The sequence below is a fragment of the Pelodiscus sinensis genome, chromosome 4 (genome assembly GCF_052426305.1).
Source record: "Pelodiscus sinensis isolate ZL-2025 chromosome 4, ASM5242630v1, whole genome shotgun sequence".
In the NCBI taxonomy this organism is placed as follows: domain Eukaryota; kingdom Metazoa; phylum Chordata; order Testudines; family Trionychidae; genus Pelodiscus; species Pelodiscus sinensis.
In genome coordinates this window covers 110,885,480-111,029,658 of record NC_143055.1, presented here as the reverse complement: position 1 = coordinate 111,029,658, position 144,179 = coordinate 110,885,480, and the positions used below count along the sequence as shown (strand labels likewise).

The 144,179-nt window shown below is 44.5% G+C and overlaps 1 protein-coding gene across 2 annotated transcripts; it reads right to left on the bottom strand.

The window, feature by feature from the left end:
- Nucleotides 1–70,798: 70,798 nt before the first annotated feature.
- Nucleotides 70,799–139,045, bottom strand: TACR3 (tachykinin receptor 3). Of its 2 annotated transcripts, XM_006133164.4 has the most exons (5): nucleotides 138,426–139,045; nucleotides 107,477–107,665; nucleotides 105,700–105,850; nucleotides 72,810–73,006; nucleotides 70,799–71,114 (listed from the first exon to the last, which is right to left on the bottom strand). In XM_006133164.4, exons 1-5 carry the CDS (start codon nucleotides 138,884–138,886, stop codon nucleotides 70,799–70,801), a joined length of 1,314 nt encoding a protein of 437 aa, XP_006133226.1. In that variant the 5' UTR covers nucleotides 138,887–139,045. The 2 variants fall into 2 exon arrangements, with proteins under 2 accessions (XP_006133226.1, XP_075785796.1); XM_075929681.1 differs by lacking the exon at nucleotides 70,799–71,114 and having other exon boundaries at nucleotides 72,806–73,006; nucleotides 105,700–105,893; nucleotides 107,496–107,665.
- Between the last annotated feature and the right edge of the window lie 5,134 nt (nucleotides 139,046–144,179).

Below are 144,179 nucleotides of genomic sequence, written 5' to 3'. Positions count from 1 at the left end.
GGGCTCCCACCCAATTACAACCCACCCTCTATTTTCTGTAATAGAAAACCATTTTGGAGAATGGCTCTTCAACTAATAGGCTACGTCTACACAGCAGCCCACTGCAGAGGTATCCTGAAATAGCTATTCTGCATCTTTTGAGCACACCTGTTATTTCAAAATATAACTCCGAGTGCAGGTTAGACCTACAAAATCTCCCCCATTTTTTCTCCATGGTGATAGAGATGAATGTAAATGAAGAACAATGTGGGGAGAGGTGACAAAACTGAACATTCCAGAAATTTCAGGAAGATTTATTCTGAGGTTGTTCCAGGAATGGGAAAAACATCAAGTGACAGGTTCATGAATTGTTCACTGGTCACAGAAGACAATAATATGACTTTTTTTATTCCTTCAGGATTATGTACTCTCAGCCATTATCTCAGACTACTGAATGCAGTCATCCAGGCCTGTAATCCTCAATCAATTGAAGCAGAATAATTGACTCCCCAATATTCCTCATTAAAGGTAGAATCATAGAATACTAGGACTGGAAGGGATCTCGAGAAGTCTTCGAGTCCAGTCCCCTGCCCTCACGGCAGGACCCAGTACTGTCTAGACTATCCCTGATAGACATTTACCTAACTTACTTTTAAATATCTCCAGAGATGGAGATTCTACAACCACCCTAGGCAATTTATTCCAGTGTTTGACTACCCTAACTGTTAGGAACTATTTCCTAATGTCCAACCTAAACCTCCCTTGCTGCAGTTTAAGCCCATTGCTTCTTGTTGTATCTTCAGAGGCCAGGAAGAACAAGTTTTCTCCCTCCTCCTTGTAACACCCTTTTAGGTACCTGAAAACTGCTATCCTGTCCCCTCTCAATAGTCTCTTTTCTAAACTAAACAAGCCCAATTCTTTCAATGGTAAATAATGTTACCTTGCCTTTGATTTCTGCCTGGGGGTCTGGAGTACGTTTCATTAATTGTGCTTTTGGATTATTATAATCATTTCTTCACAGGGGGGCTGACAGAATTACCAGGCCCCGAGGCAATGGAAGAGCAGATATGCCCCTCCCTACAGCAGGGGTGGAGTGGGGCATTGGGCAGATGGGGCACGGCCGGAGCTACAAGTCCTCAGAACCACCCAAACCACACTATGTCCTTCTCCCAGCCAGCCCTCACAGCCCCCTGAAGTGTGCCACCTAAGGCACTATTGATGATTTAAAGCACTTGGGCATCTGACCACCACAATATGGTTGTGGCAAAATATTAAAAGCTGAGGTGAAGTGTGGATTCATAATTCAAATCAAATTGGGAAATATCCCCTAACTACCTATGAGGTACCAAAGAAGAATTGATTACTCTAGTGATTGGCACCTGGCTGTAGCACTTGATTTGGGTAGTAGGAGAGAAGTTTTGTATTTCATCACTCTCCACCCCCTTTATTCTGGGTAGGCACAAAAAGAAACTCCAAATCTGCTGATAGTGAACTGGCCAGAGAGGGAAAAGAACTGTAGTCACTCCTTTGATTAGGCCCACACATAAGAACATAAGAAGGGCCATACTGGGTCAGACCAAAGGTCCATCTAGCCTAGTATCCTGTCTTCCTGGTAGTGGCCAATGCCAGATACCCCAGAGGGAATGAACAGAGTCACTATTGGACCTTACTGTATGTGCATAAACATGTGGTCAATACCCTCCTAACTAGCAGGCCCTGCCTACAATGTTCCTCTGTAATTCTCATCATAGAGGGCCCGGTTTACTCTCTGGGGGTATGTCTACACTACCCCCCTAGTTAGAACTAGGGGGGTAATGTATGCATACCGAACTTGCTAATGAAGCCCGGGATTTGAATTTCCCGGGCTTCATTAGCATAAAGCCGGCGCCGCCATTTTTAAAAGCCGGCTAGTGCGAACCTCGTGCCGCGCGGCTACACGCGGCATGGACTAGATAGTTCGGATTAGGCTTCTAATCCGAACTATCTAGTCCGTGCCGCGTGTAGCCGCGCGGCACAGGGTTCGCACTAGCCGGCTTTTAAAAATGGCGGCGCCGGCTTTATGCTAATGAAGCCCGGGAAATTCAAATCCCGGGCTTCATTAGCAAGTTCGGTATGCATACATTACCCCCCTAGTTCGAACTAGGGGGGTATTGTAGACATACCCTGTCAGGTTTAGGAGAGAGAACAGAGGCAGACTCCTATCTACTGTTCCTGATGTTAGCATCATTTTTTGGCTCTTGTGTTTCCTAGTCTGCAACAATGACAATGTGTACGTTTAGAATTCTTGATTTTTTTCCAAGAAGAATTCAAATGGCTGTAAAAGAAAAAGGCATGGGTGAAAAAAAATTGTGAAAAAAGTTGCTTGAGAAACAGATTTGTTAGAATCAACAGATTTAAGCAAAGACTGAGTGCAGGTCTCAGATATACACATCCATATATGACAATAAACACAGCCTGACACACATACACTACACAACTTGAAAGCCAGGGCACTAACTTAAAAAAACCTAAATCAAAAAAATATTGGGACCTCAGCCAAACACCACTGAAGTCAATGTGATTCTGGATCTGGCACCCACTGGCTAAATTAGCACTGATGGTGTATTCGCCTTTTTACATAATGAGCTGCCCCTCTTCCCTTTCCTCAGAGCATGTAGCGGGAGCACCTTCTCCTCTTGCAACTTTCCATGTTGAAGCTGACAATCAGGATAATGAAATCAAATCATGGGGAATAATCCTGCCTTAGTAATACTGTCACATGCATTTCATTTTTTTTTTTAAAAAAGACTAATTCAATTAAAAAATGGAAACATGTCTCAGGGCTCTGGGTGAGATGGTTATACATTACTTATTTCAATAGAAGGATATGGAAATTGCTAAAATAATCTAGATTGGTTCTTTAGAGAGAACAAATTTATTTCAAATTAAAATGTCTAATTTAACAAGGGTACTCCACCAGAATATTAATATTCATTTTCCTAACCTCTTTAGTTTTTTGGCTTCCAACATTTGCTGAAATTCCAATTGCTTTGAGAGAAATTTAACTATATTCAACTAAACTGTATTTTAACATTAGATGCACGACATAAGATTAAAGTTGGGGAAATTATTATAGTTTTGTCCCCATTTACCTGGTCCATACCTTTCTATCTATTTATTTTAGAAATGTGTGTCTGACCATCTGTGAGTTCTTTGGTTCAAGAACTCCTCCTAAACGGTAAGAGCTAGGACCACCACATTAGGTATGCAGGTTCCTCTTATTGTAGCTTAAAGTAAGGTCAAGGTTTGGTGGTGCCATGAAAATGGGTCCTGCCTGTAATGGGATTGTTTCCATAACATGGAAAAAGAGGGGGCTGTTAGGAGAGACAGTCATACTGCAGATCATCACAGGGGCAGTTGCATCAGTAAAACTGTAGCCAGCTGGGGGCTCTAAATGCTGCCAGTCACTCTCCACAGACAAGATTCCCATGCTGGTGCAGGATAGGATTCCTCCTCAGCTCCTGTGCTGGCCCCCATGCCACACAGAACAGGGTCCTCAACAAATTAAGGGGCCCTAGCTGATGGAGGGCCCCTCCCAGCTTCTGCTGGGGCCTGGGACTTCCCTCCTATTCCCTGTGTGGCTTCTGCTGGGGGCTTCCCCCTGCTGCCCAAACCCTGCCTCCTGGTGTGGCTCCTATCAGGGGGCTTCCTTCCTTCTCTGCTGGACTACTCCCTCCCTTGCCACACAGCTCGTAATAAAGGCTAAGGGCTTCCCTTCTTCCTGCATGGCTCCTGCAAGGAGTCTGGGGCTTCCCTCCTGCTGCCATTGGCATCCCTTTCCCTGTACATGGCTCCTGTTAGAGGCTTCCCTCCTTTCCTTCCGGTGGCCCCTCAGTCACATTCATGACATCAATAGCTCAAGCATGATCATAAAGAGTTAATATCAACCAGGAAAGAAAGTATGTTCAGAGCAATAATTTCTACTTAATTATGCCTTGCGCAAGGTAATCTAGTCATTTGCTCTGTTTATCCATGCTGGTATAATCACACAGCTGTTCTTGGTGTGGTGGGAACAGAAATTGGCAAAATTCTATTTTAGATAAGTTTATTGCTAAGTTTCAGTTTAGCAATACAGTTATGTCCGGACAATACCATCTTCCATTTTTTAATGGATTGTATACTTCAATTAGACCAGTGCTAAGAAATTGTCCAACACTGGGAAACTCAAAATTTTTTTTTTTACTAGCTCTGAAATGGAAAGTTTACAAATTAAAATTCTGTCCCATTTTTTGTGGCTTCGTCAACATTTAATCTTTTGTTTAGATTTTTATGGTGAATTAGCATTGCAATTTTCTGCTAGATAAGTGACAATTGCATAATGTTGCCATTTTAAAACTACGGTGAAGTACATTGTTATTTATTTCAACAATTTAAAGCTATATAGGGTGAATTTTGCTCAGCTTTATTTCAGACTTCTTATTAAAGAACTTCTCACCATTATACTTTGCAAAAGGATATGGTCTCTTGAAAATTCAAACTCGTTTTAGCTGAGAACACAATATTGGCTTCATAGTTTGAGCCTTTTCCTTAAATGTGAAAATGTGTATAATTTAAACCGTAATTCTGCAAAAACTAAAAAGATGTATTCTTGGACCTTGGAACATTGCTCTCTTTTTACACACAAACAGAATAGCATTTCTATGGGCTTGATCCCAGTCCCTGGAAATAAATAGAAAGCCTTGACTCTAGTTTTGGATCAGGACTTTAGAGGTAGATACAAAATTAAAGTAGACACCATGGCTTCGTCTAGACTGGCAAGTTTTTCCACAAAAGCAGCTGCTTTTGCGGAAAAGCTTGCCAGCTGTCTACACTGGCCACTTGAATTTCTGCAAGAACACGGACTTCCTACTGTCTGAAATCAGTGCTTCTTGCAGAAATGCTATGCTGCTCCCATTCAGGCAAAAGTCCCTTTTGCGCAAAAGCTTTGTGCAAAAGGGCCAGTGTAGACAGCTCAGATTTGTTTTGCGCAAAAGAGCCCCAATCATGAAAATGGCAATTGGGGCTCTTTTGCGCAAAAGCGCATCTAGATTGGCACGGACGCTTTTCTGCAAAAAAGTGCTTTTGTGGAAAAGCCCCCGTGCCAATGTAGACGCTCTTTTCTGCAAATGCTTTTAACAGAAAACTTTTCCGTTAAAAGCATTTGCGGAAAATCATGCCAGTCTAGACGTAGCCATGCGTTTCTACCAGAGGAAGAGAAACTGATACAGGTCGGTAATACAGGCAGTCCCCGGGTTAAGGACAAACCTACAGTCCCTATCTTGTACGTAAGTTGAATCTGTATGTAAGTCGGAACTGGCGTCCAGATTCAGCCACTGCTGAAACTGATCAGTTTCAACAGTGGCTGAATCTGGACGCCAGTTCCAACTTATATACAGATTCAACTTAAGAACCCCAGGCATCCCCAAGCCAGCTGCTGCTGAAACGGATCAGCGGCTGATTCCAGGAAGCCCGGGGCAGGGGCTTCCTGTAGTCAGCCGCTGGTCAGTTTCAGCAGCAGCTGACTTGGACACCTGGGGCAGAGCAGCTGGGGTGCTGCTGGGTTGGTCCAGTAGCGCCGCTGCTCCTCGGCGCTACTGGACCAACCCAGCAGCACCCCAGATGCTCTGCCCCAGGTGTCCTGATTCAGCCGCTGCTGAAACTGATCAGCAGCGGCTGAAACTGATCAGCAGCGGCTGAATCAGGACTCCTGGGGCAGAGCAGCTGGGGTGCTGCCGGGTTGGTCCAGTAGCGCCAAGGAGCGGTGCTGCGGGACCAACCGGCAGCACCCCACCTGCTCTACCACAGGCCCGGGGCTTTGCTCCACGTCTCCCTAGTCTGCTGGGGGGGGCGCACTAGCTGCGTCCCCCCCCAGCAGACCAGGGAGATGCTGAGCAAAGTGGAGGAGGACCCGGGCGGGACCGTGGCGCTGATCTGGCTCCTCTCCCCACCCCCCAGCAGACCAGGGAGAGGCAGAGCAGCTTTTCTTGCCCTGGAGGACGGGGGCGGCGGGACCGGGCATCCGCCGTTCCCGTCGTCCAGGGCGAGAAAATCCCCGTTCGTATCTGCGGATCTGACATAAGTTGGATCCGCGTAACTCGGGACTGCCTGTAATTAAATTTGGTTCCATATAAATTATTGGACTTCCTGTAGCCTTTATATACACTGACCTTCATTTTTACCACTTTGTTTGGAAACCTTTTGTTTGTTAATAAAGCTTTGTTGGATATAAAACCATAGTATACCCACATCTTGAATACTGCATACAGATGTGGTTGCCTCATCTCAAAAAGAGATATATTGGCATTGTAAAAAGGTTCAGAAAAGGGCAATAAAAATGATTAGGAGTCTGGAACATATGAAAAAAGAGAGTAAAAAGACTGGGACTTTTCAGCTTAGAAAAGAGGAGACTAAAGGGGGATATGATAGGGGTCTATAAAATCATGACTGGTGTGGAAAAAGTGAATAAGGAAAAGTTATTTACTTATTCCCACAATATCAGAACTAGGGGTCACCAAATGAAATTAATAGGCAGCAGGTTTAAAACAAATAAAAGGAAGTTCTTCACTCACTGCACAATCAACTTCTGGGACTACTTGCGAGAGGATGTGGTGAAGGCTAGGACTTTAACAGGGTTAAAAAAAGGGCTAGATAAGCTCCATGAATCTAGGTCCATCAATGGCTATTAGCCAGGATAAGAGCTGGACGGAGGCATGGGTGAGCCGGGCAGCTGCCCAGAGCCCCAACCCATGGGGGAGGCCTGATGGCAGCTGTAAAGGGCGTGCAGCGTCCCTTACAGCTGCCATCAGGAGCTGAGTGCCTGGCTCCTGCAGCACCGGCCCTGTGGCGCCGGACAGCAGCACCCTTGTGCCCACAATTGCAGGGCCCCGCACGGCGCAAGCGCCAGCAGCGCTGGCTGGACCGGGCTGGGCAGCGCATGTGCCGTGCGCCTGGGGGCGGCACCCCACACCCGGGCTCAAGGCACCAAAAGGGCTTGGGCCGGCCCTGGCCAGGATGGGTAGGAATGGGGTCCCTAGCCTCTGTTTGTCTGGAAATGGATGACCAGGGAGGGATCATGTGAGGATTAGCTGTTGTGATCCCTCCCTCTGGGGCATCTGGCATTGGCCACTGTCGGCAGACAGGATACTGGGCTAGATGGACCTTTGGTCTGACCCTGTATGGCCGTTCTTATATTCTTACCCTACCCCAGAGTGCAGACTACCTGGATCCTGAGAACTAGCAGCCGACTGGGAGCCTGGTAAATGCCAAGTGGGAGTTAGGAAGTGGCCCAGGGAAAGCGAACGATTGTCAGACTAACTTAATAACGCTTTAAAATGTGTCGGAGTTTTGTGGATCAGATCCCCACTGACCACCAAGTCTGCCATTGCTAGGACTCTAGGTTGGGACATGGCAGAGCAGGGAGGGCCTGCATCTCCCCTACCACCCGACTTACCAGGTGGCAGTCTCCCCCTCCCCATTCATGCCAAAGGGACTGTTTGTTTGGCTGCCCCAGCCTGAACCATGGCCTGGGCTATCCTGTCTCTGGAACTGCATTTGTATTGCTGCCTGCCCTGCCATTAGGCCCCAGGGTCTGAAAGGGGCTGCTGGATTGTTATTTATAGGCCTGAGCACAGGTCAGGGGCCCAGGACTAAGCCAGCCAGCTTACAGCCCCCCAAAGGACTCTGACTCTTTCCCTGCTGCACTGTCAAGCTCCCAAAGAAACAAGTAACATACGCTCCAGTCCAAAAGTTGCTAGACTGTCTCCAGTCATGCTCCTTATTTGTTTGGTGTAGCAGGCCCATGGTCTCCCTCACCATCCGCCTCAGACCAAGTAGGTTGCGCTGCCTCATTACGTGGTTCCTGTAGGCACAGTGTTCAACAAGGGAATTAGCAGCCTTTGATAAGCACTTAGCAATTCATGACTCTGGACTTGGACATGGGACAGAGCAAGAAGCAGTTTATTGCTTGGCCTCCTGGCTCAGGCAGACAATACCCAAACACAGGTCTCCTGGAGTAAGGTGGATGTGTGGCCATCCCAGTGGCGGGATTGCTTGCACTCTGAGTCCACCAGGTCCCAGCCCAGGGTCTAACATGGGAGAGTGTTCTGAACTGTCAGCAGGGATCCCACTGAAACACATTGAACTCTGGCCATGCAACCCAACCAACATCTGGTTTATATGGGCTACTGCCTACTACAGTTCTAAGTGCACCTCTGTCTCCTGAGGTTCCATAGCCTTCTCAGGATAAAAAGCCAGTGGTTCCCTCAATCACTCCTCTGGGTACTTGTCAGTCAGCAGTCCCAGCCCTTGGGGCTCTTTATGCTGGGGAGCTAAGGTGCAAAGCATATCAGTGGGCGAGAGAGAACTCCTCCTTTGCTCTGTTGTCCTCCAACTGACCTGTAGGGCCTGCCATGTAAGCTTCCCGTCCTGCCCCTTTGTTTCTGTTGGGGGAGGAGAGTGTGGCCGATTTGGCTTCACCCACCAGGAAAGTGGTGTAGAACCTCCCTGAAACAGTGCAAGGCTTATCTTTTAGAAAAAAATCCAAGATTGTTTTACAAATGGTCAGTAATAGAGAATCTACCACTACCCTAGATAAACTGTTACCATGGTTACTGCTTGCCCTGTTGAAAACATACACCTTGTTTGAATTTGTTGTGCTTCAATTTCTAGCCTTTGGGTTGTATTCTACCATTCTCTGCAAGACTGAAGAACCCATTATTAAATATTTGTTCCTCACATGGATTATAATCGAGTCACCTCTTAACTTTGTCTCGGTTAAGCTAAATAGATTGAGGTCCTCGAGTCTGGAATTATAAGACATGTTTTCTAATCCTTAATCATTCTGGAGGATTTTGCTTTTGTACCAAAAGAACAGAGGAAAGAAGAGAGCTAGTTAGGACAAAGATCAAAACCTCATCTGATGCAAATCTACATAGCACCCAAATCTACATAGCTCCATTCAAATCAGAGTTTTGCAAATTTCTTCTACCCAAGAATCTGTCCCAAGAAGTGTAATGAGTGAAAGTAGAAAAACCCAGCTAAGAAAAGGAAAACATGGAAGTCAGATCAGACAGTTTGATATTTTACTGTAGGTTTTTCAGATTAGAGGCTTATATCACTAAGCAATCTTCATGGTCAAACAATGTGGTTGTCTTTCATGTTGGCACTAAATTATTTTGTCAGAGCCATTCAAACAAAATAAGTTCTTAGTGTGAACTCCTCCTCTGGCTATTATTCTACTGACTATAAGCAAAGAGTCATCAGTGTAATGCACAATTTGAAAGGCCCTATTAATGCTTTTTATAACCCACATAGTACACTTTCACTTCACATACTTTGTAACTGCAGGTTTACATCTCAATCATAGGTAGGGCTCAAATGATTTATGCTAAGTTTCGTTATCTCATCATAATGACACTCTCCTATACAGATTTGTTATATGTTGGTTATTTGTGCCAATGCATGCTCCCTGTAGTCTCTATCTCCCAGTTAATGAGATCAGTGAGCTCAAGCAAGATTCAGTGCCTGCAAATCATGTTAAATTGGCAGCAAATGGATATTTAAAAAAGAGAAGTTTTCAGAGATGGTAATCACTAAACAGCAATAATGGTTCTGAAATTCAATAGGATGCCGATTTATGGATGATAATATTTCAGCAGCTGTCAGTGACAGCCTGAAATATGCCATGTTAGCCATAAACACATCCCACATGCTAAACCAGCTGCCAAATGAACTAACATTTGGTTCATCTTTTGCAAACTAATAAGAACTGCTTGATTACTGATCTAAACAGTCGTGACATGAATAATTATGAAAAATAGCCATCAGGCTTGCAGCCTACTTTTCACATTCACATTCCTTGACTTACTAGAAAATATTACATTATATGGTGTAACACCTGTAATGTCCTGAATAAGCTATATGGAATGATGTTAAACTTTATTGAATTAAATTGAACCATATTGAATTAGTGTTAATGCCTTTGGGGTACTTTGTATTAAAAATGCAATTGTGTGTGTTGGTGAGTCATGATAAGTACATTCTCTAGGAGGAAGATTTGGTTTACATTGTTTCTGAGAACCTCCCAGCAGGGGTCCACAGAATTGTGTGCCTGGGACTCACTGTAGTGTACTAAATAGCTATGTAGATGGTTTGGCTTCAGAGACTAAGGCTACGTCTACACTAGGAGTTTTTGCAGAAGATCCGTGTGCCTTAAAAAAGGAGTTATACTGATCTTGTGCGAAAAGGAAACATCCACATTGCTTATTCTTGCGCAAAAACTCTTAGCGCAAAAACGGATTGGCAGAAAAGATGCATATGAGATTGTAACTTATGCTAATGAATTCCTCATTAGCATATTTTCTGCTGCAAAACCTCGTAGTGTAGATGTAGCCTGAGCTCCAGCTAAGCTGCAGCATCCTCACAGTTATTCTTAGGGTATGTCTACACTACACAGCCTTGAGCGACATGGCTGTGTTGATAAAGCCGTGTCACTAAGTTAGACAGCATAAATACTGTGTGTTGGCACTTTTGCGGACAAAACTGCCACCCCTTATGAGCAGCATTTTCTTAGTCAGGCAGAGCACTGTTTACACTAGTCCTTGCCATGGCAAACCTTTTGTTGTTTGGAGAGGAGATGTTTAAGCACTTGTGAATGACAAAAGCTTTGTCACTCAGTTGCCAGTGTAGACAAACCCTTATTAGACATTGCAATGAATCACAGCAATGCAAGACTGAACCTGGGCTAGAAGACTTTTTTCCCAGATGCAATGTAGACAAATCCTCAAAATTCCGTGGTAAAGACTGTTGATAGAAGGATCCCAGTTAGTCTCAGATGTAGGGAGAGATCATAAGGAAATAGTCAGGACCCAAATATATTTATATTTCTCTTTTGAAACTGGACATACTATGTGTGGCCTGATTTAGAGAAAGTATTATACCCGTTCTCCCATTTTAAACCAGTAATTCTGCAGGTGACCATGTTTCTGCTTAGAAATAATGTTAATAGTTTGTAAATGACATACAAGGATGTATAGTTTTATGAGCTTAGTCCACAGAACAGACCAGTGTCTCTGTATAGTTTATGGAGGAATCAGAATGACAGTACGTTCTGTTTAGTAAAGTACCCAAAACAAAGATCTAGTTACTGAAGGTTGTGACTTGAATTCCTAAGGTCTGTTTCAATCTCTGATCATATTGTAAGCCATTTTCAAAAGACAGTGATGGGCACAGTGCAATGGAAGCAGATCGTGCCCCCAAACTGTGCAATTTTTTTCTGCACTCTTATAGATATGGCAGCAAAAGGATCTAATGTGAACAAAATGCAGGACAATGTAGCACTTTAAAGACTAACAAGATGGTTTATTAGATGATGAGCTTTCGTGGGCCAGACCCACTTCCTCAGATCAAATAGTGGAAGAAAGTAGTCACAACCATATATACCAAAGGATACAATTAAAAAAAATGAACAAATATGAAAAGGACAAATCACATTGCAGAACAGGAGGGGGATGCAGGGAGCGGGGGGGGGGGGTGGGGGCAAGGAAGGAAGGTAAGTGTCTGTGAATTGATGATTAGAGGTAGGGAGAGTGGGATGTTTGTGAGTTAATGGTATTAGAGGTGATAATTGGGGAAACTATCTTGGTAATGGGTGAGATAGTTCAAGTGTTTGTTGAGTCCTTTTTGGAAAGTGTCGAATTTTAACATGAATGACAGTTCAGAGGATTCCCTTTCAAGTGCAGATGTAAAAGGTCTTTGTAGCAGAATGCAGGTGGTTAAGTCATTGAGAGAGTGTCCTTTCTGGTTAAAATGGCAAGAAACTGTTTTTTCTTTGTGATCTTGTCTGATATCTGTTTTGTGGGCATTAATCCTTTGGCGAAGTGTCTGAGATGTTTGTCCAATGTACATAGCAGACGGACACTTTCGGCATATATATGGTTGTGACTACTTTCTTCCACTATTTGATCTGAGGAAGTGGGTCTGGTCCACGAAAGCTCATCATCTAATAAACCATCTTGTTAGTCTTTAAAGTGCTACATTGTCCTGCATTTTGCTTCAGCTACCCCAGACTAACACGGCTACATTTCTATCACTATTCTAATGTGAACAAGAATGACTTTTACTAATACCTCAGGACTGTGTCTACACTGACTGCTTTTCCGGAATAACTTGCCAGCTGTCTACACTGGCCGCTTGCTTTTCCGGAAAAGCAATGACGATCTAATGTAAAATCATCATTGTTTTTCCGGAAAAACTATGCTGCTCCCGTTTGGGCAAAAGTCCTTTTCTGGAAAAACTGTTCCGGAAAAGGGCCAGTGTAGACAGCACAGTAGTCTTTTCCGCAAAAAAGCCCCAATCGCGAAAATAACGATCGGGGCTTTTTTGTGGAAAAGCGCATCTACATTGGCACAGACGCTTTTCCGGAAAAAGTGCTTTTCCGGAAAAGCATCCTGCCAATGTAGATGGGCTTTTTCCGCAAATACTTATAACGGAAAACTGTTCCATTTTAAGCATTTCCAGAAAAGGGTGCCAGTGTAGACGTAGCCCAGGGGAAAAAGGAAAACCAGAGGAAAAATTACAGACTTATTAACAAACAAGAAGGAGGTTGAAATTAATTTTGATTAATGATTGAGATATTAACATTTTTACAGTCCATTGATAAGAAAAATAAGGAAAACAAGGCCCTGATCCATTGCACGTTGATAGATTCTATGTAGACATGAGTTTGCACAGTGATATGACAGCAAATAATGGCACTGAAGTTGTGACATACAGGGGTATCATATTATAGAAGGAGACAACAATCCATGTTTACCCAGCTCCTGTGCAGCAGTACCTAGAATGTGGCAGTATATTCATTCGTCATTGCTATAATGATAGAAATATATTATAGGGATCTCAGAGAAAAAAAGTCAAGTGGCATGGCAAGACTGCTTTATGAAAGAAGATTAAAACAGCTGAATACATACTGGTTGGCTAAATTGAGTAAGGGAAAATTACAGTATGCCCTTTTATAAAGGCTGCAGTCACCATGGACTGTAAGGGTTTATTTAAGTGGAGCAACAGGGTATAACTAAGGTTAACTGGATGAAATTAAGAAAAGGGAAATTTAGATTCACTAACAGGAAAAGTCTCTCTGAATGAGAATCTCAATAGAAGTGATGGAAATACTATTGGCTGGGACTTTTAAAGTGACTCTAGAGCAGTGCTTAAACTTTTTAAGAATGAGGAACACCAAACAATTATTTTTTTATGAGGAACACCAAGGATTTTTTGTTGAGCAATAAATAAATAAATAAATACATAAATAAATGGCTGGGGGGAAGTTACTGAGAAAAAAGGGCCTGGGGAAAGTTAGAGAAGAAAGGTCACCTGCCCCTTTAAAGGTGGCCATTTTGAATTCTGTTCTCTGTGGCCAGAACACAGTTTAAGAAACATTGCTCTAGAGGAAGTACTGCAAAATGTATTGTAAGGAACATTTTTGGATTAGCAGAGAGATGGACGGACGGTTTAACTACTCTTTTCCATTTCTAATAGCTATACATGGATTTTTAATCAGCTCCTCTTCTTTAACTATAACCACTGCTCGTTTAACTGATTTCAATAATATGTTTGAAAACACTCTGTTTAACCTGTTTGGTAGCTTACAGTTCAAAGAAAATATAAAGCTGTTGTGGCGGTGTATGCCTACCCCGTCAAAGGAATGGGGTTATTCCAGGGTGCGGTCACCACCTGCTTGGTCGCCGGACTGACAGCTGTCCCACTAGTTCAGAAGTCTTTTGATCCTTGCACAACTCTAAGTCCGAAAGTCGACCTGCCCCCTCCCCTCCAAGGAAAAGTGGCCGATGCGCCAAAGTCAATAAGCCTTCCTGGCTTCAGGGCAGTATAGCCTAATAGCCAATGCTAATGAGACTGGGGTCAGCCCCTGGTAGGGGAACCTGGGCCCACCATGCTCCACCAGGTCCTGACCCAGGGCCCTGTGAGCAGTAGTGTTGCCTACCACTCCCTATCAGCAGGCAATCTGGCCAAAACATGCCAAAGATGTCCTGGTTGGGAGAGGCAGCTCCTGCACCCTCTCTGGGTTGCTTCCTACCAGTCCTGCCGGGGCATCGTCCCACATGGAAGCTGGGTCTCCTGGCTCCCCAGCAGTGGTTTGTCCCTGGGTCACTGTTGAGACTGAGTAGTGGCAGCTTCCTGGAACTTCAGATCCCTCTGTTGGAGATGCAAGCTGCAGTAGCACTGGAGCTCTGTCTAGAGATCTTTCCTCATCACTGGCCAGCCCAGACTGAGCTGCTCTGGCCTTTTATACTGCCCCAGCACTTGGAGTATGCCCAGTCTCGTTGAAGGGGCGGGACTTCCTCTGCCCACAGGGCTTTCTCACACCCCTGTTCTAGTGTGGGGTATGCCCACCCCGCCACAGCTGTCCAATGGAGTTGGAATAGAATTGGGTCTAGAGGATGTTATGGATTTATTTATTTTTCTGGTTGTTTATAATCTGATGAAGAAATGTTTGTATATTAGAAATTCAGTAGAGGTAATTTGTAAAGTAATGCAAATGAAGATAGTGGTCATTGTGAATATACTTATGGTTGCCCTGGGAAAGTAATTAAAGCTTCAGAAGCATTCTCTCAAATACTGTATACTAGCTCATATACCTTACTAATATTGAGCTTGCAAAGACAAAGTTTTAACAATTTTAATGGTGACTGGCTACAGTTTATGATTTGCAGATTTTAAAGGCTCACACTAGCCTAAAGAGAAATAAAGGGCTCCAAATATAAATATATTTAATCAGAACGTAAGTAAAGAGTCTAACTTTTTATAATGGCTCCTAATTTTATACCCACAATTAACTGAGCACACAAAATTGTGGTTGTAACTAAAAGTAGGCACAATTAGATCAGCATGTGTACCTGCATTAATGTGCACCTACAAAATATGTTGGGATGATGAATTTCTCTGCTTCTGGTGCCCTTGCAGCAAATGTACACAGGAGAAGCAGGTGACTGTTGTAATACCCTCTCTCAAGATTAGGGGCCTACCCAATTCATGGTCCACTTTGCTCAATATCAAAGTCATAGGATTTTAAAAATTGCAAATTTCATGAATTCAGATATTTAAATCTGAAATGTCATGATGTTGTAACTGTAGGGGTCCTGGCCTTACTCTGGAGGCAGCAGTGCAGAAGTAAGGGTGGCCTGGGATTGTAATCCCTACATCTGCAGTGCTGCTAGTGGTGCGCTGCCTTCACAAATGGACACTAGCTTCTCCAGCCATCCAGCTCAGAAGGCAGTGGAGAAATAAGGGTGGTGATACTGTCACCTTACAGTGCCTCTTTTGCACCTTACAGAGGCTCCCCCACGAGCCTCTTTTGCGTTGGGAATCCAATTTGATAAACACTGGTCTCGCCCCCTCCCCTGTGAAATCTGTATAGTATAGGGTAAAAGTACAAAAAAGACTAGACTTTACAGTCTGACATGTTATTCACAGCTGTGAATTTGGTAGGCCCGTACTCTCAAGATGTCAATGTGGTGATGTAAATATTCTGCAGGAGGTTCCCCCTACTACATTGAAACTTGATTTCCCATTTTTCTTGTGTGCTGTGGCTTGTCTATTCAGCTGCCTGTCCAGGCTGCATCGCGAATCCTAAGTGAACTTTACCATCTGCCAGCTTTTCCAAAGTCATGCAATTTGTCTCAGTCTTGGACCTGGGTTGTGGTCCATCTATCTGGGCTGCTCTAGTGAGGAGATGTGACAGATATTGCAGTCCCATGCAGTACCTTTGGGGTCTGTTGTATTAGAGGAATAGTTTATGTATAATTGTTTCTAATGGGGAGGGCTACCACAGCTCCTCCAGGAACTAAAAACAGCCGATTGATTGGATACATTCACTCAGGTTCCCAAATCTCCAGTTCTTACTTGTTCAGATTGAATTTTCCAGACACCATCAGACAACGAAGTGACTTCTGGACAAATAGCCTGAGTTTAAACTGTTGAGGGGCCTTCTTTCTGATCCACCAAATGGACAGGACCAACTGACCCATGGACAGGCCTCAATCCTTGTTAAATTCTTGGGCAGGTCCTGACCTAGTAATGTCTCATAGGATTGATGGGAGATCTTTGGTAAGGAGGAGGAGTTTAAAGGTATAGCTCGAGAATGCCGGGGGGTTATCAGGAAGGCAAAAGCGCAAATGGAATTGCGACTGGCTAAGGATGTGAAGGATAACAAGAAAGGTTTTTACAGGCATATTAACAAGAAGAATGTGATCAGAGAGGGTATGCGGCCCCTAATGGATGAAGGAGGTAACCTAGTGACAGATGATGTGGGGAAAGCTGAAGTACTCAATGGTTTCTTTGCCTCTGTATTCACGGACAAGGTCAGCTCCTGCACTTCTGCGCCAAGTGATGCAAGATGGGATGAAGATGGACAGCCTGTGGTGGGTAAAGAACAGGTTAGGAACTATTTAGAAAAGCTAAACGTACATAAATCCATGGGTCCGGACTGAGTGCATCCGAGGGTACTGAGGGAGTTGGCAAATGTCATTGGGGAGCCTGTGGCTATTATCTTTGAAAAGTCGTGGAGAACGGGAGAAATCCCAGATGACTGGAAAAAGGCAAATGTAGTGCCCATCTTCAAAAAAGGGAAGAAGGATGATTCAGTGAACTATAGGCCGGTCAGTCTTACCTCGGTTCCTGGAAAAATCATGGAAGGGATCCTTAAGGAATCCATATTGAGGCACTTGGATGAGAGGGAATTGATTAGGAATAGTCAGCATGGATTCACAAAGGGCAAGTTGTGCCTGACCAATCTGATTAGCTTCTATGATGAGGTAACTGGCTCGGTGGACATGGGGAAGTCAGTGGATGTTATATACCTTGACTTTAGCAAGGCTTTTGATACGGTCTCCCACAATATTCTTGCCAGCAAGTTAAGGGATTGTGGATTGGATAAATGGACGGTAAGATGGATAGAAAGATGGCTAAAAGGCCGGGCCCAGCGGGTAGTGATCAATGGCTCGATGTCAGGATGGCGGTCGGTTTCTAGCAGAATGCCCCAAGGTTCGGTTCTAGGACCGGTTTTGTTCAATATCTTTATTAATGATCTGGATGAGGGGATGGATTGCACCCTCAGTATGTTTGCGGATGACACTAAGCTTGGGGGAGAGGTAGATATGCTTAAGGGCAGAGATAGGGTACAGAATGACTTAGACAAATTGGAGGACTGGGCCACAAGAAATCTGATGAGGTTCAACAAGGACAAGTGTAGAGTCCTGCACTTGGGACGGAAGAATCCTAAGCATAGTTACAAGCTGGGGACCAACCGGTTAAGTAGTAGTTCTGCAGAAAAGGACCTGGGGGTTACAGTGGATTAGAAGCTAGATATGAGTCAACAGTGTGCCCTTGTAGCCAAGAAGGCTAACGGCATATTAGGTTGCATTAAGAGGAGCATTGCCAGCAGATCCAGAGATGTCATCATTCCTCTTTATTCGGCTTTGGTGAGTCCGCATCTGGAGTATTGTGTCCAGTTCTGGGCCCCCCACTACGAAAAGGATGTGGACACATTGGAGAGGGTCCAGCAGAGGGCAACCAAAATGATTAGGGGGCTGGAGCATATGACTTATGAGGAGAGGCTGAGGGACTTGGGTCTGTTTAGTCTGCAGAAGCGAAGAGTGAAGGGGGATTTGATAGCAGCCTTCAACTTCCTGAAGGGAGGTTCCAAAGAGGATGGAGAGAGGCTGTTCTCAGTAGTGACAGATGGCAGAACAAGGAGCAATGGTCTAAAGTTGTGGTGGGAGAGGTCCAGATTGGATATTAGGAAAAACTATTTCACTAGGAGGGTGGTGAAGCACTGGAATGGGTTGCCTGGGGAAGTAGTGGAGTCTCTATCCCTAGAGGTGGTTAAGTCTTGGCTTGACAAAGCCCTGGCCGGGTTGATTTAGTTGGAATTGGTCCTGCCTAGAGCAGGGGGCTGGACTTGATGACCTTCTCAGGTCTCTTCCAGTTCTATGATTCTATGACAGGAGTCTCTGATGCTGATGAGTTCAATTAATTAGTCAGTGATAAAATCTCATGAGGTTGAAGTCCTGGGCTGTCTCTACACTGCACCCCTTTTCCAGGCTCGGGGCTTTGCTAGAGAAAAGCACCGGTCTAGATGGGATCTTTCGGTAAATAAAGCCTTTTCCGAAAGATCCCTTATTCCTGATTTTAAGAGGAATAAAGGATCTTCTGGAAAAGGCTTTATTTTCCGAAAGATCCCGTCTAGACTGGCGCTTTTCTCTGGCAAAATCCCGAGCCAGAAAAAAGCGGCAGCCATGTTTATACAAATGAAGCGGGGGATATTTAAATCCTCCGCTGCATTTGCAATTCCGACTTGTCTAATCTGCATCTGTAGCAGCCACCTGCCGTCGAGTTGGGGAATTAGCCCTGCTGGCAGGTGGCCGGATCCCTTTCAGGACACTGCCCTCCGGCAATGTCCACAACAGCCTGAGCTTTCCCCCCATTCCAGGGGTAGTTTATGATAGGCTGGAAGGCCTTCAGGAGGCGGCTCCTCCACCTCCTGCACAGGGAGAGACATGCCTGCCTCCCTGCGTTACCGCGCCTTAAACTCGTCCAGGCGGGCGAGTCTCTTCCCGGCCTTCCTTCACGTCGGGCCAAGAGGTAATTGTTCACGCGCCCGGCCTTGCTTCAGGTCCGGGCCGCAGAGAAATAAGCCCACCACTTGTCAGTCTATCATCATACAGTTTGGGGCAGGGCAACCGTTCTAGTCCTGTCCCTTTAAGAGTTCCCACCCAATGCACGGACGGTCCCAAACGCACCGCAGGTAAGCCTGGGCTCTTGAGCAGGGCAGTCAACAAATACCGCCAGCCAAACCCAGGCCCTAACTCCAGGTGGGACAGTAAATGGCGGTCAGACCCTGACTCCAGGCGTGGCCGCACCCAAACCCCAGTTCGTAGAAGCTCCTCCTTCAGGAGTGGGCCCAGGGGGCACTGGCAGCAGCAGCAGTGAGGGGGAGACTGCCACCCGATTAGGTGATGGCAGGGGGGGCACAGGCCCACCCACCTCACTGCACCCCGGCCCAGGGGCCCTGATGGCAGCAGTGCAGCTGTGACTGGCTCAGCAGGGCTCCGGCCCGTAACTTGCTGGCTGCGGGCGGCTCTCCGCCCGGACTACCCCCGGGCCACTCTCATCTCCCCCTTCCCAGGTACCTGTAACTCCAGCAGGTTCGTCGGGGAGTTGAGGCTGGTGTCGTCCCATCAGGGTCCGGGCGACCCAATCCAGGGGTTGGAGCCCTGCAGCATCCCGTGGGCTCGTCCGGCCCCGGCGTTCCAGTACCCATCGGGGTTCCAGCCAGTCCCCTGGCTCGGGCCAGTCCTCTGGGTCCCTGGGAGGTTCTGCTGGCTGGCTTGGCCTGCCCTCTGTGGCCCTGGCAGGGACGCCTTGGCAGGCCTCCAGGAAGGCTGCTGAAGGCGGCCTAGCCCCGGTCCTACTCTCCCCAGGCAGGAGCTCTGGACAGGCTGTCACATTACTGAGTTGGAGGGAAGCAGCCAGATCGCTGCTGCACCCCTAGGTGGGGGTGTTGGCCCCAGAAATTGATATAAAGGGAGCCATGTGGGGTATTGAATGGGAGCTTATTGTTTGTTGATCTTATGTACGCTATTTATGTGATTATATAATGTCTGTGTGTGTAGGTAGGAATCTGTAATCTGTGTGGAAGCTGAATATTTCTCTGAATGTGGTTAAGCATTGCTATGGACAGGCTGAGTAGCGAAGCCCTGTGGAACAATGGCTCTCAATAGGCTATGGACACACCCAAAGAATGGGATTTGTCACCTGAGGGCAGCCAGCAGGGAACATAGAGATTGGCCTCTGACCAGGTGACTTGCTGCATACAAGAAGAGGCCAGGGAGGAGGTATAAAGAGGCCATGCGGTCGATGCCATTTTGTTCTCAGCTCAGCACTTCATCCCAGAGGCAGCACTGCAGGGATTGAAGAGCCCGGAAGACCTGTGAACCCATCCTGATCGTAGGATGTGCAATAAGAACTTTTAAACCAGCAGCTGTAACATCTCTGCTAGAGCCTGCATCGAGAACTGGGAGATTCGGTGCATGTAACGTACTGTACTTTAATAACCTTACTCTCATGCTTTTCTTTCCTGTAATAATAAACCTTTAGATATAGATTCTAAAGGATTGGCCCAGCGTGATTTGTGGGTAAGGTCCAGAGGGTAAATTGACCAGGGATCTGTGGCTGGTTTCTTGGAACCGGACAGAACTTGTTCGGGGTAGGTGGGATTGGGTGCTAGGACCCCCCACCTGTGTATAGGCCCGGGGCCATCTGGGGCACGGATATTGCTGGGGCGTCGGAGTGGTTTTGCTCGTGAGGCTTCAGGCAGGCAGCTGAAGCGCTCTGTGGGACTGGTTTGTGGCCTGTGTGGAGAGGTCACCAGTCGGGGGCTGTTAGTAGCCCCGGATTCGAGCAGTTCGCCCTGAGCGGATGCCCTCAGCTGTGCCCAGACACGGCCCGGTCCGTCACACAGGCCTCCGTCTCCTTCAGAGGCTAGGACCTGACTGAGCTCCCTGGCAGCCTTCTTATAGCCCTAACCCCGCCCTTTGACTTCCAGTCAGGTGAGGGGGAGGGGCTAGGCTGGTCCCAAGATGGCTTCCAGAGGGTTTCTTCTGCTTCCGGCTCAGAGGGTGGCCATTCCATGCCCCCACTACACTCCTGAGAAGGAGGAGAGGCAGCGGGGTGCAGGGGCTGCACTCTTCCTTCTCTCCCCACCCCGCTGGTTCCTGCTCCTGCACCAGCCGGAGCCCTCCCCACCCAGCTGCCCGCCTGCTGAGGCCTGCTCCCCGGACGTTGCTGCACCCCACCACCACCACCTGCTGCTGTTGCTGCCTGGGGGAAGAGGGGGGGCCTGCCGGCTGCCCTCCCTCTCCCCTCCACCACTGCTCCAGAGGAGGAGGACCACCCCACCGGCACCCACTACCCGGAGGCCTTCCACCGCCGCCTGCCCGCTGCTGCTGCTGCACCCCTCTGAGGGGGAGAAGAGGAAAACCATCAAGAACTGTGGAGGGGGTTCGTTAACAGACTGAGCTTTTCGAATCTGCTCCGGGGTGGTGGTGAATTGAACTGTTAAAAGGATGGCTGGGGGAGAGGCTCAGAGCCCTCCCACCAGTCCAGCTGCCCCCCCCCACCCGCTGCCACCACCCCCAATGCCTCCTCCACCGCCCTTCACCACCTGGACTGTCTCTTCACCCCCTTGCGGGGATTGCTGCCCCGCCTTCCACCTGGGACTCTGCAGCAGCTGTGGGCAAGGTCGAGCCCCACACAGTGCTCGTGGGTGTGCTCCCTCCCCCCTCTTTTGGACTTGGCCCCCCTCCCTCAGCTATACCTGGCTGGGGGGCCACCCTCACCCCCGGTCAACCACCCTGCCCCAGCAGCTTGGTTTTTTCCCCACTGCCTGCCCCTCCCTGTTAGCTTAGTTTGATTCCTTCCCTCCCTTCCCAAAGTCACTTACCCACCACACCTGTTCCCAAGGTTATCTGCCACGCCCCTGCCCCAGCCAGTCCAAGAGTGTGTGCCCCGCCCCACCCAGCTGTTGTTTGCCTCCATCTTATCCCTCCCCACCCCCCCAGCCACCCCCCAGCCCTTGAGCACCACCAGGTTTGCTTCGCCCCCTCCCTACCCTGAGCGTTTGTGCCCCCCCCTTTTTAGTTAGCCCCCTTGTTCACTGCACCTCCCCAACGGCCCCATAACCCCCCCCCTTGTATCCCAGTGCAGCCGGAGGAGCCGGCCCCCGCCCTGTACCCATTACCTTGCCCCCTGTCTGCCCTGCCAGCACCCTCCCCCTCCGCTTCCAGCCTTGCGGGGAGGAGTGGTTGCTGGCCCCTCGGTTCCCCTGCTCCATCCCGCCCTTTTTGGTTCTCTCCCTCCCAGCAACTAGTCGGCGGGAGGGAGTAGTTGCTCCCCTTTTTCCCCTTTTCCCCTTCCCTCCCAATTATACGCCCCCCCCCCACCCTCCCCTTTCCTTGTGTGCCCCTGCCCCTGTATTAGCGCCCTCCTCCTCTGCTACAGTCTCAGCAGGGAGGTGAGGCTGCTAACTCCCCCCCCCCATATCTTCAGTTGCCCTCCCCAAAACCAACGCCCTCCGTCTCTCCCACCCCCTCCATTTCGGACACCCTCTTCCCTCGCCTGCTGTCTGGTGGGGAGGAGTGGTGAACCCTTGCTCCCCTTCCTGTTATCTGTGCCTCCTTCCTACCCCCTTCCATGATGGAGGCAGACCCTACCACGGCCCCCTTGCTACCACCAGGCCCAACGACTGCTGCGGCTGAGCTCCCGACCCTAGGCCCGAGCTCCGCCGCCACCACGGCCGCTGCTCCCACAGACACGGGAGCAACCACCACCTCGGCCGGAAAAAAGGGCGGGGGGAAGAAAAAGGGCAAAGGTCCAGCCCCGAAGGCCAAATCCACCATGGCCAAAGCTGCCCCGCCCTCCGCAGCCCCTCCTTCCCCTGCTGTCCCCTCCACCAACTCTGGGGGTGACACAACCAAGGCCCCCAGAGCGTACGCCCAGGTGGCCGCTGCTACCCCCTCACCTGCCCCGTCATCAACCCCGACTGCCGCCTCCAGCTCCATCCCTGGTGGCCGGGAGCTTAGCCCCTTTCCCACCATGACCAGGAGGCACGGCGTTCGCTGCCTCCTGGTCGCCGCCTCGCCCCACATGGAAACATACGTGCGGGCATTGGCGAGGGTGGTGGGGGCCTCCAAAATGTACGGCAAGGCGGTGTTCTTCCTTGCCTCGGAGGCCGCCGCCCAGGAGGCGGTGGAGAGGGGCCTGGCGGTGGAGGGCGTGCACGTGCCCCTCGAACCGCTGGAGGACCTGGGCGTACTGGTGGTCCTCACCTCCGTCCTGCCCTTCCTCCCTAATGCCGCCCTACTGCCCTCCCTCTCCACTCTGGGGAAACCCATTTCAACCATCAGCCCTCTCCCGTTGGGCTGTAAGGACCCCGCCCTCCGCCACGTCCTATCTTTCCGCCGGCAGGTACAGCTTCAGCTGCTGCCGGCGGCGCGTGGCGGGGAAGCGCTCGAGGGGTCCTTCCTGGTGCCCTACCAGGGGGCCCACTATCGGATCCACTATTCCTCGGGGGAGACCCGGTGCTTCCTCTGCCGGGCGATGGGACACGTCCGGAGGGACTGTCCCTTGGCCCGGTCGGAGGAGGCGTCTGGACCCCTGGGGCCCGTAAGGGCGCCGGCCCCACCACCGCCGGCCCCCCTGGTAGTCCGGGCTCCGCGGCCGCCCCTCCTCCAACCGACGGCCCTGCTCGGGAGCCAGAGGCGTCCCCTCTGGCATGCCCGAGCGGACAGGAGGGCCCCACCTCTATTCGATCAGTCACTGCGGGGCCCGAGGAGGAGAGGATGGCGCGGTTGCCGCAGGGCGAGGGAGAGGGCCCTCCCCGGGTGGAGGAATCCCCTTCTTTCCCACCCTTGCCACAACGCCGTCCCCGAACACCAAAAGTGCCCCCCGGCCTTGCCCTTGCTGACCAGCCCTCCACTTCCACCTCGGAGGGCTGGACGCTCGTCGGGGGCAAGCGCAAAGCCCGCCGGTCGCGGACTCAATCTCCCCCCTCCGATGAGGAGGGCGGGAAGGCCCCCCTCTGAAAGATCCCGAGGGGGGCCGGCGCTGCCGAGAGCGCCCCTGACGAGCATCAGCGGGAGGCGCCGGCCGAGGAAGCCGCGGAGCTTCTTCACGAGGAGGCCTCGGGTGGAGCCCCCCCGGCCCCGGTTCCAACTGAGCCCCCCTCCGTCCCCGCTGAGGTAATTGTTGCCTCAGCGGCCGGAGGGGAAGGCTCCAGGGCCGAGGGGATGGAGCTTAGCTCCATCTTCGAGGAGATCGAGGCCCTGGGTCTGACCCCGCTCACCCAGGGGGAGGACGACCCTCTACCAGCGGGCCTCGGTCTGGGCGGCGACTCTATGGCGCTGCCCCCTCCTCTCCCCGATCCCGTGTCCCAAGTGGCTGACCCCGTCCTCACGCTCAGGGCGCCCCTGATACTGCCCACTGGCCCGGCCGACTCGAGCGCTGGAATGGATGCCGCCGAGCCCTCCGGGGCGACGGCTGGCGCCGAGCGGCCGGGTCCCGGGGTTGGCGGTGCCCCCTCTCCAGCTACCGAGGCGGGGCAGTCATCCCCCTTTCCCGTTGGGGGCCCAGCAGAAAATGCCATCCAGGCCAACGCCGAGGCATTAACACCTGCCTCTCCACCTGAGCCCGGCGTCGGCACGGGCCCCCTTCCTGGTTCCGACCCCAAATTTCCCATTCGGGAGGCGCCACAGCCCGGTGGGATTGCCACAGGGGACCCCTTCCCAGACCCCGTCCAGGATCTCGATTCCCTCCCATGTCCCGATCCTCCCCCTACTCCCGCTTCCGCCCTTTACGAACCCATCTCCAGCCCCGAGTCCTCCCCTGTTCCTGATCCCTTTCCTACCCCCACCTCTGCCCCATTCCCTGTCCCCGACCCACTGTCCGGCCCTGAACCTACCCCTCCCCCCAGCCCTGCCATGGAGGTAACCCCTCCCCTGCCGTCCCCCCCTTCTTTTCCCATCCTGGTCTCCGTCGTGTTGACCGATCCGTCCCTACTGCCCTCCCAAACATCCGCCAGTGCCACCCCCGCGAGGGCCGTCTCGTTCCCGCTAGCTGCGGGCGGCCCTTCGGGGGTCGTTTTTGTATCCCCGGGCTAAAACCCATTGGGGGCTGCCTTGTTCCCTCCGCCGCCTCCTTCCCTGCCGGGGTCGGGGGCGGGCAGCGCGGCGCCAGCAGTAACGGCGCCGCGTCGGGGATCGGATCCCTGCTTGTCCGTCTCCGTGGCCCGTGAGTCTCATCTGGGGGCCCGGACGGAGGAGAATCCTGGTTCCCCCTCGGTGCTGAAGGGCGAGCTGCGCCAATTCCTCGCGGATAACCGCGGGGCGAAAGGAAAGGTGCAGCTCGCCCTCCAGTGCTGGGGGGACTTCCACTCCATCCTCCAGGCCACTAGAGCCCTGTTGCAGGAGGGGAGAGGGACCAGTAGGCAGGACGACGCGGCCTACCGTCAGACCCGCAGGTTTCGGGACGCTCTCCTGACCTTTGGGTTCGGCTAGCGGTCTGCTGCGGGGCCTGCGTGAGGCCGCCGACTCGCCTGTCCGCGAGGATCTACCCCAGCCCTCACTATGAATTGTACCACCTTTGCAACCTTGAATGCCCGGGGCTGTAGGGCGGGTCTCCGCAGGAGCCGGGTGCTCTCCTTCCTTCGGGAGCGGGGGTAATCGGTGGCATTCCTGCAGGAGACCCACACGACTCCAGCCATCGAGGCTGGCTGGCGGCTGGAGTGGGGGGACGGGATGTATTTTAGCCACCTCGGCGCTTATTCAGCCGGGGTGGCCACCCTGTTCTCCCCTGCCCTACGGCCCGGGGTGCTGGGGACAGCCGAGGTTGTCCCGGGCCGCCTGCTGCACGTCCGGGCCGGCGTGGAGGGGCGGACGTTGAACCTGGTCAACGTCTATGCCCCGAACGCGGGCCCGGACCAGGTCACCTTTTATCGGCAGGCGGCCACCTTCCTCGGCACTTTGGATCCTCGCGAGTGCCTGGTCCTGGGCGGGGACTTCAACACCACCCTCGATGACCGGGACCGTGTAGGACTCGCGAACTGCCAGGCCGCGGCGGACGTCCTCAGGGAGATCGTGGAACATCACTCCCTGGTGGACGTCTGGCGAGACCACCACCCGGACGACAGTACCACCTTCACTTACGTCCGGGGGGGGAAAACATGGTCGAGCCACTCCCAGTTGGATCGCATTTACCTATCACGATTCCATCTGGCACGAGCCCACTCCTCCAGCATCCGGCCGGCCCTGTTCATGGACCACCATTTGGTGTCCGTGAAAGCCTCTCTGACTTCGGAGAGGCTGGGTCCGGCCTATTGGCATTTTAATAATAGCTTGCTGGAGGACGTGGGCTTCGTGGCGTCCTTCCGGGAATTCTGGCAGGCCTGGCGGGGGCAGCGGCCTGCTTTCCCCTCGGCGTGGCGATGGTGGGATGTGGGGAAGGTGCGCGCCCGGCTCTTCTGCCGTGCTTACTCCCGGGGCGCCAGCCGGCGGAGGGATGCGGCAATAGAGCAGTTGGACCGGGAGGTCTTGAAGTTTGAGAGGCGCCTGGCGTCCGCCCCCAAGGATCCACTCCTCCATGAGGCGTGCCGGGAGAAGCGGGAGGAGCTCCGGGCCCTGGAAGATCACAGGGCCCGGGGCGCTTTTGTTCGATCTCGCATCCAACTCCTTCGGGAGATGGATCGCGGCTCCCGCTTCTTCTATGCCCTGGAGAAAAGGAGGGGGGCAAAAAAGCACGTCACCTGCCTTTTGGCGGAGGACGGCACCCCCTCACGGATCCGGCGGAGATGCGTGGAAGGGCCAGGGCCTTCTACGCCAGTTTGTTCTCCCTGGATCCGACCGAAGCTGACGCCTGCAGGGCACTCTGGACCGAGCTCCCAACGGTCAGCGCGGGCGACCGAGACCGGTTGGAGCTGCCTCTCCCTCTGGCCGAGTTCTCGGAAGCCCTCCGTCTCATGCCCAACAACAAAACCCTGGGCATGGACGGGCTGACCGTCGAGTTCCACCGCGTGTTCTGGGACGTCCTCGGCCCGGACATCGTCACCGTCTGGGCCGAGTCCCTGGAGAGCGGGGTCCTCCCTCTGTCGTGCAGGCGAGCGGTGCTCGCCTTACTGCCGAAGAAGGGGGACCTCCGCGACCTACGGAATTGGCATCCCGTCTCGCTCCTCAGCACGGACTACAAGATCGTAGCGAAAACCATCTCGCTGCGACTGCGGTCCGTGCTGGCGGACGTGATCCATCCCGACCAGACCTACACCGTCCCGGGCCGTAGTATATTTGATAACTTGTATTTGGTCCGGGATCTCTTAGAGCTCGGGTGTAGGGACAGCTTGTCGTTCGCCCTCCTGTCCCTGGACCAGGAGAAGGCGTTCAACAGGATGGACCACGGGTATCTCCTGGGCACCCTGCAGGCCTTCGGCTTCGGGCCCCGGTTTGTGGGTTTTCTCTGGGTGCTGTACGCCCTCGCGGAGTGTTTGGTCAGGCTCAACTGGACCCTGACCGAGCCGGTCAGCTTCGGGTGGGGGGTACGTCAGGGGTGTCTGCTGTCGGGCCAGCTGTACGCTCTGGCGATCGAGCCCTTCCTCTGTCTCCTCCGTAGGAGGTTGACGGGGTTGGTGCTTCGGGAGCCGGAGCTGCGGCTGGTCCTGTCGGCGTACGCCGATGACGTGCTCCTCGTGGTCCAGGACCCGGGCGACCTGGCGCGGGTGGAGGCTTGCCAAGCCGTCTACTCGGCAGCCTCCTCCGCCCGGGTCAACTGGGTCAAGAGCTCTGGCCTGGTGGTCGGGGATGGGTGGCGGGCCGGCTCCCTCCCACCCGCGCTTCAGGCCATCAGGTGGAGCGCGGGTCCGCTGCTCTATCTGGGCGTTTATTTATCCGCCACGCATCCTTCTCCGCCGGAAAACTGGCAAGGTTTGGAGGCCAGGGTGGGTGAGCGGCTGCGGAGATGGACAGGACTGCTCCGGTGTCTCTCCCTTCGCGGGAGAGTGCTGGTGCTCAATCAGCCGGTCCTGTCCATGCTCTGGCACCGGCTCAACACCCTGCGCCCGGCCCCAGAGGTCCTGGCCAAGCTCCAGAGGGCAGCTTTGGGGTTCTTTTGGCCAGGACTGCACTGGGTCTCTGCAGGGGTCCTGTCCCTCCCCCTGGAGGAGGGGGGTCAGGGCCTGGTCTGCATACGCAGCCAGGTCCGGACCTTCCGCCTCCAGGCCCTGCAGAGACTCCTCTTCAGTGCAGGTAGTCCAGCATGGGGCACCTTGGCGCGCGCCTTCCTCCGCCACCTCCGAGGGCTCCGATACGACCGGTAGCTCTTTTTTATCCACCCGAGGGGTCTTCCGCGAGACCTCTCAGAGCTGCCGGAATTCTACCAGGACCTCCTCCAGACCTGGAAGCTGTTCTCGGCGACCAGGTCCGTTGTGGCCTCCGAGGGGGCAGACCTCCTCGCGGAGCCCCTGCTCCACAATCCAGCCTTGTGCGTGCAGGTGGCGGAGTCTCCCTCGGTGCGCCGGAGGCTGATCCTGGCAGAAACCACCATGTTCGGAGACCTCCTGGACTACGACAGGGGGGACTGGGTGGATCCCCGAGCGCTCGCTCGGCGCATGGGGCTCTCCACCCCCCGAACTTCCCTGCGCCTACTCCAGGAGGTGAAGGCGGCTTTGCCGCGGCCCGCTCTCGACTTCCTGCAGCGGTCCTTGCGAGAGGGTACACCCCGCCTCCTGCAAAGCCTCCGTCCCTTATTATTGGGCCCCTGTTCCACGGGCCCCCCCGGCCTCCCCATCCCTGGACCCCCAGCCGGCTGCAAAATCTGCAGCCGGTCTGTTTCCAAACCGCGCCAAGGCAACATCTGTACACGCTCGTGCTCCACACCCTGCATTTCCCCACCCTCGTGTCCCGCCCTGATACCAAATGGCGGGACTATCTAAGACCCGTAGAGGGTGGGGAACCCCTATGGGCCAGCGTCTATTCCGATCTAATTCCGCGGCCCATCGGGGACATCAGTTGGCGGCTCCTTCACGGAGCTGTGAGCACGGGTGTGTACTTGGCGCGGTTTACCCCCATCCCAGACACCTGCCCTTTCTGCGGCGTGAGGGAGAACCTGGCGCATATTTACCTGGAATGCGCCAGGTTGCAGCCCCTATTCCGGCTCCTCCAGAACCTCTTATTGAGGTTCTGGCTGCACTTTTCCCCCCACCTATTCATTTACGCACACCCTATCCGTGGCCCCACAAAGTCGCGAGACCTCCTCGTCAACCTCCTCCTGGCCCTAGCTAAGACCACCATCTACAATACCAGGAGCAGGATGTTGGATGAGGGGGTTCTCTGCGACTGTGGGGCCTATTTCCGTTCCTCCCTGGTTTCACGAATCCGGGCAGAGTTCCTCTGGGCGGCGTCCACTGGCTCCTTCGACAGCTTTGAGGAGCGGTGGGCGCTGTCCGGGGTTCTCTGCTCGGTGTCCCCATCCGGCTCCCTTATTTTGAACCTCTAGCCCGCACTCCTTGATCCTTTAGTCATTATTTGTCCCAAGCAATCAGTTGAACATGGGTCCAGTGTCCCTCCCATAAGGTTGGGGAGGGGCTTTTAGAAGGTGGGCGGGCGAAGCCCGCCCACCCTCCCATGATTCCAAATAGACCAGCCAGAGCCCTCCCCACCCAGTTGCCTGCCTGCCCGTCTGCCGAGGCCTGCTCCTCGGACGTCGCTCCAGCCGCTGCACCCCACCACCATCGCTGCTACCACCACCTGCTGCTGCTGCTGCTGCCGCCTGAGGGGAGAGGGGGGGCCTGCCGGCTGCCCTCCCTCTCCCCTCCACCGCTCCAGAGGAGGAGGACCACCTCACCTGCACCACTACCTGGAGGCCTTCCATCTCTGCCTGCCCGCCCGCTGCTGCTGCTGCTGTGCCCCGCTGAGGGGGAGAAGAGGAAAACCATCGAGAACTGTGGAGGGGGTTTGTTTTAAAGACTGAGCTTTCTTCCATCTGCTCTAGGGGTGGTGGTGAACTGAGTTGTTAAAAGGGGGGCCGGGAGAGAGGCTCGGAGCCCTCCCCCTAGTCCAGCCTCCCCCTCCCTGCTGCCACCACCCCCAACGCCCCCTCCACCACCCTTTACCACCTGGAATATCTCTTCTCCCCCTGGTGGGGTTTGCTGCCCCGCCCTCCACCTGGGACTCTGCCGCAGCGGTGGGCAAGGTTGAGCCCTACACAGCGCTCATGGGTGTGCTCCCTCCCCATCCCCCTTGGACTTGGCCCCCCTCCTGTAGCTACATCTGGCTGGGGGGGCCTCCCCTCACCCCTGGTCACCCACCCCACCCCAGCGTTCTCCTTTCTTCCCCACTGCCTGCCCTCCCCTGCTAGTCTGGTTGTTTTCCTCTCCCTCCCCAAAGTCACTTACCCACCACACCTGCTCCCAAGTTTGGTACCAGCCACGCCCCTACCCCAGCTAGCCCAACTGTGTGTGTGCCCCGCCCTACCCAGCTGCTGCTTTGCCTCCATCTTATCCCTTCCCACCAGCCGCCCGTCAGCCCTTGAACACCACCCAATTTGCCTCTCCCTCCCTGCCCCGAACGCCTGTGCCCCATCCCTTCCCCCCGCTCTTTAGTTAGTCCCCCTGTTCACTGCACCTCCCCAACGGCCCCATAGCCCTTCCCCCTTGTATCCCAGTGCAGCCGGAGGAGCCGGCCCTTGCCCAGTACCCGTTACCCTGCCCCCTGCCTGCCCTGCCAGCGCCCTCCTCCTCCGCTTCCAGCCTTGCGGGGAGGAGTGGTTGCTGGCCGCTCGGTTTCCCTGTCCCTAACCTGCCCTTTTCTGGTTCCCTCCCTCCCAGCAACCAGTCAGCGGGAGGGAGTGGTTGCCCTCCCTTTCCCCCTCCCCCCCCTTTTTCTTCCCAATTGCACACCCCCCACTTCCTTTGTGTCTTCCTGCCCCCGTCATAGCGCCCTCCTCCTCTGCTACAGCCTCAGCAGGGAGGAGAGGCAGCCAAACCCCCCCACATCCTCAGTCGCCCCTCCCGAAACCAGCGTCCTCCCTCTTCCCCACCCTCTCCCTCACAGATACCCTCCTCCCCTGCCGGTTGTCTGGTGGGGAGGAGTGGTTAACTCTTGCTCCCCCTTGTTATCTGTGCCTCCTTCTTTCCGCGATGGAAGAAGCCCCTGTTCCTGTTGAACCCATGGTCCCCCTGTTGCCACCGGGCCTAAAGAATGCCGCGGCCGACCTCCCGACCCCAGGCCCGAGCTCCGCCACGGCCAATGCTCCCTCAGATTCGGGAGCAGCCACCACCTCGGCCGGGAAGAAGGGTGAGGGGAGGAAAAAGGGCAAAGGCCCAGCCCCAAAGGCCAAACCCACCACGGCCGTAGCTGCCCCGCCCTCTGTGGCCCCACCATCTACCGCAGCCCCTCCTTCCCCTGCTGTTCCTTCCACCAACTCTGGGGGTGACACTACCAAGGCTCCCAGAGCGTACGCCCAGGTGGCCACTGCCGCCCCCTCACCTGCCTCGTCATCCGCCCCGACTGCCGCCTCCAGCTCCATCCCGGGTGGCCGGGGCCCCTTTCCCACCATGACCAAGAGGCACGGCGTTCGCTGCCTCCTGGTCGCCGCCTCGCCCCATGTGGAAACGTACGTGCAGGTGTTGGCGAGGGTGGTGGGGGCCTCGGCCGTGGTGACGGCCTCGAAGATGTATGGCAAGGTCGTGTTCTTCCTTGCCTCGGAGGCCGCCGCCCAGGAGGCGGTGGAGAGGGGCCTGGCGGTGGGGGGCGTGCACGTGTCCCTCGAGCCATTGGAGGACCTGGGCGTACGGGTGGTTCTTACCTCCATCCCGCCCTTCCTCCCCAATGCTGCCCTGCTGCCTTCCCTCTCCACCTTGGGGAAACCCATTTCTGTCATCAGCCCTCTCCCGTTGGGCTGTAAGGACCCCGCCCTCTGCCATGTCTTATCCTTCCGCCGGCAGGTACAGTTTCAGCTGCTGCCGGCGGCACGTGGCGGGGAGGCACTCGAGGGGTCCTTCCTGGTGCCCTACCAGGGGGCCCACTATCAAATCCACTATTCCTCGGGGGAGACCCGGTGCTTCCTCTGCCGGGCGATGGGGCACGTTCGGAGGGACTGTCCCTTGGAGGAGGCGTCCAGGCCCCCCGGGGCCCGTAAGGGCGCCGGCCCCACCATCGCCGGCCCCCCTGGTAGTCCGAGCTCCGCGGCCGCCCCTCCTCCAACCAACGGCCCTGCTCGGGAGCCGGAGGCGTCCTCTCCGGCATGCCCGAGCGGGCAGGCGGGCCCCGCCTTTACTCGATCTATTTCTGCGGGGCCCGAGGGGGAGAGGGTGGCGCGGTTGCCGCCGGGCGAGGGAGAGGGCCCTCCCCGGGTGGAGGTATCCCCCTCCATCCCACCCTTACCACAACCTTCTCCCCGAACACCAAGAGCGCCCCCCGGCCTTGCCCTTGCTGACCAGCCCTCCACTTCCACCTCAGAGGGCTGGACGCTCGTCGGAGGCAAGCACAAAGCCCGCCGGTTGCGGACTCAATCCCCCCCCTCCGACGAGGAGGGCAGGAAGGACCCCCTCCGAAAGATCCCGAGGGGGGCCGGCGCTGCTGAGAGCGCCCCCGACGAGCATCAGCGGGAGGTGCCGGCCGAGGAAGCCGTGGCGGCGAGGGCGGGCGACGACGCCCCCCCCTGCGGAGCTTCTCCACAAGGAGGCCTCGGGTGGAGCCCCCCGGCCCCGGCTCCAACTGAGCCCCCCTCCGTCCCCGCTGAGGTAATTGTTGCCTCGGCGGCCAGAAGGGAAGGCTCCGGGGCCGAGGGGATGGAGCTTAGCTCCATCTTTGAGGAGATCGAGGCCCTGGGTCTGCAAGTGATGGACCAGTTTAACTGGTAGTGGTAGTTACTACAGTGCCAAATATGTAGTGAGTTGAGACTGTTCAACTCCCCAATGGACTGACCGAGGGTGAGGAAGGTGTGGGTCTTACATAAAAACTGACAGCAAGGAGGTTAGACTCCTATGCCACTTCTGTGAGTGATACGGGGTTGTTGGCTGTATGTATTTTGATCCAGGCACAAATATTTCTGAAGTTACGGCCTTGGCGAAAAAGAACATTCACCACAGTACCAGCTGCTTGCTCAGGGACATGGAAAATTCCTGCTCAGCAACTGAAATGAACAGCCAGTACGGGCTGTGAAGCAGCATTTCTGCCATATTGAATGCTATTCTCCTTCAGGCATGCTGACATCTTTCCCTGCCTCCTCATGGCACAGCTGCAGCATTTGTTCATTTTCCAAATCTGTCTGACTAGCTTGAGAGGAAAGTTTGGAAGAAAAGCATTTCTGCTAAAGAGATACCCTATTCCATATCCTGTTTATTCTCTTAACTCAGAGTTCACTGGTAATTTCCTTTTACACATCTGTAGTATGTTCAAGCACTTATAATAATAATGCTTGCAAATGAATAGAACCCTACCAAATTCATGGTCCCTTTTGGTAGATTTCACAGTCATAGGTTTTTTAAAATGGTATATTATTGTATAACTACCTTACTGCTGCCTGCAAAGCAGGGGCCTCAGTCAGCAGTCACTCTCCATTTGCTTAGTTCTCCAGGGCTATGTCTACACTCACGGCTTCTTGCACGAGTAATATTCAAATGAGGCTAAGCGTGGAATATCGCTGAGCCTGATTTGCATACCTAATGAGCCACAAGAAAAACCCTCTTGTGCAATGCCGTTACACCTATTACTTGACAGGAAGAATGACATTGCGTAGGAGGGTTTTTCTTGCACAAGAAGGGGCAGTGTAGACACTCCTTGTGCAAGAGCCTCTTCTGAAAAAAATGTTGGCTCATTAGGTATGCAAATCAGGCTCAGCAATATTCCACGCTTAGCCTCATTTGCATATTACTCGCGCAAGAAGCCGCGAGTATAGACATAGCCCAGCAGTGCTCCCTCTAAGGTGCGTGGCAGCATGGCTTCACAGGTGATTAATCAGCCCGGCCCAGTCAGTTAGCTACATGCAGGAAGCCCTGAGCCTCTGACTGGATGGGGCTGATTAATCACCTGTGAAGCTGTGTTGTCACTCAGCTTAGAGGGAACACTGCTCTAGAGGCTTCTGCTTAGAAGTAAGGATAGCATGGTATGGGATCATCACACTTATTTCTGTACTGCTGCTAGCAGGCCACTGCCTTCAGAGATGGGCACCTGACCAACAGCTGCCACTTTCCAGCTGCCCAGTTCTGAAAGCAGTGCAGAAGTAAAGGTGGAAATACTGCGACCTATCTTCCCTAAAATAACTTTGTGATTCCCTCTGCAATTTCCTTATGGGCCAGGACCCTAACTTGTGAAACATGGGCTTCCTGTGAAAGCTGAATAGTATAGTGTAAAAATGGCACAAAAGACAAGATTTCATGGTTTGTGATGCATATTTCATGGCAGTGAATTTGGTAGAACTCTTCAAATAAGCAACAATTACATTTAATTAATTTTGGATACCTCAGTTGTTAGGTGACCCATTTTACTACATCTTGTTTTCCCCTTACAAACAGCTACTACATGCCCATATTGTTGGCACTTACAACACTTGAAGTAGGGATGTATAGCTTGGCCCTGACTATCTTAAACCCTACTATAATTTTCTTAGGTAGACTCTCTCCCTTAAATGCAATGAATTGATGGCTTTTCTTTTCACTTATTAATTAGTCACACACTGTATCTTCTCCTCCAATTTTGATACTCATCCTCAGTCACTTCTAATGGCGCTTCTTTTTTCCAGTCAGATACTTTAATTGTTATATGAACTTTCCCTAGCATTTTGGCTTTTAAGACTTTAACAGCTTTCTCTTTGCTTTTATACTTTTCCTGACTTACAAAGTTCCCTGTGGTTTGATTAATCTAGTCAGCTACTTGAACAAGGTGAAGATCTCCTGATCTCATTTCTTTAACTAAGGGTTTTACAACAACAACAACATTTTAGTTTACTTCTTCCTCTCAACTTTTGCTTTTTTGCTGATATCATCATCACCTGCTTCTGCTCTTTTCTGCCATCTCCCCTTTCCCCTCCCCAACTTTCTATCCACTGGTCCTCTCTAACAGCATTTTCTTCACTTTCCAGAGCAACTTTGCTTGGGGTCTGAAAAGGTTCCATCTCCTACCAACCCAACCAGATCTATAGGAAAGCAGATAACTCCTCTCTACTCCAAACTTCCCTGTTTTAACCTACTACTCAGCTCTGTCTCAGCTGCATCTAGTCATTTATTAAGGCAGGTCTACTCCCCCCAGCTGCAGCCTTAATTGAGCTCTCCAGCTCATTCACCTTTTTGTTACCAGTCTGGAGAAAACATCCAATCATAGTAACATAACAAGACACTGAAGGAGTGAAATAACAGTTAAGAAGAGAGCCAGAAGATGATAGAGCCATAAAAGCCCAGGGCAGATAGGGTTTCAAAGAATGTCAAAAGCAGCCAATTGGTCAAGAAAGACAGATTGTGTTGTACTGGATCTTAGGTTAAACTAGAATCATAGAATCATAGAATAATAGGACTGGAAGGGACCTCAAGAGGTCATCGAGTCCAGCCCCCCGCCCTCAAGGCAGGACCACGCTCCGTCTACACCATCCCTGACAGATGTCTATCTAACCTGTTCTTAAATATCTCCAGAGAGGGAGATTCCACCACCTCCCTTGGCAATTTATTCCAATATTTGACCACCCTGACAGTTAGGAATTTTTTCCTAATGTCCAATCTAAACCTCCCCTGCTGCACTTTAAGCCCATTACTCCTTGTCCTGTCCTCAGAAACCAAGAGGAACAAATTTTCGCCTTCCTCCTTGTGACACCCTTTTAGATATTTGAAAACTGCTATCATGTCCCCCCTTAATCTTCTTTTTTCCAAACTAAACAAGCCCAGTTCACGAAGCCTGGCTTCATAGGTCATGTTCTCTAAACCTTTAATCATTCTTGTCGCTCTTCTCTGTACCCTTTCCAATTTCTCCACATCTTTCTTGAACTGGACACAGTACTCCAGCTGAGGCCTAACTAGTGCAGAGTAGAGCGGCAGAATGACTTCACGAGTTTTGCTTACAACACACCTGTTGATACAACCTAAAATCATATTTGCTTTTTTTGCAACAGCATCACACTGTTGACTCATATTCAACTTGTGGTCCACTATGACCCCTAGATCTCTTTCCGCCATGCTCCTTCCTAGACAGTCGCTTCCCATCTTGTATGTATGGAACTGATTGTTCCTTCCTAAGTGGAGCACTTTGCATTTCTCTTTATTAAACCTCATCCTGTTTACCTCTGACCATTTCTCTAACTTGCTAAGGTCATTTTGAATTATGTCCCTATCCTCCAAAGAAGTTGCAACCCCACCCAGTTTGGTATCATCTGCAAACTTAATAAGCGTATTCTCTATCCCAATATCTACATCATTGATGAAGATATTGAACAGTACGGGTCCCAAAACAGACCCTTGAGGAACTCCACTTGTTATCCCTTTCCAGCAGGATTTAGAACCGTTAACAACAACTCTCTGACTACGGTTATCCAGCCAATTATGCACCCACCTTATCGTGGCCCTATCTAAGTTATATTTGCCTAGTTTATCAATTAGAATATCATGCGAGACCGTATCAAATGCCTTACTAAAGTCTAGGTATATGACATCCACCGCTTCTCCCTTATCAACAAGGCTCGTTATCTTATCAAAGAAAGCTATCAGATTAGTTTGGCATGACTTGTTCTTCATAAACCCATGCTGGCTATTCCCTATCACTTGATTACCTTCCAAGTGTTTGCATATTATTTCCTTAATTGCCTGCTCCATTATCTTCCCTGGGACAGACGTTAAACTGACCGGTCTGTAGTTTCCTGGGTTGTTCTTATTCCCCTTTTTATAGATGGGTACAATATTTGCCCTTTTCCAGTCTTCTGGAATCTCCCCTGTCTGCCATGATTTTTCAAAGATCATAGCTAAAGGCTCAGATACCTCCTCTATCAGCTCCTTGAGTATCCTGGGATGCATTTCATCAGGACCTGGTGACTTGCTGACATCTAACTTTCCTAAGTGATTTTTAACTTGTTCTTTGTGTATCCTATCTTCTAAACTTACCCTCTCTCTGCTTGTATTCACTACGTTAGGCACTCTTCCAGACTTCTCGGTGAAGACCGAAACAAAGAAGTCATTGAGCATCTCTGCCATTTCCAAGTTTCCTGTTACTGCTTCTCCCTCCTCACTAAGCAGTGGGCCTACCCTGTCCTTGGTCTTTCTCTTGCTTTTAATGTATTTATAAAAGGTCTTCTTGTTTCCCTTTATGCCTGTAGCTAGTTTGATCTCATTTTGTGCCTTTGCCTTTCTAATCTTGCCCCTGCATTCCCGTGTTGCTTGCTTATATTCATCCTTTGTTAGTTGTCCTAGTTTCCATTTTTTATATGACTCCTTTTTTATTTTGAGATCATGCAAGATCTCCTTGTTAAGCCAAGCTGGTCTTTTGCCATATTTTCTATCTTTCCTACACAGCGGAATTGTTTGCTTTTGGGCCCTTAACAACGTCCCTTTGAAATACTTCCAACTCTCCTCAGTTGTTTTTCCCTTCAGTCTTGCTTCCCATGGGACCTTACCTACAAGTTCTCTGAGCTTATCAAAATCTGCCTTCCTGAAATCCATTACCTCAATTGTGCTGGTCTCCCTTCTACCTTTCCTTAAGATCACGAACTCTATTATTTCGTGATCACTGTCCCCTATACTGTCTTCCACTTTCAAGTTCTCAACTAGTTCCTCCCTATTTGTTAAAACCAAATCCAGAACAGCTTCTCCTCTGGTAGCTTTTTCAACCTTCTGAAACAGAAAGTTGTCTCCAATGCAGTCCAGAAACTTATTGGATAGCCTGTGCCTCGCTGTGTTAGTTTCCCAACATATGTCTGGATAGTTGAAGTCCCCCATCACCACCAAATCTTGGGCTTTGGATAGTTTTGTTAATTGTTTAAAAAAGGCCTCATCCACCTCTTCCACCTGGCTAGGTGGCCTGTAGTAGACTCCTAGCATGATATCACCCTCATTTTTTACCCCTTTTAGCTTAACCCAGAGACTCTCTACACGGCTATCTCCTACATTCATCTCCACTTCAGTCCAAATGTGTACATTTTTAATATGCTTATTACCCATACTTCTCGCATTTGTATATAGGCATCTAAGATACTAGAGTTTTTAATAAGTGGAATTTAGTTAATCAGGACTGATTTGTACTCACTATACTTGAACTCAAGTAGTTTGTGCTTATAGGCTCCAAGTTTCCATGGTTCTTAAATCCTGAATCATTTCCTTAATAAATAAATAAAAATAAAGCAAATCCAGATTCTCGAACTGGATCACTTATAGCCAGTGCTTAATTTCTATTGCAGGAGGTGCTAGGGTTCAAGCAATTTCTTTTATATTCAGAATTGATGCACCAAGCCCAGAGGTGATAAGGCTCAGCCATGGCAAAAATTAAGCGCTGCTCATATTACAAACTTGTATTCAAGGTTGAGGTCTTTCAACAGTTCACATGTGACTATAGTTGGAATGCTTCAGTCCAGTGTCCCTGAACTAAATATTATAGTCAGCTGTTTCCAGTAAGTTGAGATCCATGCAGAGGAACATCAAAGGCTGTATTTCTCAGAAGAAAGGACTTCTAGACTTCACTGTGATGACATGTGGTCTTTAATTTCCCCAAAGATTTCAAAAGTTAATGGACCGAATTCAGCAGATGTTCAGGAGGTCCCCTAGTTAGGGTTTTTTCCCCCCTGGATGGGATTGTTTTGGTGAAGAATAGCCAGATAAAATTGATTGGAGTTTGTGTTCAGCTTGCTGTAGCAGACTGGTTTGTATTTTAAGCCATCCAAATATAACTTGAAGCCCCAGGTACAGTATTTAAACCATATTATTTTGTAGAGTATGGGTCAGCCAAAATAGATACAACAACACACATGCCCCACTCTCTGAAAGTGTTAACCACAGGGAGAAACTTTCTGGGACTTGTTTCATATCAGAAAAGATTTCTCTTTTGTGTTTCTTGGATAGCAGAGCCTATATTGAGTGAGAAAGAAAAGGGAACATGGTATGAATTAATAGCAACTTGCCAGAAAGTTTTCAAACCATTTAAGACAAAGGTCTAACTTTACTTATACTATCATAAGTAGACTTATGGGCTGTGTCTAGACTGGCAAGTTTTTCCAGAAAATCAGCTGCTTTTCCGGAAAAACTTGCCAGCTGTCTACACTGGCCGCTTGAATTTCCGCAAAAGCACTGACTTCCTACTGTAAGAAATCAGTGCTTCTTGCGGAAATACTATTCTGCTCTTGTTCAGGCAAAAGTCCTTTTTGCGCAAAGCTTTTGTGCAAAAGGGCCAGTGTAGACAGCTCAGATTTGTTTTCCGCAAAAAAAGCCCCGATTGCGAAAATGGCAATTGGGGCTTTTTTGCAGAAAAGCGCGTCTAGATTGGCACGGATGCTTTTCCGCAAAAAGTGCTTTTGCGGAAAAGCGTCCGTGCCAATCTAGATGCTCTGTTCTGAAAATACTTTTAACAGAAAACTTTTCCATTAAAAACATTTGCGGAAAATCATGCCAATCTAGACGCAGCCATGAAGTTTATGCTCCTGTCCTTGAATGTCTTTTCTATTATTTGTCTGCATAAACACCTTTAGCTGTTATGGGCCAGATCACTAATAAACAGGTAGCTGTAATAGACTAAGTATAGCTAATCTGTTATAGTTAAGCGTATAATTATTTACCTGTAGCACCTACTCTTAAGATCTGCAAGCTATCAGGCAGAATTTGCCTTCTTCTTGAGGACTTAAAATCATACCCTAGTATAGATTTTCTGGGGCATAAAAGTTCAGGGAAAGTAGGTTCCCGCATGCAAATTAATATCAACCGCTGATAATGTCCAAACACTGTGGAAAAAGTTGATCCTGTCCTTACATGCTCTCATTATTGCAGGCCATTGCTGTAGCACTGTGACATGGTCACCTTACCCTTCTTAGCGCCTGGAGTTCCAATGCCTCCATTTCCCCTTGTTTAGTGCAAGCCCTTTCATCTGCTGCTCTTGGACCGGCAGATTCCTATGTTGTCACACCATAAAGTCCAGACAAAACAAAGTTCCACAAAACTAAGTCTTTCAGCAGTTTCAGACTGGTTCTTCTGCCTAGTTCCAGGATGCACAGTCCTCCTGCCTTTTCTGTCAGGGGTATGCATGGGGTTTATAACACTGTCCCCAGCTCAGGAAACTCACAAGAGATCTTCCACACTCAGTTGCAGTCCATGAAACCTACCATGGTCTATTTCTCCAATAAACCTTTCCTGACTGGTCTCAGACTAGTAGGAGCCTTCCTGTTCCCTAATGGTCTCTCTCCTCAGGCTATACCTTCCAGGAAACCTCACCCATGGGCTTCTATAATTTGATCCTGGCACATGATCCAACCACCAGCCCTAACCTAAATCCATTGCTATGCCAGGTGGGACTGAACCCAACTCCTTGAAAGAGTCATATACCAAGCACTTCTTTTCCCACTTCAGAAAATTATATGGTAAAATCTGGGGAATGGAAAGTCTAACTTGTTTGAAACAAAATGAAAAATAAGTATTTTGCAGTTTGTAGACCTTTTCTCAACTAGGCAGCTTTGGATAGTGAGACAGCTGAGTCATCTAATAAATCTTCTTTATATCTTACTGTGAAAAATCAAATCTAACTGGGCTTTTCTTGGCTCTGTATCTTGCCTTTAACATTATTTCCATGGTTATATAATTAGAACAATAATTGGCTTATGCTCAATGATTGTTTCTGCATAGCCATAGAACTTATTGCTTTACTTATCTTTGCTTATTTATCTGTTAAGAAATTTTATTTTAGAGCTTTAATCTAACCTTTAGTTCCCGCTAAAATGTACAGTATTCTCTGCAAATTATTTGTAGGATCCAAAATCTGCAAGCCAGAATTCTGAGGCTAATTTGCTCCTCTGGAGAATCCTGTGATGCTATAAGGAGAGAATGTGGAAATGATTTTGATCTCTCATTATCTTCCAAAGGAAGGAATTCACAAGAGTAGGTTGTTTCTTTTGCATGGAAAGCAAACATCCCCTTCCTACCCAATCAGTTCATGTTATTAACTCAGACTTTCCTTGTATTTTTAGCTGCTACTTGTTCTACTTCTCCTTGTTAGGGCTACCAGAATCTGAGCCTAGCTTCTTCAGCTGCTAGATGATGAACTGGAAATGAGTTGGCTGACAAAGCAGCAAAACAGGCTCTAAGACAGAGGTGGGCAACCTGCAGGCCCCATGCGGCTCATTAGAGTAAGCCACTGGATCATCAGGGTAGGCCACTAGAAAGGCTGTTTACCTTGCATCCACAGGGATGGTCATCTGCAGCTCCCATTGGCTGTGTTTGCCATGCCCGGCCAATGGGAGCTGTGGGAAGTGGCACAGGCCACAGGGACTTGCTGGCTGCTATTTCTCTCTGCTCCCATTGGCCAGGAACAGTGAACAACCTGTCTGGCAGCATGCCAGCATCTTACCCTGGTGAGCTGCATGCAGCCCATGCGCTGCAGGTTTGCCCATCCTTGCTCTAAGAAATGAGAAACTGGATATTAAGAGACTGCAAGAATTTAAAAGTGCTCATGAAGGAGTTTGCATAGAGTCAGGATAGAAAAAGTGAAAAAGTACAGCAGACTTCCAATAGTTATTGGATATGCCTGAGTATCAGGAGGTACTCCGGCAGGGGGGCTGTGATGGGTCGGTGGGGGGGGAGGGAGACAGGTGGGGAATGGCGTGGTGTGGGGCGAACCAGGTGCTGATGAGGGGCAGCGCTGCAGGACCAACCCGGCAGCACCCCAGCTGCTCTGCCCCAGGGCTTTCCCCAAGTCCATCGCTGGTCAGTTTCAGCGGCAGCAGTAGACTTGAGGAAGCGGTGTGGAGCAACTCCCAATTGTCTGGCTGGCTGGAGCGCTTCCGGGTTCCAGTTGGTGCTGGACTATTGGATGTCGGACAACTGTGCTGTGTCTAAACTGGCCAGTTTTTCTGGACAATAAGCTGCTTTTCCGGAAAAACTTGCCAGCTGTCTACACTGGCCGCTTGAATTTCCGCAAAATCACTGACTTCCTATCGTAAGAAATCAGTGCTTTTTGCGGAAATACCATGCTGCTCCCATTCAGGCAAAAGTCCCTTTTGTGCAAAACTTTTGCACAAAAGGGCCAGTGTAGACAGCTGAGATTTGTTTTCTGCAAAAAAGCCCTGATAGCGAAAATGGCGATCGGGGCTTTTTTGCGGAAAAGTGCGTCTAGATTGGCCATGGACGCTTTTCCGCAAAAAGTGCTTTTGAGGAAAAGCGTCCATGCCAATCTAGATGCTCTGTTCTGAAAATACTTTTAACGGAAAACTTTTCAGTTAAAAGCATTTCCGGAAAATCATGCCAGTCTAGACGTAGCCCTGGAGTTTTACAGTAGCATTTTTAGAGTATTAATGAGCAATTGTGCCTTAAATTTAATTTATTAAAATGACATTAAGATAGTCTATGTACCATGGGAAATCCAAAGACATCTGCTGCTCACGTTCTATGGCATTGTGGGCAAAGTTCTATGGAGACAAATTTTCTTTATGGAAAAACTGTGTTGACTTGAAATCAATTTTTTTCCCAAAGGGAGATGGAATAGTGAGCATGTCAGGGAGATGGAATAGTGCCAATAAGCCTTGCTGTGTTTCCTTAAGGATACCATGCTGAGTGAAGGATATAGATTTTTTATTAAAAGTGACTAAAAACGAATAAAATGGCAGTCATAGCCTCATATGTTGAATTTGCTGTGCCAAAATACAAAGGCAAAAAAGGGGTAGCCTGTGGAGGCAGTGAAGAACTTGTAGGCCCTGTCTGGCACTAGGGAGTGAAGTCAGCAGTGGGGTTAAGGAAGAAGCCCAGAACAAGAGTTAGGCCTGGGATTTTCTTCTGAATAACAGAAGTCTGGCAGAAGGCCAGGAGACAGTCACTGGGGTTATCCTAGGCTATTATCATCTGAGTATCTAAAAACCTTTGTGAAAGATCTGGTACGGCACTTGAATTGGACCCTTCTCCTGAAGCACTAAAATCAGAAGGGAACAAACATTGCCTTCATCAAACAAACATGGAGATAAGGAGATACATCTGGCATGGGGTGATCTTATCCAAACAGTAGGGAAGAAAGAAGGATTTGCAGAACATCATGTCTGGAATGCTCTTGTGCTTCAGAAGACATTAACTACTTTAGGACCCCAAATTTATCTTGCTTAGACATAAATCACCCATCTTCATGGGAGCAGCTTATTCCCCCTGCAGATGTGTATGGGTGGGCATAGACAGGAGTTGGCGAGTAATTGCTGCTTTCTTCATCACATTTTGAATCCCAATCTGAGCAGTGGAATATAGTTATTATTCCCCTGTGTGTCTGAGAAAAAGCTGTTACAATCTAGTCTTTAGATAACACTGTCATGCCCGTTAGCTGGAGACAGGGAAAAAAAATAGTGCAGGTAGCACCTGGATGCTGGTTAAGGACTGAAAGAGAGGCTATGCTGGGTGCTCTGTAGCAGCATCCCTGAATAACAGGTGAGGATAATGTGGGGATAGAAAACAGAGTGATGGGAAACAACGGCTTTGTCATATCATGCACACATAGCTGTAGAGGTTCTTTCCTTAGCTGCAAAGATCCATTTAAACAAGAAAACTTCAGCATCTCCTGACTTTCATGTTTACAAAGTTGCCATGTAAAGCCCTAAAAAGTTGCCATGTTTACAAAGTTGCCATGTAAAGCCCTAAAACTTCCTTTGACTTTTGAAGGTTATAATAGCTGTTCTGAAAGACACCTGTGTTTTTAAACTCAGTGGCTGTTTCTACATTATTTTATTTGCCTCTTTAAAATGAGGCCAGGCAGGCACTTCTACAGAGCAGGAGTCACTTATTGTAAGTATATATTTTAATAATTACCTATTATTAATGATATAATGCAGTATTTCTTTTTAATGGGTGCTCAGTCAACTTGTTGTTTTGAACATTTGTACTGCAAAGTTCTGATTGCCATTAAACTCACATAAATCTGAGTAACTTTCCCAGGTGTGCTGTATTCAGCATGGGGAAATATGGTCACCATAACTAGGGCATAGTGCCATATGGGATCAGACCAATGGTCCATATAATCCAAAACCCTGTATCTGAACATGGACAGCACCAGCTGTTTCAGAGGAAAAAATTCGGCAATATGAAAGTTTCTATTGAAAACTTCCACCGCTACCTCCAGTGGTTAAAAGTTGACTTCTGACCCAAAGCCTGAGGCTTTGTCTTCCAGAGTTCTGTGTTTTTGTTTGTTTCTCTTTATTCTGACAACACTGGATTTTCTTTTTATCTATAAAAACATCCTATCCTTTCTGACTTCTGCTAATCCCTTACCTGTGTCTGCCAGCATCATGTCTGCACTGCTATGGTAGCCTCACTGGGAAATTTATCTAGTGGAGTCAAGACCCAGACAACCTGCTGCATTGCTTATTGCAGCTCAGCAATTGGATAGGGCTAGTTCATGGTGGTGCAGGGAGCTAGCTCTTTTGTGTGGTGACTCCAGAATTGAAGCAATCCTTAAAAAAAACAAAGAATCAAAGTTGTAGCTAGGTCCAGATTCCTGGATTTGAGTGAGCTCAATGTAGGATGTGGGGCAGAGAGAAAGATGACTCTTAGATTAGGGACATTTCTGGCAGGTGCAGATTGCTGGAACACAATGAACTCAGGTCTATCCCCTCCTGCCTTTAGCTCATTCAGAAATGTCTCCTACACTTGGAAGGGGAAGCAGGACATGCTGAGCTGCCTGTCCCTGTTTATGCAACCTACGAACTCCCTCTGTCGGAACAGCTCTCCAACCTTGAAAGTTTCTGTGATCAGAAATGTATTAGAATTGTAAAGCAGAGTGTCCTTTGGCTGTGTTTGTATCACATTTGCATTCACTTTCTGCAAATATTCCAGCAAATGAGTTTACTGCCAACCGTGTCACTCCAACACAGCATATCTGAAATGAATGTAATTGCAAATGGTTTGTGCAGAGGGAATTAGAGCTCAAAAACGTGAATGTTCATTCTGGAAGTTTGCTTCTATGAATTATGTTAGGCTTTTGTTCCCCAAATAAATTATCACACGAGCTGTATGTCCAAGCAAAACAGCTAGGAGTTAGAATGATGAGCACCGGCATCTGATGGAAAGCCCAGTGAAGTCACAGGGTGTATGTTTCAAAGACCACTGAGGTCAGTGGAAGGAATGGGTTCCCATTGTGCTTGGTGCTGTACAAATACATTGCAAAAGGCTCTCTCTTCCCTAACACTCTTAAAATCTAATTGGTCAGGACAAACACAAGATGGTAAAGTCTACAGAGGCACAGGAAGGTGCAGTGAATTGCTCATGGTCACACAGTCCCAGTTTTGGGAGATTCAACCTGTACTATTAAATTCAGCAAATTAAGTCACTCTAATGGTCAGGATCCCAGCTGAGGAATGAGTCTTAGTATTCTTCTCTTTTCCATCTTTCTTTCCTTCCTTCCTTCCCACATTCTCTTTTTTTCATCTCTTGTAGCTCTCTGGTTTGAAACACTTTTCAGTTCTCAGGTATCGTGTATATATGGCTGGCTTAGAAATGAAAACATGTGAACAACAAAAATATTTTGTAGGATTTCTTTTGTACATACCAGAATGAATAAACATGCAAACACAGTACTCCAGAGGAAATCCAGAGTAACTTAGTGACTTCAGTTTATATTGAATTGAAATGAGAGTAGAATTTAGTTCTGCAATCTATCTTATATCTTCATCAATGTATATTAAAATCTCGAATAAGGTTGTGGGGAACCTGTTGACCACTGAAAGAATGAAGAGAGACCAAACTTATTTTGCTGGACTATGTTGTCTCATTTATTTGGGAGCCACCTATTTGTGTCCTTTTGTTGTCTCTTGTCTAATACTTTGATTGTAAGACCCCAGGCTCAAGTTTTGTCGACAGTACAGAGGTTTGTAGGAAAATGGCCGCTTTTCTGACAAAACTTGAGTTACGTCCACACTGCAATCATGTTCTTTCGAAAGTAAATTGAAAACAGAGGGGGTATTCTGATGTTGGTAATCCTGGGTACGTCTAGGCTACATGGCTCTGTCGACGTTTCATGAGGCATACCAGAACGGTCAACAAAGGCTTCCCTTGTCGACCGCACCGCATCTAGACTGCTGCGCTGTGCCGGATCAGCCAATCTTTGGCACAGCACGGTGGCCATTTTTATTTTAATGAAGCGAGGATTATTTAAATCCCTGCTTCTTTGACTATGCCGAGTAAACTATTTTACATGGCTTCATCGACGGAGCCATGTAGTCTAGACGTACCCACTCTGTCTATAGGGAAGAAGACATTTTCTGAATAAAAAGGTGTGTGTGTTGAGCCTCCAGAAACGCCTCTCCACAGTGGGTTGCAGTATAGCTCCCTCACCTAGGGAAAGGGTCCCCAGAATGAGCTCAAGGTCGGGCTCATGTAGGACCAGGAAGGCAGCCTGCAGAAACTGCAGCATGGCTGTGTGGGGCCATCACATGCCCATGGGCAGCTCTGGCTCCATGGCACCAAGAGAAGCTGTGACATCCAAAAAAGCTGGGCAACCACAGCAGGCACTGCGAGAGCTTTGCTGTCCCTCGAAGAGGTAGGCAAGCACACAGCAGAAGCAGAGAAGTAGCTGTCCAGGAGGGTCCCTTCAAGCACGTGTGTCTGCAAGGCTCTAGCACCAACATTCGGAAGCAACTGGTGACCTCAAGCCCTGCCTGAAGTGGTTTTGGGTGGCTTTTTATGCGCGTGAGCATCCAGTCAGTCTGGACCCTCTCTTTCAAAAAAGCACATCACTTTTTCAATGCACTTTTGTGTGTGGATGCTCTCTTTCGGAAGAAGTTTTTTCAGAAGATCTCTTCCAAAAAAAGCTTCTTCCGAAAGAAGCCTGAAGTCTAAACATAGCTTCAGGGAATATACCTAAACACTAGAGTAAGATAGATAATAGTTGTGCTTCAAAGATCAATTCTCTCTCTGATACCCTGTCTATCTAGAACTTTTTAAAAGTATTTATTCACTTTCTGTTCAAAAAGAAGGAAAAAGAAATGTCTTTGATGGAATTGCCATGGTTCATAATGTTTGGCTGTCCTCCTTAGAAGGACATAGAATCACTTGTCTTTGGAAGCACTAGTACTGAGAGCACTAAAAATACCTTTACAGTGCATGTTGGTGTGTAGACAACTTAATAAACATTCACATTTGGGCCTGGGATCTGCACATGTGCTTCTGACGTTAGTATTTATGCTTATTTCCATCTAATTGGATTCAATGAAAGCTGTTCCTCAGGTGTACACAAAAGAGTGAGATTTAAAATGGATTACTTATTTATATAACTCATCAGAGGCTTAGTGGTTTTTTTCAGAAAGAACAAGACATCATTTATCTTCTTTTAGGCAGCTAGTGATTATCTCTTTCTTAACTTTTTCCTTTTTAAATAGTCTTTTAGATAAAACTGAATAATCAGAGATTTCCAGAGTTTCCAGTTACAAGAAATTAAATGCAAAGCCATAGTGCATTCTGGAAGGAATATGTTAGAATGAATAACTAATAACATCAACCATTTGCAACATTGCTATTCAGCATTGGAATTCTTTATTTGTTTGTCAAATACTACAGCATTTTTTGCACTGCAGGGCCTTGGCCTTCATCTTCAAGATCATTAACAAGTCAGGACACAGCTACATCAGTGACCATGTGTTCATCTTCCTCTGGGACAAGGTCTCTAACCAAACCTTGGACAAGAGCTGTAATCAAATGGGCTGCGTCTAGACTGGCATGATTTTGAGGAAATAATTTTAATAGAAAAGTTTTTCCATTAAAAGTATTTCCACAAAAGAGCATCTAGATTGGCAAGGATGCTTCATCTACCAGGGAAGGGCAGGAGACTATGGCTATGTTTACACAGCAGTGCTATTTTGGGATACCAGCGATATCCCAAAATAGCTATCCCACATCTTCACAGCACGCCCATTATTTCAAAATATAACGGGCTCATTATTCTGACATCTCTGGATACCTTATTCCACAAGGAGTTAAGGGACTTATGAAATAGCTTAATTTCAAAATTCACTCAAAATAAGCTTCACAATTTGCGTACCTCAAATTGCATAGTTTATTTTGAGCTACAGGTGCAGTGTAGATGCACTCTTAGAAATCTATGAGGGACCTCACTATTCAGGACTATTTTACATGTGGAAATGCTTATGCAGCATGGTGACAGTCTGATGTCCAACATACCCATGGGATTTTCAAAAGTAAAGCATACACTTGATTACGCATGTTGGGCTGAAGTATGGGTCTAATCCAGTGTTTCATTTACAGATGATAGTGAGTTAATCCCCTCTGCCAATTGCATTTCTCCATCTGACCCCGTGTTCAACTGGTGAGAATGTTGGCTGTTCTGAAAATGTCTTGGACTCCTCCTGGGATGGTCACCTGCTCAGGGACAATCCAGAAGGAGTTGACTTATGGGAGCATGCTGCCTTCTTAAATCTGGTGAAATCATGCTGTAAGGGCCTTTGAGTGCCACCAGAACAGACTACAGCAAAGATCAGCTGATTCTTAGTGCCTGATTGGCAGAACTATTTGAGACCTGGAATTTCAATTCCATGGGAATTTCTGACATTTCCAATAGCAACCCCCAACGGACAAAAAAACAGTCCAAATCTGGGGAGAGGGGAATCCCGACATTTTTCCATGAAAAGAAAATTCTGTAAAATTTTTATTTGGAATTATTGAAATAATTTGTTTGGACTTTAATACTTAATATTTTAATCAAATATGAAATGTGTATATATAACATTATTTTAGAAAATATAAAAGTTTAAAAAAACAAACACAGTAAGTAACAATAAATTTTTACCTTTTTCCCCATAGCAAATATTTTCTGAAATTGACGTTTCCATAAAATGTTCGAGTTTGACAACATTTCATTTTCTGCACAGAAAACTGTTCCATCAATATTTTTCTGATGCACTCTACTTGGCCAGTCAGCAAAAGACATTGCTTTAACATGCTCTATTTCTGCAAATATGCCAAACAAATTTGTAATGTTATCCAGATTGGCATAATTCCATATACTACAGAATGCAGTGTTATCACTGAGATAAAATTATGTCCTTCCATAAGATGGAAAAAAAGTTTCACTGTGTGTACTTTGAACAAGAAGGTAACACATGCAAATAAAATAAAAACAATCAATTTTTTGAATACACAGTGGCTGATTCTCAGCTGACAAAGTATCAGAGCTTCATAATTACAACCTCTGCTTCAAACAGTAATGAAAGATCAGATGGTTATACAAATACATTCTATATAAAGGCGATTGTCTTTGAAAATCATGGCCTAAGAAAATTTCAAAAGTGACAATATGATAAAATACAACAGTTATCACTTTTGAAATTTTCTTAGTCCTAGATCTAAAAAATGAATGCCCAAAAGCTAGATTCCTAAATAACTGACCTGATACTCAATAGCACAGAACATCCAACAGTTGTCATTGACCTTAATGATGATAGTTGGGTATTCAGCAATTTGGGGAGGAGAAAAGAGGCACATGTTTCAGTAGATTAGTAATATAAATTCTTTGTAAACCTTTTCTCATGTGTGACACCTGTTGGGGTTGTTTACTAATAGGGCTAGTTGTGTTGTTCTTTTTTCCCCTGTTCCTGAGTTGCTCTCAGATAATTTTTGATTATTTTTTAAAGCATTTGTTATTTTCAGAATGCTTTATGCAAACACATTTCTGGGTAGTGTTTTGGGTTTTTTGTGTGTGAACTGTTCACTTCAGCAATTCATTATTTGCTGTGCATAATAGGTGATGGCTGGTCACCTAAATCACATGACATTGTTTCTGTTCTCTGATTAGATGATTGAAAAGATTTACAACAAAGGATAGGTATAATGATAGCAAATAACCCAGATGCCATTTCTATCATGAATTTTCAGGCAATTAATAATTTCTGCCTAAAATCCAGATGCTCCTGCAGTTAATGACCTCTTTTTAAACTGATAGTCATTGGAATGTTTCTGAACAGTAAATAGGAAGGCCCTAAGATGAAGCATAAAAACTTCCTGCGAGTGTGGCAAGAGTTAGAGAGCCACTGGACTCAGATAGCCCTGTCACGTTACAAGTGCACCCAATGGGAAGGCCTGGAGGGGAGGGAGGAAAAAGAGGCAACCTGGCTCAGATGAGAGCTGTCTGTTAAAGAGGCAGGAGCTAGCAGCCTCCCTATCTGGTAGAAAGGGAAGGGTCACTTGCCTGCCAGTTAAGGCAGCCACCAGAGAGTAAATACTGTCAGCCTGGCCAAGGGAAACTATGGAGGAGACCTAGGAGCAAAAGGGGTGACCGAAGCACAGAGGCATTGTGGGTTCAACCTCATCAAATTGACAGCCTCCTGCCTGAAGGAGCAAGGGACCGTGTCCAGGTTCCACCCAAGTTTCAAGAGAGGGTGCGACTGGAGTGAAGTCATCCCAGTGACTCAGATTATAGATCCCATGCCAAAACTGAGAGGTGGGGGGAAGGAAGTAGCACTGGGCAAGGGCAGAATTTCGGGAGGGTAGGGGAGAAAGCAGCCATGCGCTCCGGAACGCGGCTTGCTTTTTATCCTGTTTCCTGGACTATCAGGAAGTGAGGGGAAAGTACTTGCATTCTGCACATGAAGGGAGCTCACCAGCCAGGTGTAAGAGGCATGCATGGAATACAAGGACTTTCTCCTCACTCCCTGATAGTTGAGGGAATGGGATGAAAAGCACGTAGAGTCCCAGAGCGAACGTCTGCGGCCCCCCTCTGCCCTCCCAAATTCCACCCTTGGCCCTGGGCAGGTGATTTAGTCTTCCTGCTTGGAGGACCCTTGTTGAGGGGTTGACTTGCATGCAGCACTAGGCTGCGACCTGGTGGAGAGAGAAGCCCTGGGTTCCCATACTCCACTGCCTAAAAGACTGAGGCTCCTTAACTGGGGAATCAAAGGACTGGAGATCAGGTGAGTCTACCTTAGCAAGTTAGAAAAATGGTCAGAGGTAAACAGGATGAGGTTTAATAAAGAGAAATGCAAAGTGCTCCACTTAGGAAGGAACCATCAGTTCCATACATACAAGATGGGAAGCGACTGTCTAGGAAGGAGCATGGCGGAAAGGGATCTAGGGGTCATAGTGGACCACAAGTTGAATATGAGTCAACAGTGTGATGCTGTTGCAAAAAAAGCAAATATGATTCTAGGTTGTATCAACAGGTGTGTTGTAAGCAAAACTCGTGAAGTCATTCTGCCGCTCTACTCTGCACTAGTTAGGCCTCAGCTGGAGTACTGTGTCCAGTTCTGGGCGCCACAATTCAAGAAAGATGTGGAGAAATTGGAAAGGGTACAGAGAAGAGCGACAAGAATGATTAAAGGTTTAGAGAACATGACCTATGAAGCCAGGCTTCATGAACTGGGCTTGTTTAGTTTGGAAAAAAGAAGATTAAGGGGGGACATGATAGCGGTTTTCAAATATCTAAAAGGGTGTCACAAGGAGGAAGGAGAAAATTTGTTCCTCTTGGTTTCTGAGGACAGGACAAGGAGTAATGGGCTTAAAGTGCAGCAGGGGAGGTTTAGATTGGACATTAGGAAAAAATTCCTAACTGTCAGGGTGGTCAAATATTGGAATAAATTGCCAAGGGAGGTGGTGGAATCTCCCTCTCTGGAGATATTTAAGAACAGGTTAGATAGACATCTGTCAGGGATGGTGTAGACGGAGCTTGGTCCTGCCTTGAGTGCAGGGGGCTGGACTCGATGACCTCTCGAGGTCCCTTCCAGTCCTATTATTCTATGATTGATTCTATGATTCTACCACTAGGCTACCTGGCTCTCCAAGCAGTCTTTGAGACCCTCTAAATAGCAGTTCAATTAATTTGCCACATTTGCAAACTGTTAATGGATCACTTTTGGAATTACATGGGAATCTATTTGTTAATCTAATACATTCCTTTTTGTGCTTGTATCTCTGCTAGAACAGGTTTCTAAAGCTGGACAATTGTGTTAAATGCTTGCCATGTTCAAATGAGATTTTTCTCACCAGGGAAATCAACTTCTGATCATTTGGTTTCTACTCCCAGTTTTTTCCAAATGGTGAAATACAATTTAACTAAAATATTGCTTTGATACACAGTGCTTCATTTTTATGCTGTTTGTTCAAAGGGAAATGAACAAGAGGTGTCCACTGTTCCCTTTTTGTTGTTAAAAAGAGTGATGCTGAGCACAAATTAGTGTACTAGATTGTAATTTTGTTTTTGTGACTTTGAATATCAATGATTCAGTTTCCAAAGATCAAAAAACCATGTTAAGTTAATCTTGCTTAGTTTTATATGGCTAGACACCCAAACTGCAGTGCCCCTTTTATATAACTTTTGCCTCATATTCGTATACCCATAGGTATTTGTATGTGGTTGCACAGGATGCTAGAAAATTCTAATCAGTTGTGCTATAAACTCAAGATACTTTAAAACTAGACCAAACTATACATATAAGCCAGCAAATAATATCTTTAAAGACTGTTTGTTGCCAGGTGTCTGGTTTTTGCCTGGACAGTCGGTTATTTCTGGTTCCTGTTTGGTAAAAAAAACAAAAAACCATTTTTTTTCCTGCCATGTTCAAGATTTTTTGTGAAAGTATCTGGCAACCCTATTTGTATGCCTAGCTTCCTCTAAACCTTTCCATACATGCTTTCTGTACTATCTGATTTTATGAGGAGAGTCAAAGAGAAGCCATGGTAAGGCAAGCAGTTATTTTTGCAGGAAGAGTAACCCACAGTTAAATAGCCTAGTAAACCAGCAGCTAAAAGAAAGAAAGAAAATATTTAAAAATGTGCATCCATAAGATACTGGCATAAAAAAGTAAACAATTTTATGACTCTTGAAAAGAGAGTTTTTCAATTCATATTTCATTTTGTGTGTCTCCGTGTCCCTTTACAAAATAGCACACTCAAACCAACAGAAGTGAATGTAGGCTTGAAACATGCAGACCCTACATGGCTTAGTTCCTAAAGTGCCAACATAATCTTTTCCTGGAGCAAGGACTAAAGTAATGAAATTTAGAGCAGGTGAATTCTTTTGGTGAAAACATTTTGCGGATTTGGAATCACCAAAACATTTCACAAATTTGTGTTGGTTTTGCCAAATTGTGTGTGTGTGTGTGTGTGTGTGTGTGTGTGTGTGTGTGTGTGTGTGGAGCGGGAGAGAGGATTCAGAAAAGTATGTGTTTTGTTTTGGTATTTTCAGAATGAACCATTTTGATTTTTCAGTCTAGTGACGTTTCAGTTTGATTTAGATAGTGCGCTTAGATATTTGGGTTTTTTTTGATATTTTAAAATAAAATGTTAAGAAAGTTTCAAACACTTTGCTCAACACAAAATGACTCTGTTAAAATACTTTGTGATACACTGAGGATTTCAGAAAAATATGTCTTTGGTTCAACCCAAAATATCTTTTTAGAACTGCCAAAGGAACAGAATCTATTTGCACAAGTCTAAATGTGATGCATATAGAGATATAAGCACTTTTTCCTGACATTCTGAAATCTTTCAAATTATTTTTTAAAATATGTGCATTGATTATTTGTCAACAGAATTAGCTTCTTTTCTATTGGTTTATTATTCTATGAAAGAATTACACTTAATTGAAAGTGCACTTAATTAGAATACCTTTGTTTATGTTGTATGTCTATTAGCCCTTCAGAAAACAAGCATGTTAATTTTATCTCTAAACAGGACAAATGTTTTTCCGTTACCAATTATATATTACTCGGGGCAGCTAAACTGCTGTCTGTGACTATTAAGGCATATAACACTTTAAGAAAAAAGTAAACCAATGAGGCTATGGTTATCAGTGCCTTAGCTGAGAACAGCATTTTATTAGCCATAGATGATAAAAAAGCTGAAGTTATTGCCATGGAAACTAATTAGTTTTATTATACCAGCAAGGGAAATTGATGATGATGTGGAAATCTGATTTCTACAGCTTAAAGGGCAAGGCACAGACAAAAATGACCTTTACAGTTTTGAAAACTGAACAGTAATTTGCAGGTAAATGGTATTGCTGGGTCACTATGGGAACTTTTTCTCTCCAAATACTTGTTTGAATCTGAAGTGCAATGTTTTTCAGTGGGAGTTTTGCTTGAGTAGAGATTGAAGAAAGGTGCCTTTACAATTATATGTACCTGTTACTAGAGAGCTTTTTAATCCATCAGACAAAGACATAAGAAGATCCAGTGGTTGGATGTTGAACGTAGACTATGTCTATGCTGCAATCTCAAATTGACATACGTAGGTTGTTAATTGCTGTTGTGGCTGATGTCCATGCTACCCTTCATCTATCAGTGGTGTGTGTTCTCACCAGGAATACTTCCACCAATTGAAGAGGGCAGGGTGGGGGTCTGAGAGTCAGGGCTGTCAGCTCCATGCAGCTCTCCACTGGGAACCCAGGTACCCCACAGAGATTCTTGCCTCCATGCTCCCAGCCAGGACTGGGCTGGTGATTGCTCAGGACTTCTCTCTTCTTGTAGGGAGAGCCACACCCTGGAGTCCAGCTGGCAGCTGTGACACTGGTCAGCAGCTTGAGCCAGCTGGCAGCCCAGCTTGGAATGGAGACCCAGCAGCAACCCAGCTGGGGAGCCTGTAACTCATGATGAGCCAATAGCTGATGTAAGAAACACAGTGTCTATGCAGACAATCCATTGCTCTAATTACACAGATGTAGTTTGGTAAGGTGGTTTTATGATGTTGGTATAGCAGGGGAATTACATCATTGGGAAGAGCATTGCAGTGTCTTGACTTCCGTTGTTTTGTTGATGAAAGCTGGCTTTTGTTGATAAGACAATGTAGTATAGACAAGGCCTTTGAAAAATGTGGAGTAGACATGCATTTTCAAAAGTGACTATAATTAACCAGTCTGTGAGGAGCAGCCAGTTAGGCCTATTTAAGAAGGACTGCAGGGCCTAGCAGCTTCAGTTGCTCCCTGGAGCTAGAGGAGGGAGACCTGGCTAACTTGCAGGAAGAAGAAAACTAGTGGACAGAGCTGGGTAGGATCAGGTAGTAAGAGCAAGTTCCTGTCTGACTGCTAAGACTGGCTGCTGAGACCCAGAGATAATGGTGAAGATGGTGCTGGAGTTATGGGAAGTGGCCCAGGAAAAGATACTGAGAGGTTGAAGGAGATGCAACACGTGGCTGCCAGCTCCAGAGTCCCTGATCCAAGACCTGGAGTAGTGCATGGGCCTGGGTCCCTATCCTACCCTACTCTGGCTGGTGTGCCAGACCCTGAAGAGGATGCTGTGATCCATCGAATGCCATGGGTCCAGGAACAGAAGTGATGGTGGGCAAGACACCACTGAAAGTTGGCACATTGTCCTGTGGAGCTGATCCACAAGACCACCAGCAGGAAGTGCTAGTGTAGTGAGTTGCATCCCATCACAGTTACAAATAAATATATTTTAAAAAGCAAACTGAAGTTTCTCTTTTACCTGTCAAGGAGAGAAGCGAGGGCATGGCCTTTCTGTCCCTGCCCCATTTGTGGTGGCTAGTGCCTATGAGGATGCTATCAGGGAGCAGTCTCTATTTCCAGTACCTGCAACTTGATATAACCCCTGCCCCTAGAGGATGTACAGAGGGAAGGATAATGGTACTAAATTTCCCAGGTACATTTATCATGGCTGCCTACACCAGAGGCCTCAAGACAAAAAAAGCACAAATAGTGACAGTGTAAGCAAATGAGTCAAGGTTTTGTAGCTGGGGGCTGTAACAGCTCATATCTCCTGTGGTGCATCAGGCTCTTACTAGTGGGTTATACATTCACTTGGGGACTGGTCGGATCCAGAGTAAATAGATGTGAGCATTATTAGCAACTAATTAAGTCAGGGTAACTCCAGACAGACACAGTATAGGCAGATGCAACACCGCTCTGCCAGTGTGTCTTAATCTTGACAGTAGCACACAATGGAGTGAGATAGTGGCCATCAAGGGGCTACCTGTCAGCAGGTGACAATTTATTAAATATATCCTGTATAAATAGTTTCTTGTTAATGTAACTACTCCTTCAGTTTCACAAAGAATTCTGGTTAGTTTGTTCTGAGTCAAAATGATTTTTTTTCTTAAAGCTGTACTACCCTTATTCTCCATTAACTAGCTTTTAATGTGGAAACACCAGCTTTTCATAGGTATTCAGTTTATTACAAAATAAGATATGAATCTTTAATAACATAGGTTTGAGCACCCGTATTCAGTTAGGCTTATCTTCCTGTAATACTGACTCCTTTGCTGTCAAAGACTACCGATGATATGGCTGGAGAAGCTGATGATCATGATCAAGTGTTTGGGAAAGTCTGATTGTCCAAATGGATATGAAAGCTAAAGCCACCTGATCCACACAGAGAGAGTCTGACCACAGAGGGAAAGATTGATGCATAAATTCAACTAAGGCTTTCAACAAAGACTCTTCGTTAATGGTTAGGTGGAGCTTTTAAATTCAGCCCTGAATATGAGGTGATGTATAGCTACACTATCCTAGCAGGAGCTCTGAGAAGGAATTATGTCTCCGAAAACAAGGTTTCTTCACATTTCCTTTGTGCAGTAGGGGAAGGAAAGATGTAGCACCACTTTTCAGGATGTGGCTACTTTGTTTTTTAGTGCAGGCCAGCTTTGCTTTTCCCTTCCCCCTCTCCATACACTTGGTAACAGGAGGAAAGACAACATTTGGAGCGTAGGCTGAACGCAGAATGTGAGATGGTCCCATATGACTGCACACCTGATGGGAGAAGCGGCCTTTCTTATATATTTTTACTGGGACAAGCTATGTACACACTTCCAGTGATAGGGCTTGGGTAATAGTTGGCATAACTTCTCAGACCTTATTTAATTGTTGTTAAAAATATGGTTCAAAAACTGCTAATGAAAACTCAGGCCTGTGCCCACCAGAGCTTTTCTTTTGCCACAGGTTTAGCTGTGTAATCCATCACTCCCTCTATAGCTTGACAGAGACAAGGGACTTCATTTCAAAGCATGTTCCACCCAACAATTATTGTGACCTTTCACCTAGTCAGTGATTGTGTCCTAGTTACTGTGTGGGCACACTAACATCAATCTAAAAAAAGGCCTTGAAAATGTGTTTAATTTGGTTGAACTAAAAAAGCCACATGTAACAGTAACATTGGAGAGGAGGAGGAAGCTTCAGAAAAAAAGAAGCACTTCTCCATGGCCCTCTTTTCTTAATATACCTTCTCACTGTTACAATTACATTTAAGTACAGGTTAGTTTCCATCAGATCATGTCCAAAATATTTTATTACGCACTTTCCTTTGAGTTATTGCTTTTAACTCTCTTTCCTTGTAAAACAGTTCTTAGAAGAGCGAGCTACATAACTGCATTACTAAAAAACCACTTGCTGGGATTTTAATGTTAAAGTCATTACCACAAGACAATCTATGGAGGTGATGGCTTTTTATTACTCCATTGAGACAATGAGGCAAATGTTTCAGCTGTGTTATAGTGGTGATTTTTGGCACACAGGGTCACGCTTATCAGGGGGGAAAATCGCAGTTTGTTCCAAATGCTGGTTCTTTCCTTTACTCTCTGAAGGGAGATGTAATGGGTAGGCTAAATGGCCCATTGTCTGGATCCCTGGGACACGGGCCCCACATTTGGATGAGACTCAGTTGTGAGGCAGAGCATCAGGCAGGTGGTATTTACTTCCTGCCAGTTGCTTGAGGGTTTGCTGGGAGATAACATGGAGCCAAGCTGAGTCCAGAACCTGTGTGAAGTAGCCAGGTCAAGTGCTAGATATCTATCTGTGTAATGGGGACATAGAGAGGAATCCACCCTGTAATGTGACAGTGCCAAAGTATTGCAGGTATTTTTGTTTGTTTGTTAGAAAAGGGGGTCTAATAAAAACATAAAACATAATCTTCAATTTCAGACAATTTTGGAATTTTTGAAATTTGTTCATTTTGAAATTGGGGCAAAATGCTCACCCCAGAAATGTACTGAAACGTCAGTGTGGCAGCAGATCCTCTTACCCCTTCTACATCTTGCTTCTGGGTAGGGTCTTCTTATGGATTAGGGCTTTGAACACCCACCCTCCCCTCCTTAAATCCTGCTCTGTCCCCTTTTTTCTGTGCTTCTTTCTTCATCTCTTTCATGCTTCTTTTTCCCTTGCTTCTTTCCCTTGGCTCCCATTTCCTCCTTTGATTTCTCTTTCTGGTCTCTGAGTCCCAGGCTCATTCTTTACAATCATTCAAGATTATCTTGTTCTGTAGGAATAATCATATACTCTTATTCATGCTTGTTAGTTAGGTCCATCAATGGCTATTAGCCAGGATGGGTAGGAATGGTGTTCCTAGCCTCTGTTTCTCCGGAGGTGGGTGACAGGGGAGGGATCATGTGAAGATTATCTGTTGTGTTCCCTCCCTCTAGGGTATCTCGTGTTGGCCACTGTTGGCAGACAGGATACTGGGCTGGATGGACTATTGGTCTGACCCAATATGGCCATTCTTATGAGGGAACAGACATCAGCGCTTAGGCTTTATACAAGGATAAATATTTTTCTATGAATTTTCATTTCCAAAAATGTAGTTTAGTCCCTCCCCCACTTTCTTTCAATTTTACTCTTAATAAGAAGCATGACTTCTCTGGCAAGCCGGGGAAGAAGAGACACCTTGGGAGCACTCAAAGAGAATCAGAGCTAAACCTGAATTGAGCTGATGAGCAAGTGAGCCACAACACCCAGTGGTTGGGATGAGGGCTGGCAGCCCAGAAAGTGACATTCCTCAGACAGGCAGCAGCTGAATGGGATATGGACTGGAAGTGGCCCGTGGAAGATGACTGACACCATATAGAGACCGATGAAAAGCTGGACCAGCCTCACAATGCCCTGAGTTGGTAGGTGGTGGAATGCAGTTGGCCTGGGTTTCCCGATTCCCATCCAAATTGTAGCCACAGGCTGCTTGCCATATTGGACTGTGCCCATTAGGGAGGAAGCCAAGCACTGCCCTGATGGCAAACCTGTATTGTATGTTATAGTTCACAGAGGATGCGGGATGCATCTGCATGCATGTGCAGTTTTCTGACTCTTGTAGAAAACTACTGCGCATCTACTGCACATTCAGAATGGCTTGTCGAACCAAGTGGGCAAGTTTTATTCCCCTTGGATGAAGAATGGTCTGTCAACACGACAATACTAAGGTCAATATTTCTGATCGGATGAATCCCTTTTGTGGATTTATTTGCAACCTGTCAGAACAGGAAATGCTGCCTTTTCTGTTCAGGGGCATGCCTCAGCCCTGAGAACATCTCTCATGCATTTCTTTGTCCTTGGGAAAAGGGCCTTCTCTATTCCCCTCTCATTCTACTGATTCCAAAATAATAGGCTTTGCTTCAGTTGACCGAAGCAGCTGTTTTTTAGACCTACACAGGTTGTCCATCAGGGAACTCTTACCCTGTCTTAAGTCAAGAGCTTGATATCATAAAATCATGGGGAAGATCTCCTGGCCTGGTTTCACAGGGTAAGTCTACACAGCAACATTACTTCAAAATAACTTAGTCCACGTCTACACAGCAGGCAGTTATTTCGAAATGTTGAAATATTGTCAAGATGGAGGACGACTTTCTCTGACTCCTGTATCCCTCTTTGTACAAGGAATAAGGGAAGTCAGAGGAAGAGTGCTCTATTTTGAAATAAGTGCTGTATAGACACACCCAAATTTCAAAACAATCTATTTTGAAATTAACTATGCAATTGACATAGCTCAATTTGCAAAGCTTATTTCGAGTTAAGCCCTGCTGTGTAGACGCATCCACAGAGATTAAATTTAGTGGAGAGACACTGTTTGTTTGGAAGTAGCCTAGAAAGGCCTACTTAGCAGCAGGGAACTTAGCCACAAGGGCTACTTGTCCTTGTAAGTGGTAGTGTTTTATCTGAGCAGCTAGCTATGTTATATTTCCTATGCAAATTGTGATTCAAAAGATTTTGGGTTATTTACTTGAGTCAAATTTGGTGGTCAGTTCTAGCAAAATACAGTTGGCTACAATTTTACAGTTTTATTCCCTTGTTATGTCTAGGATGGTATTCGCTAACTTTATGACCACCAGGTTCCTTAAAGGCCTTCATATCTATTTGAAATCCTACTCCAAAGCAGGATTTTTTTAAATCAGCCTTTATGGATCTCCCTTTCAAACCATTACCCATGTACTGGCTGCTACATTTTTCAGCAAAAGTGGCCTTCCTAATAGCCATCACTTCAGCAAGAAGACTAGTGGTACTACATGTTCTAGTTACAGCTCCTCCATACACTTTTTTTTTTAAAACAAGGACAAGGGTGCAGCTTAGGTAGCACCATAAGTTTCTCTTCAAAGTAGTATGATTTCTATCTCCACCAATATATCTGAATACCACTTTTCTTTGCAAAACTCCATGAACAAAAGTTTCGTGGTTGGGATGTTTTCATTTGGAAATAACAAAACCTTGTTGGATCACTTCCCAGATATTCAGCACCTGCACGGACCAAATGAGATGGCATTCTGTAATGACATAACTTTTCAAGTAGATTACCAGCTGTATTTTCATGTACTGCAAAATCAAGGGCATACTCAGACTCTATAGCATTTTTGAGTAATGTCCCTAAAATGGACATCTGCAGAGCAGCAACTTAATCTTCAGTCCACACCTTTGCTCATCATGAATGAGGATACTGCATTCTGCCCCTAAATTAACAAGTTCCCTAACATTGTCTAATTCATGGAATCACAGAAATGTAGGACTAGAAGGACTAGAATGTCATCTAGTTCTGTCCCCTGTATTGAGGCAGATTTAAATATTACATAGACCAATGTTTCTCAACCGTTTTTTTTATAAAGTACCCTCTTATTTATATATATAAAAACTGTAGGTAGTAGGAGTACTTTCTATATATATAGAAAGTACTCCTCCTACCTACAGTTTTCAGACACACTTTTTGCAACACATTTGTTTAAACGTAGCCGGGTGGGCGATGACATTTTTGGGTGTAAAAAAGTACAATAATAATAAAAAGCTGTAAAACTTAAAACAAAAATTCAGTTTTCTCCAAATTTCAGTTGTTGATGTGTCCCCCCCCCCCCCAGACTTCTTTCAAGTACCCCGAAGGATACTTGTACCACTCGTTGAGAAACACCGACATAGACGAACTCTGAGTGGTGTTTGTGTAATCTGCTCTTAAAACCCCCTAATGATGAAGATTCCCCAACCTCTCTATGGCTGTGTCTACACTACAGAGTTTTTTTGGAAAAACGGCTGTTTTTCCAAAAAAAACTCATGGAGCTTCCATACCTCAAGAATGTTTTTGTGCAAAAAAATCAAAAGAACAAAGGGGTTTTTCCGGTGTAGATATTTCTCATTCTACGAGGAAGAATGCCGTTTTGCAAAAGAGCTCTTTCACAAAAAGGTGTGTGTGGATGGGGAAGAGGGTTTTTTTGTGCAAAAAGAGGAAAGAGGAAAGCGCAGAGGTGCCCTGGTGGCCATTCTGTGCATAGCAATCAGAGCATCCATGCAGTCTGGTTGCTCTCTTTCGCAAAAGTACATTGCCTTTTCAATACACTTTTGCAGTGTGGATATGCTCTTGTGCAAGAAGTTTTTGCAGAAGATCTCTTCCAATAAAAGCTTCTTGTGCAAGTAGCCTGCAGTCTAGATGTAGCCCATGTAATTTGTTCCACTGTTTAACTACCCTGATAAGAAATTTTTCCTAATGTCTAACATCCAACTTCTTTGCTTCATTTTAAGCCTATTACTACTTGTCCACATGTTTCCCAATATATGAAGCACAGAACTGAACACAGTGCTCCAACTGAGGCTTTATCAGTGCTGAGTTGAATGGAAGAATTACTACTTAATGTTTTGCTAATGCATCCCAGAATGATATTGGCTTCTTTTTGCAACAGTTTTACATTGTTGATTCATTTCGATTATGATTTACTGTAACTTCAAAAAAAATTTCTGCAGTAGTCCTTCAAAGGCGGTCATTTCCAATTTTGTATTTGTGCAATTGATTGATTCCTTTCTAAGTGTAATACCTTCTACTTCTTCTTTATTGAATTTTTATCTTGTTTATTTCAGGCCATTTCTTTGGTTTGTCATGATTGTTTTAAATTCTAGTCCTGTCCTCTTGTCCTCTAGTCCTGTCCTGTCCTGCAAAATGTGTAAAGGCAGTCTTTATGCCATTATCCAACTTATTTATGAAAATATTGAATAAAACGACACCCAGAACACCTATTCAATACACCTTACCAGCTTGATTGTGAACCATAGATAACTACTCTGAGGATGGTTTTCTAACTAGTGGTGCACCCCCCCTTGTAGTTGGATCATTTGGGCTATATTTCCCTAGTTTGTTTATGAGAAGATTATGTAAGGCAGTATAAAATGCCTTAAGGTCAAGAAACACCAAATCTACTGCTTTCTTTTGTCTACAAGGCATATTTACCACATTTTCTGTCTTCTGGAGCATTTGTTGTCATCCTCATCAACATTTGAAAAGTGTACATAGAGTAGGGAAAAACCTGGAACATTTTCTGACACTAGATTGTCACAAATTGTACACCTGTCTTTTTTAAAGCTTAAAATACAAGAAAACCCCCCCACAAAATAAATTCACCAGTAACATGGTTTAAAGAATACAACATATATTCATATATTTATCAATACAATGCCTTTTTTGTAATAGCCACAGTTTAAAAAAAGGACAATTTATTCCAGAACTATACATTTTCTGTACATAAATTCCTTAGACAGAAACTGTACATGAACAACCAGAAAGATTTTAATACACACGTACTATATGAGCACAAAGTTACAATGCTTAGCTTTTTGTAGCCAGTGTGAACTCTCCCAGCAGAATTGTGTTAGTATATCTTCATACCTGTGTGCATTTAAAATCTTTAAATCAGGATATTTGAGGGGGAAAAATGAAAACAGACATTGTATATGCTCATGTTTCATCTACTGAACTAGGAAAGGGTTATAAAAAATTATAAATATTTTGCTGAAAAACAGGGCCTGATATTCATAAATATGGGCACTAGGCGTGTATGAGCAGTGGCTTAATGTCTGGTCCAGAAGTCAATGGGACTTTTTCCTTTGACTTCAGTGGGTGTTGGATCCAGTTGTTGACACTCGAATCATATATTGCTGTATCTGTATCATTTTCTAATATAAAAAAGTAATGTTTCTTTAAATCATTTCTGTATTTACCTTTGGAATGGAGTTAATGTGAAAGATGTCTCTAATGGGGAGTAGGGGGCACAATAATGGAAAATTTCTCCATTTTGTACATATTTCTGCTTATTTCTCCATTTTGTACATATTTCACTACAGCTCTATATTGGCTTGTTTTGTATGATGCAAAGTCAAGGTTAATTGTTGACTTACTTAGTTTGTGATCCACTATCACTCCTAAATTCTTGTATCTGAAGTATTCCTTCCAAGGCAGGCATTTCCCATGTTGTATTCAAGTTACCTAGTTTCTCATGTGTCACAAAAGATGTTAGCTGGTGTTTTGACAAATAGGTCACAAATTGCATGAAAATGTGCATATTGCTACACAGGTTTATTTTAATGAACTTAAAATATTTTTTAAACCTTGTTGTAGCTCTGCCAAATCAAGCCATTTAGACTTATTGAGATTTTTATAGTCTGCTCTCATATCCTAGACATTTTACAAATTTTAACATTCACTGCATGAATTCTAACCATTGCCACAAAATACCCCAAATCAGTCTCCTATATCCAGCTTACCTACCTGTTAGATCACTCTCACTCCTAATGCCTCCAGGAAGAGAGACATTGCAGCGTGTCTGGAAAATTAACAGATGAGCAGAGCTGTGGCAATTGTAGGATTGGGTAAAAGACTTGTTTATAGAGCATTGGGAACTCCATCAAATTTAGTAGCAAGAATTTTTCTTTTAAAAAAAGATGATGAGAAAAGTAGGTACATTTTAGAAGTCAATTTTTTAAATTCTGAATTTCCAGTGTGTATGAGTAACTGACAGAACAAACATCTATAGAATATTTTGCTCCTAAAGAACCTCTGAGCCAGATTCTTATATTAGTTATTCCAGTTTAAATCCTGATTGATGCCACTGAAGTCAGTGTGGTTACCCTAGACTCAGTGGAATAACCGAGATAAGAATTTGTTCTTCTTTTCTTATGTGATAGGTTGGAACTGGTTTACATCTAGTGAGGACAATTATCTCCTTTTTCTCCTAGGCACAACTATTGGTTTACATTGTTGTTCTGTTCAGAAATATATTTGCATCTATTTTAGATAAAAGCAAACATGTCAACATAACATACTGACCTTCCTGCTTTGAATCTTTGTCTTCTTTATTTGTGTAGCTCAGTTAAAAATCCTTGGGAGAAATCCTGATCTGGTTGAAATCAATGCTAAAGCTTCCATTAACTTCCGTGGAGACCCGATTTCTCCATTAGGTACTAGAACAATGTTGCGCGTGTGCGCTCACACACACACGCACGCATACACACACACAAAATAAATGTATGATTACTGTCACACCCCCAGAGATAAGGATTCTGGTTAAAATAAAAGGTAGTATAATGCAATATATTAAGAAGCTGATGGTTTCCTGTAATTTAAGACTTTAAAAAAAAGACTCTTAACTGTAGCCTTTTAATCTTGTACAATTATGCAATTGAACACAAATAATATTTTAAAAAGTTACTTATGTAATTAAAATGTATTCAAAGTAAAAATAAACTTTTTTTTATAAAGTACACTTTAATGTATATTAACAAACTCCAAAGTTCCCTGAAATGCAACCTGTATTGTGTCGTTGGGTCTAAATTACTTTAATCTGCTTCCCTGTAAGATGATAGGGTATGTCTACACTACAAAGTTAATTTGAACTAACAGCCGTTAGTTCGAATTAACTTTAATAGGTGCTACACATGCAAATGGCTAGTTCGAACTTAATTCGAACTAGCGGAGCACTTAATTCGAACTAGGTAAATCTCATTCTACGAGGACTAACACCTAGTTCAAATTAAGTAGTTCAAATTAAGGGCTGTGTAGCCACTTAATTTGAACTAGTGGGAGGCTAGTCCTTTTCAGCTTGCCCTGGTGGCCACTCTGGGCACAACCAGGGAAATTCTTCTGCCCCCCTCCCAGCCCCGGAGCCCTTAAAGGGGCATGGTCTGGCTACGGTGCCCGTGCCAGATGCAAGCCTGCCAGCACCCAGCCAGCAGACCCTGCACCTGGTACAGCATGAGCCAGCCACTCGCTGCCACCCAGCCCTCCGCCTCTTCCCAGGACCAGGCTGGCGGCTCCCAGGAGCCTGCCTGGGTCCGCAAGAGGCGGGCGCCCGCCTGTTCTAGTGTGGAGATCGTGGACCTCATCCAGGTTTGGGGGGAGGCCTTCAACGTCCACGATCTCCGCACTAGGCACAGGAAAGTGGCCATCTAGGGCAGTATAGCTGCCAGCCTGGCCACCAAAGGCCACATGCGAACCCAGGAGCAGGTTTGCGTGAAAATCAAGGTGGTCTAGTGAGACCCTCGACCCTGAGCCCTGAGCTTAGACCAAAAGAACATAAGAACGGCCGTACTGGGTCAGACCAAAGGTCCATCTAGCCCAGTAGCCTGTCTGCCAACAGCGGCCAACACTAGGTACCCTGGAGGGGATGGACCGAAGACAATGAACAAGCCATTTGTCTTGTGCCATCCATCTCCAGCCTTCCACAAACAGAGGCCAGGGACACTGTTCTTACCCCCTGGCTAATAGCACTCCATGGACCCAACCTCCATGACTTTATCTAACTTCTCTTTAAACTCTGTTCTAGTTCTAGCCTTCACACCCTCCTGTGGCAAGGAGTTGCACAGGTTGACTATTTGCTTTGTGAAGAAGAACTTTCTGTTATTAGTGTGAAGGCTGCTGTGCTGTCCCTCATCATTTCATTTGGTGTCCTCTAGTCCTTCTATTATGGGAACTAATGAAGAACTTTTCTTTATGCACCCTCTCCACACCACTCATGATTTTATAGACCTCTATCATATCCTCCCTCAGTCTCCTCTTTTCCAAACTGAAAAGTCCCGGACCTGTTATATGGGACCTGTTCCAACCCCCTGATCATTTTAGTTGCCCTTTTTGGAACCCTTTCCAAGGCCAAAATATCTTTTCTGGGGTGAGGAGATCACATCTGTACACAGTACTGAAGATGTGGGCGTACCATAGTTTTATACGTCCCCTCCTCCTTCTTCCCCCTTCCAGTTCCCTCCTCCCAGGTTTCCCCCTCCCCTCTCCCACCTCCTTTTCCCAGTCTCCCCAGAGGTTAATCCCCCTCCCCCCAGTTTTTTTAAATAAAGAGAGTTTCTATTTTTGAACACACGTGTCCTTTATTTTTTACATCAGGAAGGGAGGCTAGGAAGGGGTAAGTGGAAGGAGGTGAGGGAGGAATGAGGTACGAGCCCCCGATAGGGAGGACTGGGGTGGCTCTGAGGGCTCCTCGGGGTGGAAGCTCTCCTGCAGGGTCTCCTGGATTCTGACAGCCCCCCGATTGACTCCCCAGATGGCAGCCTGCAGCAAGTGCAGCCGGGCTGATGGCTGAGTGCTGTGATGTGCCGAGTGTGGGCACTCAGGGCACTCCAAAACAGGACCACTTTGCTTTCCCTCGTCGAGGTAGACAAGCAAGCGGGGAACCCTGAGAACTGTCTGTCCGGGGTAGGGGTCCTGTCCCTTTAAGCACAGCCCTCGGCTAGCCTGAGGCAGCAGCTCCACACTCTAATTCGTAACCTGATGCCCTGCTGGCACTGCTTCCAGCCAGCCTTAACTTCGGTTCAGGGTCCACTCAATGTGGACATGCTAGTTCGAATTAGAAAAACGCTAATTCGAACTAGTTTTTAAGTCTAGATGTGCCAGTTCGAATTAGCTTAATTCGAATTAACTAAGTTAGTTCGAATTAGTGCTGTAGTGTAGACATACCCATAGCTATTTTTAATCTTACTTCTGTTACACAAAATGCTTTCAGTTCTTTATGCCCATCAAAAACATCATGGTTTTAATGTGCATAAAGACTAAAGGCTTATTATGTGTGATAGTATCTACGTTTACCATATTTCTATATATATTATAGAAAAGATGCTGTATATTATAGAAAAGATTTGTATTTGTTGTTTGTTCACTCCCATTGTGTATTAAATAGCTAGGGATCTAAACTGTGTCATACGTTAATACTTCTGGATCATACAATAGTTCTCGTATTGAAGAAAAATGGGAAAATTCTGATATTAAAGCCATAAAGGGGTTATTTCATAGTTAGGTGTTTTGCAAACGTGGAAGTTACAGAATCCAGTATCATCACTATTCAGGCTATTATTTCATCAAATACTGTTGTTTCATCCACCTTGTCTAAGCCCTGGTCTATGGAGCTATTTCAAAACAATTCCCCTCTTTTTGAAATAACAAGAGGAGTGTCCATACTACCAAGCCTGTTATTTCAAAATAACGGGCTGATTGTTTCAAAATAACTTCTGCTGTCCACAAGGAATAGTGCTTGTTTCGAAATAGCGGTAGTATGGACGCTCCACTGCTGCTATTTCAAAATAACTGCTCCCCAGAGTCATTCAAAGTAATTACTCCTCAGTGCTTCCTGGAGCTCTAAGTCGAGGTAGCGCATCCACATTCAGGGAGCCTGCCTTGGACTAATTTTGAGGATTCCCTGTAGTGTAGACATGCTATTTCGAAATATATTATTATTTTGGGAGTTATTATTTCAAAATAAGTTATTTCAAAATAATTTCCTAGTGTTGACATGCCCTAAATAGAGGAAGTCTTAGAAATTTCCCTTGCTATCCAGCAACAATAGAAATGAGTCATTAAAGACTCAGGATTAGCAAATTTATGGTCTGATCACCAAGGTTCAGAATGACTTTTAAATAGTGCTGAGTGCCCTCAACCCATACTGGGCAAAATCCTGAAATTCTTACTAATTAGGCTACATCTAGACCGCACTGTTAAATCGGAAAAAGATACACAATTTGGGTTTTTTATTTACTTTCAAAAGAGTCTCTTTCAAAATTTGGTGTGTCTACATAGTGCCAAATTGTGAAAGAAAGTGCTCTTTGGAGACATCCCTTATTCCTCGTAGAACGAGGTTTACAGTGATGGTGAAAGAGCGCATCCAATCTTTTGAATTTTTTTTTGAAAAAGTGGACACGTTCCTTGCATGCAGCATTGCTTCTGGGGGATAATTCCGGTATCCAGAAAAGCAATACAATCTAGCCATAGCCTAAGTGCTTGTTCAAGCAATTAGACTTTGAGTGGCAGTCAGCCTGAGTAAGGACAAGGTAACCCCTGGACACAGATTTCAAGATTTAGCCCGGTGTCTTCAGTGGAAAACAGAGGTTTGCAGAAGCACTCAAAAGGATCTCCAACTCCTTGGGCTCTTACCCCAGGAAGTAATTTTAAAAAAGAATTGTTTTCATCTAATACAAAAAATAGGACCCTAAGATTTTTGTTTCATATTTACAAATGAGCAAACTCATTTTTACAAATGAGCTTCCAAAAATGTGTTCACAAGATTTAAATATGCACCCATAAGACTGCACAATTTGTGGGGAAAATGCATATTGGGACAACTATGGTCTATGAGGACAGATTTCTAAACACTGGGCCCTATTTTTAGATGTACAATTTGCAGGTGCAAGTAGTTGCAACTCTTTGTAGATAGCTCAGGTTAGATTGAACCCACTAATGTCACAATACTAAGTACTTAGGCATTGAAATGATTGATTTATACTATTTTGTAAGTATAGAAACAGAGGACCGGTTAAGGTTGGATTCCAAAGTAAACCCTTAGGCTGTGTCTAGACTGGCATTATTTCCACAAAAGAGTGTCTAGATTGGCATGGATGCTTTTGCGCAAAAAGTGCTTTTGCGCAAAAGCATCTGTGCCCAGTATAGACGCGCTTTTGCGCAAGAAAGCTCCGATGGCCATTTTAGCCACCGGGCTTTCTTGCGCAAAAAATTAAGGTGCCTGTCTACACTGGCTCTCTTGCGCAAGTATTCTTGTGCAAGAGGGCTTATCCCTGAGTGGGAGCGTCAAAGTATTTGCGCAAGAAGCACTGAATTCTTACATTAGAACATCAGTGCTCTTGCACAAATTCAAGCGGCCAGTGTAAACAGCTGGCAAGTTTTTGCACAAAAGCGGCTGCTTTTGAGCAAATCTTGCCAGTATAGACGCGCCCTTTGAGTTCATTGAACAGCACTGCAATTCTCTGAAGCCCTGTGGAGACCTTGATGAAGGATAATTTTTCATATGCCATAAACATCACACAAATGTCTCAAAGGACTGTTGGAATTATGTTCCCAGTGTCAAGAGCCATACCCAAGTGGTGGTGCCAATTACAAAATATGGGTTAGGATTCGGTTAGAGTTCAGAATAAAGTTTGAGTAGGGATGGAGTTCAGGTTTGGGGTTTCAGTTGTGCCAAAGCACACTGAACCATTTTTTAGCACAAAATGATGGAAAGCTGCCAGGATGAAGAGCTCTCATAAGTTCTCTTTTGCCTTGGGTCAAACTATCTGCAGAAATAACAAGTAGTCCTGTGGGACCTCAAAGACTAAAAAAATCATCTGGGCAGAAGCTTCTGTGGGCAAAGACCCACTGTGTCAGATGTATCCATACTTCTATTTAGAATGCATCAGACAAAGTGAATTTTTGCCAATGAAAGACTATGCTCAAATAAATATGAGACTTTTAGGTCACACAGGACTCCTGGTGATTTTTACTAAGGAAGTAGCTTTTCATACGTCAGCAGGAGAGCACTGATCCATGTTTAACTGTGATCTGGTGATACAGACTGGCTGTGTCTAGACTGGCCAATTTTTCTGGAAAATCAGCCGCTTTTCCAGAAAAACTTGCCAGCTGTCTACACTGGCCGCTTGTATTTCCACAAAAGCACTGACGATCTCATGTAAGATTGTCAGTGTTCTTGCAGAAATACTATGCTGCTCCCATTTGGGCAAAAGTCCTTTTGTGCAAAACTTTTGCGCAAAAGGGCCAGTGTAGACAGCTGAGCTTTGTTTTCTGCAAAAAAGCCCCGATCGCGAAAATAGTGATCGGGGATTTTTTGCAGAAAAGCGCATTTAGATTGGCACAGACACTTTTCCGCAAAAAGTGCTTTTTTGCGGAAAAGCGTCCGTGCCAATCTAGATGCTCCGTTCTAAAAATGCTTTTAACGGAAAGCTTTTCCGTTAAAAGCATTTCCGGAAAATCATGCCAGTCTAGATGTAGCCACTATGTTTTAGAACCTTTACTATGAGTTTGTAGTCTGGTATAGCCCCACTGAAAACCACTCCAACTGGAGGTCGAATAAGTCCTATTTGCCTCACACGAGGTGGTATATCTGCAGATGCAAGGGTTGGAACAAGGCACGTGAACCGTTCAAGCCCTATTTTGAGCATCTGAGAGAGTCTTAAGTGGAATTTAAGAGGTGCACAGTTAAGCCTCTGTACTGGGCTCAGTTCCATCAGCATTGACTTCAATAGGACCATGCTCATGAATAAAGCAAGTAGGCTTAGGCTCTGAACTTGTACAACAGTGAACTGAATTTGGACCTTACCAGGACTTGATACAAAAGGAATTTTAACCCAATCTTATGTAATTTTCATCCTGTAGAATTCATAAATAATGTAAAACTCCAGTACAGTTTGAACTATAGTTAGTTTGAAGCTGCCTGGTTACATTTCAGTGAGTGAAACTTAAATATCAGCAAGTCAGCTGCAGGTCAGCACTTGCTCCTCATACAGGAGGAAGAGTTATGTTGTGTAGCTTTAAACAATCCTAATAAACATTTCTGTGAACAAGATGCCACTGTGTTTTCATACTCATGTAAACAAAACAGATGTCTTATAATTCCTTTTCTCCCCACCCCCCGCCCACAAAAAAAAAAAAAAAAAAAAGCACAAACATAAGCAGGGCCAATAAATCATATGGTATTTACAACTAGGACTTGTTGACTAAATCTCATCTGCCATCCTGTAGCTTGGATGGTAGAAGAGCATTGTTGCTTTCATGTGCAATACTGTTCTTTTCACACCCATCAAAAATTTTACCCAGGGCCTTAGGAATACTCATCTATTGATGTATAGGGGGAGTTGGTAAAACTTGAGGCTGTTGAAGTGGTTTTCGAATTCCTGCACGAATAGCCATTGACGCTTGTGTCCCGCGCAGCAGCTCTTTTCTTACGGGAAGACTTGGAATGATCACCATCATTGGGATCAAACACCACGGTGGTGGTGGACTCCATTCTGGAGACAGTGTACATGCTACTTTGCCGGGTGGGATGAAACCTGGCAGCCTTGAGCTCCAGCTCATCATAGCTGGACACCTCGATAAATGGGCACCAACGGAATGCTCTCTTGAAACCAGCCCGGAATCTGAGAAGAAAGATATTTGGTTAAACTGCATAGGCAATATTGGGGGGCCAATGCAGGGTCAAGTGCCCCCGATTTTTGCTCAACTTGACAGAGGGGATATAGATGGGCCCTGTACTTCTTCTATAGCACCTGCCATGGTTCCTATCCCTGGCAAGTGGGGACCAGAAGGGGCAGGACAGAATCACTTATCATGCTGGCTGAGGTTGGCCGCTTTGGGTTGCTGCCTCTGTGCTGTGTGGGGAGGTGGCAGCTGCCTGTCTTTTCTGCTTTCTGAGGGTATGTCTACACTACCCTCCTAATTCGAAGTAGGAGGGTAATGTAGGCATACCGCACTTGCAAATGAAGCCCGGGATTTGAATTTCCCGGGCTTCATTTGCATGAAGCCGGCCGGCGCCATTTTTAAATGCCGGCAGTTCGAACCCTGTGCCGCGCGGCTACACGCGGCACGGAGTAGCTAGTTCGGATTAGGCTGCCTAATCCAAACTAGCTGTACTCCTCGTGGAATGAGGAGTACAGCTAGTTCGGATTAGGCAGCCTAATCTGAACTAGCTACTCCGTGCCGCACGGCTACACGGTTCGAACTGCCGGCATTTAAAAATGGCGCCGGCCGGCTTCATTCAAATGAAGCCCGGGAAATTCAAATCCCGGGCTTCATTTGCAAGTGCGGTATGCCTACATTACCCTCCTACTTCGAATTAGGAGGGTAGTGTAGACATACCCTTACTGAATTCAGCATGTTTCTGGCTTGCGGGGCCCCTGTCCCAGACAGTATGGCCTGGATGAGTAATAGAAGGGTTAGTCTGTCTCCTTAACCAAGTTCTCTCTCAAGCTCTTGATGGCTTCAGTTCAGTAATACTAATGGAAAAACTGAAAAATGATCTGATATGTAAAATTAAGGGCAATATCATCTGTGAAGAGGTGTAAAGATACCTATTCTGAATCATACCAATCTAGACCACGATCCTGCAATCTGATGTAGGCAAGGTGACTCATGCCTGTAAAAAGCCCCTTAAATAATTGCGGCCTGATTTTTTTTCACCCATAAATCCCAGTTACATCAATTGCAAATGCAGCCCCCTTGAAAATAAGAACCTAGGAGTAGGTGTGACTTTATCTTCAGCATCTCCAACTGCATATGAGTACCGAGTAATAATGCTATGAACATTTTATCATCCAATTGAGACTGCAATGTATAATAGAAATATTATGATGTATGTGATTTATAATACTACAATAAAAGCTTTATTTTAAATTGCATCCCAATCCCCTATTGTGTAAAGTCAGCTGTCTTTGGAATACTGATTAGTAAGCATACTGTATAGATTTCACATACTCCAGTAACAAAGCACCTTAACTTATATTTGGTGCATTTTAAACAATTAGGGCCTTGTTCTGCAAGCCCTGACAAGTGGCACATCCATTCATTTTTATTAAATGTTCTGCATGTGTTACTTGACAGGAGGAGGGCTAAATTTTGCTCTTACATTTGTCAATGTCACAGGTATTCATTGGAAGAATTACATTAGCATTGAACAGAAACCTGATGAAGGACTTTCACCTCACATGGTACATATTTTTTCTCTTGTTGAGAATCTTTACTATTGAAATAAAATTTCCTTTGCCACTTTCACAGTCAAATCATATATATTCTGGCTAAGCTCACACATACCCAACAGTTTCATAATTCTCACTTACCTCTTATTAAGGCAGCAGTAGATAATGGGATTGTACATTGTGGAGCTCATGGCCAGCCAAAAGCTGCCTAGGTAAATTTGCTGAATGTATTTCCACCGATTTAAGTGTTGGTAGATCCCTGTAACTATGAAGTAAATGTGGTAGGGCAGCCAGCAAATTGCAAATGTCAATACAACGACAATCATCATTTTTACAACCTGAAAGAAGGGAGTAACAAAGCCATTTTATAATATGTTATATTGTTTTGTACTTAGCACAAAGATGTCCCCCTCACAATACTATTGCAGTTAGCACCAATTGGACCTCTTCTTGATCGTCTCCCTATTAAAGTTAGTCAGGCTGAAGTAAGGCTGCACCTTTTTTAAACAGCATTTTTGTTTTTAATCTGAATTTCTTTCATTTCCATTTTTCTCTGGAGAACAGCATCCTCCTCTCTAACAGTATGAGAGACTTTTATAGCATTATCCACATTGAATTTTGTATAAAAAATGGACACAGCATCTGAAGCTTCAACTTTTTCCATATTATCATTTTTCTAGCTCTTTAGCCATAGGGATAAGGTTATCATATTTTCCATGTGGTCACCCCTGCATGGCCTTTATTGCCCCAAAGTCTGTTGTAGAGAAGAGACTCTTTACTAGCTGCTTAACAGCTATATACCCTAAGTCCTCGATGGTAAATGGAAGTTGAGTAAGCAGTGGTGAGCCGGGAAGGCCCACCAGCAGCAATCTCCATTTTTAATGTAGTTTCAGCTGGTGTGTATTTTCATCATCCATCATCAACTTCGTTGTCATTGTCATTGTCATCATCTTCCTTGGTTTTGTGGGGCATTACACCCCCCAAATCACAACAAAAGATAAATGAAGAGAAGCTTTGGTGAGAGTCATGCACGACAGAGGAAGAAAGTATTCAAGTATTTCTAGCTGCCGCCTTATCCTCTTCAGCTACAGAAATTACTAATCAAGTCATTCTCAACACAAAATTTCAGAAATGAGCATGATAGATAACATTTTGTGGATGTAAAATGAAAACTAGCCTGATTAGGCTTACACTGTAAGTCTTTGGCTGTGTGTGTGAGTGTGTGTGTATGTATATACTGCAAGTAGACCTGGTATTGTCACCTATAAGATTGCCTATCACTTCTAATTATAAAGACCCTGTTTCAAGCAGCTTCAATTTTGCCAAGCTTTAAGCACTGAAGTAAAAATTTTCCACATTAAGTCTCTCTTTTATGAAGACTTTTTTGAAAGTTTCAGCTAAGCGTGTTGAACCTTAATCTGCCCCCCAGTACATATGCATGATGGTATAGTCTTTAATTACATGAATATATGGTCATGTTTTCTACATTCGGATTACTTTTCATTATATTTTTGCTACAAGATTCACCAGGCTACTTACTATCTGGAACAGTTGCAAAAAAAGACTTTAGAAGTTCAGACCACTTATTACAAATAATAAACAGTGACAGCTGCTTGCACAAAATATGCATTTGTTTATGTGTATCACATAATGTTCAAATTAACAGTACTTTGCATCCATAAATATCTGTTTGCGCCATTTGCTTGGGAGGTGTGTGTGTGTGTGCCTGTGTGTGTATGAAACCATTTCCTGCATATGGATCTCAGCCTCTACTTTTTAAAATATATAGTACCACTTTGTGATTTTTTTCATGAGTATAATTTGTCAGGTAAAAGTGTTGCATACATCTTGAAACAAGGCCGGAAATACCGTGTTGAAACAAATTATGGTTTGCACTGTGTTATATTTTACTCTTTTGGATATATCTGTCAGGTATTCATCTGTGATTAATTATAGTCTTAGGACTAATTTATACTGCTGGAAGACTTGGTGCATACGTTCACCACATTTTAGCATTTAATTCAGAAGGGCCTCTGCATGGTCTCGAGATTTGCATCCACTTTTTCGTGCCTGCATGGATCTGTGAGTTCAAATGATAATTAAAGAAATATCTTATAGCACTTAGATGTCTAATTATTTGCAACCGAAATGAGTCAGCTAAACATCTGATACAACAAATATTTTCATAAACTGCCCATAACATTACCACTGAAATTGTTTACCAGTAGGAAAAAATAAGTAGAAAATGGGAGGCTGCTAATGAAAGTCAGACTCCAATTCCTTACCATCTAAACAGTCAACTCAGTATGTATGTATGCAAACAATCCATCTACACAGTTCTCAAGAAACTGAAGGAGAAGAGCTTTTCAATAATGTATGTGGTTTGAAACTGGCTTCACACTGTGATTTTCATACCCTGGAGCTCCAGGAATTGCTAGGACAGTGATATTACAGGTTACCAATTCTGGCATCACTAAAATGTGTTAGCTTCACAATTGCCTGAGAAAGTAGCCTTTCTGTTTCTAACACCTAAACTGTTACAAAAGCAGGTTAATGTGTAAATACTTAAAGGACAAATCAAGGCTTGCTACATGAGTTGCCCATTTAGAAGATCATCTGAAGGTCGTCTGAAAAAACACAAACAAACTAGTGAAGGCAGAATTATCTCAAAAATCTGTTGCTACCTTTTCCTTGAATTCAGTGTCAGAGAATTTTGTGCGGAAGAAATGTATTGAAGTAAATTGCTTAGATGGCTGTACTGGACTTGTACAAATCTGCCTGGTTTGGATAGCTAGCATTCTTTCTATTTAGTCTGCAGTGGTGAAGCTATGCTCCACTGGTAAGTCAGGCAAGGAAACACATCACAGGTGTGATTGTATGGAGCCTTCTTGCTGTAATGATTCCAGGTGCGCAAAATATTCTTAATAAAATACTAAAGTACTTGAAAATGATAAGATCTGATATTCCTCGCACAACAGAGTCTATCAGGAGTAGTTTCTCTAAAGTAAATGGGCGTGTATGTTGATTATGGTCTATAGGAGATGTCCCCTGGCGTTTGAGATTTTGCTAGGAACTTGTAAAGGAAGAATTTTAAGAGAGAAAAAAGAAATTGCACCTATGTCACAATTCTCAATTTTCCAAGGAAAAAAAATTACTTTCAAATTTGAGCATATATTTTGCATTTACTTGCATAATTACAATGTGAAAACCAGGTATTTCATTGGCCATTGGGTTCAAGTGAAAATCGGGGAGTAGGAGGTGATCAAAGATTGCATGAAATGAAAGCAAGACAAAGTTTATACTCAGAGGTCTGTAAAATTGAGGGAGGTTATAATTCACCTGCAAACATACTCCTATCTCCTCCTGGTGAAACATCATCACATCAGTATTGGGAAAGGCAAGAGTATCTGGATCCCATGCCACGGGGGGGGGGGGGGGTGTTAAGCATTGAGAACAAGGGTGCATGTGCAGAAATCGAGGGGAGAAAAGATCAAAGGGAGTTGAAACAGAGGGAAGGGGAATATGGCTATATGAGGACAGGAGGGAAAAGTATTGGGGAAATGGAGAGGAAAGCCAGTTTGGAAAGGAGCAGGAAGAGGATTGTAGTGAAAAGCCAAAGTGAAACATTTATCAGAAAATATAGGCTGCATTCAAGTAACTGTATGAACAAGATTTGCTTGCTTTTCAAACCCTCTCCTTTTGCATTCATGGCAATCTCCCATTAATTAATGACACAACAAAGGGGAATAAAAGCAGCTCTGAGCAAAACATGCATATTAAAAAGATAGAATGAGTGAAACATTGTATTGACAGGACTGCAGGTGCTCAGACTCGGACTGCATATGTCGTGATTTGAATAGCAACGTTAGATTCGCTTCATTCAGTGCTGACTGTATATATAAAAACCTAAATGTAATCTGCTCTAAATCATTGTGCGAAGCCATTCAGTCCCCAGGTTCAATCCAAACATTGTTAGATGTGTTTCTCTCCTTGACAGTGGCTGGTAGTTCATGAACAGGCTTTGCATTTATCATGGTTTGTAATGCCTCTTAGTTTGACTCAGGTTTAACAAAAAGTTCTGAAAAGATTAAACACTCGCATTAGCTCCAGCAAGGAGTTATGCTGGAGCACAACAAGGAGAGTGAAACAGTACTTGTACCTACTTTTCTCCAGGCTCCAGTTTACACCTACATTAGAAATTTTGGTTGAAAAAAAAAATCCCTTATGGTGCTACTGTTCTTTCAGCTCCAGAGGAGAGGAAAACATCTTACTAATGTTGTGCTAATTATACAGAATATATCTGGCAATACAGAATTCAGTTTATTTTCTTTCTTTTTAATATGTATTAAATATGTATTTTGCACTTTTAAAAAAATGTTGCAATTTTTGGCTGCTTTTTTCCCTTTGTTCCATGTATTATATGCCACATTTTGTTATATTAGGGGGGGATCTTGCAGATCCTCGATCAGGAGAGTAACCTTACTCATGGAAAGAGTCTTGTTGGATTACTCTAAAGCAGGGATGGGGCCCTGAGGCCCAGGGTCCCAATGTGGCCCCCAGCTTGCCTGGATTTGGCCATCAGGGCTCATTAGGGAGCCTCATTAGGGTGCTCCAGACCCACCTCAACTTCACTGCAGGGCTGGAGCACACAAAATCTACTAGGCTGTCCCCCCCAGGCTTTGGTGTGTGAGGGGAATATGAGGAGAGTCTTTCTCCTTCTCAGGTGGGGGTCATGTCAATGAGGAGGGTTTTTTTTTTTTTTGGCTTCTCACTAGTGTGCAGCCCCCAACTGATTTTTCTGTGGGTCAGCAGCCACCAAGACAAAAAAGGTTCCCTGCTCCGGCTCTGAGTACAGCCTTACAGTACTGGCCCTGAGATTGATGAATCAAATTAGGATTTTATTTAAGGGCAATCCTGGATTATTTATGCAGATGTCTCACCCAGATAGAGGACTATTTAAAAATGAGTTAAACTGTGTACTTTGCAGGCTTGCTTGTTTGCTTCGTAAGTCATTTTGCTCGCACAAATTGCAATTTCTCATTAATCACCAGTGTGCAAAAGAAAGAGTCAGCTGAAAGGAAAGAGCAGGGAATATTAAAAAGCACAAGGCATGCTTCTCTAGCATGAGTAAAGGTTGCTTATCTTCTTCCTTGTGAAATATTTGTTGCTATTTTAAAAATTAATAGGAACTAAAGTGTTTCACTACATTCACAAAGAAGATCAATAATGTTTGGTTTGTTGTAGTGTTGTTGTTGTTTTATTTTACACACATGGGAAAGGTTATCCCAGGAATAGCTAAACAGATTGGCCTGACTGATTCATATATAACCCTGACTTTGGCATACCACGAATGGGAGTCACTCACCAAATTGCATGGCAGCATTTTATTGCCTTTCTATAGCAAACCTTTTCCTGTTGTTTCTACCAGATGAATAAGACTGGATTCTTAACTCAGTTGCACCAGACTGAGTAACTTTATCAACTTCAGTGGCATTACAAAGATGTAATTTAAGAACCAGACTAATATTTCTGTAAGTATGTCTTCGTTTATCAGTTCATGGGTTGTTTAGCTATGTTAAAGTAATGAAATTTGCAATATGTATCTTAAGGCTTGTAAATAAGTGGATGTTTTAAAGTAAAAATAAGTCAAGCGTTTCTTCGCTTTTAATTTTTACCTTGTCATAGCAATATATTAGAACCTTTGCATTGTTACTGATGGGATTTTTGTCTCCACGATTTTCTGAAAGATTAATCCTGTGTCATTTAAGTCATTAAGAGACTTTACATTTCAAACATCCTTTTTTTGTTTGTTTCATCTTTTCACTTAACCCAGAAGGAAAATTTGATTGTTGAAATAGCACATCTTCCCAATCTGATAAAATGTATTATTAGTGAGACTTCTTATACCCATAGATGGTTAAAAGCAATGGTCCCCAACGTTTTGGGGCTGCCGGGCACCTGGGGGCGTGGCCGCTTACGCGCTGCGCGTACGGGGGCGGGACCACTCACAGGCCGCGTGACTGGAGGCAGGACCAAGCATGCGCCACACGCCCGGGGCCGGCACCGGCATGTGCCGTGACCCCGGGCAGGGGCTGCCCAGGTGCCGCGCACCCAAGGCCGAGGCCAGGGCCGGCACCAGCACGCACGGCACACCCGGGGCCGGGGCTGGGGCCGGGGCCGGGGCCGGCCATGCACCTGGGGCTGGCACCTGCCGCACACCCGGGGGCGGGGCCAGCCCAGATTGTTCTGCGGGCACACATAAATGGCCCGGTGGGCACTATGGCGCCCGCGGGCACCGGGTTGGGGACCACTGGTTAAAAGGAACCCCTATGTTACAAAGTAACAAGACTTTTGTCTTTTGGTGATGAAAACAAAAATGTATGGATCACTTGATGTGTTTCTGTTCTATTTATTCCTTCTGGAGCACCTGGCTTTCGCCACTGTCGGACTTTTGGTCTAGTCCAGTATGGCCATTCTTATGTTCTTATGCATGCTTCCTAAATCAAAGAATCATGGTACTTTAGATGGAAAACATTTATTTGATCAGGGGTCGACAATAATTTTGTATAGGGGGACCACTCCAAGGATTTGTCAAGTACTGCACCCCTTCATGATATTAATGGAGGAAGTGTGGGGTCTGTGATGGAGGTTGGATGTAGAAGGGAGTTTGGGGTAAGGGGTTGGAGTGCCGGAAGGGGTCTGGGATTTGGAAGGGAGTTTGAATGAAGGAGGGGGTTGTGATCTGGGACAGAAGACTGGAGTGCAGAAGGGGGTAAAGAGTCTGGGAGGGATATGGGGTGAGGAGAGGATTCTGACCTGGAGAAGGGATGTAGGAGATGGTGCAAGGTCTGGCAAGGGGTATGAGTGCAGAGAGGATTCTGAGCTAGGTCTGGGAGGAGATTGTGAGCTGGGGTAAGAGTGATGGAATGGGTACAGACATTTGGGTTGTGACCGATGGTAGAGGATTGGTGTGCACGGTCTGGGAGGGGTGTGTGACTAGAGCCAGGGATATAGGAGGGGGTGCAGGATATTGGGGTACAGGGTCTGGGAGAGGGTAGGTGTGCAGGAGGAGGGCAGAGGATTGGGGGGAAAGGGGGTGGGGTATGCCGAGAGTATGTAAATATTAAAGGGAAAACCAAATAGGCTAAACTGGTAATCTATTAGGGTATGTCTACACTACCCCCCTAGTTCGAACTAGGGGGCTAATGTATGCACCTCGTTCCACGAGGCGTACAGATAGTTCGGATTAGAAGCCTAATCCGAACTATCTAGTCCGTGCCGCGTGTAGCCGCGCGGCACGGGGTTCGCACTAGCCGGCTTTTAAAAATGGCGGCGCCGGCTTTATGTTAATGAAGCCCGGGAAATTCAAATCCCGGGCTTCATTAGCAAGTTCGGTATGCATACATTACCCCCCTAGTTCGAACTAGGGGGGTAGTGTAGACATACCCTAAGCACCTAAAAATTGGATAGTTAAAAGAAGCAGATAAGGATCATAGGGTAGCAATTAGAGAGGAAGAGTGAGTACTAACACAAGAATCTACACAGACAAAGAGCTGTTGGCACCTTCATTGTTTGTTTGGTTGATAATGTCCCAGCCATCCATTATCTCGATTGAGGCCATACGTGTGAGAATTAAATTTATGAATTAATTGTAATTCTAACCTTTCTCTGTGTATTTGGATTGTATATTTGGTCTGTAACAAGATAGTCACTTGGAGATCTTTTAAAGTGTGACCAGGTAGATTAAAGTGTCCCCAACAGGTTTCTGTATGTTCCCTTTACGGATATCTGATTTGTGTCCATTGATAACATAAGAACATAAGAACATAAGAACGGCCGTACTGGGTCAGACCAAAGGTCCATCTAGCCCAGTATCCTGTCTACCGACAGTGGCCAACACCAGGTACCCCAGAGAGGGTTGACCGAAGACAATGATAAAGTGATTTGTCTCCTGCCATCCCTCTCCAGCCTCTGACAAACAGAGGCCAAGGACACCATTTTATCCCCTGGCTAATAGCCTTTTATGGACCTAACCTCCATGAATTTATCCAGCTTCTCTTTAAACTCTATTATAGTCCTAGCCTTCATCGCCTCCTCTGGTAAGGAGTTCCACAGGTTGACAACACGCTGTGTGAAGAACTTCCTTTTATTAGTTTTAAACCTGCTACCCATTAATTTCATTTTGTGTCCTCTAGTTCTTCTATTATGGGAACTAATAAATAACTTTTCTTTATCAGCCCTCTCCACACCACTCATGATTTTATAGACCTCTATCATATCCCCCCTCAGTCTCCTCTTTTCTAAACAGAAAAGTCCCAGTCTCTTTAGCCTCTCCTCATATGGGACCCGTTCCAAACCCCTAATCATTTTAGTTGCCCTTTTCTGAACCCTTTCCAAGGCCAAAATATCTTTTTTGAGGTGAGGAGACCACATCTGTACACAGTATTCAAGATGTGGGCATACGATAGTTTTATACAGGGGCAGTAAGATGTTCTGGGTCTTATTTTCTATCCCTTTTGTAATAATTCCTAGCATCCTATTTGCCTTTTTGACCGCCGCTGCACACTGTGTGGAAGTTTTCAGAGAACTGTCCACGATAACTCCAAGATCTCTTTCCTGATTTGTCGTAGCCAAATTAGCCCCCATCATACTGTACGAATAGTTGGGGTTATTTTTCCCGATGTGCATTAATTTACACTTATCCACATTAAATTTCATTTGCCATTTTGTTGCCCAATCACTCAGTTTGGTGAGATCTTCTTGGAGTCCCTCACAGTCTGCTTCTGTCTTGACTATCCTAAACAGTTTGGTATCATCTGCAAACTTTACTACGTCACTGCTTACCCCTTTCTCCAGATCATTTATGAATAAGTTGAAAAGGATTGGTCCCAGGACTGACCCTTGGGGTACACCACTAGTTACCCCTCTCCAATCTGAAAATTTACCATTTATTCCTACCCTTTGTTTCCTGTCTTTTAGCCAGTTCTCAATCCAAGAAAGGACCTTCCCTCTTATCCCATGGCCATGTAATTTACACAAGAGCCTTTGGTGAGGGACCTTGTCAAAGGCTTTCTGAAAATCCAAGTATACTATATCTACTGGATCCCCCTTGTCCGCATGTTTGTTAACCCCTTCAAAGAACTCTAATAGATTAGTAAGACAGGATTTCCCTTTACAGAAACCATGTTGACTTTTGTCCAACAAATTATGTTCTTCTACATGCTTCACAATTTTATTCTTTACTATTGTTTCGACTAATTTGCCCGGTACTGAAGTTAGACTTACCGGTCTGTAATTGCCAGGATCGCCTCTAGAGCCCTTTTTAAATATTGGTGTCACGTTGCCTGCCTTCCAGTCATTAGGTACGGAAGCCGATTTAAAGGATAGGTTACAAACCACAGATAATAGCTCAGCAATTTCCCTTTAAGTTCTTTTAGAACCCTTGGATGAATACGTGGGCAGAGTTGGCACCGCAGCTGATTGCCGGGCTAGATTCCTGGATGTTTATGATGTGGTTGCATAGCATGGTTACTGAAAAGAATTCATTTCAGGTTGGGGGGTATCTGTAAGTGAGAATAGGCTTTTCCCAAGGCCACTGAGAGTGAGGGATCATTTTTCAAGATAGGTTGAAGATTGTGTATAATGTGTTGGAGGGGTTTGAGTTGTGGACTGTAGGTAATAACAAGTGGAATTCTGTTATTTTCTCTTTTGGGTCTGTCTTGAAGTAGTTCATGTCTGTCTCATGATCTCATTCTTTTGGTCATATGCTTTGGGCCCATCAGTCATGTGAAAATTCAAACTAAGTTTAAAATTCACACTCAGAGCTAGCATGGGCCTATATTCCTAAAAATCCTAGTGATTTTGTTAACATTTTAGTTTATATCAAGAATGTTTTCGTGATAATAGCAATGTACACGGGATCAGAACAGTAAAGAATCACAAGGTTTGAAAGCACCGATATTCTTTCAATCAGGTTAGACAGGTGCCAATTTCAGCACTTCATAAATTGTTTTGTTCTTCAGATTTATAAGCCACTTTCTGGCAGCTTTTAAAAATATCTACCTTGGCAAGCCAGTTGAATAATGCAAAAATAAAAGTTCCTGATGATTTTTTTTATTTAAATAGGAACTTAAAGAAAAATCTCAATGTAGACTGGTTTTACCATCACACTTCTGTTTCTGAGCTTCATAAATTTGCAATAATCTCCTACAGACTGTGGTGTTCTTTACAAAATTAAAGTTAATCTGACATTTTCAGAAAGAGATTTGGCTCTTGGCATTGTTATACTGCCCTTCACTGATGTTGCCTGTTCCTCTGTGGTGATATCTCTGAGCTTTGCCAAAAGAAAATTATCCAGTTTCTTTATGTAATTATGTCAAGCAGAAAATGCACATAGAATTTTCTCCAGTCTTAATAATTTGCTGTTGGATTTTGCTTAAATGCCACAAACTTGGATTAACCCACAGTATAAAGAGGGGAAAGGGGGAGCTCCATATGGGCTTTCTTGTGTGGCATGGAGTAAGAAAACGACAGAAGGAATAAAAAACTAGAGATGTCAAATGTTTATTAGGAAATCTAGTCTCTCTCCTGCCAGTGCAGGATTGTAGTACAGTAAAACTCCATTAGTCCGGCATCCAGTGCTCCGGGACTCCTGATGGTCCGGCACCATCAGGAACCTGGAAGTGCTGGGGCAGCCGGACAGGATTTCCCCATTCAGCTGCTGCTGAAACTGATCAGCAGCTGAATGGGGAAGCTGGGAGCAGAGCAGCTGGGGTGCTGCCAGGTTGGTCTCGTAGCGCTGCCCCTTGGGCTTCCTGGAATCAGCCGCTGATCTGTTTCAGCAGCGGCTGAATCGGGGACCCCTGGGGCAGAGCAGCTGGGGTCCTGCCGGGTTGGTCCCGCAGCACCGTCCTTTGGCGCTGTGGGACCAACCCGGCAGCACCCCAGCTGTTCTATTGCAGGCATCCCCGATTCAGCTGCTGCTGAAACTGACCAGCAGCGGCTGAATCAGGGATGCCTGGGGCAGAGCCAGACTATCGCAAGGGGGGGCTATGAGAGGTCTGGGGTGGCATCCCCTCCCACCCCACTCCAGACCCCTCCTAGCCCCCCTTCTGATAGTCCGGCATATCTGATAATCCGGCACCTCCTGGGTCCTAAAGATGCCGGATTATCGGAAGTTTACTGTATATTCAACTTTTCTCCTGTTTTAAATGGCTTAAGTGGGAATTGTGTAATACTTAACTGAAGTGGCTGCTTCTTGATTTAATTCCATTAGACTTGCCTACCTTTTTAAATTAAGGATTGAAAAATTATCTTTCTACCACTACATTTCATATTCAACCCCTGATTATGGGCCACATGAGTTTCTGAGAGTCAATGAGGGTACATGGGGTGAATGTAGGATTATGTCTTCCTTCAAGTACTTGAAATAGAAAGTTCAACAGATAACTGGAAGCAAGAGGCCAAAACATTCTTCTGCATTACCAAAGAGAAAATCACTTTTACCCAGTTCACAGAATTCACACTTGCTATTTCACAGATGGCAAAAGGTTACTGTTCCTGGGGGGAGGGAGAAGTTACACTTGAATTGGTATTTCACTCCATGTCTGAAATGAAATAAAAAATAATTGGAGCAATGGAAGAGATACAGAGGCTTTTGGTGTAGCCATTTTGGAGCAGAGTGCAGGATTCATGACCTGGAAGGTGGACTTAATTCAGCAAAATTGCAGAGATTTGGAAAATTAAGGACCTCTAGGAAGAGGGCACCTCCTCATTGTTATGAGTTGCCAAAGAAAACAGAGGGAGAAGATCTTACAGTCATTATCTAATCATACCCAAGTACCAAGTTTTGAATGGCTCAGCACCTGTGTCAATTTTTTCCCATGCACCCATTAGGCATAGTTCATAATTTTGCTACTAGGACAGGGTGAGAACTAAAGGGTGAACTCTAGCATTGCTGATAGTGCTTATCAGCTCCGAGGGCTCACGTGTAAGGGATATCTATACTGCAATCACAGCTCCTGTAGACAGGCCAAATCTAGAGTTAATCGAGCTAGAGTAGTGACACTGTAACAACATGGGTTTCAGCTAGCCACTTGAGAGGCTTATACAGGCCACACAAGTCTGTGCGGCCTCACTACTTCAGTACCTGAGCCAGCTAGATTAAAGCTAGCTTGGGTGTGTCTATGTGACCTGCAGTCCCCTTACTAATCCCTGGCAAAACAACACAGCAAGAGGGGAGAAAACAGCTTATTCACTGTTCAGTTGACTCCCACAGCATCTACTGTAGGCTCATAATACCCTCTCTTGCCAGCACAATGGAGCTTTAATTCCTGTAATTCTGCACAGCTCTAAAAGCCATAATTTAGGTCTATACTGATTAAAATGACTTTGATAACACTGTGAGGGTTCCTCCCTCGCCTTGCTTTATGAAAATTGGTTTGTGAATATAGATGTGCATAGCTTAGAGATGCTTTGGACAAAATACCTCATGTAACTTTTATCGAATGTAATGTTACAGTCTGCAGGATCTGTATATCCTCTCTTGGTACATGTATCATTCTTGTATGTGAAGTTGAAAATATGAAGTGTGAGTCTGCTTATAGTTTGAAAACGTGCTAATGGGAGTCATTACTGGTGCCCTGGAAGCCTAATGACTGGTGATCAACTCTCCAACTTATTTGTCCTGTACATCCTGCAGGCGGTTGGCCTGGAGAGAGAGGTGATCAGACCACATGATGCTGGAATCTATTTTATACCTGGTATTTTTCCAGGGAAGGGGAGATGTAAAATAATGGATTACTGCCCTGAGGGGGAGTCTATTTAAGCAATGGGAAGGAATCTCCATTTTGTCTTTGGCTGGCCTGGGAAACTGCCTGGCACAACCTAAAAGGATTCAGAGAACTTTTAAAGAGGGCTTTAAAACAATAGTGTTTGCCTCTGACTTGAAGGTTTAAAAGTATCAGAGGTCGTAGAGACTGTCCAGTTTGGTCAATATTTTGGACTTGAAGATTAAGCCTGAAATAAGAGCAGCTCTTTAGGCGAAGAATCTGCATGCAATAAGTTTCTTAGTGAATTAGAATGGTTTTCTTTTAATTTTAATTTAGTAGCTTACTTTGATATATCTGTTTTCATTTGAAACCACTTAAAGACTAAGGTTTGTACTTAATAAGGACACTTTTGCTTACTATCTGGCCCAGTATAAATAATTGTTACTTGAGGGGAGCATCTACTATGCATGTCTCTCTTTGATTGATAAAGGAAGCTTATGTGACAAACTTTTACAGAGAGAAAGATGGATTTATTTGGAGGCCTGGGGCCCATTTGGGGGTCAATTTCCTGGGTGCTAAGCCCTAGAACTGCATCTGCCCAGAACTGAAGTTCTGCGTGTCTATGTTGCTCTGCTAGGTGGTAACCCCAACTCTATGCCTTGTCTGGGGAAGACCCAAAGACTCTGGACCAGCAGGAGGGTAATGGGGAGCCCCAGAGAACAAAGAAGTGAGCATCAGTGGCATGATCAGCACACTAGGGAACAATCCCAAGGGAACATCAGTGACTGCACCCCATCACACACTTTCGTTTGTTTTCTGACTAGTCTCTCTAATATCCTGGGACCAATATGGCTACAAGAACATAGTGACAGTCACATCCTATAGAGCTTGTCAAAGTTTCTGCGCCATAGGAACATATAGGTCCTCTCTTACTCCTAGTGGTCCTTTCTGTTTAGGATAACCTGGAGGGATGTGTGGGGAAGCGTGTACTCCTTGCCACGCTGAGCCTGTTCTGTGGATAAACAGAAGGCTCCAGTTTCCAGATGTGTCAAGTGATATATTTTAGGAGCAGAAAATTCATAATGATATCGAAAGAATCAGCAAGTCTGACTTCATTTACTTCTGCTACAGGAAGGCAATAGTTATAAATAAATTTTAAAATTAACTGACAAAAAGGTCTATAAGGCATGATGGACAGATATATTAGGAGAAGGCAAATGCTGTGTGAAAGCCTATGAAAACGAGAAAGGATAAATCACATTCTTTGCAAAATCAAACAATCATCATAAAATATTTTGGTGTGGGTAATTAATTTTGGTTTCTTTTAACAAATTCTGAAGCAATCATTTCCCATTCTCTCATGTTCCAGTTTTTCCCCAGGGCAATTACTGAATGCAGGAAGAGAAACAATAAAACCCAAACCATGATGCATAACAGTGAGCTGCTTTTAAACTTTATATACAGTATGATGAAAAGGATTTAAGGATTTTTTCAGAGTAGGAACGTTACTGCCTCCTGTCATTGCAGGCTTGGGACCATGTTATCATTCTGGGTAGTAAGATTGTTCATGGAACTTCAATGGAAGTTCAATTTAATGGTATCCAAGAAAATCTGTGTCTTGTTTGTTAGTCTTTTAGGTGCTATTAGACTATTTGTTGTTTTTTTATGTCTTTATATTGTATTTGTGTTTTCCATTCTCACGTATTTTTAATGCCTATGGGTGCCATTTGTTGGGCAAAAATGACATAATTTTTAAAAATAGCGTTACCATCTAGAAAGCGTACTCGTGGTATTTTGGCCCTCAGCCAACAACAACAAGAACAAAAACCTTGTGATGAACATAAAATAAACACAAAGTTCCCTGGCACTGGAAATAGTTCATTGGAGCTGGATCACTCAATTAGGCCACCTTGTTGCACCTGAAGTGTGGGCTATCACCAATCAAATATGAGTCCCAGCTGGTTGTTACAAAGGACAGGAGCACAGAGTAGAGGGGGAAGGGGATGAAGATAGCTGTGGAGAGAGAGAGAGAGCACGTGTAGGAAGTAAGAAAGGATCTCTGAAATACCTCTCTTGGAAGTAAAGTCCTGCGGGGTTAAAAAGTAAGCCCAGAGGAAGAGATAGCCTTGGGATCCTCTCCTGAGTAGCGATGTCTGGCAAGAGGCCAGGAGACAGAGAAGCCCCAGGGAGCCCCTGCCTTGAAAGTAGGGTAAACCCTGAGAGGTTGTGGTGCCTGAGAAGAATACAAGTATACAGTGGGCCTGTGATGGCCTTGTGTGAAAGGCCTATAGATAGGTGAAGGTAGAAAAAAGTCAAATGAAGAAGCAGGATAAGTCTGAATAAACAGACAGTGGCTGTTTACTATAGGTTCCCTGGGCTGGAATCCAGTGGAAAGAGAGGGCTCGGGTTCTCCTACAAGCCTACTGAGAGAGGTAGTGTAGAGACAACAGGGGCAAAAGGACTAGTAAGGAGGGAATTGGATTAAAGACTGGGTGTGAAGCTGTTGGACTCTGTTATCTGGGGGAGTGAGCATAACTGACCTGGATAGATGAATCACAGAAACTTAGAGCTGGAAGGGACCTCAGGAAGACATCAAACTATTCTGAATTTTAATCCTGTTCTCCAAAGTGCTTGCAAGTCCTCCCAGCTGGGTGTTACCTGCAGATTTTATAAACATACTTTCCTCTCCATTACCCAAGTCACTAATGAATAGGGTTGCCAGGTGTCCGGTTTTGAACCGGACAGTCTGGTATTTGAGCTTTCTGTCCAGGAAATAAATTGAGAAAATACTGGACATATAAGTGTCCGGTATTTTCTAATTAAGTTTTATTATTATCACTAGTCAATTAGCCCATCATAAGACGGGATTTTCAGGTCTCTCCTCCATGTCAGTCTTCTCTCCTGAGCCTCCGGTCTCTTGCTCCGTCTCTCTCTCTCTCCTCCTCCTCCTACTGCCTCCCCCTCTCTCTCTTAGCTCTCCTCTGCCTTCTGCCTATCTCTCTCTTTCTCTTCTCCCCCTCCTGCCTCTCACTCTCTCTCTGCTCTCCTCTGTCTCCGTCAGGGATGCATGCTCGTCCAGGCCCCACCCCTGGCCGTGTACGTCACCGTCCTGTCCCCCTTTGCCTCCCGCTGTGGCGCTTGGTTGACTTCTGCACCGCTCAGCCAGGCTTTTGCAGGGGAGCAAGCAAAGCAAGCGGCTGTTTGGGCTCCCCCGTGGTGGCCCGGCTGGGCAGCTCAGAAGTCAGCCGAGCACCAGGGCAGGAGGCGAAGGGAGATGTGAAGGGGGGCGGGGCAGTAACATACATGGCTAGGCCCTACCCCCGGCCGTGTACGTCACCACCCTGCCCCCTTCCCCTCCTGTCATGGCGCTTGGCTGACTTCTGAATCGCTCAGCCTGGCCACCGTGGGGGAGCAAGCATCGCAAGTGGCCATTTGGGCCCCATGCTCCCCATGCAGCTTGGTCCCCCGCGGCGGCCCGGCTGAGTGGCGCAGAAGTCAGCCGAGCACCAAGGTGGGAGGTGAAGAACTTGACTCAGGCAACAGCGCCACCCAGAGGGTACAGCCAGTGCTGCCCAGAGGGAACAGCCAGAATTTCAGGCAACAGCGCCACCCAGAGGGAACAGCCAGCATTTCAGGCAACAGCGCCGCCCAAAGGGAACAGCCAGCATTTCAGGCAACAACGCCGCCCAGAGGGAACAGCCAGCATTTCGGCGTTACAGACTCTCAGACTCTGGGCTACTATATATATCAGTGGTCTCCAACCTTTTTACACCCAAGATCACTTTTTAAATGACAGACCAAGCCAAGATCTACCGCCCCGCCCCTTCCTTGAAGCCCTGCCCTCTCTATTATCCTCCTCTCCATCACCTGCTATCCCCAATCCTTATACTGCTGTTTTAAAAAAAATATTCTTCTGTAGGTAGAGGTTTTTCCAACATTTGGCCTGTCTAGACTGGACCAAATGTCAGGAAAAAAAACCCCTTCTTTTGGAAGCCACCTTATTCCTTGTGGAAAGAGGAATATAGGGGTGACCAAAAGAGTCTGTTTGTTCTTCCACTAAAAAAGTGGAAGAACAAACGCAATCCTGGATTTAGAAGAGTTTTTCTGGGATATCTCCAGAACCCTGAAAAACTCCAGTCTTAGCTGTACACTTGCTGTATTGAGACAGGATGTGTAGTCTCTGGGGTGGGAATGAGGGATTTGGGTGTGGGAAGGGGTGAGAGAAGCAGGCTCTGGGAGGATCTCTAGATGCAGGAGGAGGTGGAGAAGGGGTCACTGGCTTGGGGAGGGGGCTCCAAGCTGGGCAGTGTTAGGATACTAAGCAAGCCACAGGCTTGCAGATGTGAGGGTGCAGGAATTTGGGTTGGGATATCTGAGGGGCTGAGGGCAGGAGGTTCCAGTGTTTGATAGGCTCAGATCTAGGGTCTGGGGAAGGGGGAATGCAGGAATGGTTGTGGCCAGATGGGGGCTTGGCTCCAATTGGAGGTTTGTTGGCAAGGATTCATTTTTAAATAAAATACTATGTTAAACACAAAAAAGTTTCTTCATTGTCTTTATTTATGAGAATGGCGGGGAACCTGCCTTGAGTCAGGGGTCACTGACACATCGAAAAGTCATTTGGGAGCAGGGGACACAGTACTGGGGAGGAGTGCTAGTGGGTTCTGGAGCAGGGAACAGGGTGCCAGTGGGGGCAGGGTGTCAGGACAGGTTTCTGTAGCAGGGGACAGGGTTCTGGGGGGGGGGGGGGACAGGTTTCTGCAGAGGGGAGCAGGGGGACAGGTTTCTGTAGTAGGAGACAGGGTGCCAGAAGGAACTGGTTTCTGCAGGGGGGGCAGGGAGCCGGGGGACAAGTTTCTGCAGGGGGGGGGCAGGTTTCTGCAGTGGCATAGGGGGGCAAGGGAGAGGGAACAGGGGGCCATGAGGGTGGGGGACAAGTTTGGGGCAGAGAAGAGGGAACAACGTTGGGGGCAGGAAGATTCCTACACCAGCCACGGAAGAATACCTCCGACCCGCGCTCCCTCCGGACTGATCGTAGGGCAGCCAGGTTGGAGCGAAGAGAAGCGGCTGCCCGGGCTGCCTATGGTGCTCAGCCAGGGTGCACCAAGCTCCACGTGAGCAGGCGCAGAGGGGAAGCCGCCCAATCTGCTGGAGCACGGTTCAGCTGCGCGTAGCTCCAGCTGTGCTGGAGCAAGCTTCCTGGGCTGAGCGCAGGGCAGCTGGGCGGGAGCGAAGAGATGTGGCTTCCCAGCCAGCTGGGCATAGCACTCAGCCAGGGTGCACCATGCTCCAAGTGGGCTGGCGCAGAGGAGAAGCTGCCTGGCCTGCTGGCTGTGGCTTTCAGCCGGGAGGAGGCTGAATCATGCTCCAGCTAATCGGGCGGCTTCCCCTCTGCGCCTGCCCACGTGGAGCTTGGTGCACCCTGGCTGAGCGCCATGGCCAGCTGGCTGGGAAGCCGCTTCTCTTCGCTCCCACCTGGCTGCCCTGCACTCAGCCCGGGAAGCTTGCTCCAGCACAGCTGGAGCTAGACTCAGCCTCCCTGGGCTGAGCGCAGGGCAGCTGGGCTGGAGGGAAGAGAAGTGGCTGCCCGGCCAGCTGGCCATGGCGCTCAGCTCAAACTCCACGTGGGCAGGCGCAGAGGAGTAGCTGCTGATCAGCTGGATTGCTGGGCAGCCTCTTTCAGCTGAAAGCCACAGTCATCTGGCTGGGGTGTTTCAGCCCTCCCGAACTCCCAGCTCCCACCATTCCTTGCAGCTACTCACCTGTGTTGTTGCTTGGTGAGTAGCTGCTCTTCCAATGAGGAAATCTAATGTAAATGTACTGCACAGGCGTGCAGTTCAGAGAGGGCTCAAGAGCTACTCTTAGAGCCCCTGGGAGCTACCTGTAGCTCGCGATCTACTGGTTGGTGACCACGGATATATATGATGTTATGACATGACTTGTGCATGAGTATTCTCCCTCACTCTCTAGGCCTGTGCTATACTCTACTATGCCGATTCGCTGCTTGGATACAAGCATCAGTACGTAGTTGCGTACTGCCTGGCTGGTAGCGTGAGCGTGTCTACCTGCCAGGGAGTAAGCAACTGCATTGTAGTGCTGAATATTTTCCTTCTATAAACATAAGATTCGCAAAAGTATTGTCCTTTGTCTAGATTTCATCTTTCTTGTATATTGCAGCGCTCTTTTAAGGTAGGGAATATTTTTTCAGCAAAGAACCCGCTGCTCCAAATTTGTTAAAACTGGTTCAATATTCTGTTTCAATTCCTGTGTCAAATGCCGGTGTGGAAAGAATTTTTAGTGTCACGAGTAATCTATGGACAGATGAATGCAACAGATTGAGTGTTGAGTCAGTAAGAAATCAACTTTGTGGGGTTTTTTTTAATATATGTACAGTAGTTTGGCTAGCCTCTTTCATAGATAATGTATGGTAACTAGTGAGGGATACATTATTTTGGTTCATGGATTCTACCATTGCTTTAATAAAAAAAAGCTGAAATTCATCCTTGGATAAAAAGAGCTTACTTACTAAATTGCTTATAGAAGGAATATCCTTTTTAACCGTGCTACTGCAGTGACCTAGAGACACAGGCAAAACTGCGACCAATCTGCACTTGAAATAGCTTGACTACTGTGAATATGCTACATCATTGTCACCTACAATGATGCTATCCCACCAATTTAATTATCTATGCCTCTCTAGTGTAGAAAATGCTGTAAAAGGACAGGTCAAATGACTGAAATTGTTGACTTACTCCATAGCTTTTGTGGTCATCCATCCTTGATACTAATTTCACATACCATAAGTCCAAAATTAATTTTTATTAAGTCCAAAGTTTATTCATCTAGTTTAATTATCCAAGCCACCAGTTCTGCTTGTTTGCATTTAGCAACCCAAGCATTGAAGTTTAATGGTATAATGAATCCCATAATTAATCATGATGGATGTAATAGTTGGCTGCATGAACTGCCATAATAGCTTCCTATTTTAAGATATGTCTCTGTCTACATATCTGAACAAATTCTTTTGTCCACTTCTATGCTATGTAGCTTTTTGTGGTTTCTTGTCATTGAGTATGGAACTGGAAGGAACCTTGAGAGGTCACCAAGTCCAGTCCTATGCACTCTTAGCAAGAACAACCACCATCTGAACCATCCCTGACAGGTGTTTGTGAAACTCCTTTTAAACATCTCCAGTAACGTAGATTCCACAACCTCTGTAGGCAATTTATTCTGGTGGTTAACCACCCTGACAGTTAGGAGGTTTTCCCTGAAGTCCAACCTAAACCACTTTTGCTGCCATTTAAGCCCATTGCTTCTTGTGCTATCATGAGATCTTAAAGAGAATTTGTCTCCCTCTTCCTTGTAACAGTCTTTTAGGTACTTGAAAGCTGTTATCATATCCCCTCTCAGTCTTCTCTTTTCCAGAGTAAACAAAGGCAATTCTTTCAATCTTCCCTCATAGGTTGTACTTTCCGGATCGTCAATCATTTTTGTTGATATTCTCTGGACCTTTTCCAATTTCTTCACGTCTTTACTGAAATGTGGCACCCACAACTGAACAGAGTACTCCAGTTGAGGCCTAATTAGTGCAGAGCAGGGCAGAAGTATTACTCCTTGTGTCTTGTTTACATCACTCTTGCTAATTCACCACAGGATGATGCTTGCTTTTTTTGCAACATTGTTACACTGTTGATTCATGGTTAGCATTTAGTGTGTGGTCCACTATGATCCCCACGTTCCTTTCTGCAGTACTCCTCAGTAGACTGCCATTTCCCATTTTTGTATGTGTGCAACTTATAGCTCCATTCTAAGAGGGGTACTTTGCATTTTTCCTTATTGAATTTTATCCTATTTACTAAAGACCATTTCTCCAGTTTCTCCAGATCATTTTGAAATTGTAACCCTATCCTCCAAAGCACTTGTGATCTCTCCCGCCTTGGTACCATCTGCAAACTTTATAAGTGTACTCTCCAGGCTATCATCTAAACCATTGAAGATACTCAGAACCATCCTGTCCATAGGACAAATCCGGGAGGCTGCCCTAGGCCTTGTGCTTTTGGGGCCCTTGTAGTGGCTGCCCCAATCTTCCTATGGATGAGAGTGACTGGGGGAATTATGGAGCCTGGTGTGGCCTCAGCACAGGTCGCCCCCTCACTCACCACAAGGTCAGTGGGAACTGGAGCAGCCCAGCACCCTGCTCCACTCCACCCCACCACCCTCTCCTGACCAGCTGTGAATGGCTTCTCAGAGGTAGCAGGAAGCAGAGCATCCTGGCCCCATTGCTCTCTACTTCCCCCACCACAGAGAAGTGAGGCACGGGTTCTGCACCCCTTAAGTATGGCCCTGAAGATACTGCACAGTACTAGACTCAGAACTGATCCCGAGGAACTCATTCATTATGTCCTTCCAGCATGACCATGAATCACTAATAACTACTCTCTGCGTATGTCCACACTTCATTTGCAGAATCACGGACTGCAACTATTTCGAAATAACAAACGCTGTGTAGACACGGTTATTTTGAAAGAAACCCCTTCTTTTGAAATAACCCTTACTCCTCAAAAAATGAGGTTTACTGGTTATTTCAAAAGAAGGGATTTCTTTCAAAATAACCGTGTCTACACAGCATTTGTTATTTTGAAATAGTGGTGGGCCGCACTTATGCAAATGAAGCACAGGAAATTCAAATCTGCGCTTCATTTGCAATTTCGCTCAGCTGCGTTTGCATCCCTCTCTCGAAAGAGGGTGCAAGTGTAGACATACCCTCTGGGTATAGTTATCCAACCAGTTAGGTACCCACCTTATAGTAGCTCTATCTAGGTCATATTTCCATAGTTTGTCAATGAGAAGGTTGTGTGAGACTGCATTAAATGCTTTACTGAAGTCTAGGTATACCATATCTACCACTTTCCTCCTTATCCCCAAGGATTGTTACCCTGTCAAAGAAAGCAATCAGGTTGCCTTGTCAGGATTTGTTGTGTCACTTGTTGCCTTAATATCTTCTAGATGCGTGAAAATGGATTCTTTAATTATTTGCTCCATTTACTTTCCTGGTATAGATGTTAAGCTGACTGGCCTGTAGTTTCCTGAGTTGTCCTTATTTCCCTTTTTTATAGAAGGGTGCTATATTTGACTTCCAGTCTTTTAGAATCTCTCTGATATGCCATGCCTTTTCAAAGATAATAGCTAATGGCTCATTTATCTCCTCAGTCAGCTCCTTTACTATTCTGGGATACATTTAATAAAGCCCTGGTGAGTAGGGATGTAATAGTGTAGTCAATTAACTGATTAATCTATACTCAAAAGCTTATTGGTTAATGCTATAGACTACACACATTTCCCTCCCCCCTCTTGCCAGAAAATTTTTTAGCAGGCTGGCCAGCAGCCTGGCTCAGTCTCGGCTTGCGATGGGTCCAGGACCTATCCCTGCTGTGGCTCTGCATTTAATGTATATTAGGAATCAGGCAGGCAGCCAGCCTGGCTTAGTTCCAGCTTGCACCAAGTCTAGGAGCTCAGACTCCTCCCCACCCCCAGACAGGGGCTGCTGCCACCTCGCGCTGCTGCCTCTGATACAAAGGCAGCAGCATGGGGTGACAGGAAGCTGGCTTTTAAACTGGCTCCCCTTGTGGACTAGCTCCTGCCTGGCACCCCACACTGTGGCTGCTTCTGATACAGAAACAACAGTGTGGCGTGGCAGGGGCCTCCTTGGCCTGGCAGCTGGCTCCACCCACAGGGACTATAAAATAGTCAAGTAACCGATAAGAATTCATGAGGATAGTTGACTATTCAATTAATCGATATTTAACATCCCTACTGGTGACATGAAAACATCTAAGTTGTCTGAATAATTTTTAACTTGTTCTTTCCCTATTTTAGCTTGTGAACCTAGCCCATTTTCACTGGCTTTCGCTATGTTAGGCATCCAATGGCCACCTGCCTTCTCATTGAAAACTGAAAAAAAGAAATCATTAAGCACCTCTGCCATAGCTGCATTATCTGTTGTTATTATTCCCTCTTCTTTGAGTAATGGGCCTACCCTCTTTGTCTTATAGCTATGGCTTTTGTTTTTACCAACACTATTAACATGTTTTAATATATAGTCTCTGACCTTACTTTGCAGCATGTTTTGTATCAAACATGTAATGCTATTGCTTTATTTGATGTAGATGGTGAGATATGATACTGTCAGGGAAATCTTGATAGGGATAATAATACCATCTCATTAATTGCAGTTTTAACCCCTTGACTCTTTCCCTATAGAAAGCTGTTAATATAATTAATACCATTTCCCTGACACATTTTAATAGCACATCTATTATCTTTCCATAGATGGGAAGATTATTTTTTCATGTAAAAATTAGGTGTTACTTACAGATAAACAAGTTTTTATTTAGTGAAAACATTTTTTTTTCTAGAATAAAAAGGGCTGGTGTCAAGGATATCTGTCTCAGATGCAGCATAGGAGGACAAAGCTCCTCAACTGATTTGACTTGAAGCATTGATTCCCAAGCAGGATCTTACTTTGTTTAAAGAGATAGTGGCAAATGCACAGGATTATGGCTTTGATGCTTGTCTTTCTCACCAACAGGAGAAAGATGAAATGATCCAGTGATCCACCCTTCTGTCTCTACTGTTCTGAGAGCAATATGATTATAACAATACTACATACCACTCTTGAGGCTGGCAGTTATGCAAATAACATCTGGGGGGTGGTAGTAGCAGATAAAAAAGGAATAACACAGGTCAGGGCAGGTGACAGGCACAGCACTTGTAATATGCTGGAAATACATTATTTTCTGTTTTTCCAAGAAAGAAATAATCCCTTCCCCACACCTGGGTATACTGAGACACTCTTGGATGGCCATATGGAATGGCTATTAACTGAAGGCAGCAGCATCTAAAGCTTTCAGAAGAAAAACGTACAAAGAATTCCTGCTATCTAGTTTTAAATAGTATGTCAAAAATTCCAAAAACAGAAACAGTAGGGCTGTGTCTAGACTGGCAAGTTTTTCCACAAAATCACCACCCACTAAGCTAATTCGAACTAACGCGTCTAGAACTAAAAACTAGTTCGAATTAGCGTTTTGCTAATTCGAACTAGCATGTCCACATTAAGTGGACCCTGAACCGGGCTTAAGGATGGCCGGAAGCAGTGCTGGCAGGGCATCAGATGAGGACTTAGAGCGTGGAGATGCTGTCTCAGGATAGCCGAGGGCTGCGCTTAAAGGGTCCCGACCCCCACCCCAGACAGACAGTTCTCAGGGGTGCCCTGCTTGCAAACCAGTCCTGGCTTGGAGTGCCCGGAGTGCCCACACTGGGCACATCACAGCACTCGGCCATCAGACCGGCTGCACTTGCCGCAGGCTGCCATCTGGGGAGAGGAAACAATTGGGGGGCTGCAGGAGAGCTTCCACCCCCAGAAGCCCGCAGAGCCAGCCCAGTCCTCCCCATCGGGGGCTCGTACCCCATTCCTCCCTCACCTCCTTCCACTTACCCTTCCCTAGCCCCTTTTCTTGATGTACAAAATAAAGGACAATTGTGTTCAAAAATGGAATCTGTCTTTATTGAACAAAACTGGGGGAGACTGGGAAAAGGAGGTGGGAGAGGGGAACAGAGAGGGTGGGAGAGGGGAGGGCAACTACAATGATCAGGGGTTGGGAACAGGTCCCATATGAAGAGAGGCTAAAGAGACTGGGACTTTTCAGCTTAGAAAAGAGGAGACGGAGGGGGGACAGGATAGAGGTCTCTAAAAGCAGGAGTTGGGTGGAGAGGGTGCATACAGAAAAGTTCTTCATTAGTTCCCATAAAGAAGGACTAGAGGACACCAAAGGAAAGGAATGGGTAGCAGGCTTCAAACTAGTAACAGAAAGTTGTTCTTCACAAAGCAAAGAGTCAACCTGTGGAACTCCTTGCTGCAGGAGGCTGTGAAGGCTAGAACTAGAACAGAGTTTAAAGGGACATGAGATCAAGTGATGGAGGTTGGGTCCATGGAGTGCTATTAGCCAGGGGGTAGGAGTGGTGTCCCTGCCCAAGGTTTGTGGAAGGCTGGAGAGGGATGGCACGAGACAAATGGCTTGGTCACTGTCTTCGGTCCATCCCCTCCAGGGTTCCTAGGGTTGGCCGCTGTCGGCAGACAGGCTACTGGGCTAGATGGACCTTTGGTCTGACCCAGGACGGCCATTGTAAGCTCAGGGCTCAGGGTCGGGGGTCTCACTGGACCCCCTTGATTTTCATGCACACCTGCTCCTGGGTGGCCAGGCTGGCAGCTCTCCTGCCCTAGCCGGCCACTTTCCTGTGCCTAGTGTGGAGATCGTGGACGAGGTCCACGATGTCCGCACTAGCCCAGGAGGGTGCCCGCCTCTTGCGGTCCCGGGCAAGCTCCCAGGAGCCGCCAGCCTGGTCCCGGGAAGAGTGGGAGGACTGGGGGGCATCGGGTGGCTGGCTCGAGCCGTGCCAGGTGCAGGGTCTGCTGGCTGGGTGCTGGCAGGCTTGCACCTGGCACGGGCACTGTAGCCAGCCCGTGCCCCTTTAAGGGGTCCGGGGCCGGGAGGGGGGCAATAGAGTTTCTCTGGTGTTGGCCAGAGTGGCCACCATGGAAACCTGGGGAGGGCTAGCCTTCCACTAGTTCGAATTAAGGGGCTACACACCCCTTACTTCGAACTAGTTAGTTCGAACTAGGCTTAATCCTCGTAAAATGAGGTTTTCCTAGTTCGAACTAAGCGCTCCGCTAGTTCGAATTAAGTTCGAACTAGTGGAGCGCTAGTGTAGTGCCTATTAAAGTTAGTTCGAACTAACATCCGTTAGTTCGAACTAACTCTGTAGTGTAGACATACCCTCTGTCTGGGAAACTGATACTATCTAAACTTCATCCACATTGTCCTGAACTTTTGAAATTCTGCAAAACTGGGGCTCTTCAAAATACCAGGAACTGTTTTACCCATCTCTAGTTGTCAAGGAGAACATCCTTCAATTTCATGTAGGTTAGAAGCTACTTTGAAAAGGATGTGGGTGTGATGCAATGCTACATATAGACAGGCAAAATAGGAATGTCTTCAAAGCTGTTGATAATTTGGTATGTTTTTGAGGTCTCAACCACTTTGCAAAGAAACTTCTGACAACTTCTTTAGAAGTCCTACACATGCTATTCATTAACTCCTAGCATTTTATTTGCAGTGATCAGTAGTTCCAATAATCTGTACCCTTTACCTGTACCTCACTGCATAAAGTTGAACTCTGCTAGTGTTCTTCGTAATAAAACGTAATCCGTGCAGGGCCTCCATGAGTTCAAGTTAACTTGCTAAGTTTCTCTTCATTTGAAAAAAAGCAAAGCTGCAGGTTTTTTGTTTTTGTTTTATTTATTTATTATTTATTTATTTATTTTTCTGAGTTTTGCTGGCAGAACACGTGAACTTAATTTGGAGCCTGGTCTATCAATTTGCCTTTTTTAATGACACTTACACATTCAGAATAGTGATAGAAATGTAGCCGTGTTAGTCTGGGGTAGCTGAAGCAAAATGCAGGACAATGTAGCACTTTAAAGACTAACAAGATGGTTTATTAGATGATGAGCTTTCGTGGGCCAGACCCACTTCCTCAGATCATCTGTCCAAATGCCAGTTGCCTCACAAATCATACTTGAGACAACAGTGTAATTGAAGAGCTATCTAAAGGCTCCACGACTAGCACTGCTGATGCAAGTACTATAGGTTGCATGCACTATTCATCCTCTCATTATGCTTTGGCAAAGCATGAATTCCAGTACATGCCCACAGTGGGCAGAGAGATAGTAGGAAGTGGCCTTTGAAAACAGGGGGTCACCATCATATTAGAAACCCCTTAATTAAGTAACCATTCCTCTTGGGTACATTTAAGGTCCTAAATGGCCATTATTTTAAAGGATTGAAGGGATTTAAAGTTAGACTATTAGCAACACAAAGTAAATGCCAGCTATTCTCTTCACAGCCCTAATGCTTTCATCAGACATTCTTAATTTAATGTAGCCACTATTATCCAAAGTATTGAATTTCTTCAAGAAAGTGGGAAGGCTTGGCTCCTCTAGCTCAGGAGTTTGCATTCAATATTTCCTTCCAAACTGCCTTTTACAAACTGCATGTATCTTTACTGTCAAACTCTGGGTGTCATTTACCACTCCTTTTTATGACCTAATTAGGAGGTGTCAGTAATAAGCCAGATAATTGCCCAGTAAAGAGTTTTCACTGCTAGCGTTCTATAATAATGTTCATTTTGCAAACAGCAACTTTTTTTTGGATGGGTAATATTGTGAATGAGAGATTCATTTCCTAGTTAAGGACCCTGTAAAAGACCTAAATAGAGCACTGTGGAAATGCTTTTAATTTGGCCTGAAATGAATCTAAAGCATGTAGCTTCCTGAGGAAATATACAATAAAAGTACCTTTTCCAGATTTCCTTCATAATTGCATGTCAGTTTTCATTTAGTTTAAAATTATCATGTCCACCTCCCCTAGCAAGAACAGAGTTGAGGCAATGACTGGTAAGAAAGTCTGTTAAAAGATGGTTACTTGAGCGGGCCCTAATGATTACTCTTTTACGAGGTGCTGTCACTTTGCTTTTCAGAATAAAGCTATTCAAAGTCCTGTCCAATGTTTTCCCTGCTGGGAAATTATTGCATAATAAACTATCAAGGACATGGGTTCAGTCTACACGTCCTTCAGAATCCAGGATATAGGTGAGAGAAACTGGTTTCCACCTATACATAGAAAACATTGCATTCCCCTCACCCCAAGGCACATCTGGACTACCAATACATGCATGTAGAGAGGGAGTCAGAGCTACGTGACGCATCCTGCCCCAGAAACACTCTTGGTAGCTGTGACCTCTCCCTTCCTACATGCTCCCTTCCTCCCACTTCTGCTGTCTGGGAAAAACTCCTTCTATGTTCCTTTCTATGCTTTTGAAACGATGGAAGGACCAAAGAATCCATCCTGTGGTTTAATGCATTCTGCATCAGGACTTTGGCAGATTTTTCCCCCCTGTTGTTGTTGAGTGGTAGCAAGCCAGAATTTTATATGTAGATGGCCAGCAAGTATGGATGGATTTAATTAAAGCAGATAGTTATTTACAGTAACATAACATTGCGTTCCAGGGTCACAGCTGTCTAAGGCATAACACTGCAACGCTATTAGCAAGCAGAATTTATTGGTGCCCTCTTATGCGAATTTTAATTGTGATGGAGAGCTGGTGGGAGAGTTGGAATATCTGATTCACAAGTATTTAACGAAATGTTCTGCTCAGTTTATGGGATTTTGTTCATTATTCATAAATATTTGAATAATTTTGGGATGACTTCAGTCAGACTAATTGAGTATCTGCTCCCCAAACAAAGTTAGGATTTTGAGATTAGGCCCAAGATTTGCACATTCAGACAGCTTAAAGAACTTTAGCACAAATAATTGTTTATCTGAAATTGAATAAAGGGGCTATTTATTCTGTTACTATCATACTTAAAATGTTCTGTCTTCCACTTAAGAAGCAGAAACAATACAATCTAATCCATGTGGCTGATTGCACAACTACTGAGTAAATTGCCAAAGTAAACGGTTCACTAACAACCTATAAGATGAAATATTATACAAAAAAAGGTTGGACTTCCCTGGTCTGGCACCCTCAGGACCAGTTGGGTTTTGGATGAGGGATTTTACCGGATTTGGGGAGTTTGTTTCTGGCCCCCTGTTGAAGACTCCACCCCTGCCTTAGCCCTCCTCCCCCGGGTTCCTGGGTCCCCCAGCAGCCCAGCTGAGGCATGTACCAGTTCCTGTCCCCGCAACCTCATTGGGCTGTGTGCCCACCCTTCCATCATGCCGGGGTCTGAGCCCCCCAACCCCTGCAGAACACCAGGACTCTCTGATCCTAGAACATCCATGGTCCTTCCAGACCACAGATGTTGCTGGATCAGAGAGTTCTGGTTTATAGAGGTGCAACCTGTAATTATAACTAATGAAATACATTGAAATAACAATTGAAAGGACTAGTTTGATTCTCACTATAAAAGGTACTAATCTTTAATGCATGGCATTCATTACATAAAAAGCTAAAGCAGTTGTGGTCTGTGCACAGGCCACGCTTGCTATAAGTTGCCTCGGAATACGCCGGTTCTGCACTAACATTGTTGAAGAATTTACGAATTTAGACTTTGTTATAAGTCTTCCCATTCCCTGATCTTACATCACTAAAAAAAAAGAAAAAGGAAAATTCACTCAAACAAAAGTCAACTGCTTGAACACAAATCGAAGAAAGCGACCAACTCGTGTTCTGCACAGACATAAGAACATAAGAACGGCCATATTGGATCAGACCAAAAGTCCATCTAGCTTGTCTGCCGACAGTGGCCAGCACCAGGTGACCCAAAGAGGATGGACCGAAGACAATGATCAAATGATCTGTCTCCTGCCATCCTTCTCCAGCCTCTGACAAACAGAGGCCAGGGACACCATTTCTATCCCCTGGCTAATAGCCTTTTATGGACCTAACCTCCATGAAATGATCTAGCTTCTCTTTAAACTCTGTTATAGTCCTAGACTTCACAGCCTCCTCTGGCAAGGAGTTCCACAGGTTGACTACATGCTGTGTGAAGAATTAAACCTGCTACCCATTAATTTCATTTGGTGTCCTCTAGTTCTTCTATTATGGGAACTAATAAATAACTTTTCATTATCCTCCCTTTCCACACAACTCATGATTTTACATACCTCTATCATATCCCCCCTCCCCCCCAGGCTCCTCTTTTCTAAACTGAAAAGTCCCAGTCGCTTTAACCTCTCTTCATGTGGGACCTGTTCCAAACCCCTAATCATTTTTGTTGCCCTTTTCTGAACCCTTTCCAAGGGCAAAATATCTTTTTTGAAGTGAGGAGACCACATCTGTACACAGTATTCAAGACGCAGCAGATATGGAGGAATACTGTGCACTGTAGCAACCCACACCAAGCATTGATGCGCTCTGTCTTCATTGTGTGCAGTCATGTTGTGCATAGGTACAGTGCGCCTGCTGTGTCACCCTTTACAGTACATTTCATTTGGGATAGTATAGTATTGTGTTATGTTGTACAATCCTTCCTCATGCCTAAAGGAAGTGCAAGTGAAGTTAAAAGTAAAGTTGGTGGGTGTAAAAGGCATTCGAGTAGTGTTAGTCAGGATGTGAAGTTGGATGTATTAGATAATAATAGGAAGGGTGAACTCTCTGCTGATATTGCTCACCATCTTGGTCTGCCTCTGACGACCGTAGGCATGATTATTAAGAATCATAAGAAAATTTTGGAGACAGCAAAACATGGCCAAAGCATGCTTCTGTGAAGGTTACACAGCAAAGAAGTGACAGGATGGAGAAAATGGACCGCTTGTTATCTACATGATTGCAGAATACGCCTGTCAGCCTAGCCTTCATTCAGGAGAAGGCCATGAACTTGTATAAATACATTGCAATAGAAGGAGAGACTGGTCAACCTGGACCTTTTAATGCCAGCCATGGATGGTTTCACAGGTTCCATAAAAGATACGACTTCAACAATACGCGAGTGCAGGGAGAGGCTGCAAGTGCAGACAAGAATGCAGCTGAAGCATTTCCCGAAATGCTGAAGACCATCATTGAAGAAAGAGGCTCTGACCCACAGCAAGTTTTTAGTGCGGATGAAATGGGTTTGTATTGGAAACACATGTGGTCTAGGACCTACATTTCTGTGAATGAGAAGTCAGCTCTTTGATGTAAGGCCTTGAAGGATTGCCTATGTCTGTTGTTAGGGGGCAATGCCAGTGGAGACATGAAGCTAGTGTATTGTAGTGAAAATCCACATGCTATGAAAAACGATGTGTAATTTCAGCTTCCTGTCATTTGGAATTCCCACAGAAAGGCCTGGATGACCAGGAAGCTTTTCCGTGAATGGCTTGTGAATTATTTGGTTCCAGAAATGAAAAAGTATTGTGAGGAGAATAATCTTATGTTCAAAATTTTCCTCATCCTGGACAATGCTATCACCCACGACCTGGATTTTAAATCCCTCTGTTCTAACATCAAGGTTGTTTTTATGCCACCAAGGATAACCTCATTCATGCAGCTGATGGATCGGAATTTTTGGCAAACTTCAAAGCTTATTATTTGCAGAGGATGTTCTGCAGACTCATCTCAGAATCCTGTGAAGAAGGAACACCCACAGCCCAGGAATTCTAGAAAAAATTCAACATAATGGATTCTGTTATGGTCATCAGTGCTGCCTGGAAAGAAGCAAAATGCAGGACAATGTAGCACTTTAAAGACTAACAAGATGGTTTATTAGATGATGAGCTTTCGTGGGCCAGACCCACTTCCTCAGATCAAATAGTGGAAGAAAATAGTCACAACCATATATATCAAAGGATACAATTTAAAAAAATGAACACATATGAAAAGGACAAATCACATTTCAGAACAGAAGGGGGATGCGGGGGGGGGGGGGAGGAAGGTAAATGTCTGTGAGTTAATGATATTAGAGGTGGGAAAAGGTAGATGTCTGTGAGCTAATGGTATTAGAGGTGATAATTGGGGAAGCTATCTTTGTAATGGGTAAGGTAGTTGGGGTCTTTGTTCATTCCTTCCCGGAGAGTGTCGAATTTTAACATGAATGACAGTTCAGAGGATTCTCTTTCAAGTGCAGATATAAAAGGTCTTTGTAGCAGAATGCAGGTGATTAAGTCATTGAGAGAGTGTCCTTTCTGGTTAAAATGGCAAGAAACTGGTTTTTCTTTGTGATCTTGTCTGATATCTGTTTTGTGGGCATTAATCCTTTGGTGAAGTGTCTGAGATGTTTGTCCAATGTACATAGCAGACGGACCTGGAAAGAAGTATCCAATCAGTTAATTAACAGTGTCTGGAAGAGCCCGTAACCTGATGCTGTGCATCATTTCTTAGGCTTTCCAATAGCCTTCATACATAAGGAAATAGTCCAACTATCAAAGGAGGCTGGCTTTCAGAAAATTGAAGAAGATGATGTGAAGGAGTTGTTGAAATTTCATTCTTTGCCTCTCAGTAATGAGGATCTAATGGAGTTGGATAGACAGCACCATGAAGAAGATAGTGTCGATGCAGATGCAGATGCTGGCCTCATAATCCCTATCCTCTGATGTGTTTTTGACCTGTATGAGGAGATGATGGATATTCTTAAGGAACACAGCCATCTCTTTGATCTTCAAGAGCAGTAGATGGCTTGTCATGTTACAGATAGATTTTAGATGCCATCTTAAGCGCACCAAGCAAACAACACTGGACACTTTCTTTACTAAAAATGGAAAACGAATCCCAAACCATTCATGGAAGCACCTCAACCAGGACCTTCTGGCATTAAAAAGCAGAACACCCCCCCATGCAGCAGCTGTTGAAGAGCCTCCAGAAGTGGTGATGTTGTTTGTTATTGACACCAATGCATCAGGTGGGGTCACCAGTCATCAAGGTGGTGGATGTTTGTTATGCTGAGATGGCTGTTGATGATTCTCCATCTGTTTCCTTATTCTCATCCTCATCCTCCAACTAATTCTCCATTAACACCAACAAGCAAAAACGTCGCCTTCTCAGAGTCAGATTATTAAAAACTACAGTAAAATATCATAAAATCATGTTTACCTGTTGTTAAAATCAGTAGTGTGGCATTTCCTAAACCTCCCCTTATTCCATAGATTCTTATGGAGTAAAATTCCCTGCCTTGCATCTTTAATGCAACATAAAGACTGTTCCAGAATGCATCCCACCCCATTTACATTAATTATGTGGAAAAATTTCCCTCTTTACATTGTTTCACTATAAGTTCATTTTTTTTGTAATGTATCTTGGACATATAGTGAGGACGGTCTGCACTGCCAGTTCCCAAGTCTGGATCAAGTCAATAAAGAGCTACTTTTCAGAGAACGGAGAAAGGTGAACCCAAGATCTAGAAGCGTCACTTCAGTTCTGTAATAAGGTAGGCCTTCTGTTTCCACATCTCAAGGACACAGTTGTATTTCTGACTAAGTGTTACTCAGAGGCCCTTAGAATTGGAGTGAAGAGTGAAAATCCAAACATTTACATCATTTGTTTGAACAACAACCAAATTGAAAAAAACACAACCCTGTCAAAATCAATTGCAATTTTCATTGAGAGTTCTTTTATTACTGTCTCAAATGCCATTCTGTTTGGAATAAAACACTTCCAATATTTTACAACTTAATTGCTAGTGATTTCAGCAGGGAAAAAAATCAATATAAATAGGTTTAATGGAACAGTACCTTTCTCTTAGCTTTGAGCTGCTCGTGGTATTTGTCCGATGTGTCACCTGGAATCTCTCCTCCCCAAAGGGTAATTCCAACTATGGTATAAGTGATACCCATGACAAGCAGTGGAAAGCAATATACTAATACAATCACAATGACATGATACCTGCAATAAAAAAGTATTGAACGGATAAATGCTTTAAAAGGAACTATTCAGGTAGAATTTTCTGAAAGTGTGAGAAGTAAACAAAAGACAATTTTTCTACCTAAGAGGTCAGAATCTCAGATAGAGTAAATGGGTGCCTATTTACACCATCTATTGATATACCCCAGTTTTATTATTATTATTTTTTACTGTTTGTCATGGAAGTCTTAAGTAAACTGCATTAAAGCAGACAGAAATGGTTTAAGGTCTGAAGTCATTATCGAAACATATAGGTCTTTGAACTCATACTGTTATTAAATGAGAGTAACTCATTGAAATAAGCAGAGTAACAGCCCTGTAAAACAGTGTTACTATGACCAGATTTCTGAGTAGACTTCAGTGTTGTACAATAAAGTACACATAATGTTTAAAATCAAAATATTTGAAAAACTCACATCTTCAACTACTGAGACCTGACTTTCTCATTCACTATTTCCCATGGGGATGCCTCAAAAACATTTATAACAAAAAACAGGGTAGTCCTGTAGCACCTTAGAGACTAACAAAAAATATATACAGTATTATGAGCTTTTATGGGTACAACCCTCTTCTTCAGATGAGTGGAGCAAAAAGGAGAAAACACCCACATTTTAAGCTGAAAAAAGACTATATGACTATTGTCAAAGTCAGACAGGACTCACAGATTTGGCAGACTGCTCTGTTTATTCTGCAAAGCTTTGCTAGAATGCATGGAGAAAATGTGAGTACCATACAAGGTTCAAACCCCTTGATTTTATACAGTCAAAAGGCCAAGTTAACAAGATCAAAGGGTGTGGCAAAACTTCACATTATTAGTGTGGTTAAGTATCTTCATTTCAATATTAAGCACACAGCAATCTCCTGGCTATATCTCCCTGATTATCTGGAATTGTTTCCTGTCTAACACTTAATGTTCCTTTTCCTGTTAAACTCAGGCCCAAATTGGCTAGCACCTTGATCTGCATACCTACAATCAACATTAACATACTTTTCTTCTTTCTCTTAAAAAGACAAACAGAATTCCTTCAACTTATTCAGTTATTACAGCACAATTCATCTTTTTCTTACAGTATAATTCTTTCTACTTTCACACTATATAACAGAAGTCAGACCTTAGTGACAGTTTTAGTGAAATGTTATTGAAGAGCAAACACTGAATTTTAACTTTGATCTTCACAGAAATGAAAGATAAACTTCTTCCATATAAATTTGTCTCTTATAAGTAATGTACCATCCCAAACTCATGCAAATTAAGGACTAGGTCTTTAACTGGCAGAAATCGGTGTAGCTCCATTGTCTTCAATAGAACAATATCAATTTACACCAGAGAAGGATATGACTGAAAATATCTGCACACCAACCTGTGATCATGGTATAAGTACTTTGAAACATATTTTCAATGCAGATGTAGAATTAAATAAATAAATGCATTCTAAGTATAATTCAAATACATTATCATTATATATTAGAAAGCTTGTTTTACATCTTTAAAATATCAATGCTTGGTTTCTTAGAAGATAAATTATTCTTGTAAATTCCTCCATAAAATTGAAATAAACCTGCAGTTTAGATATAGCCATGCATGCATTTAAAAGAAGAAAAGCTTACGTAAAGTGTTGTTTGAGACCTCCTGGCCATGCTACATAGCAAAGAGTTCTTCCAGGCATCACTCTGGTTATGGAATATAGGCACTGGGGAAATGCAAGGAGGAAAGCCAAAAGCCATATACTCCCAATGACCACCTTAGTTACTGTTGCAGACAGTCTGGGCTTCAGGGGATCGATAATGGCTATGTATCTGTACAAAAAAGAAACGAGAATTCTTCATGTGAGAAATCTCCAGTGATGACTGTGTTCCTGTATCAAACCAGCTTGTGCAAAGGAGTGAATGATTTTTTTTTCCTGTCCGGAAAAGGCATAATGGTTTTATATTCTTCAGATGGTCAGTGACCATGACTCTTTATACCAAACCCCTTGTTTTATACCAGGGCTACTCAACACAAAGCCTGCGGGCCACATGCGGCCTGTGGCCCATTTGTTTGTGGGCCTTGGTACAGTTTGGGTTTATGTGGGGTTCAACACGGGTCTGTGGGTGGGATCCTTTGAACATGGTATCCACTAGGAACAGTTCCACAATGGTGAGTCAATATAATGGTCTTCTGTTGATACGTGTTTTAGCAGTTAAATTCCTGGACTGTCATTGCTCATTAAAAGTGCTGTCATAAAGGTGGAAATCGGGTAAATATTGCATTTATTAATATCAGCAGAACTGACTTAAATGGGGCCTGCATGTTGTGTAGTCTTGCCTTAATCTTTGTATTCATGCCTGTCAGTGTGAAAGAAGGTATTTGCATATATTTGCATTTATATTTGCATGTATATGCAACCACACTTAAGTTGCGGCCCTCAGCATGTGCTGTGAGTATCATTGTGGCTACTGGGGCTTCCAAAGTTGAGTAGCCCTGTTTTATACTGTTTAATGTTGGGCACAGATTGGGTTATGTTAACGCTTTGGCCTGTATATTCCATCTACAATAATACAACAGTGGTCTCATAGTACTTTCTGTAGGAATAGGGCCAAGTACATTTGGCTCATTAATAAGATAGTATGTTTCAGCAATCTTTTGCTGCAGACATACTGTAAAAGTTACATTGGTGCCCAAGACCAGTAAATGGCCACAGTCTAATTTAAGAGCCGCTCTGTAACTAAAGAAACTGATACATACCCATGCATTTTATTAAGTAAGCATACATTTCCTTTAGTTTCATGCAATCAATAGTACAAACAAGGCCAGATTGTGACTGTCCCGTCTTAGAGATTCTAGGTGGGAAACTGGCCAAAGGAAATTTATCTCCTCCTTCCACCCATGCACAAACAACACAAAAGATGAAGGTTCTAGTAGAAATGTGTGGCTAAGGTAGGAACATTTTGTTGATGATGTTTGAGGCAGAATAACATCTAAGTGGCTCTCCTGTAACTGTGCTGGCTGTACATTTAAGGAGGTACCTCATAGAAAACTACCAAAACATAGGAAAAGACAATCTTTCAGGAACTATAGTCTCTTCAGGAGGAAGGAGAACAAAGAACATGATGAAAGGAGCAGGAGATCTGGGCAGAGGTGTGAATTAAAAAGTGAAAACTAAGTTAATCTTTCTGCCTTTTGATTTCTGTCTTGATGGAAAAACAAATCAGAACCAGGATCTCCAGTTCACACCTACATACACTTAACATGGTTTTTACATATCTCTGCATAGCTCTGCTTTCATCTCTAAATTGAGTTCCAAATTAACAGCTTCTCCTCTAAATTCCCTGATCACACTTTATTTACCAACACCTGACTAAAAGACTGATTCACAAAGGGTTGACTTTCCTTATTAATAAGCATGTTGGAAGACATGGGTCAAAACTGTCTTTTAAAGAATTTCTTTCTTTCTGTGAAAATCAAAATAACTGACAGAATAACTGAGTAATTTTTTTTATCTGATGCCCTATAGTTTCTAAAGCCATGTCCTGGGAGGCTTAGAACCATGGAGTCTTTCAGAGCTTCTAACCTCCCCGCCATGGAATCAGGAGACTGGAAGTCCTGGAATGTGCATCGAAGTCTGGGGCTTTGAAGTAACTTGCCTTGGCCTTGGAGACCCCAGGACTTTGAGGTTTCTAGGCCAAAGGGTCGCCTATATAATTTGACTCTTAAGCAGGCAGTCCTGTGATTCTAGAAGTGTCTGAAAGATGAGGGGAGGGTGCACTGCACTCTGCACTCCTTCCCCCTGAGACTCCGCCCCTTTCAGGAGTGCCAAGCCAGCCCCCTCCCTGCACCTGACCTAGGGGCCCGCAGAGGCTGTCGATGCCTCTGAGCATCAGGCAGTGCGCACAGTAGGGCTTCCCAGAGCTGCAGACCCTCAGAACCCAAGCAGCTGCTGACTACAATAGACATTCTTATCTATTCGAGTCAGAAGCTCCTAGGATCCCAGGGAACATATTTGTTTCAGAGAAACCACGTGCCCATGTTCGTGAAATGACATTTTTTTCGAGTTCATGGGAAATTTAATTTTTTTTGTTTCAGTCCAAATCAGAACAAAACCAAGATTCAAAATTTCTTGGAACTGGAAATCTCTACTTTTGTCCAGCTCTGATCCCCAATTCTGATATTCTATGTTGGGTTTCATAAACAAATGCTTTTTTCCCCAACAACAAATGCAGTTATTGTGTGAATTGCAAATCACAAATAGTCTAACAACATAAAATGTTAAACTGTTAAACTCACTTTCACATAGTCTTTGTCTGTTATGAACACAATAAGCAAAGCCTCTCAAAGGAAAAAGAAAACTTAGAGGAATATGAATATGAACTTGGCTGATTTATCATTAGCTCTTTTTGAATTATTAAAAAGAAGAAATATCTGTGCAGATTTCCCTGGCTTATCAATCACAAAGTTAAATATTAAGTCAGCAGCAAATTTATTATTGGGATTTATTATAGTATTCTATGTCCTCTGTCTCCTCCAGTGAACATCTACCTAATTATGTCTTTGTTCTTTCTTTCTTTCTCCTTCTCCCCTCAATACTGTCCCAACCTAATTTTCAGATGTTCTGAGTACTAGCAAATCCCACTAGAGCCAGTGAGAGTAGCTTCTAGCACCACAAAAGACATTTACCACACATCTGCTCTGTGTGTGTGTGTGTGTGTGTGTGTAATAGCACGACGAAAGACATGAACCACACATCTGCTCTGTGTGTGTGTGTAAAGAGCTCTGACATTTTGACCTAAGGAAGAAGTATGTTAGCTATTGGCAACAGAAGGATTTTTAGTGTATATCAAAGCTGCATTAGCCAACAGAATGCAATGTAGACATGCAAGTTTAAACTGTGGAGGTACATGTGCCCATGCAGAGGCCAATTTACTTCACCAAAGCTCCAAGCAACAGCTTTCTTGATATGCTGTGAGCGTAGGATTGGAGCAATAGAGTATTTGTCGGGAATAAAGTTTAAACACTCTGGGTATGTCTACACTACCCCGCTAGTTCGAACTAGCGGGGTAATGTATGCATACCGAACGTGCAAATGAAGCCCGGGATTTGAATTTCCCGGGCTTTATTTGCATAAGCCGGCCGGCGCCATTTTTAAATGCCGGCTTGTTCGAACCCCGTGCCGCGTGGCTACACGCGGCACGGGCTAGATAGTTCAAACTAGCAAGCTATTCCGAACTATCTGTACGCCTCGTGGAACGAGGTGTACAGATAGTTCGGAATGGCTTGCTAGTTCGAACTATCTAGCCCATGCCGCGTGTAGCCGCGCGGCACGGTGTTCGAACAAGCCGGCATTTAAAAATGGAGCCGGCCGGCTTATGCAAAGAAAGCCTGGGAAATTCAAATTCCGGGCTTCATTTGCACGTTCGGTATGCATACATTACCCCGCTAGTTCGAACTAGCGGGGTAGTGTAGACATACCCTCTGGGTGTGGAGCAAGCAAACAAGAAGGTTTATTACACACAACGTTGGTGGAGTGTCACTTAGCTGGTTAGGCTGATGGACACTTCTAAGCAAAACATTACAATAGATTAAATAGGGAGCTGATGAGCGGGGGGCGGGAGGGGGGAGACAATTGAATAGGTTCTAGTAGCAAGACGAAATGAGCACGTAAGCCAATAAGCTAAGAAAGGTTATATAGCATCTCCGCCCACAGTCAGTAAAACACCTTATATCTAATACAGATGGTTTTTTCTTAACAAGCTAAATGAGCCAACATAAACAAATGGACAATCTAATGGCAACTTGTGTTTAATTGAAGAATGATGCATCTATGAAGGAGATGGTGGCGCACTGGTGTGATCCATGGGTTCATGGGCCCATTATCTAGGATTAAAGCAAAACAATGAGAGCATATTGCATTTACAAAATTAGCAATAATCTGAGTTGGTGCAGCCCCCTGGAATGCGGTTGCTAGGGCAACCATGCCTGTCTTAAGGTCCCTCCTCTCATGCTCACTACATTTCTGTTAGGCTTATGGGCATATTCCAGACTTTAGAATGGGAATGGGGGGGGGGGGATTTTAGCTAAATACCATGGGCTTCCTTGGATAATTTTACCCTATAGTGTCCAATCTTGCTTCTACTAAAGTCAAGGGCAAAAAATTCTCACTGACATTGGACCTCAGAAAAATGTTGGCACCAGTGAACAGTGTTCCCAGTAACTGTACACTAGTGTGGCTTCTCAAGAGAGATTCGAATGCCCCCCAGATGATTAGCAGAGTGCCCGCTGCTAGGTTTTTTTTTTCCTACTGGTGGTGCACATTCACACATGCCTCAGTGCACATAAAAAGTTATTTCACACATGGATGGAAAAAATCTGCACATGGATGAAAAAGATTAGAAGGAACATTGCTCATCACCTTTTAATAGTTCCAAGGTTGTCAGAAAATTCTTCTGGCACTAAGAAGACAACTGGTTCATGAAGGGAAATGAAAAGATGATATTGATTCATCTGAAATCCCTATATAATCAAAAACGCATTGGGCGCTTTGGGAGCTAGTCTGAAAAATCTGGGATTGAGAACTTGCTCCCCTAGAAATATTTCAAACCATCATTGTTCTGGAGGCAACAGGAAGCAAGCTAAGAAACCAGAAATGTGGTTTAACTTGACTGTGACTTTATTAAGTAACACACCAAGGAACTTCCTGGAAATAACTCTTCCAGTGCAGGTTATCTTTCCTTTCACAATATATTTTACCTGGGGAAGGGCTGATGCCCGCTCCCTACCCTGGACCCGGAAACATGGAAGTGACCCTGTCTCCCTTCCCTCTTTCAAGAGTCGTCTCCTTTCTCTCTTTCAAGGGTACTAGATATTAGAGGCAACAAGTCCTATCCCCCACCTTGTTTAGGAGTTGATTGTACTAACCCATTTCCAATTCCAGTGTACTGAAGGTACTAGATCCCAGTGACTGATCCCGCCTGCACTGGGTACCTGCCAATGTGCACCAACATGAACACCTAATTTTTGGGGGTGAGGTCACCCAAATGCCCAGGCTTTACTGGCTATCAGCAAAAAAATCTTCTCAGCTCCCAGAAGACAATGAAGAAAATGTTCATACTGAGGCTCCAAACCCCAGTCCTACTCTAAACCAAAGCAAATAGGTGAAGGATCTTTTCAGGATAAAATGGTGGCTCAGACGTCAGGGAATTGCTCCTAAACCCTCCCATTTGATGCTGGGTAGCCATTCAAGTTATGGTATACAATTGTGTTCAGTCAATCAAAATCAGCCACAAGGAGGGGAAGGCAGTGTGCAATGCTTCCTCTAATCTTTTCCATCCAAGAGTGGATTTTTCCCATCCATGACTAGAATAATGTTATGTGCATGAGGCATATGCTAATGAGCACCACCAGTAGGAATACAAAACCTGCCGGTAGGCACTCCACTAATCGGCTGGCCGGCATTTGAATCTCTCCTGAGTAGCAGCTCCAGTGCTCATCTTACAGGGAACACTGCCAATGGGAATAGGCAGATTTGCTCTGCTTCTAAAAATTCATGCTGCAAATGACTAATTCAACAAAAATAAATGGGGTGTATGTTGTTTGTGATTAAAAAATGTAAATCAACAGAAAAGATTTAGTGCAAAAAATTAACTATGTGCTTGTTCATCACAACAAGAAGTTGAAAACTGTTATTATCCCATCCAGCATAAACACCAAATCAACACTTGGAAGGTAATTACAAGATACAAGGTACAAGATTTACATACATATCTTGAAATGGATATATATAAATACAGCTAATAAATGATGACAAGTAAATATGTGTATTCAAAAATTTCAGTTGTCAGCATCGGCAGGAATGACTTGTGAATTATTCATCTTCTGCTGTGAGTTCTGAATATAGATTTCTGCTTTTCAGAGTCTTTCAGTGACAGTTAATGCTTAACTTTCATAATCAAACTTTGATGTTTGGGTTGCTGGGACCATACTAGAGCAATCATAAACCTACTGAAAATTGTCCTAGGTATCAGTTTCATAGTCTTGATGATTCAGCTCCTATTAAAGTCTAAGGGAGTCATTCTTCTGATTTCATCAGAGTTGGATGAGGCCCCAGAATAACAAAACTGAAATGTCATGGTTTTCAGAGACTCTGGATTCCTTTTCCTTCAGGACTGATCTTATCTGCTGTGGTCAAAAGACAGCCAAATATTGTTTCCTTCAGATCTGCTCAGTTTCTCTGGTCAGGGTCCAGGACTTACTGAATAATACTTGCTTGTTAGTTTCCTAAATCAGGACAATCTGTCTGATTCCTGAGGAATAATTAATTACATTTATGAGACCCAAATAGTATTGATGAGAGATTTGAGTCAACGACTTCAACTGGAGCAAAATTGGAGACACCCTAGCTTTGTGCTAATGTTGCACTCTGTTGGCTGGTTACCGCTCACAAATAATATGAAATCTTTCTATAGATGAGTCAGTGTAAATTTTCCTTTCAGTCATGTGTTCAAGGGCCTGAGTAGTATGTTTGGAGCTATAGCACCAATAATTCAGTCCCAGCTCTGAAGATGTTATGTTCAGATAATAGGCTCTCAATAACTAAGCCTTATTTTGATTTATCTTGTGTGAAAAAGAAAAATCAATCTGCTTTTAAATGGCTAGTCATAAGTCTCCTTGCACATATTTTGAAAATTATGCAACAAATGAGCAAATCCTTTATTTCTTATATTGCAAAATGTCAAGGATCCAGGATATGTGTACTTCTAAACAAGCTAAATGCCATTCCACACCACAGAAGAAGCAGAATTCAGTCCAGTTAAGAATAATAGCTACTCCAGAGGGTGCGTGGGTGCGTGTGGAACACAGCTGAGCTGGATATAGGACTGTGAACTGTGCATCAATAAATAGAGAGCAATTTTCTTGCATTTAACATAATTTTTGGACAATTGCAATAAAATTGATATTGTAGAAACAATGCCAATTTCCAAACTGAATTATACACATGCCCATCTGCAGGCACAGTCAGGAGCACTGGAACAATTTGAATAGTGATAGAGTTGAGTGCCATTGAACTATAAACCCTGTGTCTGATGGAAACCACTTTAAACTAAGGGATGCAGTAGCACCCAGCACCTAGTTCAGTTTCTATCGACACAGTTAGAAACCATTAAAAATTCGAAATGATTTGTCTAGCTTATTAAATATGCGGGGGGAAGGGAGAGGAGAGGGAGGAGAGAAGTTATCTGTTCCAACTTGAGCTGAATAGGTTAACCGAGATGCTGATAGAGGAAAGAATTAGAAGAAAATGATAGTTTGCATACAAGGGTTTCATCTGCAGCAGACACCACTATAGTATTTCAGTGTACACAGGCTCTGTTTCCCCAAAGCTGTGATTGGCTACCCAATAGTGTCTATGGTATTTACATTTGGATCTGACTGGTAATTAAGAAACTCAAGGAAAGAGGGGGAAGAATCCTACTTCTGGGTGGATCTAATTAAAAACTCTGCAGTAAAGAGTCCTTCATGTGCTGCCTGGGAATAGCAACACAAACTAGAAAACACAAACCTGGAGGTTCTATGACATTTTCTAAATGACCAAACTGACCTTTATATTTTGTCCACCTGAAAGAGACACATGCATCCCTCACCCTTCAAAACCCTTGTTCATGAGAGTAAGCCATACTTTGGCAATTAGCATAATTGGTTTTATGGGACTACTTACCCAGGTAAGGGTTTTCAAGACCAGACCCTTGGTTGTCAAACTAATGTCACTGCTTGGTTTTTATAGCCAAAATTATCAAAAGTATCTGATGATTTTGCTGACCCAATTTGAGACACTTTAAAATGGCCTTAAATATACTTCAAAATTTTCATATGAATGAGCTAGTATAAAAATGGTCACACTTTATGTTAAGTGATAATTTATAAAGGGTTAATGCATTCTTAAAACATCACTGAATCATCTAACTGAAAAATTATGTGAATTTAAAAGTGTTTCATGTGGTAAAAAGCTTGTTTAGTACCTGGTTAAATTCAACAGTCTACAACAATTGAACAAATATCTCTGAATTACCATGAACTTTTAAAATTACTTACAGATGCACTCTCAATATAAAGTGAGACCATAAAATATAAACAAAAAAAGGAGTCTCCCTCCATGCCAGTGGAAATTCCATGGCAATTCAAATTATTAAGAACATAAGAAGGGCCATACTGGGTCAGACCAAAGGTCAATCTAGCCCAGTATCCTGTCTGATGACAGTGGCCCATGCCAGATGCCCCAGAGGGAGTGAACAGAACAGAGAATCATCAAGCAATTCCTCTCCTGCCACACATTCCCAGCCTCTGACAGAGGCTAGGGATCCCATTCACACACATCTGGGCTAATAGTCATTGATGGACCTAACCTCTATGAATGTATCTAGTTTTTTTTTGAACCCTTTGAAAGTCCTGGTCTTTACAACCTCATCTGGCAAGGAGTTCCACAGGCCGATTGTGCACTGTGTGAAGAGAAACTTCCTTTTGTTTGTTTTAAACCTGCTACCTATTAAATTGCTAATGCATGTAAGTACAAAATTATCAAAAGTATGTCGTTGAACCTGATGTTCTAAAATAGAGTGAATATGTCAGGCAATACAAGCAGTACAAGCAGTCTGGCTTATAATAGGAGGAACACAAAGATTTGTGTGTTAAACAGCAACAAGAGGAAGCGTTAATCTGGATTTCCTATGCTTATTAAGCTCCTTGCTGCAACACAGCCTGATCCTCTCTGGTAATTCTGGAGAACCAGGAACTCTATAAACACCCCTCATCTCCCTTTATTTATAATAAAATATTAAAATATATCATAACATCATGTAGAGCACAACAGTTCTAAATAAACCACTCATTCTTTAAGCCTATTTACACTATTGTCTCCTCAACGACTATTAGCAATCGTGCATATTTAAATAGTCCCAAGGAGTATTCTGAAGATCAAGTTTTGGAGGAGGTTTGATCAGTCTTTCAGAGCGTGGTCTCACTTCTGCTGAGTTTGTACATGGTGTTCTATATGGAGGGGGCTCACTTCCTGACAAAATACTTGAGGACCCAGAGCCTCTCTTTGTTGTGTTGAAAAACATTGAAGATGAACTTGATTTTGCTGGAGAACAAATGTCGTAACAAATGTAGTTAATGGTATAGGTTGTTTAGCAAGAGGGATTTGCTAGGTGTCTACCATAACATCGAACTTTGAGAAGGCTTTGGCTTCTGATAACTGTGGGGAGCATGTGTCTCTCTCTGCACATGCTCTGGATTTTGCCATTGGGCAACCAATCCCTGCACACCAGTCAGCGGGTTCTTCTATGTGGGCAATAATCCCCATGACTTCCACTGTCTTTAATTCTTTTGTGACTTTCCCTAGCAAAGGCACAGGCATGTGCCGTGGGAGTGGGACTGAAAATGCAAAGGGGACTGCTGATGTCACCAGTTTTATTTTATATTTTCTTGACAGCTTTTGGAGCCCTGAATACATCTGCTGTGGAACTTGCTTTTTGCTATTAATACATTCTTGTTTTCTGCTAGGTGTAGTCTTTGCACTGCTGGTAATCCCTGTAGAGGAGTTGGCTAGCATCATATTACATTAAAAAAATCCTATAAAATACTTATAAAATTCTTGGATTTCGACTTTTAATACTCCCATCATCTAAAGAAGTGGGTTTTGCCCACAAAAGCTCATGATACTATCTACATGTTTTGTTAGTCTTCAAGGCTCTATTAGACTGTTAGTTGTTTTTTAAGTTCTTCTAGTTACAGACATAACTTCAGAGGGGTAGCCGAGTTAATTACATATTACTTATTGAAGAACTTTCTGTCCTTTATTCCAGTTTCCCATGGTACTGGCCATAAACATCCAATTTAATGTTACTAGCTAGTGACAGTAAGTGAGATTGTACTCTGACACCAATTAGTTCTTCTGGAGAAGGCTGACTGGGGTAATTGAAGTTAATTATCTAATTAGGTGAGGAGACTGGGTGTGCTAAAGAGCCAATTAGTCCATCAGTTTAAGACGGATAAGAAGGGCCCAGGAAGGCAGTGAGGGAAAGAAGAACTAGGTTTGCTGAGCCTAGTCTGGCTGAGACCTTGGGGAAGGGAGTACTCTGCTCCTCTCAGGTCCCTGGGAAAGGGCCGAAAACACAGGACATTGCATAGCATTGCTGTACAGGCTTCCTTTAACCTTTCTGTAGAAAGAGTGATTTCTCACTTCTGAATCCATCTAGTATAAGGACATAAACATAAAGATCCATGCTTTGAGCAGCGATTAGAGAACTCCCTAACCAGGAAGTTCTTGTGTTTAAGCTCATTCCTGCACCACATCTTGGTGGTAACTGTGGAAGACCAGGTACCCCGTCAGGGCACCCATAGAGTCCATTGAGCACATGGTCACTACAGGTGGTTAGCATGTTTGAAATATAGGTACTTCCCTTTTGGTAAAAAACCATGGAACCAAACTTTAGACACCAATCGGTTCAAACTGTGTCCCAAAGCAGAAGTGGATTTAATACAAAACATTTACCATAGAGCAGGGAGAGAAACACAACGTGAGGGGCGAGGTTACTTTACTCCTTCAGGAGGAGGCCTGGAAATGTTCAGATTTGAAAGCTTATTCTTTTCTTTCACCCAAAATATCACAAACACACGTGTATGTTCCAGAGGAAGTTTCTAGCTGGCAGTTTCTAGCTGGAAGATCCTTGAGAAGCACATGAAGCTAACTGAACTGGAAAAAAAGTTTTAGGAAGAAAAGCCACGACATTCTGCATGCTTGTTCCAAGAAGACAGAAATGGATCGGTGTAGACTGAAATATGTGGTAAAACCAAAATAAGCCTTGTAATTGTTACCATTGGGGATATTAGATATCGAGTAATAGAATAATCAAGTAACTACATGAATTCTTATCAATTACTTGACTATTCTATAGTCCCCAGGGGTGGGGCCAGCAGCCAGTGCGCTCTGGTCCCATTCCTGAAGAGCTCTCTGACACCCCGCACTGCTGCCTCCGTATGAGAGGCAGCAGCACGGGATGACCGTCCATGAAGGGAGCTATTTTGAAAACCAGCCTCCCACACACAGACAGGCTGCCTAATTCAGAGGCCGTAGCATGGGGTGTCAGCAGCCCCTGAGCTCCCTGTGGACAGAGGCTGCTCTGCCTCCCATGGAGCAGCCTTTGTCTGTGGTGATCCTGGGTTCCCCATGGACAGGGGCTGTGACCACAAAGCACCTCTGCCTGAGGTGGGCTCAAGCTCGCTGCAGCCAGAGGTAGGGTTGCCAGATGGTTTCAACAAAAAAAACGGATACACTTGACATTACATCACAATCTACATTACACCTTATTTAGAAAATACCGGACATCTATATTTTCTCATTTATATTTTCTCAATTTGTTTCCCTAACAGAAAGCTCAAATACTGGACCATCCGGTTCAAAATCGGATACCTGGCAACGCTAGCCAGAGGTTGCCCTGGGAGATGTAAAGCAGCTGCTGTCTGCAGGGAGCTCAGATGTCCTCTGGACAGGGGCTGCTTTGTGGCAGCCTCCCTTGCCCGCCTTCCCCGCTGCTTCTTATAGAGGCAGCACTGCAGTGCTAGGAGGAACTGGCTTTTAAGCCAGCTCCCCACAGCTAGGGTTGCCAGGTGTCCGGTATTGACCTGGACAGTCCGGTATTTTTGCCTCCTGTCCGGTAAAAAAATTCAGAAAATACCGGACACCTAAAATGTCTGGTATTTTCTGTTTTTTTTCCCTGCCAGGAGGTGAAAATACCTGGCAACCCTACAACACATTCAGCAACTGGGCTTGGCCACTCCTGGACCCCCGCTAGAAGCCCCTGGATGCCCCTCCACTCCCCCGTTCACCTGGTTCCGCAGGGGCTTGTCTTGTGGCTGGAAGAGAAAAACAAAAATGGCTACTGGCAAAAAAGCCTCTTCTTAAAGGGGACATGCTAATTTTTAATTATTTAATTTTCTTTTGCTTAATAACTGCTGTCGGATCCCTTTTTTTTCTTAACAACTTTGTTCTCACCCTTTTTTTTCTCAACAGAATTTTTTCCCCCGGTGGTTTTTTTGGGGGGGAGAAGGGTGTTCGGTTTTTTTGGTTAAACCATCTGGCAAGCCTACCCACAGCACTGGCTTCTGCTCCCCCCCTTGCAAGGTGGGGAAAATGCGAGTAGTTGACAAGATTAACTGATAAGCATAGGCTTATTGGTTAATTGTCTGGTCGATTACTCATTGATATCCCTCGTTACTATTACCGTAAGTGAAATCAGTGAGAAAATGAACTTGGAGATGATTGAACTTCTTAGTTCAGCATTTGATTTGAACTTGTCAGAAGTTTCCTGCTTCAGATAGTAAAATTTACAGGGAGAACTATTGTAAACATTGTCTACCAGTCTGGAAAGATTGGGGGGGCAACCTCTCTTTGTCCACTACCTGCGATAAAGTAGATAGTGGACAATATGTTAAACAGAAGAGAGAAAATAGTTTTGTTCAATTTAAAAAAATATATAGAATGTCATTTGTGCCCAAACTATTAAAGTATGAATGAATCTCTTTGCAGGCACATTGTAAGTTCACAAAGTTCACATAAAGTAAAATGCACAATCTGCCTCCTATGTCTTAGATTAGATGACCTGTGTACAGAAGCTTATTTCACTTGTTTGCAGATACACAACACTGTTACCACCCCCCCCCCTCCGCATATCATGAGATTTTTATTTAAAAAAATGCATTTGGTGTCAGGGATCAGCACCACCATGTCGCTTTGTAGACACTTGACCAGATTACTGTACTTAGTGATGGACATTGGAAGTGTGGGGCTACGTCATTCAGACTCTTGTGTCCATGTATGGGCACATTGCTGGTAGTTGGTGTTTATGTGGGATTTTGCCTTTTGATATTTAGACTCACGTTTTTGTTTTTCTTTGCAATTATTAGGCTAGACATTTATGTTTAAGTGAAACCTGAATTATTCATATGGTCACAAGATCGGGGCTATAAGAAAAAACACCAAATATCATGAGACTCACAATAAATTGCTACATGGACAGGGAGAAGATGATTTTCATCTGAACCTTTGATCTAGTTGGCAAATCTGGAAATAAAACCTATAAAACCTCACACTGTTTTATACCATTGTCTGTCTTTGTCATGCAGTGACCCTGGGTAGCACAGTATTATTAGGATTAACTCCATCTGTTAGTACAAAGCCATACTGTTGTTTAGTTTAATCAATGTAGAGACTGAGGCAATTATATCTTTTTGTAAAATTGTCTTAAATTAGTTACCCAGAAACTGTATTTTGAAAAAAGCATGTTTGGAGATAGCATAGAGATAGAAATGTCACATTTAGAGGACACTTAAAAAATGTCTTTTTGCAAAATCCCAGGAGAGATAAATGCACAGTTTATCAACAAAAACAATTCTGATGACAATGTCCCAGCCCCACAACTTCTCTACATATAACATATTTGAACACAAGATATAATAGAAGTCACAGTATTGCTTCTATGTACTCTTCTATGAATAAATTTAGGATGAAAGGTAACTAAAAGTTGATTCCTACCACTATGCATATTTATTTTGGCAGAAGATTTTTTTATAGCTATTCTTTCTACACATAAACTTGCACTGGCAGATGGGAGAAACAGCATATGATGTGTCGTTTAAAATAAACAGCTTGTTTTTACAATTTTTTGAACAGTGACATTTGCTATTTCCAAAACCTGAAGGGGCATCAATAAAAGAACCTAGGCTCCCAATGTAGTTTGTTTTCTGCTGTTTCAGACATACATTTTTAATTGTCTAAAGTGACAATAAGCAATGTTATTTTGACAGTGGGGCGGGGATAGGTTCCAGGGATATATCCTTATCCTCCAGAAAGAATGCTATAATAGGGCCAAATCCTATTTCCACATACCAGCTCTAAATAAGTGGCACAGAGCACTAATGCCAGGGTGGGCAGGAAACAATTCTACCTTCTCCACCTTGCAGGTAGGCTGTAGAGCACTGGAGCTTTTGTAATCTCCACTTTCACCCTACAATGGGGTCTTGGGCAATAGGTTTGTATAGTTGCTGACCTACTAGCCACATGTTGCTTTTTTCTCTTGCTGCTGCTCACACATCCCCTGCTTGCTATATAGAAGGTACTGTCCTGATGCACAGTAGTATCATCTCTGTGCAATCTCATGATGGTTCTGCCACTTTGAGAGCCACCTATCCCTGTGCAGAAAGAAGAACTCTGCCTCACCTGTTCCTCACCATCTTTTCCGCAGCCATCACCAATTTCTCAAGCTCCCCCTGGGTATGTCTACACTACAGCGTTATTTCAAAATTTCTTATTTTGAAATAGTTAATTCGAAATAAGTTATTTCACAATAATGCGTCTACATACAAAATGCATTTCGAAATAGCGCATCCACACTGAGTGGACGCTGAATCGCGTTTAAGGCCAGCCGGAACCAGGTCCGGCAGGGCGTCAGGTCAGGAGTTACTTTGTGTGGCGGCTGCCTGAAGCTATCTGAGGCCTGTGCTTAAAGGGACCCCCCTGGACATCCAGTTCTCAGCTTTCCCTGTTTGCTTGCCTACCTCGATAAGGGACAGCAAAGCATTTTGTCTCTGCGAGCTCTGATTGCTCTCATTCAGGATACCACACCTCTCTGGAGCTGGAGCTGCCCCTGGGCACTCTGGTGCTTCTCGTGGATGTGTTGCTGCGAGCCTGGCTGCACTTGCTGCAGGCTGCCATCTGGGAGGTCCATCAGGGGCTGTCAGTATCCAGGAGGCTCTGCGGGAGAGCTTCCACCCTGAGGAGCACTAAGAGCTTGTGCTTCATTCCTCCCCCATGTCCTTCCACTTACCCCTCCCTAACCCCCCTTCCTGATGTCAAATAAAATACATGTATTTTCCTGAACACAAACTCTCTTTATTTAACAAAATGGGGGGTTGGGGAATGAAACTCTGGTGTGACTGGGGAAAGGAGGCGGAAGAGGAGAGAAGACAGGATGGGAGAGGGGAGGGGAAAACCTGGGAGGAGGGAGCTGGAAGAGGGAAGCAAGGGGAAGAAGGGGGTGGGGAAGCTCAGGGTTGGGGATCTCACCAGACCAGCTTGATTTTCATGCAAACCTCCTCCTGGGTTCTCATGTGGCCTTTGGTGGCCAGGCTGACAGCTATCCTGCTATAGACGGCCACGTCTTAAAGAAAGGATAATGCTGTTTCAAATTATGTGAACATTTCCATTGAGTCCCCAGCACCCTAGATGCCATCTGCAGCAACAGATGTTACAGTTGCAGCTTTGGGCAAGTGGGACTGTCCTAATATGGATTCTGAATTGTCCACACCCAGCCAAAGACTCTGGGCCTGAATTCTTCTCTGGAGTTTTGTGAGTGATGAATTTTTGACCATAATTTACTTTTCCACAGAAACTTATCACTGGCTCCTTTCATTGATTAATTTGCATGTTCTCTCCAGAAGTAGTTGCTTGAACAGTACAATAACCAGTTACAGACACGAGGCAGCCTGGTTTTTTGACCATGAAGATGTGTGTTAGTAATTTATAGCAGCCCTTGTTTAGAGTTATACTTGGGCCACATGTAAGATGCACTAATGAGCTCTCTAATACAAATTTTTAATCTACCAAATGTAACTCATGAATGGTATAAAGCATTTTACTGTAGGTCGATAACATATGAAATGTATGTGTTAAAACACATTGAAGGGGTATTTTTTCAATATTTCACCTAAAACCAGCAGGTGAAATCTTCAGCTGATGTACATGGACACAGGTCCAGTAATATCGATGGAGCTCTACCATTTATAGCTGTTAAAAAGCTGGCCCCATATTGTGAGGTTACTACCCAGTACCCATTGGAGTCAATGGGAGTTTTTCCACTAGTTTCAATGGGATTTGACTCAGGCTTGGCTTTTTGTCAAATTTAAAAATACAGTCTAAAGTAAAGTCAGCAGCTATCTCCCATCCTGAAGTCAGACAAAGTTAAAAATCCAATAATATTCAGGTTGTGGGCACCTCATGAAACATTCTATGGGCAGTTCTTCTTCCTGTGTGTGTGTGTGTGTGTGTGTGTGTGCATGTGTGTGTGTGTGTGTGTGCGTGCTGAGGGGGCTCTAGTTAATTTAACATGGCATGGAGAATAAGAGAGTTTCCAAAACAGCTGTTCGTAAGCCTGTTTTATATTGACACATCACTTAATAAACAGGCTGCTGCAGATTACCTAACCTGCCTGTGGCTTTGGTTTCTGGGTTGTATCTGTAAAGATTCTAGAAATGTCCACAGTCCTCCTGTCCCATAAAGGAGTGTTGGAATAAATCTGGCCAATCACCTCTTCAAACAAATCCACTGATTGATACTTTGTATATGCTATGGTGGAAGCAAAGAACACTGTCGTTGCTTCTCGAACAATCATTGCAGGGACGTTCAAAAAAATCTTTATAATGCAATAGTAGGTAAAATTGAAATTGGATTGAAAGTCTGACCTTTCAGGGACTGTGGCAGATAAAGTAGATTTCCTCTGAAATACTAAAAATGATCTTTCTCTTACCCATCGTTCCCTAAGCTGAGGGAAAATTGAAGCTAGTCATGAAAAAGTGTCAATTTTCCTCACAAAAAAGCTGCAGTTTTCCTTGTGGCTTTTGCTTTCATTCCAGGTTATTCTGACTGCAATATGCCTCAGAAATGTATTTACTTAGCCTTAAATATGAGTGTTCCTTGGATTAAAGAGATTTTTTTTGAAATAGGAACACCACCCAGCAGGGTGCTATTGAAAAAGTTCTTTAGAATTAGCCTTCCGAGCTCTGGTAGGACTGAGGAGAGCTCTTTTGTCTCCTGACCCTCCTGATCTCATTATGGTTTATATATTATTTGCATTTTATTAGGTATATATGGTAGAGATGGGCATAAAAGTATCACCTCGTAACCTTTGGAGGTAGTCAAGGTATGAACCTGGATGCAATAAAAATTTGCTACTTTGGCAAATTTCTTATATAACTAGTTTATTTCAGCAAAACATTTATAATCTGATTTTTTATTTCCCGACGCATCACATAAATGCAAATCTCACAAAATTGTGAATAGTTTTGTTGGAAGCAGAATACCAAAATTGTGTAATTTATGCCCCTGAGTGTAGAATAATTATGAAATTAAGTAATTAGGGTTATCTTAACTTTGGTTAAGTAAATGTAAATGTTGTGAAGAAAGGCCATGATTAGCAAATTGAAGCAAGGCCTTGAAAATAGTAAGTAATAAAGCCAGAAGAAATGAAGAAGGGAGGATGTCCGTTTCAAAAAATTACTAAGGAGATAAGAAGTTTCTAAAAAGAAGGCCTCTGACTGACAGGAATAATTGCAGATGATTTAAAATAAAACAGAGTATCTTAAAATGAGCCATCATATTTCTTCCCAGCCCCAGTGAACCCCTCAACACAGTATGGAAAAGCTGTTGGGCAGCAAGAAGGAGGGGAGGAAAGACCTTATGACGAAAGCAGGTTTTAAATCTTATCTAGATTAACATTAAGATTGGAAATAAGTGTGAACTGTCTCATTGATTTTTAGTTAAAATCAGTAATTGGCAATGACATCACTCGTTTGTTAAAGGGTACAAAAAACCTCTTAAAGGGTTGAATGTTAATACCCCTGACCACACTGAAATTGACCAAGATGGGTCTAAAAATGCCTGAGTTTACCCTGTTGGTAAGAATCTTTATCAAATGTTTATAAATCTGTTAGAGTATAGGCAATTGATTTTTATTTAGGCTTTTTAGGCATATTTAGTACCAAATAGATACTATTTGGCCTTTGGATTGAATAAAGTTATGTAAATATAAATATTCAATATACATATTAATAATTTTGAATAGTATTAATAATTCTAGGCAACTCAGGCCCCATTAAAGTTGATGGAATTTCTATCATCATTGGAAATTAGACCAGAACCTTCAGTATTAAGTCCACTTAAATCTTATATAAATTATGTAAAACTATGAAAAATGTGATAGCTATAGATGTTCATCAGAACCTCATTCCTGCAGGTTCAAGGTTAGAATGTACAAAAATTAGCCATATTTTTGTGGTTTTGGGAAAAAAATCAGCTTTCTTAAGTGGCCTGCAAAATATTATGGTATATATGAGAATATGTTTCCACTTCAGTCTAGGCTTATATAAAATAAATGATATTTTCTATTAATGCAACAGCTAATACATTAATAATAGTAAACCATTCTAGCTGTAAATTATATCTTCTTTCAAAAGCAAATGAAGACTTAGAGGACAAAAAACAACTTAATTATCTAACAACAAATTGGCTGAATTTTGTTGGTGAAGGCTAATGGAGTTTTTAATTTGATAGAGCTTCAGAAATTATGAGTGTTAAATTGTAAATGATAAGATCTAAAGGTAGAACTGAAGTTATTGAAACCAGGAGCTAAAAGTAGAACTATTAACAGGAAAATGACTCTGAGAGATAATAGCTAACACAGCTAGATATTCAGCTGTTGAAAATTGCTCCAGTTCCACTGGCTTCCATACAGTTTTTCCAGTGTAGACTAGTTAATGATTTGGTGCAGTGTATTCAGAGGATGAAGGACGAATGTGAAGAAGGAAAAATATGAGGAGCAGAGTGTAGAAGTCTTGGGAAAGAAAAGAAAGAGTCTTTTTATTCAAACTAGAGAAATGGGATCCAGTTCATGTGTGTCTTAGTTTCAGAAATGTCTGCTATATTTGTGTGCTCAAATTAATAGGCTATGTGTATATACAGATCTTACTGCAGCACAGTTATGCCACTGTTAGATCTCCCCAGTAGCTGCTCAATGTGGAATGGAGAACCACCCTCAATGAGTGGCAGTAGCTGTGTTGGCAGGAAAGCATCTCTTCCCAGTGTAGTGCTGACCCTATTGCTGCTTCTGCTGGTGTCAGTTAACGTTAGCCAAGGGTGTATTTTTTAAACCCCTGAACTACAAAAGTTTTGCCAACAAAAGTGCTAATGTGGACATAATGTAAGACAGTATTATGCCATGAACCCAATCACTGATGTAGATAGTCAGAAGTGCTGCAAATCAAGCCCTATGTGTCTCACACTTGGCACTAATCCAGGACAAAAACAGTCGAACTAGAGGACATGTCTGAAAAAGAAATCCTCAATTCCTCTATGCTTTACTGTCCCCCTCTGTGAAGAATGCTAACTGATCATGCTGGGAAGCCCGATCTGTAAACTATTAACATTTGCAAAGTGTCTAGCAATATTTGGATGGAATGACACTATGCAAGTAAATTTTTATTATGTGAATATTTTTATTGCGGTAATAAATGATATTCAGAGCAATATCTGGGTACTCAGATATTTGCTGAGAGTAGATGTCAAAGGCCACAGCTTTTTACTTACTCGCAGAAATAAGTCAAAGAGGCAGACATGACAGAAGGGGTAATTAATATGCATGTGTAATGGGATGAATGGGAAATGTATTTCATGGAATCATAGAACACTAAAAATGGAAGGGACCTTGAGAGGTTATCGAGTCCAATCCCCTGCCTTCGCAGCAGGACCCAGTACCATCTAGACCAGTGATTCCCAACCTTTTTCCCATGGAGGAACTCCTAAAATAATTTTTCATATCCCAAGGAACCCCTACCTATGAAAACATTTGCTTGGCCAGAAAAAGTTGACAGCGGGGAGCGCAATTCAATTACTGCTAAATTATTGTCAAGAAAATGTATTTGTAAAGAGCTGTTATATATGTGTGTGTGTGTGTGTGTGTGTGTGTGTGTGTGTGTGTGTGTGTGTGTGTGTGAACTTACATTGTAAGAAAAAAAATGTATTTATTCCATGATTTCTCACGGAACCCCTGATAATGGTCTGCAGAACCCCAGGGTTCTGCGGAACCCTGGTTGGGAAACATTGATCTAGACCATCCCTGATAGATGTCTATCGAACCTGCTCTTAAATATCTCCAGAGATGGAGATTCCACAACCTCCGTGGGCAACTTATTCCAGTGTTTAACCACCCTGACACTTAAAAAGTTTTTCGTAATGTCCAACCTAAACCTCGCTTGCTGCAGTTTAAGCCCATTGCTTCTTGTCCTATCATCAGAGGCCAAGGAGAACAATTTTTCTCTCTCCTCCTTGTGACACCCTTTTAGATACCTGAAGACTGCTATCATGTCCCCTCTCAGTCTTCTCCTTTCCAAACTAAACAATCCCAGTTCTTTCAGTCTTCCTTCATAGGCCATGTTCTTTAGACCTTTAATCATTCTTGTTCTTCTCTGGACCTTCTCCAATTTCTCCACATTTTTCTTGAAATGTGGTACCCAGTACTGGACACAATATTCCAACTGAGGCCTAATCAGCGCAGAGTAGAGCGGGAGAATGACTTCTCGTGTCTTGCTCACAGCACTCCTATTGCATCCCAGAATCATGTTTGCTTTTTATTTAAACAGCATCACAGTGTTAGCTCCTATTTAGTTTGTGGTCCACTAAGACCTCTTGATCTCTTTCTGCAGTACTCTTTCCTAGACAGTTGCTTCCAATTCTATATGTGTGAAACTGATTGTTCCTTCCTAAGTGGTGTACTTTGCATTTGTCTTTATTAAACTTCATTCTGTTTACCTCAGACCATTTCTCTAGTTTGTCCAGATCATTTTGAATTATGACCCTATTCTCCAGAGCAGTCGCAACCCCTCCCAGCTTGGTATCATCTGCAAACTTAATAAGTGTACTCTCTATGCCAATATCTAAATAGCTGAGGAAGATATTGAACAGAACCATTCCCAAGACAGACCCCTGTGGAACCCCACTTGTTATGCTCTTCCAGCAGGATTGTGAACCATTAATAACTACTATCTGAGAATGTTTATCCAGCTAGTTATGTACCCACCTTACAGTAGCCCCATCTAAATTGAGATTTCCAACAATCTCAAATAGAATTTGCATCCCAGATTAGTTAGCAAATTGACTTCCTTGGAGGGTAGAGGGGGAAACCCTTCACTGCAGACTTTGTTTTGGAGGTTTGGTATGTTTCAGATTATGTAACTATTTTGAGTAGATTCCATTTTGGATCTGAACTTTTTAAAGCAGATGAATGTAAAAAATAAATATAGCTAGTAAAACATGAAAATATATGTGTTTAATATCCTATGATGAGATTTAAGATAAAAAAAGGTAAATCATGAACTGAGTGCTCTGAATATTCTTATGTATGTTACATGTTGGGCTTGTGGAATGAATCCAATGTTAACAGTAAGGAAAATGAAGATAAGGAATTGAGAGCCCTTGAGAGACACCCCGCTCCCCCCACCCCCTGCCCTTTATGCATTATTGCTATCTGAGGAGAGCAAACCTCACCAAATGCAAAACATTCCTGAGATGAAGAATTCCAATTTCAGTAGATTAATTTATTGTGGTAGGAAGGCTGGTACCCCTTCAAGTCTTAACCCTGAGAAGATTTTATCATTTATTACTCTAGGATTAGTCCATTGATATCTAGCTATGATGCTCTTAGAGTCAATAACTTATTTCAGGATGTGTTGTATTAGCCCAGCAGGCCAGGATATGAAAATTAAGATATTAGTATTTTTTAGCAAGGATCCAAGGGTATGTCTATACTACAGCGCTAGTTCGAACTAACTAAGCTAATTCGAACTAACGCGTCTAGAACTAAAAACTAGTTCGAATTAGCGTTTTGCTAATTCGAACTAGCAAGTCCACATTGAGTGGACTCTGAACAGGGATTAAAGATGGCCGGAAGCAGTGCTGGCAGGGCATCAGAGGAGGACTTAGAGCGTGGAGATGCTGTCTCAGGCTAGCCGAGGGCTGCGCTTAAAGGGTCCTGACCCCCACCCTGGACAGACAGTTCTCAGGGGTGCCCCGCTTGAAAACCAGTCCTGGCTTGGAGTGCCCAGAGTACCCACACTGGGCACATCACAGCACTCGGCCATCAGCCTGGCTGCACTTGCCGCAGGCTGCCATCTGGGGAGAGGGGGCAATCGGGAGGCGGCAGGAGAGCTTCCACCCCCAGAAGCCCGCAGAGCCAGCCCAGTCCTCCCCATCGGGGGCTCGTACCCCATTCCTCCCTCACCTCCTTCCACTTACCCTTCCCTAGCCCCCCTTCTTATTGATGTACAAAATAAAGATAACGTTTCTTCCAACATTGACTCTGTCTTTATTGAACAAAACTGGGGGAGACTGGGAAAAGGAGGTGGGAGAGGGGAAGAGAAAGGCTGGGAGAGAGGAGGGCAACTAACATGATCAGGGGTTGGGAACAGGTCCCAGATGAAGAGAGGCTACAGAGACTGGGACTGTTCAGCTTAGAAAAGAGGAGACGGAGGGGGGACAGGATAGAGGTCTCTAAAAGCAGGGGTTGGGTGGAGAGGGTGCATTCAGAAAAGTTCTTCATGAGTTCCCATAAAGAAGGACTAGAGGACACCAAAGGAAAGGAATGGGTATCAGGCTTCAAACTCGTAAGAGAAAGTTGTTCTTCAGAAAGCAAATAGTTAACCTGCGGAACTCCTTGCTGCAGGAGGCTGTGAAGGCTACAACTAGAACAGAGTTTAAAGGGAAGTGAGATCAAGTCATGCAGGTTGGGTCCATGGAGTAGTCTTAGCCAGGGGGTAGGAGTGGTGTCCCCGCCCAAGGTTTGTGGAAGGCTGGAGAGGGATGGCACGAGACAAATGGCTTGGTCACTGTCTTCGGTCCATCCCCTCCAGGGTCCCTAGGGTTGGCCGCTGTCGGCAGACAGGCTACTGGGCTAGATGGACCTTTGGTCTGACCCAGGACGGCCATTGTAAGCTCAGGGCTCAGGGTCGGGGGTCTCAGTGGACCCCCTTGATTTTCATGCACACCTGCTCCTGCGTGGCCAGGCTGGCAGCTCTCCTGCCCTAGACGGCCACTTTCCTGTGCCTAGTGCGGAGATCGTGGACGAGGTCCACGATGTCCGCACTAGCCCAGGAAGTTGCCCGCCTCTTGCGGTCCAGGGCAAGCTCCCGGGAGCTGCCAGCCTGGTCCCGGGAAGAGGGGGTGGGCTGGGGGACATTGGGTGGGTGGCTCTGTGCCGTGCCAGGTGCAGGGTCTGCTGGCTGGGTGCTGGCTGGGTGCTGGCAGGCTTGCACCTGGCACGGGCACCGTAGCCAGCCCGTGCCCCTTTAAGAGGTCCGGGGCCGGGAGGGGGGCATAGAGTTTCCCTGGTGTTGGCCAGAGTGGCCACCAGGGAAACCTGGGGAGGGCTAGCCTCCCACTAGTTCGAATTAAGGGGCTACACACCCCTTAATTCGAACTAGCTAGTTCGAACTAGGCTTAATCCTCGTAAAATGAGGTTTACCTAGTTCGAACTAAGCACTCCGCTAGTTCGATTCAAATTCGAACTAGCGGAGCGCTAGTGTAGCGGCTATGAATGTTAGTTCGAACTAACGTCCGTTAGTTCGAACTAACATTGTAGTGTAGACATACCCCAAATTATTGCACATAGAAAGAAACATTGAATTAAAATTCCTTATCAAACCAATCATGTATTCTGCCATGGATATTCCCAGCAAACAAAACCATGGAATATAGTGGTCTTTTGGGATTCATATTTCAAGGAGATCTATCTATCTATCTATCTATCTATCTAATCTGTGTTTTACCCCAGAGCCACCAGTTCCTTTGAGTGCACTGTTTAGGATTAAGGTTTTTCAGAAAGAAGACCTGTTGGGGTGCCTGTGTAGCATGAAAATTTGTCTCTCTCACCAACAGAAATGGGTCTGATAAAAAATATTACCTCACTCACCTTGCCTCCAAAATGAAGGTAAAAGCAGTTATGCCTAAATGAAGGCTGCAGGATGGGCCTGATTATGAAAGGGGAGTATGGATTTACTGGAAAAAAATAAGCTCCAGTTTCCAAGAGCAACATCAAGCATAAACTATGCACATGGAACAAAGAGCTTGAACACTGTGTAATTAGTTCATAAGCAAAGGCAGTGAAATACGGAACAATAAAGGAAAAAGAAAATACTGAGTACAATACAAAGAACACAAGACATGGGCACAGACCTGCACTTTTAAGAGTTTCTTTTGTTAAAATGAACAGAGTAGTTCAGTGGTAAAACACATTAGTCACTTTCTTTCTGTTTAAAACAGTAATTTTATATTGTAGAAAATGTATTGGATTAATTGTTTCCTCTTTGTTTAAGCAAATAGTGGTAATTAGGGCAGTGGGATTCCTATAGGTTTTGTTTTGCGAAGAGGTTCCTGGCATCTATCTGCAGTTTGGTTCTTGTCAGTTGGACATGAGTCACCCCTGCCAGGTCATTTGTAGCTCAGACAAAATACCCCTTCCTATCCTAGACTGAACCCTTGTGCCAGAAGCACCTCTTACTACTCTACAACATGCCCTGTAACTTTTTGTGAATGGCCTGAGCTAAACCTTTTGAAATCAGCAAAAAGTTTCCCACTGTTTCTTCGGATTAAGCCCTAAGACATTCTAAAGTCTAAAGAAATAGTTTATGGGGGTTGTTGAAGGGAGGGGTAGCAAAGCAGCATAATTCAGAGAGGGAGGCTCACTGCCTTTAAACTTTAGTAGTTACACTCTGTGGCTAGCTAGTTCCAGTTACAACTGCCTGCTTTCACATAAAACAGTATAGTTCTAGTATGAGTGGACATGTCCCCCACGCTAGCCCGGATAGAATTAAAAAAGGTCTGAGAAACCAATAAAGTTTTTCTGCCTAACCTGAGAGAAGGAGGGCTAGAGTTAATTGAGAATGAAGCCCTGCTGGAGAAAGGTTTAGGACATCATATAAAAAGAGGAAGCTGAAAAAGAGGGAAGTTTGCAGTGAATGGAGATTTCTAGTCCTGAGATGAGGGTGGTTTAGTGACAAGAAGGAAGTTTAGCGTGAGTGTAATCCCTGAATGCCCATCCTGGTATAAGCAGACTGGTAAGAAGCTAGGGAGGGTGAAGTATGGGAAACAGAGTAAGCTCTTGAGGCAAAAGGAGGTAGGGAGGCTTGCCAGAAAGGAGCTTAGGGAAACAAGGATGAGGATTGAGGATGTGAATTGCTGGTTATAGGTTGCCTGAGTTAGAATCCAGTGTAGTGGCTAGGCTGGCTTCCTCTGCAAGCCCCTGGTATAGTGACATTGAACACTTACGTGGAGATGATCTATAGACTGTTGTTCTGTTGGATTTGGAAACCCCAAAAGGGGTGGATTAAATCATGCTTTGGCCCAAGGGCTGAACTCTGGGGTCAGAGACTAATGCGGCAATGGAATAATTGTCAGCAGGAGATGCTACCTGGAGAAAGCGCTGCGCATGAACAATGGTGTGAGTGAAATACAAAGTAGATACAGTATTTGAAATTTCCAAACTAGGACATTCGGAATGAATGCCAAGATACCTACATTACATTGTGTGCATTTATTTCTCTGAAGGTCTTGTTTTGCTTGATCAGAAATATGAGTAAGTTGGGGGAAACCTATTATTGAAATAAGATTGGGTTGTTGAGATAAGATCAACTTTTAATTAAAATATGGATTTCACATTGATAGTCATCTAAGTGGAAGTTAATTATAAAACACTTATCCATGACTGATTGGAGTACTACATTTTATCAGGTTCAAAGTTTTTTTGGGGGGGGGAGTATGTGTGTTTTTGGTTTTCTTTTACTATGAATCAATTATAAATGACAAAATGACAGTTCTATGGCAAATGAAGAGCCTGAAAATAGAAAACTCTTGTAATTTTTTTTTGCAAGATTCTGCTACCTTTACATTGCACAATTATTTATTTTTTTTACTCTGCAGCTGGCTGTACTGACAAACATTGCAACTTTTACCGAGTAAAGTACTAGCCCAAGAAAAAAGGGGGGGCAGAATTTTGCCCTTTTTATTTATTAAATCAGTTTCACTGTTTAAAATTCATAAAAGAGAACTGGTTCTTGGCATAGAAGAGAGAAAAAGAGAGAAAGACACCCTTCCCTTCTTTCCAATAACAGTGTCGCTCCACTGCTGAGTATAGTAACAAAATCTTGGGCATTATAGATTGACTTTCAAGAAATGAGTAATGCAGAATCCTAAATGTAACTTTCTCTCTCTCACTCCCCCAATGCTCTCTCTCTCAGCCTATGCTGAACTGCTTTGTTCCTGGAAAGCTACTCGAAACCCACGGAATGAGCTCTCTATCTGCTACAGCTTCCTCCAAGGACTACTACATATAAAAGCTAATAACAATGTAGCATTTCTTCAAGCAGAAAAAACGTCTTTGCTTCCTGTGAAAAAGGACTCTAAGTATGTGTAACGTTGTCTGGTGACTCTTTCCATAATAAAATGTTTATGAATGAACTATGAACCTTAGAAAGAATGAGAGAATTGTTATGGAAACATTGGCACTGCATTACTTGTAGAGATATTTTTAGGGTGTGTTAATAGTATAAATACCCATGAAAAGAAATAAATGGAAATGGAAATGCTACTTTTCATTGTGTACATGAAACACTCAAAACATTTTGTTCTGGGTGTCTTCAACTCCATGCTGACAATGCCTGAGGTGCTATGGTCCCAAACCTACCCATTTTCACCCTAGTATTGCCACAGTTAATTTCCAGGCCTAAGCACAGAGTAGTTCATATGGTAAGCCTGATTTTTCTAGATTGGAAATGGATATAGGGAATATAAGCTGTAAACTACCCAACAATCTCATCCTTTTTCCAGCATGTCCACATCACCATCTCCTTTATATTAAGGTCAATCTAGCTGGTGGAGAAAGGCAATGAATTGGACACAAAGTATGTGTCTACACTGTACCATAGGTCAAAATAAGATACACAATTAGAGCTATGCAAATTGCGTATCTTATTTCGATGTTATTTCAGAATAGCTTATTTCAAAATTTGACATCTACACAGCGCTTATGTCAAAATAAATTGTTATTCCAAAATGTCCCTTATTCCTCGTGGAATGAGGTTTATAGGTATATTGGAACAGTGAGCCTGTTATATTTTGAAATAGTGGACATGCTCAAAAGACACAGAATAGCTATTTCAGGATATTGGAGGTATCCCAAAATAGCTCTGCAGTGTAGACATAGCCAATGAGTAGAATTATTATGATCATTCATTGGGCCTGGTACCAAAGCATCCCCTTAGTGTTTTACCCTTGGAACCTCAGAATTTTTCCTAAAGAACCTGAAAGTGGGGAAATAGAAATGAAAATTGGTAGGGGGAATTTATCTACATTCTCCACTTCTGAACCCAGCATTCCTTGCTGCAATGATCTATCAGCTTCATAGAGGAGATCACCTTTGTCTGGGATGGCCTGTGTGGATTCCAGGCACTTCACACAGCACATAAAATTAATGAAGCATATCCCTCCAAGAACTTGACTTGTCATGCAGCAGAGAGTCCTAGAAGTACTGAAGGAAATCCACACCACTTGAGATTGTGATCAATGCCCTTTCTGATAGTTAACGACACGTGGGACAGTGAAGAATAACCAGCACTTGGTGAATACTAATAAACACAATCAATAAAAGTTAATTATAGATATGCATTTGCTTGAGTCTTGGAACCTTGAGTTTTAAAAGCTTCTAGTCATATGGGACATATATGTCTCTGCAAGAGAAGCTGTTTGTTTAATGCGAGGCCTTTGGTAGCATTTCACCCCCGTGTTTTAAATTTGATGCTGTGGGCATATGGTTCTTAAATATTATTTCTTAACATTATTTACTTGACATGTTAATTATATTGTATCTTAATTCAGTGCAGTTTCTTAAGTGCCCTAGCAGACTACACAGGAGTGATTTATAAATCAAATAGCAGTAAAGTAACCTTTGCATTTTTATAATGCCTTTCATGTGGGGAGAATTAAGCATATAACAGGCAGTAACAAACTATGACTTACAGCACCTCTGTGAGGTAAGTATGAGAAACAGGTCACTTTACCCATGCCCTAAATGCATATGTATCCGAGGTGGAATGTGCCACCTCTTTAATAGCACTTACACACCAGTTTAAGACAGGAAGTAAAGAGTGTAATATAGTCACTTGATAATGTTGGAGGTGTTTAGATTGGAGTTAAAATGGGACCAGGATACTAGAAGCAATATCATCACAAGAGCTTTAATGAAAGCAAGCAGGAATCCAATGCTGTTCTTTTCTCTAGGAAGTGACATCTTTGAGTTCAGTGTCCTCTGACTGACTTAGGTCCCTTGAGGTCCTTGAGGAGTTGGGCTTTGGATCCTCTTTGGGGTTCCCAACTACACTGTTTCATTATGAATCTACAGGAATGTGGTGTAGAAGCTGCTGAGGAAGGCTTAAAAAGGATAGACCATGTGCATTTGGATGCCTTGCCCAGATGCTTGTGTGTAAAAAGGCAGCAGTGGCTGCTGTTCTCCTGCTTGTGCCTCAGAAGGGGGGGATATTTGTCTTAAAAGACTTTTGATGAGCCCTGAAGGGAGCTGTATATTTGTTTATTCCCTTGCAGGAAAAAGACTCATTGCACAATTGATTGCAAACTCGTCCTCACCCTCCAGCAGTTTGTGTGTGTGTTTTTTCTCAGTGCAGCTGTCTGGGGTGGGAGAGAGACATTTTCTGGTGACAGTCCTTGTTCAAATCCCTGAGCCTAGTCATTTGTTCTCAGAAATAAGTCAGAGGGGAGAAATGGCACCGAATGAATTTCCAACACGTAGGTGCCTTTCAACCTGTTAAACCCAAGCCAAATGTTTCAGGTAAGTGTTAGGTCCAACAGGTGGAGCAGAGAGTGGTTTTTCACTCATTCCAGAAATATACCAATCTCTCTTCCTTAGGGACTTTGTAACACAGGACAGCTTCATCTTTGATTCCAGTCTCCTGGAATAATTAACAATATTCAGTGCAATGCAATATCTCAATTTTTTTCCTAAAAAAATGTGCACAAGGCATCAGGCTAGCTATAAACGAAATCTTAAGGCCAGAGCCTCAGTGATCACTAAAGACCTTTTGTAGCCTTGAGATATTAAATTAGCCCATATTGGGCAGCTGGGGAATCTACAGCTCTCATAAAGATGGCATAGATGGATTTATTTCATCTGCTCTCTCTTGCCTTCAGCTGAGGAGTGTGTGTTAGAGGTGAGGGTAAAGTGAGTTGATAGCAGGAGCAGAGCCAGAGCACTGCGTGCTCTTACAATATGGGACTGGTAGAAGGGCCCTATTTGGCCCAGGAGCAGAGGGAGGAGAAAGGTGACTTAGAACTACTCTTCCCTCTGCTCTGTCAGCTGTACTTGGCATGAGTTCATGCGGCTGAGAAGTCAGCCTTCAGACTTACAATGAAGTAGAACTCCCAAAGAAGTATTATGATCTGCTCTGTAGAAAGAAGGTTGCTGCTGTCTTTGCCTTCATTTATAAGTTTTAAGAGCTTCATATGACTGATCCCAGTTTCATATTTTCTAGCAAATTAAATGAGTGAACAGCTTATGAATTCTCTGGCATTAAAAGTTACAAATACACAGCAATGATAAAAAAAGCAGTAAAGAATCTTAGAAATAATTACATTATCTATCTTTTGCTGCAGATCTGCAACCATAAGCTGCCAGTTTTTCTGAATGTAAACTAAATTGCTTGGGCTCCTGGAGAAAGTGCCCTTTCAATATGGCATGTGTGGAAGTGATCAGGAAAAATGGCATGCTTCCAAAGTGAGAGACATAGACTGCTCTCAGATGCTTGCAAGATCAGTGAAGTGAAACTTTGATGTGAAAGATTCGATGGTCCCATCTCTCTCTTGTTGTCATAGGAACCGATGTATCAATCCTATCCTGTTAGCAGCAAGAACATCAGGCTGAAGCTTTGCCCCTGTTCTGTTTTCTTTCATACACTTCCTTGCTCTGATTATTGAGAAAGAAACCATATACTTGATTAAAAATATAATTTGTCCTGTAGCCACACCTATTGGCACACACAAATTACAATGTAAATAGCTTCGCTATCTATGATCAGGAGGGGCAAAGAAGAAAGAAGCTTTGTTTGGAGAGTTACTGCCAGCGGAGTTTGAGGTTGCTTTCCCCCTCTTCACGAGACTGAATCCTTCTCAGTAGCTGTCAGCTACTGAAATACAAAGAGGGAAATTTGAAAGTCTTCCTCTAATGACTCTCCAGCAGCAGCAGCAGGGTTTAGCACAAAGACATGGATTGTATGGATGGAGCATCTTCCAGGGTGAAGAGCAGCACTCACAACAGGAGTTGGTACCGCACAATTGATATTGACAGGCTGGGAGCAAAGACAGCTACTGAAGTCATCACACAGGAAAAGCATGTGAGAAAGCAAGACTAAAGGAGAAGAGGGAAAAGATGATGAAGAGAGAGAGAGATACACTGAGAGAGGTAAATGAGACAGACAGGGAAGAAGAATTAAAATGAGCATGAGGGAGGGATCCTGAAAACAAGTAGTGGAAAGTCAGTGCTGATCTGTCAGACAGAAGGGCTGCAGTGGGATATCCACAAAGCACACATTGGGTGCAGTGTTCATCACTCAATTCCCTCAACTATTAGGCTTTCTCACTCAGGGATTTTCCAATAGAGAGATTCTGCCTCCACCCCATCATCTCCCCGCTCCTCTCCCTTCACTCACCTGTCCACAGCAATTGCTGTCATGGAGTAGATGCTGGCGAAGACTGCAGTGATGGGAAAGAAGTTGTGGAAGCGGCAGTAAGCCTCCCCAAAGTACCATTCGTTGTGCAGGGCATAGATGAAGTTGATGAGGGTGTTGAAAGCAGCCATAGAGGCATCTGAGAAGGCCAGGTTCACAAGGAAATAGTTAGTCACTGTCCTCATACGCTTGTGAGCCAAGATGATCCAGATGACAATCAGGTTGCCAAAGACAGCCACGGCCACCACCCCACCATATGCCAGAGACCACAGGGCAATGCGCCAGGAGGGCTGCACAAATTGGTTGGAGAAGTTAGCCGCTGAGGATGCTATTGGGGAGGAGATGTTACCAGCCTGCCCCCAGTTGCCTCCTGATCCAGCAAAGCTCATGTTCCAGTCGCTGCTCTCATTCGCATGCCAGCTGGATGCAGGTAGAGCAGTCATCTTGAGTGTCCTGCCCTCGTCCCGGCAATGTTAAAGTCTCCCCCACTTCTTGCCCTCCCAAAAAAGAAAGTTGATCAGCAAAGCAGCCTAGAGGAAGAGAGAGAGGGATTGGAGCAGGCTCAAGCAATGCCACATGGGGTAGTGCTGCTTAAACCTTAAAGGATGTCACCCCAGCTGGACCTGGAGAGCTGCTGCTTGTCAGTAGTACACGCTGTCCCCTTCCCTCTCTGAAGCCAGCTCTTTCTCCGCTTTGCTAAAGGAGAAGGGGATCAGGAGCTGGGATGTCTTTTATAGGGTCGTGTGTTCCCCGGCGTCATCAAGGGAGCAGGGCGATGACACCTTTTTCTCTCTGTTCTCCCTCCTCCTCTCCCCAGCTTTCATTCACTGTGAGCAGTAGCCACTTTCAGTAGCTGCGAAGGAAGGCACAAGGAGAATGAATCCTTTCTCTCTCCCCCTCATCCCCCCCTTCACCTCCCTATTCACCCTTTCGTGCTCATGCCCGCTGCTCATAATACTCCTTTCTCCAGCTTCCTGAGCTCTGTGTTATTGGAATCAGTGGAACATTCTGAATCTCAGATGCTAATAAAAACACGCTCTTTGTCACTTGCATTCTGCATTCTATCAGAACTTTTTCTGACACATGCTGGGCATGCTGCTAAGGGCAGCAGCCAGTCTGCCTGGCAGTATTGCTGAATATCAGATACATCCCTGATTTGTATTAACACATTCTTTAAAGCCATTTATTAGGACCCTCTGCTTATACTCCTTTTTTTCCCCTCCTCTATCAAGTTTTCATTTGACCGCATGCTGCTTATTCCTGCAGTTGCCATAGATCTAAAGCAATGACATTTTTTTTCATGGGATAAATGAATGATAATCTGGTTGCTTTCCACTCGCACTTCTTAACATGTAATAGCCAATTCTGTCCGGACACACTTATAAAATTGTAAATTCATTAATCTTTCCTCAGAGTATAATCTTTGAATCTTATAAAACCACCAGTTTATTCAGCAACTGTTGATTTCAGTCGATAACATGCTATAGCCTTTGTGTAGCATTGACAGTAAAGTAAGATTTTCCTAAACCTGGGTAAATCAACAGGATTTCATTTTCTTTGTACAGAAAAAAGATCCAGTCATCCAGGTTTATAATGATTTTTTATGTTGTACAAACCCTACCTGCTCCAAATTCACTGGGCAGAGGTGAACATTTTTAGTTTACATGACCTTCTTGTAACATTTTATTATTTTGAGCAATCATTCATTGCAATCTTCATTGATCAATGCCAGTTCCTAACTAGATGACATAAAGCAGATGCATTTATAACCTGCTATAATGCCTGAAACTACACATTTCTTCATTCTTTAGCTGCAACTGGCATAGAGATTATGATTCGTATAGATGTTGATTGGAAGTCATTGTTAAACCCATCAAACACGAACTATCTGAAGCATTGCACTCTGAAGGCAGAGGGTGCATTTCAGTGCCATTCTACTTCATACTTCAACAATTGGGAATTAATACTTGCATTCAGGATTTATTTTCTTTGTGCTGTCTCTTGGCTGATGTATTTACTCAGAGTATTGCAGTTAATTGCACTGTTCTGATTCTATTCCAGTGCATGGGAAGAAAATTTGTTCAACCTTCTGGGATACAGTGCAAATCGTGGGATGACATTGGAGGACAGTCCACAATGGGGTGAATCATCCTGAGTCCTCATTGCAAATGTGAGGTTGCCAGTGTGTGACTGTTACCCATAGAGAATTGAGCCTGGATATGTCTACACTAGCCCCCTAGTTCGAAGTCTTTATGGGTATGTCTACACTAGCCCCCTTCATTCTTTCCTTTTCAAGGCCACTTGAAATCCTCTAATTTATAGCCAGATTCTGTCACCCTTACCCATGCTAATAGTTCTTCATAATGGGCTCAATGTGGCTTTGCCACAAGCCCCAAATAAGAGGCAGAGCACTGTTCCAGGAGCAAATCAGAAGCTAGATTATGACTCAGAGCACCGATTTGGTTCCCTCTTTGCTCTCATCAGGAAGTATTCAACTCCATCCTTATATACTGAGCACATTGGCTCAACTCTACCAGCTGCTGCTTGGAGAAGGGCCAAGCCAGAGTCCCTTAACCCCTTCATCCCTGTCTGTTGGCTGCCTGGCCAACAGTTTAGAAGGGAGTGATGCTGCTTATAGATATAACTCTTCACAAGGTGCTGCTACCCCCAGTCTGGATAGTCAGGGCAGGGCTAGCCTAAATCTCATGCTATGCAAGTAGTGCCATTGGTAAACTTAATCCTTACATTTTAAGTTCTTCTTGGTAAGGGACTTGATGCCATCTATGTATGTGAAACTTCTCACACACCATCAGCGCAAGGATCACCAGACACTTCAGTTCCAGCATGTGGGAACAACAGGTCTTTGAACTGAGGAAGTGTTCTGCCTTCTGTGTGTTAACTCTTACATACATTGCTTTGCTTTCCCTTGTGGACAAATGGGAAAGCTGAGGCTGTCTTTGGCTCCTGGCAGTTATAATTTACATATTCCTCAGGAGTTCCTTAATGTTCCCCACATTGGACAATTTGGACTCCCCTCTTACCGCACCTCCCAAAACTGATATATTTGCAGTATGTTAGCAGATACCTGAAAGGGGAGATGAGTGTGAGAATGCCTGTCCAATGGGAGAATTGCACACCCTAATCCGAACAACAGGGATCTGAGACTGGGTAGCCAGATCAAGTGTGCAAGGGTTTGGAATCTAGTCTCTTTGGGGATTTTCTGAGAGAGTTTACTTGAGATGCTAGGGTACCATTTTATATCCTTCTGTGCTCGGAGCTTCCCAAACCCCGAGCTTTAAAATCTTGAGGGAAGTGAACTTGACCCTATGGGACCAGCAATGGACTCGAGTAGAACTGGTGCTGTTGCAGTCAATGGACTGAAGTAGACAGGTGAGTAAAAATGTCTCCTAACTCCTAATTAGCCACCACCAGAGCTAATCAGGTGAATGCATAAGGATCAAGGGCACATTTTCACTTGCAGCACTGGAAATTGATGTTTTGGCATTTAATTAAGTGGGTCTAGAATAGACTCCATAAATAGAATGCTGGTGTCTGTATTCCTTGCACTCGTGAGGAGTAAGGGAAACCAATGGGAGTGTTTGCTCCCATCGGTCTCCTCCTGCAGGGAGGATGCTGCCAACTTTGGCTTAAGGTAAGCCGACTCCAACTATGTATTCTACATAGCTGGAGTTGCATACCTTAAGCTGACCTCCCTGGTCTAGTGTAGACCTAGTCTGAGTTCTTGGCCCCGATGAGCAGAACAATTAATGACATTAGCTGTCATTAGCTGTACTCCTTCTACGCACTCTTATTTTATGTAAACATTTGGTTATTGTGTGTTCCCCAAATTAAAAGGTATTTCTACTTTCAGATTCCCAAGCCTTCCTATGCATTTGTGAATGGGAAAGAAACACCTGGTGGATCAAGATTAAGTTTTGTTGCATATGCTGCTGGATCATCCTTTAGGATTTCATCATAGCTGCCTTACACATCTTGTAGTTCCTTTTAAAAAGCTCCAGCAGAAACCTATCACGCTGAGCATGCAGTGGAAGCTTATTTATCCTGACCTTTTTGTGGGGGAAAAAAAGTCTTACAAGTTATTCTGGTACTTTGGGAGGTCTGGGCATTCGATTTTACCTTCCACAATTCCCCTGGGCACCAAAAGCCCTTTTGAAATCTCTCAGAGAGCTTGTACCAGGAAAAGTGGGGTTATATGGCTAGACTGCAACTGTATGGCTGTATAGAAAAATAGCACCCAACACAGTATAGCTACATACAGTGCTGCACTATTGCTATTCCCCTTAGGGCTCTCCCACCTGATAAGTTGTTTGTGATTCCATTTCCTAACGCGGACATTGTTTTACAATCTCATCCCTTTCTTTCATCTAACTCACTGGGTAAGCTGGGGGGAAGGGCTTCAAGGAATGAACCTTTTAGTGGCTGCTTGGATACTTCAAAAGTTTTCCTCAGTTGGGTTGCTTCTTGACTGCTTTGAAATTCACTGTTTATCAATATTTCATTCCAACAGCAGCAGAATTGCCATCACTCTGAAATTCTTAGCATTGTCCCATTTATTATGGCAGCTTGCTTACATTACTCTAGGATCATGAGCCTGGCTGACTACTTTCAGTTATGAACAAATAGTTTTATTGCTTCTTATTTATGGAGCTGTTTTCGTAAAACAGTTGGAAATCTGTTTGGATGCCGACTCCTGGACGTTGTTCACATACGTTAAAATTTTGTTCTCTCTGCCAAGCCTTAGTAACTTGGCAGGATGTGGGGGTATCTCCACAAGGGAGTGTGTGGGAGTGAGTGCAGGAGGAGGTTGAGGGGAAGGAAGGTGACAGGAATCATTCTGTCTAAACCACAGAGCAACAGCATAGCTTTTCAACAGATGTTACTTTGTCTAATTGCTAGAATACCTGCACCAGCTCCAGTGTCTACTCTGTACAGAAGAGTGTGGACCCAGGGACCATGTAGTGACAGATCATCTGGTTCCAGCCCTACTTTGTCCCCAGTACCTCTTCTTTGTCGCACAGGGATTTAAGTTCCCTATGTGCCTTCTCCCCCTCCCCACACCTATTTCCCTCCTAGTTATGCAGCAGAAGCTCACTATCTTTCCTGGAAGACTTCCTGCACACTGGAGGTGGAAGAAGTTGTGTTTCACTCCAGAATCAAAGAAACTACAGAATGTTGTCAGACAGCAGTTATGTTTGCTTAGTGCCCAGTAAGGAAGGACATGCTGCTGTAACAAGACCAATTTCATTTCTGCAGGTTTTATAGTATTTGTATACAAATGAAGTCAAACCTGTTAACATTTTTGGCTATGGCTAAAGTAGACAGTCTTAATATGATTCAGGAAACACACTAAGACAGTAGGGTTTTCATATGAAGATGTGATAAGATGCTTTTGTATACTCTATAAATTTTAGCACTTGCCTTGTCTATAGCATCCTTCTGTCCTAACCTTTATCATAGATACATAAGATTGGGGCAATAGATAAAGGAACAAATGCAGCAAATAGTCTGAGAGAGCCATTCCTGTTGTACATAACACTAATATATTTTGCTTTGAACTACACTTCTGTTTTTCTAGTTTATGCATTTATTGAACATAATCTATTTCAAATTACTAGGACTTTCATTCAGAGTTCTCAAATATAGATCTGCATCATGAGCTTAATCCAAAGCCAGCTGAAGGTTTTTCCTGTGGGAATCTTTCCCCTGACTGCAGTG

Coding starts and splice junctions, on each gene's coding strand:
- TACR3 (XM_006133164.4), bottom strand. CDS start 138,886: ATGACTGCTCTACCTGCATCCAGCTGGCATGCGAATGAGAGCAGCGAC. Junction 105,851..107,476: donor GGTCTCAAACAACACTTTAC/GTAAGCTTTTCT, acceptor TTTTTATTGCAG/GTATCATGTCATTGTGATTG. Junction 73,007..105,699: donor AGCTCAAAGCTAAGAGAAAG/GTACTGTTCCAT, acceptor CCCTTCTTTCAG/GTTGTAAAAATGATGATTGT.